Source organism: Bactrocera tryoni, chromosome 3 (genome assembly GCF_016617805.1).
Source record: "Bactrocera tryoni isolate S06 chromosome 3, CSIRO_BtryS06_freeze2, whole genome shotgun sequence".
In the NCBI taxonomy this organism is placed as follows: Eukaryota; Metazoa; Arthropoda; class Insecta; order Diptera; family Tephritidae; genus Bactrocera; species Bactrocera tryoni.
Window position 1 is genome coordinate 14,536,445 of NC_052501.1, and position 144,179 is coordinate 14,680,623.

Consider the following 144,179-nt stretch of genomic DNA (forward strand, 5'->3'; position numbering starts at 1 on the left):
TATGAATCGCAAGAGACATACAGACGTTGTACAGCACGAAAGCGTTTAGAATTCTGTGATATTATGGACTGCGACTACGAAGAGAGCGCAGCTGATTTCAAATCCTCTTTTAAGCGCGTAGGCATTGCGGATGATTTCCAAGCACCATCACAATCTATGCCTCCAATAAGTTTTGAACAGATGACCAAACAGGAACGTGGACTTGTTAGAAACTATGCAACCATTTGCATGGAAGAAGATGCTGTAGACTTCTGCTCGGAACAGTACAAGCGCAGACGGTATCAGTAATATTGGAAGTAGATTGTAACTACTATCCGTTTTAGGTTGGGTTTTTGTGTATCTCATTTGTTACACTCGAGTATGCTGAGCTAGGTAGGACTTAGAAGCATAGGTCCACTGTCCATAGTTGTTACTGCATTTAATGAACTTTTAAATTCGTAACGGTCATCACATATAGATGGCAACCCAGTCACACCACTTTGTCTAATTTGCGAACAATTCTGAGTAATGAAACAAATTGCAAAATCTTGCATTAGAATATATTCATCGCTTAAACTCCTTACTGTTATTAACTTATTGAAAATTTCGAATAAGTTCAAAATAAACAATAATATTTAGAATATTTGCAGTGATTGAGGTTTATGAATTTTGCGGAATATTTTTTATATGAAAAATTGCTGTTTTTGGGTCATATAAATATTTATTATCCTATATAGGCCTGAACAGCCTATACTTTTTTTTATCAAAAGCCTTTTCTTGATAATAACAAGGTGAAAATGTTTATACTGTTTGCAGAGCATCTTCAATATCAATAAACGAGAATTTTAACTTGGCAATGTATAAAACATGATTTTATTATTTATCCGCCTAGTCTAATCGATAGTCAAGTAGACCCTGCGCACGATGAACCGAATACAAAACATGGAAAGACACAAAAGTCATATTTCAAAGTTATGGTGGTTATATATTCTAAAGGATGACTACTCCCCTTGGACCTACCAACTGTACTTCATCTGGAATCAGATTAACCTAACAAAATACTAGGTTAGATTTTGTTATACCTAAATTGAATTATTTTCATCGCATATCATGAAAAGTTGAGGGAAAAGAGAGAAACCGACGGCAAAATTACTTGAATTGTAAATGGAATTGTTTCCGAATCGACAGTAATCTCCAGATCTTGACTATAGCGACTTCAGACATGAAGAAAATGCTCGCTGCATAGAAATTTAGTGAAAAGGTAGGTCTGCTATTTGATAAATTTTGGATCGTTTGCGATCGATCAATTTTTCCCAGAATTACGGCTACGGAATTGTTGAAAATGTTGCAGAAGTGTTTTGGAGAGTCTACTTTAGCACGAACGTAAGTAGTATTTGAAGTCATCCAAAACTTATCTCATGCGTGTCATCCATCCATCTCTGTTGATCGGAAAATATAGAAAAACAGTAGTTGAAAAACATCGTATTGGCATCAGAGCGATAGCGGAGCATCTCAACATCTTTTATACATAGATCGACACAACACATTTTGGGAATGAAGCGCGTCTATACTAGACTTATACCAAAATACCTAAATCGTTTACAAAAACGACGTCGAGAAGAGATGAGGCATCATTTCTTGTAATGAGAAGTGAGTTTATGAATATGACTTCGTATGAAATTGGATTAAGTGTTGACAAGCTTGTGTTGACTCCGGAGCCTATTTTGAAAGCGATAGTAAAGATAAGATCGTTCCCACTAATCAACGTAACCGGAACGGACCTGGGTTTTTATCCGGCCAAGGACTGTCATCTCGGCAGATTTTTGATGCCATAACCATAATTTTTTTCAATATAAAAAAATATATTTCTTACCTTTGTGCGATGAACACATGATATGCAACGTGAAGCTACCTTGAAAAGAGCGAAATCAACAGCGTATACTATACTGGAACTTTTAAGGACGAAATCCCGGCAAATGCACCATTTCAGGAAGAAAAAAGTATTTTTTTAGCCATACAAAGGATCGATGTTATAAAAATTGAACTTCGAATTTCTATCATTGACTACACGGATCTGGCATCCAGTGACTTTTTCCTGAAAAGATATTAAGAACAGTGAAAAGATATTCTCCAAGAGTGAGTCTTATTTCAAAACATTAGCGAAGTTGGAAAATGGCACGAAAAGTTAGTAGATCGCCTTAATCAAACATGTGGTACATACTTGTATACTGCCTACGACGCCATAAAATACTGAATATTCTTATATTATTGGATATTTAAAAAAATAAATGTCTGAAAATGTTCGAGGTTTTGCTTATTCGAATTTTGTCCTTTACTATCCCTTATATACAAAGAAAAATATGTAAAAATACTTCTTTAATTTGAATTAGTTAAAGTCGACTTATGGTCAACGGCGATATCCGTATCATCCTGACCCCTTCTTTCTAGAAGCAATTTTGTGTTTTATCTCAAATAAAAACTTGAAATCTACGGTTTGTTTACTGCTTAAGTCGGTACATCTCAGTAGTGCATTGCGAATTTTACAAAAAAAAATTACAATAAAACTATTGAACAAGGAATTTGTCTAAAATTTTGTATATCTAACCATATTGCGTTTGCGGATTTACGTTACGTTTACGGGGATTCAGTTTTGTCAAAAGTACAAGCCTACGAGTGGTTCAAAGCTTCAAATACGGTCTTCAACTGATAAAAGTAGAGATGGCAAGAGAGCTCGACATCTCTCGGTAGTCCGTTCGAATGATTTTGGTGGATATTTTGGGTATGAAACGCGTTCTTACTCGACTCGTTGCATGATCGTGCAAGCTTCGATCCCACATTCCTGGAGAGCATTATAACTGCCGATGAGACATTGGTTTATGAGTTTGACAAGTAAGCAAGTCAACAACCATCGGAATGGAGGGAAAAAACGAGCGGTAACCAAAAAACCTACGCCGAAAGCCGCTCAAAAATCATGGTGATGCTCATTGTTTCTTTCGATATTCGTTGTTTGGTGCAACATGAATTTGTTCCTTAGAGACAAACGGTCAATAAAGAGTTCTATTTGGTCGTAATTAGGCATTTGCGTGAGAACATACGTCGAAAACGGCCGAAATTGTGGAAGAAGAATTCTTGAATTTTACATGATGATAATGCACCATCGCATTGAGCTACGATTCTGGCCGAGTTTAAAGTCAAATAAACATTCAATACCAAACTAAAATTGCCGCTCCGTGGAACCCGTTTTCGGTAGATCGCAGAGATACAACAAAATTCGCTTGAGGAGCTGAAGGCCATCCCAAAAAGTGTTATAAAAAGTGGTTCGAGGACTGAAAAAACGTTGCCATAAGTGTATTACATCTGGTGGGGATCACTTTGAAGGCGATAAAATAAATATTGATCAATAATTAAATATTTTGCGTTTTATTTACAAATTTCGGGAACTTTTTTGTCACAATGTATAATAAATGCTTTTCGCTTTTGTTTTTAAATTCATAAGTACATAAAACCCTCCAGTCGACTTAACTTGTTATCAGATTGTCTAAGATGAAATAGTTTTCGAGTTGCAAATGCATGCCTAAATAGAAGCGAAGGTGCCGACGATTTGAAGAAATCTTAAATCTTTTAACACTCAACATCTCCTCAATATAAAACTGTTGTTTATTTTATTTTGCAATTATTTTACCACTTATTTGTGACCTCAATTAACCCACCGTACTCTGTATACAGTGTAATTGCGGTAACGAATCGATGACATTGATTTAATCGATTGTTAACCACTTCATTTGCCTGCGGTTCATTGATCAATGGAGCAGCGGAACGCTGGACGCCCGCACAAAAGGTCTGCATAAACGAAATTTCAAAGATTTTTTCACAATTTGTTTTTAAGTTTTTTAAACGTTTGATGATGGATTTGTCTATGTAAGACAATGCGCATCGAACGCTCAACAACAAAAGTTAAAAAAAACCCTAGAAAGAAAAATGGAAGAAACAAACTAATGGAAGGCATTAAAGTAATAAATTTATAACACAAAAACCAAAAAAAAACATTTTTAAAACCACAACAAAATTATGGCAAATTTGTAAACAACAACAAAAAATAAAAACAAATTTAAAAACCAACAAACAATGAAATTGAAAAAGGTGTAAAAAGCTGAAAAAATTATATGGATGCGCTTAGAAAAGTGGAAAAAAACCGAAGGTCCGACGAAAATAGATTTTTGAAACTAACAACAAAAACCCACACTATTTTCAATTAATGGCAAAGTAAACAAAATGTATTATTGTGCACGTCTTTTAAGCTCATCCATGAGATACTCGAAGGGTCAGTTGCATTGAGCTTGCTCATGTTGCATTACTTATATTTTGAGGTTGCAGTTTTTTAGGTAATTATCACTTGAGAAAATTTTGACGAAAATGCAGTTCAATTACGAGACTAAACCGAAGTTTCATTCTAGCGCTGTTAATCCGCCATTGTTGCAACCGAGTTGTGTTTGTTGTTGCCCATTGTGTACTGTTGTTTGTTGTGGGCGGTCACGGAATTTACTCTATAACATGTGAGCATCGTAATCAACGTTTATAACCTAGCATTTACGCGTCTTTATTGATTGGACCTTGTAGGCTGAACAAGACAAAGAAAGAAGAAACTGCATTTAACGCTAAAACCTGCAATGACGCAGCAAAAAAAATATATGTTTAATAATGAATACCTTTATGTTTATGATTGCGCTTGGTTTATGATTTTAAGTGGTTATTGATGGGAGGTATTTGTTTTGAAAAATTACCGTTGATAGCTGAAGTTTATGTGCGCTACATAAGAGGAGGCAGTTTCAAGGTTAACCTTAAGCTTCATCTTAACAACAAGCCAACAATCTTTTGAGTTATCTTTATGCATATACGTATTGATTATATAAACATATGTATATGGTGATACGTGTATGCCTATGTATTTATATATCATGTTTTGAATTTAAGAGGGAATTATTTCTGAATAACTAAAATAATATGGAACTTACCAAAATGCTATGTTATAAGAAATCGACTAATAACCGCACCCACTATGTTGAAGTGATAAGCAAAATATTATAAGAGCTCTTAAAAAAGTAAAGATCTTTTAAATGAGGATGATATTATTCAGTAACATACATACATATATAGTACATGGTGACCAAGAAGACGAGAACGTTATAATTCCAACTATCTTACAAGTGACGCTACAACCGATATACATATCTCAAAACAGACGATTCTACTTCTTTATTGTCGTAGACACCGCCTACGCGGTTATAGCTGAGTCTACAACAGCGCGCCAGTCGTTTTTTCTTTTCGTTGTTTGGCGCCCATTGGAGATTCTAAGTGTAGACAGGTCTTTCTCCACCTGGTCTTTCCAATGGGGTGGAGGTCTCCTTCTTTTTGCACCATACAGCAATACGCGGATGAAGAATGACTTGTAGTATTTGGTATATTTTCGTTGAGATAGGACGTTATTTCTCAACTACTCGGTCTGAAGTAGCACCCTTTGGCATAGGTTATTCTGCGTTAGATTTCGAGGCTGACTTTATTCTTGGTGTTAATGCAGGTTGCAAGATAGGCGGTATTATCTACGACTTTGAAGTTTTGACTATCAACAGTGACGTAGGAGCCAAGTAGCGAGCGCGACGACTGTTTGTTTGATGGCAATAGATATTTAGAGGTGCTTCCCGATCCTGAGGGAGCTTTAAGTTTTGCCCAACGTCAGTTTACATAGCTGTATCAGCGTTTAGCTTTTCGTGCTTTCGCAAGCGGCTTTACAATCGACGAAGAGGTGGCGCGTGTCGATTCTCGTTTCATGGGTCTTTTCCAAGATTTGGCGCATGGTGCATATCTGACCGGTTGTTGGTTTTCCAGGTTTAAAGACACACTGATAGGGTTCAATCAGTTTGCCTACGGTGGGGTGCAGTCTTTTACACAGTACGCTTCATAGAACTTTATATGCGCAGATTGTGAGATCTCCCGTTTTGTGGATTGGCCAGAGCTCACTTAAATTCCAATCGTCAGGCATGCTTTCGTTCGATCATATTCAACAAAGAAGCTGGTGCATGGTTCTTATCAGTTCTTCGCCGCCGTGTTTGAATAGCTCCCTCGCCCCCGCCGCGTTTTTGTTTTTCAGACGGGTAATTGCTATTCGAACTCCCTCATGGTCGGGCAATGGAACGTCTGCTCCATCGTCATCGATTGCGGAATCGGGTTCGCCTTCTCCTGTTGTTATGCTTCACTTCCATTCAGCAGGCTGTAGGATCAGTCATTATATCACTTCTCGAGGTTCTACAAGAGTATGGTCTTGAAACCTTCTGGTATTCGCCGCATCGTTTCCTAGAGCTTTCGAACATTTTCGGCCAGTTTGTCAATACTGGGTCTAAGACCGGAAGTCGTGAGCTGCTTGAGCCATATACAAAAGAATCGTTTCTGGCGACTCCCAAGTAAATTGAGACAGAGAACTTTCCTCACTTCTGTGAACTTCTGTACATGACTCCACCCTAAATTATGCACCCACTAGTTTGAAGTAAAAAATAATATACAAGTTAAAAGAATGAGAGTTACAATATGCAGTGCATCTAGAGGGCGCAGCCAAGTAAACGAGAAGATCGAGTTTTGAATATTTTTCTTTGAAAATATCACAAAGTCTTTACAAAATATTTATCGTTGGAATAATAACAATTGTAAATAAAATATTTAATTTTTTATATTTAAAAAAATATTGAATATAAGCAGTTATTTGTTCGAGGTAACCCATGTAACACTCTAAAAAAAATGTTCAAATTAAAAAGGAAAAACCGCATCCAAATAACTATAGCCACAATATTTTGGTTTAAAGAAAAAATATAAATTTTATCATGAAAAAACTGAATTCTTCTTTATGATCTTCAGGAAATTTACTATTCAACGGTATGGGTTTCGGTCTCTTCAACTAAGCAACTCAACACTATTATTAAGACCTTGGCCAAAGCGAATTTTCACAAATGTTAAATTCAGTCAGCAGAAATACAATTAATGCGGTTAATGACTTCGCTCCATCACTTTTTGGTATGTCTAACCTTGCACCACAAGCCAAAGACAGCTTGACAAGATAAATCATTGATAAAGAATCGGAGAGCTTCCTCATACATATACATAAATCTCTCACTTTCACACCTGCTTCTGTTTGCTAATAGCAAAATTCGCACTTATAAACATACATGCTTTTCATAAATACATACACAGAGCACCCACAACCAATTCATCAGTCAACGAATTTGTCTGTTGGCAAACACCAATTGTTGGTGGGCGGTAATTTGGCGGACTCGCATTGAAGCCAGGCATTGACTTGCAGGTAACGTTGCCTCAATTTGCTCGTATGTAGGGCAGCGTTAGCGAACAAATAGACAAAAAGCACGCATTCAAATGCTCAAGTGGCAATTGAACAAACCCATAAGCAGTTCACAAAGAAAAATAAACAAAAACGATAAAAAATAAAAATAAAAATAATAAAAGATAAATAAATCACTAAAAAATACAGTTGGCTTGTTGTTGCAGGCATTTTTAAAATTTATGTTCATTAATATTTGTTGCGGCGAATTTGCGCGCGAAGCACGTTGCACACGCGTTGCACCCCCAAGCCAACCCGACCTGGCAACGGCGCTTCTACAATACGCATTTTAATGGGTTTTTATTGCAAATGTATTAAATTAAATTAAATTGCTTTGTTTATTTACATTATTTATGCGCAAATGTAAGTACTCTAAAGTGCCTCGTGACGAATTGGTTCGTCAAAGTGTCGGAAATTTGTGTTTGCAACATTTTGTGATTATCTGAAAACACGAAACCGTTTGGCATAGCTGTTTTATTTTCGTTACGAATGAATGTGTATTCAAGTGGCGTCGGAGTGTGGTCAATTATTTGGTCAATAAAAATTTGTCAATGGATTTTATGGACCCATTTAAATGTGATGGTGAAATTATGCGAACTTCTGATGGATTTGGGGATTTTTGGGTAATTGCACCAAATATTTGCGATTAACATAATATTGCGCACTTTATGGCAGCGCTGAAACTGAATATATGGCTGACCGATTTTAATGACGTGTCAAAATGGCGTTTGATTTCAAAGATCGCTGATCCATTCCGAAGATCTTTTTCACGAGCTTCAATTTCAGGCATCAAATAGTCGGTTATCATGGCGTGATATATGGGCCGATGATAATTCAACGCCCCACATACCACACGCCGTTGTTTTTCTGGGTGAAATGACAGCTCTGGAATCTCTTCAAGTTGCTCTTCGCCCCAAATATGGTAATTTTGTATGTTTACTTACCCAATGAGCCAGAAATGAGCTTCATCGCTCCACAAAATTTCAAACGAAAACGTCTGATCTTCTTGGGAATTTTCAAGAGCCCATAAAGCAAAGCGATGTCACTTGGGAAGGTCGAGCGGCTTCAGTTCTTGCACAAACTGTTTTTGTACTATTTCAATTTAGGATCTCGACGTAAAATGTGCAAGTCGTTCCATACCTCAGTCCGAGTTGCTGCGAATGGCTCTGAATCGACTCTCCACCGTCTTCGTCTATACTCTCAGCTATGGCTTCTATATTTTCTGCACTGCGTGTTAGAAGTGGTCTCTTCGGTCGAATATTATCCAATAATGAACTCTGGATCTTAAGAGGAGTAATGGTGTTGCGAACAGTACGTTCAGTACGCCGCTTGTATTGTCCATAAGTTGAGCATAGCGCCTGAAACACATTTTTTACAGAACCTGATTTTCGTTATAAAGCTCCTAGCTATTAATCACAGAACCTTTGAAGAAGCGGTAAAGCGTTTTGAGCTTCCCAAAAATTGATTATTAATTCTATGAGTAGAATGGGAGCGCGGCGGTGCTTCACGGGAGTTTAGCCTTCGCTGATCCACCAATGGTACATGCGCTGTTGCAAAATCCTTTTGACCCAAGATCGATTGCAAGAATTGTAGTGATCTCTTTGCCCTCAGTAAGGCTAACTTAGCCCTATTTGTGGGAGTTTTAACAGGCCATTGCCCTATTGGCGTTCATGCTGTAAGGCTGGGAATCTTACCAGACGCCAGAAGCTTCATGGAAGCAGACGAGTTAGAAACAACTGTTGCGCGTTTGAGAGTTCAAGTCTTAAACACTTGGGAGCACATACCTTCAGACATCCCACCGAACTGGCAGGAATAGAAATTAGAAACCTATGCAAATTTGTATTGGCCACTAAGCGTTCTGCTAATTTAGAAGTTCGAACATAGGAATTATTCTTTTCTATGGCTTCACAAAGGCCTACATACATATATAGCGATCTCTCTAAATCAGCCATCTAACCTTTCCTAACCTAAGGTTTGCACCTCATCTATTGTCTTTTACACCCTCCCTCTCCACAGTGTGACGTCCAGTACCAGCACTGTAATAAATTCTAGAATTGTGCCTAGGATAAGATGGACCATCTACCCGAATTAATATATCCAGTCATTTTACTTCTTTGAAGTTTGCAGGGACTATATTACTACAATTCCTTTTGTTTTTTGGTTGGAGCAGGCTAATAGTATACCGTCTACTATCTTTTTCCGCCGCCGCTTTGTTTCATATTTACGCGCCCTCTTGAAACAGAGACCTACCTCAACAGCTATCTTCCGCACATTTCACTAATTTCGCTAACGTCCCACCCTGTAATTTCCCTTATTATTTTTATCATCGAGCCTATAACCACAAATGTTCATAAATTACCGTTTACTATCAATTTACTACCAATTAGCAATATTATTTTTAATGCCGCTTTGATTTATGTTCCATTAATGTTCAAAGCGCACATATTGAATACAATTACATTTCGAACGAATACAAATTAAATTTCGCTTCAATGCTCCAATTTTAACGGTTATTGTAAGGGCGTGTAGGCCACATAAAAAGTGGGTGCAAATATATTTCCATGGCTGTCATTGACTCTTGTTTGTTGACCTACGACGGACAGCTGAATTGAATGATAAATCCATAAAAACTACGCACTTTGAACGAATATTCGGCACGAGGGTTTCGAAGGTGCGAAACACGAAGCACAAATCAATAAAATAACTGTAAATAAGTTATGCGCATTTTGTTGAAAATCAAAGTCAATTTCAGATAATAAAAATTAAACGCTTACGCATAACAAATTCCAGCTAATCATAAGGCAACCTAACGGTTTTCTAAGCGCCCACTCGCACGACGCAGCTCAGCACCGTTATAACCGCAAAGCATTCAAATTTTTGGCATTGAACTTCATGTTGAACGCTCACAAAGTGCGTAAACAAAAAGCGCTAAAATTAAATTAAACATTTTATAAATGAAATCAAAAATGTGAGACTTTGTTGACAAGCATGACCACAACAGAAGCACAACCTTTAAACGAAAAGTTGAAAAAAATAGTTTAGTTTTATCAGAGGTTATGGTTTTTATTGCCTAATTTAATTGCGTACACTTTATTGTTTTTTTTTGTTGTTGGTGTGCGTTTATGTTGTCGTCACTTTAGTCACGCATAATTCAAACTGACGTTGACATGTGACCATTATCGTTAATTGCCCGATGCGTGAGGCAGATTGACTAAATGCCCAGTAGGAAAGTTGTTGAATAAATCCGAAGTGAAGATACTCCGCAAAAACAATAAAATACAGTTCGAGTACACCGAAGATATAATGTTTAAACTTGATTTTGATCGGTCAGTTTGTATACTCTGGCCTCATTTTTGAAGAAGTATGGACTGCTGATTAAACCGGCTCACAAACCACACCAAACCGTTGATTTTTCTGGATGAAATGGCAGCTCTTGAATCTATTCAGGGTGCTCTTCGTCCCATATGCGGCAATCTTGCTTCCTTACATACCCGTTGAGCGAAAAATGAGTGCTATTGAAAAAACTATCTGTACTTGGATCACCCTTTACATATATGTACATATAATTCACCAAGTCATATTGAAAACCCACTAAGTGCAGCTATCGTACACTACTACCTTTATAAGTGCAAGTATAGTGTATATGATTCCTACAGGGCATCCAAAGGTGTAAAATGCTAATGAGCCAACCTGCATATCTACAAGCAGCCTACCTGGAAGCAAATACCATTTGTAGTGGAAGCAGTAGCTTGCTTTTGTTATTTGGTAATTAATATGCAATTTGCATTAAATTAATTTATAGTAATTTATGCACAAACAAATGAATGAGAGGCTAACAAAAGTGCGCAGAATGTGAGAGGCAGAGAGCAAAAGTTTAAATGAATATACCGAAATGTAATCTATTACTAGGGTATAATACAAATAATTTTATAGTTAGGTATTACAAACACTAAAAGGAGGGGACTCTATTTTTGGGGAAATTAGGAACGGAAAATACCAATAAATTTATATTTTAGATAACGAGAGATAAGCGACCTCCATATAAACAACCCACATCAGTACTTTAATCACTCTCCCAAAGAATGACACCAATCGCTTCTTCCGCATCCAATTTTCCATCCATTTGTTATAAGTCGCGGCTAAGTAGTCTTCAGTTCCTTTTGTTTTTTTCTTTTCTGCTCATTTTTGAAGCTCCATTCGCTGGATCTCTCGAGTCACGTCTCGCCGCTGGTAATGATGCTTTCGATGAATGTAGAGTCCTCACTACGTAGTCAAGCATTCTTTTTGCGACGTCTGCTCACCATTTTTGCAAGAGATTCAAGGATTTTGTTACGAGTCTCACATTGATATGCTGCATACCCAAAACATTAACCTAAATGTATTCAGGTGATCTATAAGAGACTTTTACTTGTAGATCTCCTGCTATCGCTCTGCTGACAACGATACAATACTGCGTCTGTAACTGTTCCGATGCTCATTAACAGAGTTGGATGGGTGACTTACATGAGGCAAGTTGTCGATGATGTTACGACCGACCTTTAATGACTACTTTGTGTTACTCAAATGCTTGTGTTCGTGAAAAAATAGACTCCCCAAAACACTTCTGTAACATTTTCTATGACCTCGGCCCCCTGATTCCATTAGAAACACCAAGTTTCAAGCAAACTTATTGATCGCCGGGTAAAATTTCTTGTTTTGACTATTCTCTGATCTCGAATGTATACCAATAGATCTATGTTCCGCACAATATACAACTGCAAAAAAATGGGGCAATGTGAATAAATCGGTATTACTTAGAAACGAAAGCATTAGTTCCCCAACTCGGTTAAGCTTTTGATGTAGAAATCATATACATAAGGCTAAGAAGGTTAAAGGGTTGGAAATTGAGAATAACTCACTACCATAGCTCTAAGACAGTCATAGAAACGGGAGAAACTTATATGAAAGATTCATAAAGTCAGATAATAAAAGAAAGTGACGAACAAGAAACAAAAATCGACCAAAATATCTGTCCGAATGTTAAGCAAGTCTTACAATGTTTGCCGCCGCAAAGGTCTAGTGACGAAAGGGAGCAATGTCTCTGGGAGCAAATTGTTCGGTCACTGCCAAAAACATTATAAAAGAGATAATATGTACAGGACCTAGTTTTATATGTGTCTATTCTTCTTCGCCTTTGAGAACGATCTCACAATTTGTGTAGGATTCTGTGAAGGATTATATAAGCATTTTTCAAAATGCTTAGAATCGCAAAACTATTTATTATCCGAAACATGGTACATTAAGTTTGCCACGGAGTTTGTAACAACCAGAAGGAAAAATGTAAGACCTATACTTATATAAATTTCGACATCGCTTCGCTCTATAGGCTTTCAAAACGTTCTAAGAAAATCCGACATTTTAGCGCCAAATTTCTGGCTCAATAGGTATATCAACAAGCAAAATTACCACATTTGGGACGAATAGCAACCTGAAGAGATTCAAGAGTTGCCATTTCATCCCAAAAAATCAACGGTTTGGTGTGTTATTTGTGGATGGGTGAAATCATCGGTCTATATTTCTTCAAAATTTTGCAGGTGAGATCATAGCAATCAATGGCGACCGTTATCGAGCCAAGATAATCGACTATTTGATGCTTGAAATTGAAATTGAAGCTCACGGTCTCGGCGACATTTGGTTTCAACAAGGCGGCGTCATTTCCCACACATCGCATTAATCAATAGATTTATTGGAAGAACACTTCGGTGAGCAGATAACTTAATGTTTTGGCTTCGATTCAGGCCTTGGAGCAAAACATCACGCGTGTTATTCGCCAGTTATCAGGCGAAATGCTCGAACGAGTCATTGGAAATTAGACTCATCAGATGGACCATCTGAGACGTAGCCGCGGCGAACATTTGAAAAAGATAATATTCAAAAAATAAATGCCAAGGATTGTTCCTTCGAATGATAAAAAACATTTCTCATTAAATTTGAAGTTTTTGTGTTTTTTCTTTAAAAAGGAGGGAACCTCGAAATGGATCAACTTTTATAAGAATTTCACCTGTAAAGGGCATTATTGCTTCGGTGCAGAGGAAGTTACCTTGTTGGCTTGCTTAGATGTATTTTTCGCCTATAAATACATACATACATACGTACTATGTAATATTTATATGGCATATATTTTTTTAAAAGTTCTCATAAAGCTTGTCGGCTGTCCGCTTGTCGTGTAATCTCTGTATAATTTAAGCCTACGTTATTACGTACTTTACATACATACATATATCACTTACAATAACAGTATCGACACCTAGTATTTATCACGCAATAAATGAGGCGCTAAGCCCCGCAACGCTCGTAAAGTGCATCACCAGCACGCAATGGCACTTGCTATTGTATAATCAGAAATAAAATCAACATAAAATGGATAAATATTCCACAAAATAAGAAAAACAGTATAAATCTGCATTATTAGCACACACACACATGCATAAATACCTATAGAGAAATACAAAAACATTGCGTTCTGCTCCAATTCGATTAATCGGCGCTACGTCACGCCAGCCGTTAGGTGTCATGACATCACGAAATCGAGGCGCCAAAGTGTAACCACCAGTGGCTTAATGAAAACACACATTACAACAACAAAATGATTATTAAATCAGCTGAACCGAGGTTTATTTTGACTTCATTTACGAAGAAAAAATCTCGAGCTCACGCATTAACTCTTCCAAGCCTGCAATGAAAGAAAGAAGAGGACGAAGACGCCGCTGACGCGGTCGTGTTGTAATGATAATAAATAAAGAAAAAAAATTACAAGTAAACGCATTACGAACGTGACACATTGGTTTGAAATTAAAAGAGTTCAAGGCTATTCGAAATATTTGGAGTTGACAAAGCTTTAGAGCTCGCCGTCTATTTTGAAAGAGCAATTGAAATGCATACGTACTTCGTACAAGCGGCGGGTGGTACTTCAAATCATTCATTACATTTCTTCAATTTCAACAATGTAATTAGTGCGATGTCTACTAAGTGGGCATTTGACACAGTTTCGCACCCTCAATGGCTGTATTGTGGAATAATTTGTGGAAGAGTACGAGTTTCTTGAGTGGTGATGATACTCTTGGTTATGCAATGGCAAGTACGGCTCCAAACGATAGAAGTGCGACCTTTGACACCAATAGCAAACAATAACAATGTTTGGCTCAATCGGCTGTCGGTGAAGTGCTAGGACTAGAGTATCCAGATCGCAATTATGATAAGGTTAGCTTAACTCTACGGAAAAAACTCGTCGACAATAGATATGCTGATATCGAGCTTCGACTTAATGTATCTGCTTCAAGCCAGTCTCCAGTTGGATGTCGGTCAAAGAAATTTCGGCGAAGGGAACCACTATTTAATTGTTCTATTTTCTGATACTTGATTCACACATAACCATCGACCACTCACATAATTCAGTAGTATCTCTGGAAATACGCAAGATGTTCTTATCACTTCTTGTGGCATTGCATGGCTGACCATACCGAAAAAATTTGACAAATCAAATGTTACTGGATTACTTTTATGACAGAACGGATATAAAAAAAGGTATTTTTCTTCTTTATTGGGGTAGACACCGCTAACGCGGTTTACAACAACGCGCCAATTTTCGCTCCTTGGCACCAATTGGAGCTTCCAAGTGTTGTCAGGTTCTTATCCACCTGGTTTTTCCAACGGAGTGGAGGTCTTCCTCTGCTTCCCCTGAGTACTGCATCGAATACTTTCAGAGCTGGAGTGTTTTCATCCAGCGTAGCCGCCGTGTCTTAATTCGCTGAGCTACATATATCGGTATATGAAAATGAAACAAAAAACTAAGGTCTGTAGTTCTAAGATATCTAAGGAATTTTGGTTTTTTTATTACTGAATAATGGAAAAATTTCAGCGGTAACTTCCTTACTATGGAAGAAAAAATTAAGATGGTTCTTCTTTGTTGCTTGGTGTTGTCGAAGGCTTCGGTATTATAATCTCCTATTGTGCATCTCAAATTTTTAATATCAATATTTCCGATTTTGAAAGCGAAATTCCTCTGTGGTGTATACGGTGGCTTTGCGGAGACAAGATTTTACACCAATTATCATCGAAGGGTCACGAACTTCTAGAATCGATCTCAATTATATCAAAGTCAGTCTATCTATCCAGCCTTCAAGCAGGGGAACATAAGATCCCTAGTCGCCAACGATTAAGTTCGTAAAAGTGGGTATAATGGTGAAGACGTTCTCGATCGGTTTCATGAAGACATACCAATCTAACTTTCTTATGACAAGAGGAACTAAAATGCAAGTAGACATTATTTTGTATATGGGCTCACTAGATTGGAGATCATTGGACATTACCCTACAGAACGAACCCGTGAAGATATGATGGGGAAAGATAGAGTACATATATTCGAAATACTACCAAGTTACATAAGTCGGCTATGATAGTCGGCTCGTCGAAGTCTACGAATAATACGAATAATTTTATCCGTAAAATAAAAAAAAACTGTTCGAGGAAACATAAATAATACTTATTATGAAAACTATAGATACCAAAAAAATTATTAAAAGAATATCACCACTTAAATAAATTTAAAATCACCAAATCACAATTATTATTTCCCTAAATAACACCATTGGCAACGTCAACCATGGTTGTTCAGACTGGGCAGCACTGTTCATACTTGTCAAACAGATTATTCTACGTCAGTGAATATACATTCAGATTTTTTCACTGTTTTTCACTTTGAAGTTGTTGCAATCGTTTGCAATTTTTACATTTCTTGCGAAAAAACGATAATCGAAAGCCACAATTATGTGATACAAATATAATTTACTTACAACTTTAGGATTTGCAACAAATTTTGCAGGTGGAAAAACATTTTAATGTAAAAGTAGTATGAGTTGAAAATTTTATGGATTTGGCTAATTGAAAGAAAGAAAAAGTGAAGTAAAACTAAAAAATAATACTTGAAAGTTTTAAATTGGGTTGGCATTGGCTGATTGACTGGTGTGTCATCGGCAACAACGCAGTAAAGGTATATTAGATTTATGCTGGAACAACACCTACAACTTGAAAATAACAACAATCAGTGCTGTGGGCAGAATCTAACAAAGAAGTTGTTGTTATTGTTTAGTTCCAGACGAGACATACATATGTCTGGTAGTTAGTGATGGAGGTAGACTTGCTCTTTTTAAAGCAACATTAACTTGTGGTCTCACTTTCCATTGATTTGTACGATTTACACACAGCCACCCTCGGCGCGACATATAAGTTAATGGCAAACATCACATTTCAGGAAGGAAGGGGCGGAGGGTTAAAAACGAAAGCAGAGCAAAATACATGCAACAAAAAATCAAAACATAAATGTTACCCACACAAGAAAATTGCGAATATTTACATACATCTAGTAGTTGTGTTGAGAACAAAACGTAATGAAGTAAATAAACAATCGCTCGATTGACGGAGCGATAGAATTAAATTCGCAATAATTGAAAGCAAACTCACACACAAAACAGTTCGTTTGAATTCGAGTGAATGCTCGACGCTGCGATTCGTGCCATTTGTGAACAACACTAATAATTTATCGCTGATCTAGTGAAACTCTGAGACGTCTACGGGGAAATACATACATATAGCTCGTACATGTAAATTTCATTTATTACACAGCAGCAGCCACTGGAATAGTAACCAAGAACCACATAATTGAAAAGTAAACTAAGAAAATGTGTTGCAATCAAAATTTAGAAATTCCAAAAGACTGCATACTGAACATTAACAATTCAAATACATGTATGCACAATATGGTTGCTATGGACGTAATGGTGTGGCATAATTGACTTGGCGTTTTCCTTTCGCACACGTCGCAATGCAACAAGTGTTCTTTTGTAATGTGAATCTGTAAATCTGCAAGTGGCAGAGTTCAATGTCAATCGATTTTTCTATAAACTTTCCATTTTAGTTGCAATAATTGATGTGCTACATTCTATACTTCCTTTATAGGAATTTGAAGTGTTGTGGGAATGAGCAGATGTCATGCAGCATATTAGTAATATTTTTAAAATGGTCGCACTACTTTAGACATGTTAGAAAACACTAGTAGAAGTTAGCTTTTCATTTGAAATCTCATTTGCATATTTTGTATTTGCATTATATATGTGTATGTTTTATAATTAATTACTGTATTATTACAGGTTTACCACAAATATAAAACACTCTACAACAAGCATCACATTTAATTTCCTTGGAAATTTAATTCAACAATTGGAAAGATAATAAAAGTAACAAATGAAAAATGGATACAGCCGATGCTTTGATGGAGGAGAAGAAATTGTTGGCGGAAGGGAAATATCGTAATTATATGTCAAATATTGATAAAGCGTTACGAAACTTTGAATATTCAAGCGAATGGGCTGACCTTATATCAGCGCTTGGCAAGCTTAGCAAGGTAAAATGAACATATGCTGATCGTACATACATACATAAGTCATAATGATATTTGGTGAATCGTCAATTCAAATGTATTAAAGAGGAAGTCATATGTAAACAATGGAATGCATTGCAAATATTTATTTGCTTGACAGTTGGCTAAAAGTATTGTGCAAATTAAATATAGATAAATGTGCAGATAATTTACAACTGACTCATACACAGTTATTTATTTATATGCTTAAAGATAAAAAGCGGCAATATTGATAATAAAACGTGCTTCACGAAAGCTTGAAATATATTACATTGCTTTTGTGATTACCCCCTTTATTGATAAATAGCTTCAAACTATATTTTATTTTGTTGGATGAGTAATAAATTTTAAGGCAAAACAGCTGGTAGTTAAATATATCATACATGCTGCTAGTAGTTATAAGTATAGTACTTCTTTTTATACCCTAACCGGGGTATATTATGTAAGCCACGAAGTTTTTAACACGCAGAAGGAAACGTCGCAGACCATTTAAAATACATATGAAAATGTTCAGCATACCGAGCAGAATCGATTTAGCCATGTCCGTGTGTCTGAATATAGGCGACTAAGCCAGTAGAGTTTTTCAGATATCGATTTGAAATTTTGCACATGTACTTTCCTTATCAAGAAGCTGCTCTTTTGAAACTAGACAACCACATTATATTTTCGGTGCAGCTGAAGTTAACGTTTTTCTTGTTTATGATAAAGTGTGGTCAAATTAAATTAATTACTGACCACATCCTCACACTCTCTACACTGACGCATCAGAAGTAAAAATAAAAGCGTGAATAAATATTGATTGATACGAATTAAATGTATTATTAATTGTTGATGGAAATTATTATAAGTAAAGTTTATTTCTTAAAATTTGGTCTGCTTACAACATTGGGTCACTGAGCCTTCTACGTGATTCTTATCAGTTCACACGTTTAAGGTTTTTTACAACCATTTATGCAAGCGATAAAGAATTTCTTTGTTTTCAAATTAAATTTGGTACTTTACGAAAATGAGCGGTGATAAGTGAGAAAAAAATCAGGGAAACAAGTTAAAGGTCAACAAAGTGCTGTTACTACGTACAGATGCATACACGTATGTTCATTATTTGGGCTGTTAAAATTCAACATATATACACATAAAAATTACTGATAAAAATGTCTGTGCCCTTTGCTGTGGTTTCTAATTATTTTTTCAACGATAATTGTTTTATAATTACATATGCGGACATGTGTGCATGTAAATTACCATTAATCGTATTATAATTTCTGGACTTGGAAATTTTATCAGTCATTCAACTAAAATAATAGACATATTTATGTATATATTTTATACACATTACTCTGCAGGCAATATCCGGAAATACACAATACCAAGTAATACCGCGACGCATAAAAATCTCAAAACGTTTGGCGCAATGCATGCATCCAGCACTGCCATCTGGTGTGCATTTAAAAGCACTGGAGACCTACGATGTTATCTTCGGCAAAACAGGCGCAGAGCGCTTGGCGCAAGAGCTTTTCATATACAGGTTCGTTGCATTGACTTTACATCATATAAATTATTATAATGCAGACACATCTATATTTTCTTATTTTTCAACCAGCGCCGGTCTCTTCCCACTACTCGGTTATGCGGCAATGAATGTGCGTCCCGCACTTTTGGGCATTTATGAGACCTACTTTGTGCCACTGGGCGATAAACTACGTCCAGCGCTTAGTGGCTTTCTCAGCGGTGTACTGCCTGGCTATGAGAATGGCTTAGATCATTTCGATCGCACCAACTCGCTGCTTACGCAAGTCTGCACCGCCGTCAATCCAACACACTTTTACACCGTGCTCTGGGAATGTATGGCAACAAATGCTTCAATACGTTTGCCTGCTGTCACCTATCTACTTGAACACTTCAACAAACGATTGAGCATGCAGGAACAAGTATTTATTATGGGACACAATCGTGATATTATGATGTCCGGTCTATGCGCTTGCCTCAATGATAGCGTCATTTTAGTACAACGTAATACCTTAGAATTTCTACTACTTGGCTTTCCCATGCATACCATCTACCTAACCGAAGCGGATCTCATCAAATTGGTTACGAATGGTTTGAATACAATACTACGACGTGATATGTCACTTAATCGACGTTTATATTCGTGGTTGCTTGGCAGTGAGGTGGCTAAGAATTCGCCCACTTATGACACAGCCTCTCTAGATGGCGCACCCGCCGAGACGGAAACATATTTTGAGAAGCATTCGAAACATATTGTCATAAAATCTTTAATATGTACACTGAAATTCAGTTTGGAGAGCAATCCAGTAGATGTGAAGCCATATCGTATAATGGTGTCACTCTTGGATAAAGCGGAAATCGGTAGCGCTGTGCTAGACCATGTGCTCTGCGATATTATACGCACGATGTCGTTGTCGAGCAGCAGCAATGCGGAGGTGGTCAAGTCAGCCAATCTGTTATTCGCCACATTCGACCCAGTGTATATTTGGAGTTTCATGACGAGCATGTATGACAAGTCGTGCAAGAAGGTGAGTAAATGATAGTGTTTGTTCAAGAACCTTTTCGGTTTGTGACGTATTTTCAACATAACCTATATTTTTTAAATATTTATTTTAATGTTCGTTATTTTTCAGACCAACAAATCGATGAGTCGCTCACAATCGAGAGGCAAATTATCACGCAGCATTTCGCGCAACAGCAATGAAACGAAGTTTCAATGTGAAGTCGGCTCTGGTGATCCTAGTCTGGTGGAAATATGCTATCTAACCGAATTTTTACTTGAAACCATCTCCTTGGAAATGTACAATGAAACGACGCGCATTTATTTGCCAAAAGTATTTCTAGCTATCACACAGATGCTCACCATACACCTAGATAATATAAATAGTGACGAAGTAAATGCTTCGTTGAAACTTTGCATGAAAATTGTTTCACGCGTGCAGCCCATGATTACGTAAGTAAACTCTATGAAACCTAAAAAAATATATATTTCAAAAACTGTTTATTTTTTTTTTTTTCTTTTCCTACACACAGTAGCCCCATAAAGCTTGTACCGCGCACCAATCACGGCTACTATTCATCGTCCGATGAGAAAGCTGGCAACGCCAACAAAAGTGTGCTGAAGAACACATCGATTGCGCAAGTTGCTGGCGCTATGTATGCGTTGGAGAAGAGCAAATCCGATTCCAAGTTAAATCATTTCTCCGGTGACGACAGCAATGGCATGTCTCAGCATGGCAAACATAAGGGCGGTTACGCACATAGCGCTTACTCAGAGCCGCCAATGCGGCGTTCGAACTCCAATCAACATATGGAGCGCAAAAGTCCGAAGAAGAAGAAGGCCAAATCAACATCGAAGCTATCTGAACTGGACAAAGAGGTTTGAAATGCAACAAATTATACGCAAATATTCCTAAATTAAAGTAAAATATTTTTTTGCACATACAGATTTGCCCCGACACCGGACAAATTATCGAGCCACAATCCTCCTCAGACTTGGACACGCCATTGAGCATTAAAAAATTAAAATCAAAAGCCACAAAACCGTATATGCGCATACGCACCAGTCCCAAGAAGACGCGTCCCAAGGACATCGCACTCAGCGGACCCAAATCGCTCGATCCAGCTTTACTGCAAACCAAGGACGAAACTGATGATTTGCCAAAGAGCGCACCGGCCACCGAGCAGTTGGCCAAAGATCGTGTGGAGGAATTGATTTTCGACTATAACGACGCTAACGCCAACAACGAAGAAGAATTCTCAATACTAGAAAAATGCATTAGACAATATGAGATTTTCTTCGAACTCTATTTGACACGTCACGTGTTGCAAATTAAACGCGCCACTGCCGTGGACGAAGAGAAATGTCGCATTAAAGTCGAAGTAGAACGCGAACAGCCGCTTAGTGTGGAGCACATTTTCCAAAATGAGCAGATCTATGAAGACGCAAGCCCCGAAAGGCTCCTAGAGATCGAGCGACTCTTTGACACGCTACGCGTCAATGTAATGAGTCGCTCCAAACAGCTGCACAGCCTACTAAATCGCTCCTTGGGACACACGGCGGCCACAGGCACTGACTCGACCACCAGCGATGCGAGCGATGATGGCGACGAAGCGCAAATCACTTGCGATGACAGAACCGAACAACGCATACAAGCGCTCATGGATCTACGTGTATCGAATAGTTTGCGTGGCGCCATCAAATTGGCAGCGAATTTGCTCGTTGAAATGTCCACATTCCCCAATTGCAATAAGAATATTGTGCTGGATAAGAATGACAAAGAAATACCGAGTTGGTTGAAGGTGCTCTGTCTGGTTACGGCGTACACACAAAGCGACAAGGAAATGCAGATAGCAGCGATAACGACGCTCTTCGATTTAATAAGGTATGAAAAACTTCATTTACACTGAAACAACAACTAATAACAACTCCACTCTTTTCCAGCCTATTAAAGTCGCAAATCGAACACACCACCAGCCCCGGTGTGACCTTCGTGGTGATGCTGCCGCTGCTCAAATTTGGTCACGTCAGCTATATTGAACACAAAACGCGCATCTTCCAGCTGATCACCTCTGTACTGTGGAATTACCTGGGCGAACCGGGTGTTGATCCAGCGCAGATCACATCGCTGCTCTATCAGCTGCACAACTGCTTGGAGAGCGGCCTGGTGGAGACCATCATCGGCAATCGCATGTATGCGCATAGCATGCATCAGCAATTTGCCGCCGCCGATGCCTTGGCCGCTGCCAGCTGGGGCGAACAATACAGCAGTATGTTGCCGCAAACTGCACTACGTAATTACCGTTACGATCGCGCACGTGATGTGCAATTGGTGTGTGCTTCACCAGCGCGTCCAGTAGCGCGCGCAGCAATCGAACAGCTCAAAGAGAGCGAATCGAAGAGTTTTCGCAAGTTTGAGCTGCTCTGGCATTTGGGACGTGACAAGCAGCCCTCGAAGGGTTTCGAAAAAACGCTGCTAAAGGTATTGGATACGTTGGCGCTGCCGCAATATATGTCTGTGCGCACTTGTGTCACCAAATGGTTGCAGTCCGCTTTGCTGCGCGGCGATTTGCCGCGTCTCATTAAGCCGCTCTACAAAATACTACTCGGTCCGCAGACGAAGCGTATTAGCATTATGCATTTGCACGTGCTGGAGCAGGAGCGCGGCGAAGAGGGTAATGGACAAGCTAAGGCGAGCGACAAGCTACAGTTGGGCGGCGCGCAGAGCGACAATTCGCTGGAACGTGATATTTATGCCATCAGTTCTGAGTATGGCAACATTAAGTATCACATGGACACCTCCAGCAACAAGAAACGCAGTCCCATACGTAGTTTCCACAAGAAGATTTTCGGTGTAGCTTTGAGTAGCAAAAATAAAACATCGAATTTTTTGAGCGACAAAACACCCACACAAACTATACCCGCTGCAGAAATACCAGACGCCACCATAGGACTCATAGTCAATCCGCTGGACAACTCGCCGGACTTTGATGATGCCGAAGACAATGAGACCGAGTGCGAAATGCACGAATTGACCTCGAAAAGTGAGGCACATTCCACAGCAAAGCCAGCAGAGCAGTCACAAAGCGTGAAGAGCGCAGTTGAAGATGACGATGCTGCCGAAGAGGAGGACGATGATAAGGAGGAGTTGGACGCGCATGATTTCGAACACGACTACACAGATGACTCGGAGAGCAGCATGTTCGATTCGGAATCGGAAAATCGCGAAACCAGCGTAGAGAAGGACGACAGCCTGACGATCAGCTCCAGTGCTGGTGTCCTTAGTAATGGCAATACCGGTGTGGGCGGCAATCTCAAACGTTTCGTCGGCGACTGCGAACGCGTAACTGAGTTACTTTCGCAGCACGAACGCACGAAGAATCGCAAAACGTACCGACTAACGCGCGAAAAGACACCCGGTGATTCGAGCTTAGCTTCGGTCACGTCAACAACCGACGAACATTCTTCACTGGGCGCGCCAACACACATTTCTAGTATACTAGATGACTCGGCGCATGCAGCCGATGAATACTTCAGCGCCAACAATGGTAGTGCCAACGAAAGCGCCGCGACAGAGACCACACTCAAATATGTAGTAGCGCCAACGTCCGCGCAACCAATCGATACACCACCACAGACACAGCAACAACATAACGCGGGCAACGGCAAGCATAAGCGCGCGCATGGCACAACAAAACTGCATAAGAAGAAACATGTCGCGGGCAAAAAGTCGCCTGGTGGCAGTGATAAGAAACGCATGAGCTGCATTTCGAAGACCTCAACGGACAGCAACAATAGCTACTCTGGACTGGCCGGGCCGCACAGTCTGCAGGAGGAGCCCATTACATGCAATTCGCTGCAAAGCGACGACGATGATGAGGAGCTTTACGAATCGCGCTCACAATCCAATTCGCTCACAACCGCCTCCACTATAAATGTGGAGGATAAACGACGCACGCTTAGTTTGGAGACAAGTCAGAAGCCCAGCCAACCGAAATCCGAGTGGGCGCTCACACAGGAAACACTGGAGAAGAGCAAACAGAATTTGCAGATTTTACGTCAAAATGCCGCCGCCGCTCAACAGCAGCAACAAAACGGCAACGCTGGGGGCGATGCGGGCAGTAAACGTTCATCAATGAAAAGCGCCAATTCAAGCATAAGCGCAGGCGATACATCCGCGCGCCTAGCCACTGACCAAATGCCCACCTACTACCAGCATATGCTGATATATGCAAGCGGCGCTTACGACACCAAGCAAACGTTGTACGCATTCCAAACGCTACGCAACATCATCACCTGTGACACACGCACTTTCCTCTGTCTGTCCATCACCACCTCCGTGGCCAGTGGCACGCTGAAACAGCTGCTGATACGCCATCGCAAATGCATGCAGGGCAAGGGCTTCACGGGCAGCATCAATAACACCGAGTACGCGCAGAGCTATCGCGCCTGCATGCATCTGGAGGTGTTGGTCACAATTTGTCTCTATTATGCGCGCGGCTTCTTCCATCATGAGGCGCGCTATGCGGACAGCGCTGCCGATGCACCCAACGCCGAAGATGTTATGGGCAATTGCCGCGTGCAGTTGGAGAGCGTTGAACTGCTGTCGCTTATATGCGCCGAGCTAATTGATATTGTGCGCGGCATGGGCAAGGGACTGGCCTATTACATTGCCGACTTGATGGCACGTTGCAAACTACAAAAAGTAATACTACATTGTCTCAACGCATCGGTGAGCATGTTTAGCGGCCAACAGCGCCAGCAGAAACAACGCGTATCCGATACGCTGTCTGCGCGCATACTGAGCTTCAACAATCCCCAAGACGATCAATTGCACGCCGAATCGCTGCAATTACAGCTGTTGCGCCTACTCATGTCTGTGATAAAACTTGAATATGAAGTGCAGCTGCTGAAGCAAGAGAACAGTGGGTCGAACGCAAACGGCGCTGGTAGCAGCAAGGAAGATACCTCCGGTAATATATCGCCGACGCGTCTCACCAACATTGCGGGCGAAGCAAGCGCCACGAATGTCAAATACTTGCCCAACTGTCTGATCAGTCAGCAGCCAATGTTTCTGGCAGCGGTGCTAAGCGCGCTACAGAATGATCAGTTGCGGCATCTACACCGCAACTGGACCGATCTGGTGACTGCATCGCTGAATTGCTTTAGCTGCGGCTCGCTAACGAACATCGTCATCAGCGTCGTACATCAGCTTTGTCACAATATTGATCGCATAGCGAAATTGTCTTTGAAGGAGCAGAGTGGCTTTCCGCCAGACTACGTTGTCTCCCAGCTAGAAGCCATTACCATACTCTGTCACTACTGTCTACTCGACAACACACAACAGACCACGCTCTCACACCTCTTCAACCAGGCCTATCCACAAACGAGCGTCTCCGCGCAGAGCTCCAATACCGGCCAACTACTCAACAGCATTGTACATTCATTCCTGTCCAGCGCTGCTGCGGCCGCTGCCGCCACATCACAATCCTCGGAAGCGCAGGCGCCACGCAATCCTCAACTGCTAGCTGCGCGCAATGCCGTGCTTTCACATCTCTCGCGCATCGTTACGAGCGTTGCGGCTGTGTGGGACAGTGAATTGGGTCAAGTGCGTCCGGTCAAGCAACAGCTAATGGAATTCCTATCGCCGGTGTCGCTACACCATGGCGCGAATTTCCTTGCAGCCGTCGCCGTTACCTGGCAAGAGCGCGGTGAAGCGTATGCCAAACGCGCCAAACCGCTCTCTTCACTCAGCATACCCGAACAGTATCAACGCAATTCGGCGCCACAGGCGTGCGCCGAACAGTTGAGTCTCGTTACGCTGGTCTCCAGCATACGGGTCATGCCGATGGACTCGTTCGTGCAGACATTACATCAAGTGGTGCGCAATCCGCCGCCCATACATCGACCACCCGTGCACCTCACCATCGAAGTGAGCGCCTTAGAATTATTCTATTTTTACATGAAATCCGCACCTGCGCCACAACTTGGCGATTCGTGGAGCTCTCTATTAGCGCTATTGCGCGATTGTCTCAACCTCACACCAGCCGCACAGTTTGTGTTGCTCATGTTGCTCAATGAGTTCGTGCAACGTTGTCCGCAAATGCCGTTCCCCGACAAAAAGGACATACGTGACTTGCATGACGTCACCGCGCGGCTGGTCGACTCGCTGTCGAATGTGGCTGGCTCGTGTTTGGAGCAAACCACTTGGTTGCGTCGTAACCTCGCCGTCAAAGAGGACATCTCGCCGATAACCTCGGAGGGTAGTCTACGCGATAGCATCGGTGGCCAACAGCAACAGTATGCCGTGCAAGCGCAAAGCGTTTTAGCGGCCACCTTAGCTAATTTGTTGGATGTGGCGTATGGCTCGCAGGAGAAGGATAAGGTGGTGAATATTATAACGACGTTGTTGTACAACATTACGCCATACCTGAAAAATCACACGGCGCGCAATGTGCCCTCCTTCTATGCCTGCTCCAGTCTGTTGGCCAGCCTTAGTGGTTATCAGTATACGCGCAAGGCGTGGCGCAAGGACATGCTCGACTTGTTGCTGGATAATTCCTTCTTCCAGTTGGATATTTCCTCGCTACCTTTCTGGAAGCAAATTATGGATAGTCTGATGACCTACGACAATACAACATTCCGCGAACTGATGAGTCGGGTGTCGCTCACGCAAACCGGCAGTTTGAACATCTTCACGTCGCGCGAGCAGGAATACGAGCAGCGCTCAATGTTGTTGAAGCGTTTGGCCTTTGTGATATTCTGCAGTGAATTCGATCAGTACCACAAGTATATGCCCGAAATACAAGGTGAGTTTCGTTTAATGAATGAGTTGATATTTCGTGGAATTTGTGATTGCCTACATTTAGGGTTCTTTCGGTTGATTGAAAGTTTTGAAAAAATTTTGTCTTCTGTTTTGATGATTTGGCAGCTCCTTAAATGTATGCAGTGCTTATTTTTGAATTTTTGAAAATGTTGCATACTTTTAGGCGCTTTGTAGGCAGTGTTTATATGAATTTAAAATGTCTCAAAACCGATTGCTATTGCCCTTATTAATCCTCAACCACTTATCTCATGAACATTTCTAAATTAAATAAACTAATTTCTTCTGCAGAACAACTAGCCAACAGCTTACGCCTTCTCTCCATGGTGCCCTCCGTTCAAGCAGCTGTTTTCCTTTGCTTCCGTGTGCTCCTGCTGCGCATGTCAGCCGATCACGTGACATCCTTGTGGCCCATTATCATCGCCGAGATGGTACATGTGTTCTTGGCCATGGAGCAAGAGTTGAAATCCGATGGCGAGGACTTAAGGTGAGCTTTTCTCGGTATAATAAAAAACAATCATTTTAATTATTGTTGCTACTTGTTACAAACGACAGCCAACAAATGCGTTTACTCTCCGGCATGGATGTTTCATGGTCATCGAATTCCTCCAGCAATGGTTTGAGTTCACAAAATCAAGTCACACACTGGCGTTCGGTGCAACTGGAAGCGTCGAAGCTGCTGGAATTGGGCTGCGTGCTGCCGGCGACCAATTTGCCACATTTCCAAATGTATCGTTGGGCCTTCGTGGGCACCGAATTCGATGTGCACGAGGAGGTGCCGATTATGAATGGCAGCAGTGATGAGCTGACGACGACTGCCACACTGCCGACGACAATCTATGTGCCGCACATAAGACGCATCGGCCGACTGATGGACATGAAGTATGCAGTGCACTCGCCGGTAAGACTCGCAAAGGCATTTTAAGCTCATAAGTTTGTATTTATATACATATTTTTGCTTTGCAGACCAACAACGTAAAACGTGGCCGCCACTTAATGCTCACCTTCCAGCAAATTCATTCTCTCCAAGATCTATACGGTTTCTTCTCAACACTGAGCGTCAATTGCCCGAACCCACACAATCACGCCGATATCGATAAGGAGGTCGCCAGCTGTTTGGCCGAAATTGAAAATGTGCTTGCTAAGGATTTTCTGGAAAAGATGCCGACCAGCACGACGCCTAGGTGAAAGTTAGTGACGGCGATCCGTGAAGTTGCCGGCGAACTGGAGTCGAGCGGTAGCGCTTTCAGCAGTCGCGTCACCGCGGCTTGTCACTTCAAACTATTGCATTATCACAACCAGCAGCAGCACCACCAGCAACAGTCGACGCATGCAGAGACGAGCTACACGCTTAGCAATAGTCACAGCACCATAACAACAACAACTAAAAAAAGTAATTTCCCATTCTATGTTTGAGTAAAGGCCAGCAGCAGTTGGAAGACAAGAAGAAGAACGCAGGCGGTTAAAGCATATAGTGTTAGAATAACGGTGAATATTTGCGTCAAGCAGTGTGGAAGGAGGGAACATAAATGTATTAAAGCAAACGTAACGGACCACAATTTTAATGACTTTTAAGCTAAATGGCTATTAAGAAGAAAAATACACACACATACATACACACTTATACCTACCAATATTAACGCCCTGTATTTATATAATTAATTACTATTAGCTAATATGCGAAAAGAGAAAAGAAAGAAAACAACAATTATTATAAAAAAAATGCGAAAAATGGCGTAATTGCGCATGCGCTGCATTATTATGATATACTTATACATACCTACATTAAATACATGCATACATATAAAGAAAAAAATATATATAAAAAGTACATACACACATACATGCATAGAGTGTTGTTTCGAGTTTTTGCTCAGTAGTGTAAAATTGTTGGCAATGCAAAGGCCACAGCTTACTATTTGAATGATAGAATTTTAACACGAAGAGAAATTGACGAAACAGATAGATGTAATAAATGTATTGAGGATGATAATGATGAAGAAGAAAATGATGATGATTATGTTGAAGAAGATGATGATGAAGTATTATGATGACGATGGAAAAGAAAATGATGATGATGAAAAAAAGAAGATGATGATGATGAAAAAAAAGAAAATGATGAAGATGAAAAAAAGAAGATAAAGATGATGAAAAAGAAGATGATAATGATAATGAAAAAGAAGAAAATGATGAAGATGAAAAAAAGGGGATAATGATGATGAAAAGGAAGAAGATGATGATGATGATGAAAAAAAGAAGATAATGATGATGACGATATAAACGATGATGGTGATAATGAAGAAGAAAAAGATTATGATAATGTTGAAAAAGAAGCAGAAGAAAATGATAATGATGTTTAAGCAGATGACGATGATAAATGATGTAACGTGTACAATAAAGTAGCTGAAAGACGGATGGTGTCAATGTTGGTGTTGGTGTTGGCGGTGTAGTTTGCAATGAATCACAAATATAAACAAAAACAAAAAAACATGCATTCAAAACAACCCCTCGCCACCCCCATTGCCTCATCAACTGTCACTGTGTGCAATTATGTTTGTTAAATAAAAACTTTGTGTATTCAATTGTCTGTAGTCTGTGCTATTGTGCGGTCTGCAAGTGCTGCTTATGGCTGCAGGAGTGTCTAGCAAGTGCATGTGAGTATCGTTGACCGCTTAGTGAGCACTGTTAACCTTTGCCATCTGCAATTACAAGGCAATACTAACGCAAATACGCTGTGTAGGCGTGCAATTATTTATTGCCGAGTATTTGTCAACGCAACAAATGCAATAAATATTTGTATATGTGTATGTGGGGAGTATTCCATACTTACTGGGTATATGATATTACATAAAAACAAGAAAAAATGTTAAACAGTTGCACCGTTGCCATGGTAATCATCGTAAGTTATTACTTCTACATAAAATGGTATAAAAAGATCTTTACTCTGATTTTGATCAGCCAGTTTGAATGACAGCTGTTTTAGCGCCGCAGCCAATGCAAGAATGCCGCTTAAGACTGTTTTCCACAAACTAGTCATAAGCTTCGGATTGGAAGGCCTGAAGTGTCCTGGCGCCCCAAAAGCCATTCGCTAGACCGTTCGACACCTTCGACGCATTTGGTGAATGTAGGGTTCTCCGCTACGTTGTCAAGCATTTCGTTTATGACCTCTACGCGACGCTTTTTTTTTACAAACTATTCAGGTATTTTAGTACGAGTCTGACACGCTTCATAGCCGAAATATGTTTAGTCGATCAATAGGAGATGCTGAGATCCTCTTCTCTATGATGCCAAGGTGACTATTTTCAAACACTGTTTCTTTAACGTTTTCGATGTGGATTAACGACTACAAAGAGTTAGGGTTTCGATGATTTCATGACCTTGTATGACTGAATGCTTTGTGCCCGTGATAAAGTAGATTCCCTAAAACATTTCTGCAGGAATTCTTACAACTACGTAGCTGTGGCCATCTGGCCGATGGAACAGAAAATATCAAAACTATGGAGATCAAATTTCAACGAATATGAAAAAGCTTGTAACAATCTAAGAAAAAAATTTATCGAGTTGATTTGTGCGTACAGTTTAAGTCTATGGTACATGCCCCACTGAGTTGAGGGAGTCTATAATATAACCCCAAACGAGCTACACACTCTGGGTTGACAATACGTCATAGTAAAGTACTCTAAAGAAAGATGAAAAGAGAGTGAGAGAGATATGTATGTGACTTCTCAATCTTCTTCTTTATTGGCATAGACTCCGCTTACACGGTAATAGCCTAGTTTAGAACAGCTGGTCAATTGTTCTTCCCTTTCGCTGTTTGGCGCCTATTGGTGATTCAAAGAGGAGCCAGGTCCTTTTCCCTCTAGTCGCTCGAAGTTCGTCTTCCTTTTCCTCTGCTTCCCCCGGCGGGTACAGAGCTGTAGTGTTTCCATCCATTCGGACGACATGACCTAGACAGTGTAGCTGCTGTCTCTTAATTCGTCGAACTACATATGTCAATGTCGTCGTATATCCATACAGCTCATCTTTCCATCGAATGCGATATTCGCCGTTACCAATACCAAAATAACCATAAATGTTCCCTTTGACCTTGTCTCGAAAATTCGAAATGCCGTCTCACCAGATGTTGTCGTCGTCCATGCCTCTGCACCAAATAGCATAATGTGAGTGACTTTGTTCGTAGAAAGAGGATTTTACGTCTCTATTGCCTAATCAGTCCCAAAGTAGCACCTGTTGACTAGAGTTATTCTGCGATGTCGAGGCTGACATTGTTGTTACAAGATAGACGGAATCATCTACGACTTCGAAGTTATGACTGTCAACAGTGACGTGGGAGCCAAGTCGCGAATTAGATTACCGCTTGTTTGATGACAAGAGATATTTCGTCTTGTCCTCGTTCACAACCAGACCCATACGCTTGGCTTCCTTATTCAGTCGGCGCGAATGTTGGGACCAATATTATCGGCGTACGCCAGCAATTGTATACACTATTCTGATCTGCAGCTCAGATTAATTTCTCCAGGAGTAGATTGAAGTAGTCGCACTATAGGAAGTCGCCTTGTCTGAAACCTCGTTTGGTATGGAACGGCTCTGGAATGTCGGAGTCGATTCAGGATAAGTTGGGGTTTAACCTGGTACAGTATCTAGAACAAAGCTCTTCGTTTCCAATGTGTGGTGAGAAGAAGCGGAGAAGATTTTAATGGCTGTGAGTGCATGTCTAAAGTTTCTTGCGTCCGGAGTCTGGTCGGCGTATTGTTTTATGTCGTCGACAAAGTTGAGGAATATGAAAAATTAATGCAGTGAGACATACTGAAGACGAATGACAAACATACAATTGAGGAAAGCCAGAACAGGGCAGAATCTAAACGTATAACGAACTCACCAGGCGAACGGAGGCAATTTTAAAATTATATTAGCTACAAACTTGCGACTAAAAATTTAAATTTTCATAGAAAAAATTGTAAATGGACATCGCCTATGGCTTATTTTGCCTCAGTAATTAAAACGATCTCATGTTTTGTATGTATTACATATATGTATATGTATGTATGTATGTTTCTAAATATAACACATCAGATACACTAATAAGGCTTCCCAGCGCATGACTTAATTTATATGTTTTCTCGCTTTCCCGCTTAAAAGCGATTAAAAAGAAGATGCTGTAGCGAATGATTTCATAGACGTTGCTAGCGAAGGTTAACCGCTGATGAAGTCACGACGAGTACACCCTGTAAATGGTGGAAAGAATTTGCATAGTGAATCAGCAACGACGGCGACTGCGAAACTGCGTGAATTTCGCTTTAACTCGCAGCATCAGAACTATACACAAAGATAAGCTCTAATATCAGCATGCAAAGCGAAGCTAGAGAGGAGCGGTTTGAACGGCAAATATTAGATTTCCAATAATTATTTAAATGCTTCACGGGAAATTATCTATAGGCTTTTTTGTTGTTGCTGCTTTTAGAAATGCTAGAACAGTCATATCCAATCTGTTCACGTCAAGGCACGCTCACGAAACAATCCACTTACCGACCAGTAAATTATGCAAAGAACGAGACAGTGAACTTTTATAAAAAAAAAACTTACGATTCTAAATAGAGCGTTTCTATAGAAATGTACGTATGAATATTTTATACAAATATTAGGGCAATTCAGAATCTGGTGCAAATGGTCTTGCATATTTGCAATTGCAAATTCGCTGTACATTTTGTTGCTTTCTTCTTCTTTATTGGCGTAGACACCGCTTACGCGATTCTTTTTTTCGCTACGCTTTCCTTCTCCCCTTGGTCCTTCCAACGGAGTGGAGGTCTACCTCTTCCTCTGCTTCCCCGGCGGGTACTGCGTCGAATACTTTCAGAGCTGGAGTGTTTTCGTCCATCCGGACAACACGACCTAGCCAGCGTAGCAGCTGTCTTTTAATTCGCTGAACTATGTCAATGTCGTCGTATATCTCGTACAGCTCATCGTACCATCGAATGCGATATTCGCCGTGGCCAACGCGCAAAGGACCATAAATCTTTCGCAGAACTTTTCTCTCGACAACTCGCAACGTCGACTCATGAGTTGTTGTCATCGTCCAGGCCTCTGCACCATATAGCAGGACGGGAATTATGAGTGACTTATAGAGTTTGGTTTTTGTTCGTCGAGAGAGGACTTTGCTTCTCAATTGGCTACTCAGTCCGAATTATCACCTGTTGTTAAGAGTTATCCTGCGTTGGATTTCCAGGCTGACATTGTTGGTGGTGTTTACGCTGGTTCCAAGATAGACGAAATTTTCTACGACTTCAAAGTTATGACTGTCAACAGTGACGTGACAGCCAAGTCGCGAGTGCGACGACTGTTTGTATATCATCGGTATACGCCAGCAGTTGTACACTCTTATAAAAGATTGTACCTGCTCGATTAAGTTCTGCAGCTCGAATTATTTTCTCCAGCAGCAGGTTGAAGAAGTCGCACGATAGGGAGTCACCTTGTCTGAAACCTCGTTTGGTATCGAACGGCTCGGAGAGGTCCTTCCCGATCCTGACGGAGCTTTTCGTGTTGCTCATCGTCAGTTTACACAGCCGTATTAGCTTTGCGGGGATACCAAATTCAGACATCGCGGCATAAAGGCACCTCCTTTTCGTGCTGTCGAAAGCAGCTTTGAAATCGACGAAGAGGTGGTGTGTGTCGATTCTCCTTTCACGGGTCTTTTCCAAGATTTGGCGCATGGTGAATATCTGGACGGTTGTTGATTTGCCAGGTCTAAAGCCACACTGATAAGGTCCAATCAGTTTGTTGACGGTGGGCTTTAATCTTTCACACAATACGCTTGATAGAACCTTATACGCGATGTTGAGGAGTCTTATCCCACGGTAGTTGGCGCAGATTGTGGGGTCTCCCTTTTTATGGATTGGGCATAGCACACTTAAATTCCAATCGTTGGGCATGCTTTCGTCCGACCATATTCTACAAAGAAGCTGATGCATGCTCCTTATTATTTCTTCGACGCCGTGTTTGAATAGCTCGGTCGGCAATCCATCGGCCCCCGCCGCTTTGTTGTTCTTCAAGCGGGTAATTGCTATTCGAACTTCTTCATGATTGGGCATTGGAACGTCTGCTCCATCGTCATCGATTGGGGAATCAGGTTTGCCTTCTCCTGGTGTTGTACGTTCACCGCCATTCAGCAGGCTGGAGAAGTGTTCCCTCCATAATTTAAGTATGATCTGGGCATCGGTGACTAGATCACCTTTGGGGGTTCTACAAAAGTATGCTCCGGTCTTGAAACCTTCTGTAAGCCGCCGCATTTTTTCATAGAATTTTCGAGCAATACCTCTGTCGGCCAGCTTATCAAGCTCTTCATACTCTTTCTTTCTTTTTCTGTCTGCAAATGCGTCTCGCTTCCCTCTTCAACTCTCGGTATCTATCCCATCCCGCACGTGTTGTGGTCGATGGTATCGTTCCGAGGGAGGCAGTCTGTTTTCTCTCTGCTGCGACACGGCACTCCTCGTCGTACCAGCTATTCTTTTGCATTCTCCGAAAACCAATGGTTTCGGTTGCAGCTGTACGTAAGGAGTTTGGAATGCCGTCCCACAGTTCCCTTACACAGAGTTGTTGACGAGTGCTCTCAGAGAGCAGGAGTGCAAGCCGGGTAGAAAATCGTTCTGCTGTCTGTTGTGATTACAGCTTCTCGACGTCGAACCTTCCTTTTGTTTGTTGGCGTTCGTTTTTTGCTGCACAGAAGCGGGTGCGAATCTTGGCTGCAACAAGACAGTAGTCCGAGTCGATGTTAGGACCTCGGAGCGTATGCACGTCTAGAACACTGGAGACGTGTCTTCCGTCTATCACAACATGATCGATCTGGTTGGTTGCTTTTCGATCCGGAGACAGCCAGGTAGCTTGATGTATTTTCTTGTGCTGGAATCTAGTACTACAGATAACCATATTTCGGGCCTCGGCGAAGTCGATCAACCTCAACCCATTTGCGGATGTTTCGTCGTGGAGGCTGAATTTACCAACCGTAGTGCCAAAGAAACTTCTTTGCCACCTTAAAGTCGCTAAAGTCGCCAAGCACGATTTTGACATCGTGGCAGGGCAGCTCTCATAGGTGCGCTCCAAGCGGTCATAGAAGGCATCTTTGGTCACATCGTGCTTCTCTTCCGTCGGGGCGTGGGCGCAAATCAGCGATATGTTGAAGAACCTCACTTTGATGCTGATTGTGGCTAAACGTTCATTCACCGGAGTGAATGTTAGTACTCGGCGACGGAGTCTCTCTCCCACCACGAATCCCACACTAAACTTGCGCTCCTTTATATGCCCGCTGTAGTAAATGCCACAAGGACCTACTCGTCTCTGTCCTTGTCCCGTCCATCGCATTTCGTGGACGGCGGTGATGTCAGCCTTTGTCTTTACGAGGACATCAACCAGCTGGGCAGCGGCACGTTCCCAATTAAGGGACCGGACATTCCAGGTGCATGCCCTTAATTCGTAGTCCTTATTTCGTTTGCCATGGTGCTTGTTGAGGCTTGTTGCTTCCATTCATTGGGGGTGTTTTTTTTACGTGGCGGGTCCCAAACCCAGCGCACAACCCTGCGGAGGGAATGTTTCGCCTTCTCACTTTAGCTCGCCTTCAAACGGATGTTCTTAGGCTACCCAGAGGATACTTGGTCAAAGGCCGGAAGTCGTGAGCTGCTTGAGTTATAGTAAAAGAATCGTTTCTGGCCACTCCCAAGTGAATGGCGATCAGAGAACTTTCCTCACTTGCGTGAACTTCTACACATGACTCCATCATGCTTTTACACTAACAAAATGTACAGCGAATTTTCAATAGCAAATATGCAAAACCATTTGCACCAGATTATGAATTGCCCTATTGTTTTATTTTGAATGCCACGTTAGCTTCAGCTACATCTTAAAGGGTGTCTCGAAGGGATCTAATTGGGGTTGTCTTCTTAAGAGGTTATATTCACTCGTAACGCATATGATTTTTGAAGAGGCATTTTATTTAATAAAATAATAAAACTTGAACATTTACTGTACTGAATTTTAATGTACTTTAATAATCGGATTAATTTTCTAATTTTGGATTCCCTTGACTCTCTACCCTATTTTCAAGATGACCCCAGAGATTTCTCTGCTTAAAATTATCTCAAGTCCAGAAACAAAAAAATATTAGTTACAGATATGATCAAAGGACTGGGCCAAATTTTAATTTATTTTTTCTTGGCTTGAAAATCGAAATTGTTTCCAAAATCAAATTTTTTATTGCTTCGTTTATTACCTAACTGAAATATCTTAAAAGGCCATGTTAAAAATTCTAAATGATCGGATTAACCGTATCAAGAGGATAATAATACAGTTCAAGCAGGGTCGAAAATTATGTGATGGGTACCGAGAAGATTTATTGACCGAACTCCAATGTCAAAATTGGTTTGCAAGATTTCGTTCCGGCAATAGCGATCTTGAGAATGCACCACTGGAAGGATTTTTCAAACCGATGTGGATAAAACAAAGTCGTTGGCCGATGCAAATTTGCACAAGGCGACCATTTACAAGCACATGATACGTCTGGAATTAATTTCGACTTGACATATAGGGTCCTCATACAAGTTTGATAACCCATTAAAAGCTTTTGCAACTTGAATGTGATGTGTTATCACATCCAGCACATTCTCCTGACTTGGCACTTTCGGACTATTACTTGTTCCGGTATTTGAAAATTTTATTATCAAACTCTGTATGAACTTGAGAGAAATACTTGAAACAACTTCAAAGAGAAGAAAGTGCAAACCTTCAGTTTGGTTTCATTGTATTCGTACTCAGCCGCCACAGTGATCAGTGTCTGTTGTGAACGCGAACGCGTACGGATTGTTTCGAGAAACGCGCGGAAAACCGGTACAAACATTCCGCAGTGGAAATTAGAAAGAATTTTTTGTAGAAAACTTTGTTGTTCTATTGGAAGCCAGTTTTTTTTAACACAAGTGAGAAGATGGCCAAATACGTTACGGACAAAGCGTTGTGCAATGTCAGCCTGCGTAATGCCTGCCTGGGCATATCGATATTCTTTCTGATCATGGTGGCGCTGGCCGTCATAACGCATCCAAGTTGTAAGTGAAAAATGAAAATCGAACGGCATTAAATAAATAAATCAATAAAGAGTAAAAAAATAAACAGAAATTACTGAGCTGATTGAGCTTCCAAAAGGTTCCAAAACATCGGTTGCGAATTTAATTACTTGAGTAAAGTCTAAAAACAAAACAAGGAAACTCATTATGTTAGCTATAATACCCTTCACAAATAAAAAAGTTTTTCATACAAGGTCTTGATTTTGATCGATCTGTTTGTATGGCAGCTTTGTGCTATTGTGCTATTCACTTCATTATTAGATCAATCTAAGACTGCATAAAATATTTTTACGAGACTTTAATTTTATGTCGCGTATCAAGAATGCCAAAACTCTGGTGTCGAAGATATGGATATAGCCTTTTTGCAAACTGTATGTGCACTGTGCACCTAATTTTAGAATACACAGCAATCTGCATACGCAGCTTTAAGGTTCTTGGATCCATATATCCAGATCAATAGCGCCCAGTAAGTTCCTGGAATTCTTCAAGGTCCCAAACGTTCCCAAGACCCAGTGCAAATCTCAATTAAAATCTATCTATCTATCTATCGGATCTTAATGCGAGCTTTCTCCTGGCCAAAAAATGCTCTCATAAATTTCGTACGACGATCATATTTCGTTTCGACTGAGTTCTGGACTCACGCCTCAGTATATTGTGAACACATTATACGGAGGTTAGTGGTTTAAAGCTCCGAAGGAATATCAAAAGCGGAAGCCAGAAATTGTAAATTTTCTTGCTTGAGGTTACAGCCTTTTGTAGAAAGAAATAACAGTTTTTTTTTTCTGGATAAAATGACAGTTCTTGAATCTCTTCATGTTGTTCTTCGTCCCAAATGCCAGAATTTTGATTGTTTATTTACCCATTGAGCCAGAAATGGGTCTCATCGCTGAACTTGAAATTTGGCCGGAAAACGTCGGATATTCTTGGAACTTTTCAAGAGCCTATAGAGAGAAGCGGCATCGCTTGGGAAGGTCGAGCGGCTTCAGTTCTTGCACAAACTGTGCGTCAAGTCGTTCCAAACGTCAGACGGAGTTGCTACGAACGGTGTCGAATCGACTCTCCACGGTTTTCGTGTACACTTTCAGCTGCGGCTGCTATATTTTCTTCACTGCGTGCTGAACGTGGTCTATTCAGTCGAATATTATCCAATAATGAATACTGAGTCTCAGGGTGGGTGATGGTGTAGCAAATAGTACGCTCAGTAGGCCGATTATGTTGGCCATAAGTTGGGTGACTCGTTATAAAGTCAGCCGGAAGTTCGAAAATTCGAATTTATATAATTTATCTCACAGATTGACGCTTGTTTTCGATAAAAATTTCGCAATTGCAATTTTTATACACATATTCGGTATCTGGGGCTTGAAAAGCTTTGGTCCGATTGGAACAATTACTGGCAGACCTCAGAGGCGCAATGTTTTATCCAGACGCATTTATTGATGGTTGATTTGCATACTGGAAAGTGAAAAAAGTGAATATTGTGTTATATGCGAAGTAGGTGTGGTTGTAGTCCGATTTCACTCATTTTCGCACTGGAAGATAAGAATGTCAAGATAATAGTATATATTAAATTTAGGCGAGATCGGTCTAGTAAGTTCTGGAATATGGATTTTCACTGAAATGTGGGCGGTTTTACGTCCATCGTACAATTTTGACGCCGCCTTCTATAAAGTTTTCTTGTATCTTAAAAGAACAGTTATATGGGTAGTGGGCGGGAGTGGGCTTACTTGCGTTTCACTTTTAAATTTGTTTCTAACTTTCAGTATAAACCTAAATTATTAATTATATTTGTGTTTTAGGTTACAACCACTAAAACCATATGTACATAGATCTGCTAATTAATCATTTATTTTGTTTTTTAATTTTTACTAAATTTCAGATTTGCTCAAAATTTCTTTCTTGGTAGGATTTATTATTGAGCTGCTTGCCAATTCGGCGCTGCTGTTCGGTGTTTTGAGGGTAAGTAGTATATATTTTATAGCAATGAGTATAGATCAAAAGCGGTGTTTCTAATTTCTGATATTATTTTTTACAGAGCAACGCTTGGCTAGTCTTGGCTTGGTTTGTCTTCGCCGTGCCGTTCTTCATAGGTTGGCCCATCGCAGTTTTGGGTGTGATTTTCAATTTTGGCGATTATCGCGCAGCTGCTTACGTCGACAATGTATTTCTTATACTATTCATATATATACTGGCTTTGGGTAAATATATAATAATAAGAAATATTATACACATACATATATTAGTGGAACAAAAAGTTAAGATTTTGATAAGAGTTTCCGTATAACAAGCATAATATGTAGTTTTTAGTTGTTGTTGTTGTCTAAAACAATACAAGAAATTGTTCTTTTTTTTCAATTTTCAATTTATCATTAGCAATAATTTCGAATTTCTCTTCTTTTTTTAGTGATTTTCGGCTACTTCTCATATCTCGTCTACTCCTACTTCCATCAATTGCGGAATAGTCAGTCAGCGACACCGCACGGCGTTGTTGTGTAAGTACATAATACACCTATGTACTTAGCCATATACTGTGGTACATACATACATACATACATTTGTATATGTATGTAAATGCATTATGAGTACAAAATCGAAAACACCAAAATAAGATTTTTTTGTTGTATAATTCTATGGCGGCAATGTGTGCCCACCCTAATGCAGTAAGCGATTTTTTATGTATGCACTTTTAAATTATATATATACATACATATATTATAAAATAAAAATAAAAATGAAAAATAAAAATGTTTGCTTTATTGCTCATACATACATACATACATACATATGTATATGTAAATAAAAAAACAATATAAAAAAAACAAATTAAAAGAAAAACAAATTAAAAAAAAAACAAATTAAAAAAAAACAAATAAAAAAAAAAAAACAAATTAAAAAAAAACAAATTTAAAAAAAAAAACAAATTAAAAAAAACAAAAAACCCTTAAAAAAAAATAACCAAACACAAAAACGAAAATAAAAAAAATAAACAAAACCAACAAATACTGAGATACGCATTGTTATCGGATTTTACATTATGAAAATGCATATTTTGAAAAATAAATTGTTTGCTGGACGCAATAAATTTTGAGGTATAACAGATTCAAATGAAATTTAAACAAATAAAGAAGAGTAAATTTTATACAACGGACGGACCAACAGACATCCGGATTTCGCCCGTCTCGTCATTCTGATCATTCATCTATTGGTTAGTCGAAAAGGTCTTTTCGTGTTTTGTCAAAATATATCATTGCAGTCGTATATATCCAGTGCTACCAAATACATTGTGTCATACCATATGGTGTTGGAAAGGTGAGACTGTAAGCTTCATTTAAGCAAATGTATTTCGGGGACGATGAAAAAACGTTACAGCTGTTCAAAACTGAGTGAAAATAAGGAAGAAATTCACTACATTTTGAAATTTTTGTATAAAAAAGGGAAGTTTGCCACGTAAGCCACCAATGAAATTTGTGAAGTTTCCGGAGACCATGCTGTATCAGTTCGTGTAGCACAACAATGGTTCGCTCGCTTCTGTTCTGGAAATTTCGATGTGAAAGATGCACCGCGCTATGGTCGACCTATCGTCGAAAAAGTCGTTGAAATTAGGGAAAAGATTGACCAGGACCGTCACTTAAGCAGCCATGACATCGCTAAGGAACTTAACATTCATGATCAAACGGTTTTGAACCATTTAAAAAAGGCTGGCTACAAAAAGAAGCTCGATGTTTGGGAACCACATGAATTATCTGTGAAAAATTTAGTGGACCGAATTAACATTTGCGATCCTTTGCTGAAACGTCGGATTTACGTAACCAGAACGGACACGGATTTTTTTATCCGACCAAGGAATGTCAATTCATCAAAACTCACACGCTACAATAACAACAACGAGAAATATATAATATTTTACTCGCCTAAGAGTAAAGCAATAGGAATAAATTCAGAATTGTACCCGTTTATACTCGTATCAGCATTATGTCTTATAGAGAACTAGCAGCCCGCCCCGGCTTCACACGGGTATTTTTTATATTTACAATACTTTTTCGTTTTGGCGTAGGGTCATTAAAAATTAGCTAAATGAAAGAAATTCGAAGTATTATTTTTTTACTTCTTGTAAAAAGGCCTTTACTTTATATTTTACTTTCTCTGCCCCTGAATAATTTATTGAATTAGAGCTTCCCTGTAAACGATATTTGATGTTAATTTATTTTGTGGAAGCAATATAAATTGATTTTCAGGACTTCCGACCTGCAATAGACCAACATACAGTTGACCATGAGTAAAACATTCTTTTCGTAGGTCAATCCGTACTAATTCGAAAGTTTGGCCTTGGGACTTGTTTGTAGTTAGAGCGAAAAATGTTTTCACTGAAAATTGAAGCTGTTTAAATCATCGGAGTCCTCAGTATGACCAGCCTCATCACGTTGCACATGCTTGGAGGACTTAAACTCCTCAAAAGAATAATTGGAATTCCAATTTTTAAAGCCAATTCATGTGGTGACAGTCCAGAACAGGTTAATTAACTCCTGGGGATAATGGTAATTTGTATTTTTTTATTTCTCAAGGAACTTTTTCAATAATTAGACCGTTTATATCGTTGACACTATCATTCCTGAGTGACACTATTACCCTGTTACACAATCAATGAAATCCTTTTCGTGCAAATTCTCGTTGTCAGGGTATACTGCATCTATTAAAACTTCAAAACTATGGACTATTTGGTCTGGAGACTCATCCAGCAGAATATTAAAAATACTGCTTAAATTTGAAGTGGGAAAAATTCCTTCCCCAAGTTTAAACAGTTGCTGTGGGAAATCACCACCAGTGATTCCATGAAGATGAGCTCTCATATTCGTCCATAATACTCGTATTATATTTTCAATCGAAGTCCATAAGGGCGACGATATTAAGCATGCTTTGATGATAACTGTTTGCATACCTCTGTTATTGACAGGAAGAATCTGTCGGAAATCTCCAGCAAATACAAAAGTTATCCCGCCCATAAAAGCAAAGGTGTTTCTAAGGTCTTTTAATGTTCTGTCCAAGACCTCTATATGCGCTTTATGGCTCATGGTGCATTAATCTCATATAATCAATGAGGCGTCTTGCAATAGTTAACCAAGAGGCCCATTTTTACGGATAGAACATATTGATTGTTGTTCAAGATTTCTGAATTTTGTTCTACAAACCACCCTCATTGGATTACCTTCAAAGTGGTGCAGGCCATTTTTCATTTCGTGCAACGGTTTAGCACCTGTCAGCTATAGCAAACAGACGAAAAACCTAACTTTTTATAGTATACATATAAGATTTTTACGACACTAAAGCAACAATAACAACCACGCAAAAGCACCACACAATTTCAAACCGCAGCACATTTTGTGACACCTTTTATTTTTTAACTGCTTTTCGTTATACGATCACACATCTAAAATAGAGAGCTTACGCCGCTTCTAGAGCTCAAGTTCTGAGCACATATTCATTTCTAAATACATAGTAGGTAGATGAAAACCAGCGCTGGCATTGTCTGCGTGCTCACAAGCATTCATTCGAAACGAGACAACCACGTTGGCAATCTCACTCAGCCCCCACATTGATCAGTCTCTGTTGTGAACGCGAACGCGTACGGATTGTTTCGAGAAACGCGCGGCAAACCGGTATAAGTGTGAGGTCTCCATTTTTTAGTTGCCATACATACAAACATTCCTCAGTGAAAATTATAAAGAATTCTTTGTAGAAAACTTTGTTATTCTATTGAAAACCAGTTTTTGTAAACAAAAGTGCGAAGATGGCCAAATACGTTACGGACAAAGCGTTATTCAATGTCAGTCTGCGTAATGCCTGCCTGGGCATATCGATATTCTTTCTGGTCATGCTGGTGCTGGGCGTCATAGCGCGACCGAGTTGTAAGTGCAAAATGCAAAACGAACGGCGTTAAATGACAAAATCATAGAAGTAAATAGTAAAAATAAAGATAAAGAAATAAACAGAAATTACTGAGCTGCTTGCGCTTCCAAAGAGTCCCAAAACAAAAGCGAACGGCAGCGAATTTAATTACTGAGTAAATTGTGAAAAATAACAAGGAACACGATATCTTGGGTGCAACGAAGCACAAATCCTTCACAAATACAAAAGATTACATACAAGAACTTAATTGTGATCGTTCACTTTGTATGGTAGCTATGTATATGCTATAGTAGTTCGATCTGAACAATTTCTTGAGAGATTGTATCATTGCCTTGGAAAAAATCTGCGCCAAATTTCGTGAAGATATCTCGTCAAATAAAAGTTTTCCACACCAGGTCATGATTTTAATCGATCCGTTTGTATGGTAGCTATGTACTATATATACTATAGTAGTCCGATATCAGCCGTTCCGTCAAATTAGAGCTTTTTTGTAAGGAAAAGAACGTCTGAAAAGTTGCAGATCGATATCTCAAAAAACGAAGTACGAGTTCGCGTATACTCGGTGAAACGTTCAGACGGACTTGGCTAAATCGACTCCGCTCGTCACGCTGATCATTTATATACATATGTATGTACATATGTATATAAAGTATTTAAAGGTCTCCGATGTACCCTTCTCGCTGTTAAAAACTTCATGGCAAACTTAATACACCTTGTTTAGGGTATAAATATCAACAAATGACTAAAACCAAAATAAATCGCAAACTACAAACCGCTGGAGGTGTCTGCGGTGACTCTGTTCTGCTTTCGGTTTCATTACATTTCATTGTATTTTCTTTTTTGCGCAATTTAATCGTTTTGGCTACAAAAACAAACAGCAATGAATGCGTCGTGGGTGCTGTGGGGAACATCTAAAAATTCTCGTTATTTTTGTACACTTTGTGAGAATCGTGTGTTGTGATTCTGTTTATTGCCTTCGTCTGTTTTGTTGACATCATTTTGGTCGGAGTTTTTTGCTGTTTATTTTTGCTTTAGCTTGATCTCATTATGCGGCACTTTTGTTGTTTAAAACTTTTAATGACTAATTTTACAGCGTAGCTTTTTTTTCTGACACATATCAGGTTTGATACATTTTTGTAGCAATTTTAAACGGCGATCACATGTACGCGACTTAAATTTTATGTCGCGAATAAGGGATTCGAAAAATCCGACGACGAAGATATGGAAGCTAGAAACTCCTGAGCATCTGAAAGTTCCTGGAATTCTCAAAAGTGCTTGTGATACAGAGGAAGGCACAATAGTGCCCAAGTTCCACAGCAAACCTCAATTAAATTCTATCTTGGTCCCGCGACTTAGTATATTGTGAACAAGTTATACGCGGATTTAAAGCTCTGAAGGAATATCAAAGGCGGAGGCCAGAAAATTTTACATAGCCTTGCTGAGGTTACAGCTCTTTGTAGATAGAAATCATTTTTTTTAGATATACTTACATACATATGAGGTCTAGTGCAATTTTTCACTCCATTTTATTTTGGCACAAAAATTTAAAGGGGAATGTTTATTATCATCGAAGGAACAATCTTAGGCATTTATTTTTTTGAAGATTATCTATTTCAAATGTTGGCCGCGGCTACGTCTCAGAAGGTCCACGCGCTCTTGAATCTCTTCAGGTTGCTCTTCGTCCGAAATGCGGAAATTTTTTTGTTTATATACCCATTGAGCCAGACATGGGCCTCACCACTGAACAAAATTTGGCTTGAAAACGTCGGAACTTCTTGGAACTTTTTAAGAGCCCATAAAGCGAAGCGATGTCGCTTGGAACGGTCGAGCGACACAAGCTTTGCGCCAAGTCGTTCCATACGTCAGTCCGAGTTGCTGCGAATGGTGCTGAATCAACTTTACACGGTTTTTGTGTACATTCTCAGCTATGGTTGCTATATTTTCTTCACTGCGTGATGGACGTAATCTATTCAGTCGAACATTATCCAATAATGAATGCTGAGTCTCAAGATGGACGGTGTTGCGATTATTACGCTCAGTAGGCTTTAAACATTGTTCAGGCGCTCTGTCAAAAAAAGGCTATTGAAAAAGTACCTCTACTTGGATCAGAAGTTATAAGGTGTTATAAGGAATTAAAAATTGTGTTCTATGGAAAGTAGGCGTAGTTGTAGTCCGATTCCGCTCATTTTCGCACTGGAAAATAGGAATGTATAAATAATAGTATTTATTAAATTTAGGCAAGATCGGTAGAGTAGGTCCTGAGATATTGATTTTCACTGAAATGTGGAAGGTGCCACGTCCATTGTATTTTTTTTTTTTCTCCCGGTTTCTATAAATTTCTCTTGTATCATCTCGGGTGTAACATGTTGCAAGGTTATAATAAAGGACTGGAAGTATAGAAGCTGTAGTAAGACTTGACGCTTCCCTTTTAAATTTGTTTCAAACTTACAGTGTGGACCTAGATTATTAAATTTACGTGTTTTTAGGTTAAAATCGCTAAATCCATATGTACATAGATCCGCTAAATAATAATGTATTTTTTTAATTTCTACTTAAATTTCAGATTTGCACAGCAGTTCTTCACTTGTAGGTTTCATTATTGAGCTGCTTGCCAATTTGGCGCTGCTGTTCGGTGTTTTGTGGGTAAGTAGTATATATTTTATAGCAATGAGTATATGTATATCAAAAGCCGATTTGCTAATTTCCGAAAACATTATTTACAGAGCAACGCTTGGCTGGTCTTGGCTTGGCTTGTCGTCGCCGTGCTATTCTTCATACATTGGCCAATCGCAGTTTTGGGTGTAATTTTCAATTATGGCGATTATCGCGCAGCTGCTTTCTTCGACAATGTTTTTCTCATACTATTCGAATATATACTGGCTTTGGGTAAATATTATATTAAGAAACGTAATATGTGTTAGTCGAACAGAAAGTTAAGACTTTGAAAAGAGTTTCCGTATAGCAAGCATAATATGTAGTTTCTAGTTGTTGTTGTCGAAAACAAAACTAGAAATTTTTCTTTTCTTCATTTTCAATTTATCATTAGCAATAATTTTACATTTCTCTTCTTGTTTTTAGTGATTTTCGGCTACTGCTCATATCTCGTCTACTCCTACTTCCATCAATTGCGGAATAGTCAGTCAGCGACACCACATGGCGTTGTTGTGTAAATATGTACATAATACACCTATGTACTTAGCCATATACTGTAGTACATACATATGCACATTTAAATGCATTATGAGTACAAAATCGAAAACACCAAAATAAGATTTTTTTATTGTATAATTCTATGGCGGCAATGTGTGCCCACCCTAATGCAGTAAGCAATTTTTATGTATGCATTTTTAAATTATTATTAAAGTATATGATTATATATAATTAATCTACTTATATATATAAATTATAACATAAAAATAAAAAAATATTCTTAAAATTATATTTACAAAAACTTTTTATTATTTTTTTTAGAACATACATGTGTGTACGCACATCTAGATGTATGCATATACTTATGTATGTTTGTTCATATGTATTACTGCTGTAAGCTTATTTATCTACTAATTAATATGTTAATTTCCTTGCCGTCGCTTAGCAGACTCCATCGCAGTCATTCTCTACTTTACGTTTTCTAATTTTTTACATTTTAAATTGAACGCTAAATAAAGAAGAAAAATAAAAACAAACAATACCAGTACAGCTTGTTTTTCAAAAATTTTACAATTTTTGGTTTATTGCTCATATATGGGAGCTTGAAAATGTGGGCGCGACACAAATTCAAATGTGATGACGGCATTTTGCGCAGCAAGCTCTGTCATCGCTGACATTAGCAACAATAGCAATACAGCGCAGAAACACAAAACAACAAAAACAAAAACCGTAAAAAAATAGAAGAAAACACAAAGAAACAAAAAAAAATAACAAATTTAAAAAAACAACAAATACTGACATACGAATTGTTATCGGGTAGTATTAAACCGATTTTATATATTTTTGGCAATATCACATACTAAAAAAATAGTTTCCTGGATTTCATTAAGGTACCTCACATACAAATACCAATCATACGAAGGAAATATCATCCGATTTCATCCATTTTCACACTGACGGTGGAAATTCCTTTTCTGAAGGTGAATTTAATTATTGTGCTTTAATGATTTAGGAGATACATATGTATATACATTAAGCCTACTAGAGGAATTTTGGGTGTCCCTTGCTAGAAAGAAAAGAGGATCGATACACATCACGAAAAGGAGCTGCCCTTATGCCGCTATGTCTGAATTTGGTATCCCCGCAAAACTAATATGGCTGTGTAAACTGGCGTTGAGTAATACAAAAGCTCTGTCAGGATCGGAAAGGACCTATCCGATCGATACCAAACGAGGTTTCAGACAAGGAGACTCTGTATAGTGTAACTTCTTCAATTCAATCTGGAGAAAATAATACGAGCTGCAGAGCTATATAGAGAAGGTACAATCTTATTTACGAGTGTTTTTTTTTTTCTTCAGACTGGATAAGAAAGCGAAGCAAATGGTTTAGTAGTGAACGAGAAGAAGGTTCCCTGGAAGATTTGTGGTAGTTTGCTCATTAGCAATGGCGAATATCGCAGACGATGAAACGGTGAGTTGTAAATTGACATAGTTCAGCGGATTAAGAGACTGCGACTACAATGGCGAGGTCATATCGTCGAGTAGATGAAAACACACCTGCTCTGAGAGTATTCGGCGCAGTAATCACGGGGGGAAGCAGAGGAAGAGAAAGACCTCCACTCTTGGAACTCGGTTATAATCGCGTAAATGGTGCCAATAAAGAAGAGGAAGAAGATACGCAAACACAAATTAACACTCACCGATCCAAACGGGGTTAGATCGCCGAAAAAACAGCCCTTGGTCGGATGAAATCCGAGTCAATTCCGGTACGTGAACCGGCTGTCGTGGGAATCGCACTGGTACGCAGATGAGGAAACTCGAGACCTGCCAAAATACTGCACTCCGGACCACGACGGGATGCTTTTTAATGTCTCCCATCGAACACCTACACAGTGAGACGCTTATGCTCCCAATTAAGGAGCATAATGAACTCCTCTCCAAGCAGTTCCTGCTGGGATGTTTTCGTAGAAATCACCCTTACAGCCATCTGCTTGGAACGGAACCGCCTCCTAGGAGCATCAAAAGGTTCTTCCTTGACAACGTCGACGACGTCGTACAGTACGCCGACCGGACTTCGGACGCAACTGACTTTCGACAAGTACTGACTGCCATTCACAGTGGAGCCATTAACACCTTCACCGACTCTCTTCCCGTGAATGACGTTCTTGGAGTCAAACCACCACCCAACGCAGACGAAGATCTCGAGTTGCCGCGAGAAACGCGAGTGACCCTAGCTCAGCTTCGTTCTGGATATTGTAGCAGGTTAAACTCCTACTTATCCAGAATAGACCCTGACATACAAGGAGTCTTCGCATGACACTGACCACCTCTTTGCATGCCCTATCAACCCCACTTATCTAACATCCTTTTCCCTTTGGTCCAACCCCGTCGAAACAGCACGTTTCCTGGGCCTCCCGTTAGATGACGTCGATAACAATACAGATAACCCTTACCATCCTAACGGGGATTGATAACCGTTAAAACAACAACAGCAGGAAGATACAAACAACCGTTAGGTGAACAAAGCTATTATACTCTCAACATATTATATATATTTTATATTCAGGTAACTTTTTCATCGTTTTGAAGAGCAGAGAGAGAGAAAAAATGCATCCCCTAGTACTACTAGTATCAAGCTAAATACGAAATTAGGCACTTCACTTTATTTCAATAACGACCAGTTGATCGAGCCAGCTTCGGAATATACCTGTACTCATATTTAACAACAAATTCTTAAATTGTGGGTGATCAATCAACAACTTGTCAATACTTAAATGGCATCGGTTTACTGGAAGAACAGCATAAGTGAAAACTCAAAATCCTATTCAATTAATCAAAAACCCAACAGTTGAAAACCTTGTTATTGGTAATTTTAAATACTTTACACCCTAAAAAGCTTTACTTTTTATATTTAACAAAATTTTTTCAAGCTCTATGGACATTTCCACGGTGTTTTACTTTTACTTAGAATGAGCATACAGTTACATGAATTATAATAAGAGCTTAATGAGGTTGTCTTTGGATTAACAAACAAATATCTCGTTTCAGAGGCTTAAATGAACTTGAAAAAGGATGGATACTATTGGGAGGGGATCCAGGACATATGTGAGTAAACTATTCATGGTCAAGTCTCGATAAATGAATTACAGGGGTTTAGACGGGGACTCTTTCATCGATCATTATTGGCAAATTATTTTTGGTGTCGCTCAATTTTCTTTCATATCATATTTTCAAATTCTTGTCGGACAATTTTCTTTCATATCATATTTTCAAATTCTTGTATGTTTCACGTACGCATAATTTTCATCCTTATTCATTTCATCCTAATTCAACCTACTCCAAAATATTTTTATTATACGTATTATGGATATTACATAAAAAAATAGATAATAAAATTAGCTTTTTACGCTTTTGAAACTGAGTGCTATTGCAACCATGAAAGGAGTTTCAAAATGAAAAAGAATGCCAAATTTCGTAGCAGCGAGCTGTTCCGAATAAGAAAACAAAGCGTTCCACCCAAGCACGAGCGACACGGTCCCTTGGTCTTTCCTCGTCGTCTTCTCGCCTATAAGAACACGGTTTGGGCGCCAAAAAAGTCCGTGTGTGAACCGACACTTATGTATATTAAGAGGTTATAACCACTTGTGAAATCGATTTTTTTGCATATAGTAAATAGAATTTATAAACAATTTATATTCAAATATCATCCGAAAATTTCAAATTGATCCGGCGAATACTATTAATGATTTTTTCGCTTTTCAGGAGTCGGTGAGGGGAAATTCTCCGAAATGGATTTGAAATTTTCACACCTTATTAAATATATGTACATACATACATACATATACATACATATGTATGTCGCGATCGAAATAACACGAAGATAATGAGATATTTCGACAATGATTTCGATTTTTAGGTGTAGATTTTTTTTTTAGAAAAATCTCCTTTTTAGGAAGTCGCCATTTTATACATTTAATGAAATAAACATTTGTTGGGTTTTTAGATTCGAGATAATTTAAGCAGAAAATCTTCCTGACAGCCAAAAACATTTTTCAGTCAGAAGAAAGGCTGTGGGATCAAGGGAATTCAAAATTTCCATGAGAAGAGCATTGGTTTATTGAAAATATTAATTAAAATAATTTTATCAACTCTATAGTTATGCTGATTTAGCTCACACAGGGACATTATTCAATTACCACCACTTTTGAATACCAAGATTTTTAATACAAATGTGTTTTATAGGTTATGTTGAAGTTCGATTTTCAAAGTAACACGTGTTAACGACAAATCAGTACTTTAAACATTTCATTATATGCAGCACACATTCCAAAAAGGCACATATTTCATTTACTACCGCTTTTTTCATTACAAAAAACGAAAACAATTACTCATTCCAAATTTGTTCAGAATAAAAAAACCGGATACAAACATGACCATATGATTGCTGTTCAATTTGCGACAACACTATTTCAAGAAAACCATGTAAAAGGGAAGGTGTAATAAAAAAGAATAATAACAAAAGTGAAATTGTGCAGGAAATTCCTCACAAATATACTAAAATAAGCAACTGGATTGGGACGTCATCGAACAGCAGGAACATGGAATTGTCTACCGATAAGGTTTTTGACTGTGGCAGCGAATGTGAACGTGAGAAGAAGCACGACATGATGTTAGATTTGAGTTTAAACGACCAAAAAACCGAGAATCTCTTTGCGGGCTGTAAGTAGTTGATGGTGCATTGTGTTTGAAAATTACGTAAATAATTAAATTTATATGCAGCCGACCAGACGCCGACACCAACACGCCTGATACGCAATTGTGAAGAAGTGGGACTCTTCGAAGATTTACGTCATGTCAATCCCTTCGAGGAGACTTTTCGACGTGCCTGCGAACAACACAATGGACAGACACCAATACGTCAACTCGATTCAGTAGAGATGCATGCCGATGAAGATTCACTACACACACCGCAAGTGTATCCACATCTGGAAGCGATACAGAGCTGTGAAATGCTCAGCAAACCGCTGGACAGTCCCACTTCGGCAACGGTGACGCTGGACGTACCCGTCGTGGATGAGATACTTAACGCGGCAACGGACGCTTACAAAATCGGCACATCACGACAGAACTCAAACAATTCGACCACATCTTCGGGGGGATATGGAAAAATTTATAAATATCGCACAATCGCTGAAAAACCAGTAGCAGCACCTGAAGTGCAAGTGCCATACATACAACTACCCACCACAGCGATACAGTTCATACAACCACAGTTGATTACATTGACGTTCCCCGAGAACAATACAAACAAAACACTGAGCAGTAATTTAGAAGCCAAACCAGCGGGTGTCTTAGCGACCAATGCAATACCCATACAGACGGTTAAGCCCTTCATAATGCCAAAATTAGCACCAGCGTCAACAACTCCCAACACAAAAAAAGCAACAACACAATTGCCACCGTTGAGCACAAAAACTTCCGCCACCACCACAACGGCAGCACTTACCACTACCACCAGCGCGACTGCTACCGTTGCATCACTACCTACGCCGACACAACATGAACCTAGTAGCGCCAGCCTTACACCCACCTCGCAACTACCCATCAAGGAGCGTCTAAAGGCTATACTGAGCCACGGTAATAAAACACACACGGCGGCGGCAACGCCGGTGACAAAAACCACTAGTAGCACACGACGTGCGCGCAATTCAGCAACCGGTGCTTGTAAGTATGATGAAGATTGTATGGTACGTCGACGTGCGGCAGCAACGCGTTATCGCAACAAGATGCGCAACGAACATAAAGATTTGAGGCGCCGCAGCGGTGAACTGCAAGCGGAGAATGAAAAATTGCGGGCACGTATCAAGCAACTAGAGCAGGAGCTGGCTAAAAGTCAACAACAACAACAGCAGCAACAAATATTGCAGGCAACAAATGGTGAGTTGCGTTTTTTCTACCTTTTTGTATCCTGTAAAAAGTTTTTTCCCCAAGCACCTGCTTATCAAATTATGTATTATAGCTTCGGTGCAACCGAAGTTAACAATATGTCTTCTTTTCTCCGTGAAATTAATGAATTTTCATTTAAAATTTCAGGTGCTTTACAAGCAATGCCGACACAAATGCAAATTCCACCTTCAACATTGCATTTGGTAATGAATATACCAACAATGGTTGTGCCGTCAGCCGGACAACCATCTCTGGTGCAGCCCATAACATATCGTGTAGAGAAGAAATAAAAGTTTTAAGTTTATCGAACTCGAAAATGGCTTACAAGTCTTCCACAGAGTGTTAAACTGCTAATTAAGTGACTTAATGGCGTATATAAAATAGTGAAACTAGTTTAGAAATGTGATTGTATTAGCACAAAGTGCGTTTGTTATAAATACGTGCTTATTTAGCAATTAATTATATATATTATAATAATTTATTAATGATTTATTATCGATTATTTGATTTATATTATTTATGCAGTAAACTCAATTATATATGATTTCGTATGTAAATCAGTTGACATGAAATAAAACTAAATATAAATTATGTTTAAATATAAACTAAGAATTGTTTAAAAAATTAATATTTGGTTCGTTAGCCTAAAAGTATGAAGCAGGCAACTGTTGGTTTTTTGGAGGGTAATTTTTGGTGTTGTATTTTTTTATAACTTTTTGTACAGCAGGTCTTTTTGGGGAGTAGTCTCTTCGATTGGACGCTATTTCTCGTATGACTTCCACATCTGACATTGTGAAACAGTAAAATGTGGCATAAACTAATACTAAATCCTGATTATTTGTGCATAAAAAATAATATCATAAACGTAAATACAAATGAAAGTAAATACAATATTTTAAACTACAAACTACTCATAAGAAAGAAGGCATGCTCAAACCTTTAAGGCCACTAAAAATTGCTTATTCTTAATTGTTGAGTATTTCATTAAATTCTCTTTGTATTTCCTCAATTTTCTCCTCTATAGTATCTAAATGTGATTTGTTGTTGGAATTGCGTGGGCTTAACGCTCCTTTCGGCATATTTGTTAGCTAAGGTGAAATAAAAATTATGAGGAAATATTTAAAGCCGATTTCTAAAAAAAAATTTTACAAATATTTTTACTTCTATAACTTGCTGCTTGAGTGCGTGACGCTCATTGCACAATCTTTGTAAATCCTCATGATATTTAGTACGCAGGGAAGTAGCACCTGTTGTTGTCAAACATTTTTGCATAAACAACTCCATCTCTTCATTACGCAACTCCTCTTCAGCCATACGTAAATCAGCGTCATTGCGCGTGCGCTAAATAGACATGCAATACGTTATAACTGCATAACAAGTTTTTTACAAAATGTTAGTTCACCACTCACTTCACATTCTATACTCTGCACTAATAACTCTAGGTCTTTTTCCATTGCTAGTGCTCTTTGACGCTGCTCCGACTCCTGCACCTGTACCGCAACTTCGGCTTTGCGGTTGCGCAGCTCTTTCTGATACACAGCCAACATTTGTCGTTGACAAGCTAAACGTTCCTCCTCACGTTTGAGCGAGTCACGATAGAGCTTTTCCATTTCTATAATTACACAAAATAAAATTAATTTAAATAACCTTTTTTCCGCACAACAAAAACTCACTTTTCACTTGTTTTGCATGTTCCTCTCTGCGCAGGCCACTCTGCAGACGCTCCATTAATTTCATCTCTTCCAGCTCCAACTTCCTTATGCGTGCGTCAATGCACTGCTTTTCTCTTTGTACCGCGGCGATATCTTTCTCGTGTTTGGCCAGCCATTGACGTGGATAATTCAAAAACTTCGGATATACTTTCTTGGGTATACACTGTAACTCGGGCATATAACGTTCGGGATGTAATGTCTTCGGGCATTTTTCCATAATAGAGTTCGCTAAATTTATCACCTCACACACATCAACCGGATTTTGTTCATGAAAGAAAGTCAAAATTGTTGGCTTGTCGGGTAGACGCATAATTACTCGACGTTGCACGTAATTGTATGCCACAACTATGAAAATTGGATAATATGGTGGCGCCGACAAAATATTATCCCACAGGTAAAGCCATTCAGTTTGGCTAAACACCTCAGAGAAGACAGAGGACAGTAGTGACCAAGCATAGTGTTCGGAATTTATATGCATACTGGCATAAAATTTGCATAACTCCGAACATTGGGATTGCAATAGGTTTTCACACATACCCAAGTAATTATTTGGCTCCAATGGATGCAGTTCGAACCACATTTGAAAGTGATTCGTCAACAGTGTGACACAAATCTCAAAGACGACAAGCGAATTGCGCGGCATCAATTTTACAAAAGGGAATATGAGTTGTGGCAGGAATTTACTATGCGCAAAAACGGGACACCAATGTGCCAGGCAAGACCATATGCGTACCAGAGCATTTTTCAACGTGCCATCACGCATTGGTAACTGTTTAGCGCGTTGCTTTACGATTGGGGGAGTGCCCATTTTTAAAAGTTGAAAGAATTCATTGCGATTATAAGGCAACTGCAGCAGTGCACACCATATAAGCACACGATATTTACACGGGAACCAACGAAATTCACGCAGTATGCTCAAGAGGCGATCGCGACTAAGTAAGTTTCTAATATCCTCATTTAGGCATTCCTCCTGTGCTGCCACTAGCGCAGATTTACAGTGGCGTGATGGCCCTAGTAGCAACGGTTTATTTTGTCTAAAAGACAACTTTATCAGACGCAGGCATTCTTCTTGTGATTTTAGTATATTGTAGATTTGACTAGTGGACCAAACATCCAACTCACCAGTTTTATTGAATATCACTAAGTATTTGGCATCACTGGAGATTGTAAGTCTGGCCGCATTCTCTGATTGGATACGCAATTTAATATCCTTTTGAAGGCAGTTTAAGACGACTGCTTCGCCAGATCTATCAGTTACGCCGCAAATTATTATCTCCTTTGGATGTAGCAGAAATACGCAATGTCTTATAACGAAATCTTGTAGCCGGCATATATGTTTCAAGTCAAAAGTAATTGTGTCTATTAACAACAAGTAACCGTCGCGTGTGGAAAGGCAAATCAAATTCATATTGGGATGAAAACAATATCCAATAATCATGCCATTTGAGTGATTTGACACCTTACAATCAACGTTGAAAACACCACCACTGCCGTTATAATCTTGACAGAGTAGAAAATCTGCTGCTAAGCCACCAGCGCCTTCCATGCGCAACTTGCGATCACGCATTTTTATGGGATTTATTGCACGTATAGTGTTCATAGTGGCACCGGACCATATTTGTACGGTATCATCATTAAAACAGTTAAAAATATGATCTGACTGTGAGAAATATCCTGAAAACTTTAGTTGAAATTTTTTCTTTCTAAACGGAAAACGACGTGTTGCCACGAATTGCTCTACATCAAAGAGTATGACTTCGTAGTCACAATGCACAAGCACTAAATGTTGCCGGTTTACTGATGGAGGTGGGCATGATATTGTCATTACATAATATTTGGTTATCAGAAGGGTCTGTGTAACAGTTGATTTATCTGTAAATGAAAGATTATATAGCATTATTATATAAAAATAGCAAATTTCATGTACCTAAATCCAGTAACGCTATCTCGCCGTTACTATTTCCTATGAGAAAATGATTCCTTCGTTGTCCCCATGGCGTTATTGCACTGGGAAAAAATATCACGTCACTCAATTTCCGGAAACTTTTGTTCACCAAGTCAAATATATATATTAAACCACTGCAAGACAACATATTCAAAGTTAAAGATTCAAAAAGTCTTATCAAGTTTACTTACATTTCAGCAACTACCACCATTATAGAGCATTGTGAATTAAAAGTGCACAACTTAAGATTGGGACTGAACTTCGTATTGAACCATTCAGAAATGTGGTGCATACTCAGAATATTTCTAAAAAAAATATAATAGTATAGTAATATAACATTGCAGCAATGAATACATACAAATGTAGCAAAATGATAAACATATTTACTTACCCCTTTTCACTTTTTTTAAATCTGAATGGGTAATCGTGTAATTCTTTCTGATGTTCAAGGAATATGCTTGCTAAAGGATTATCATCGTCCTCTTCCATGTTTTCAGGAGATGGTGCACTTACATCAGCATTTAAATTGTCTTTCACAGCATTAGCTTCAGCTGCCTCAGCCACGGCAGCGTCTCTAATTTCATTAATTATTTCATGCACCATTTCAGTTGCTGATTCGTCGTTTTTCGGAGTATTTTCTTCATTTACAGATTTCCGAATAAATTTATCAGCGCTTTCCCCATTATTTTCCATTTTTAAAATCGCGCGCTACTTTAAAATGGAATATGAATTTTCTAAAACTGTATTGAGTGCTGCCAAGTTATAAACGAAAACTTATCTCCGGCCAAAATAACAGCTGATGACGAATAAATATTTAGCACTCGGGTTCAATTTGCATGAAACGTTTATTCGAATTTTAAATATCTTTCATGCACTGATAAATTTTTATACACTTTATTTATTATTGTCTTATTTTAATTAGTTTAATAAACTAAATAAATATGCTGTTAAAATTTGTTTAACTGGGCAAAGTGCAGATGTATTTCCACGAACACGACTCAGATGAATGAATTCATACAAATAATGAAAGTATGCAGTTGCGGTTACCTGCTGAAAAGTGACCTTGAAAATGCACCAAACATATCGATTTACGATATATCGAGCCTGAGAAGATAAGTTTATCGAAAAGGAAAACAAACCTGAGTTTGTACTATGCTTGTGGAACTTTTTTGTGAATTGTTTGAAGGTTTTTATGTAATAAGCAAATATAATTATATTATATTAATTAATTTGGTCAGAGATTTTTTAGTATTTTTGTCGATAACTTTTAAATTTTTTTGTTACCATATCGCGATAAATTTTCAGAAAATAAAATAATAATAAACTCTACCAGAAACCAAAAATATATATGGGAGAAAGGGAGTATTAACTCGATTTTATCAATTTTTCGGCAATACCACATATCGCTAACAGAAATAGGTGCTCTTTGATTTTTTTTAAATCGGTATAAAGTCAACCGGTCCCCATATTAGTTATATGGCAGCTAGGACAAGTTTCGTAAAGTTTTGATAGTGGATCCTATAAACCCCTCTCCTACGATTATCTCGGAAGATTTACTTACCTCGTGTGTCCAAAAACTATTTATTATTTAGCAATATTTGAATATTGTCAGTATTCTACGAGTAACCCCAGCCCAGGATTCCATCTCAGAATTTCGCCGTTTTCAACTATGTACCATTTAATTGTCACTAACCTCTTTAGTCATCCGTCATCATTGCCAATTTTCTTGTTTTACACCTCACCTGCAAATCTCACCTTCAACTTTCCTATTAATCGAGATCGAATCACTTGTGTTGAGTAAAATCCATTTTAAGGAATATAAAAATATTTTTCACACACATCTCACCTTCAATTTACATGCTAATCGAGCTCGAATAAACTGTTGTGAGTAAATACATTTTAGGGAACTTAAAACTGTTTTTCACCTCACCTGCAAATCACCTGCAAATCTCTTCGGCAATCGAGATCGAATGATTGTGGTAAGTAAAATTAATTTTAAGAAATTTATAAATGTATTTCACCTCACGTGCAAATCTTACCTTCAATTTTCCTGCTAATCGGGATCGAATCACTTGTGGTGAGTAAAATCCATTTTAATGAACTAAAAACTTTTTTCACCACACTTGCAAATCTCACTTTGGCCGGTCATACTAATCGAGATCGATTCACTTGTGGTAAGTAAAATTAATTTTACCTCACCTGCAAACCTCTTATCTAACTTTTCTGCTAATTAAGATCAAATCACTTGTGGGGAGTAAAAACCATTTAAAGTAATTTAAAAGTATATTTCACCTCACCTACAAATCTCGCCTTGGCCTTTTATGCTAATCAAGTTCGAATCACTTGTGGTGAGTAAAATCCAGTTTAAGGAAATTTTTTCATCTCACCTGCAAATCTCTTATCTAAAAATTATGTTCCTCTTTTTTTTTAGAATATTAAACGCATTTATTTGCATTGCAACTTTACACTTCAAAAATAACAATTTAGGTGAATTTTATACATTTTTTCACGATTTGCAGCTACTAATATATGTATCTATGTATATACCATTTGAATATTTGTTTACGAATAAATTCACACATTTTAAGGATATTATTTATAATGAGCTGAATTTTAGGTGGGGAGAAGGAGCATACACACACTTTCGACTCTGAATTTTTTCGAAAAGAATTCAAAAACAAAAAGAATGCAACAAATCGGTACATATTCAATATATAAAACTCTGGGATGGAAAAGACTTAAGCCAATCATATTCACAGACATATTTGCTTCATTCTAATTAACATATTTGCATCCATGGTGTTTCGTTGTAACTATTCAAACGCGGTGTGGTGGGGTGTGGTGGAATATGCGGAGTGGAGTGTATGAGAAGGAGAGCAGGGCACTTGAGAACCTCATTCTCTTACTCCATGCCAACAAGGCGGATCAATGGCACAATGCCAGCTACCACAACGCCGCCGCGCGTAACGCTATTTACCCAAACCCACCCACATGTAATTGGGATCGATGAATTGTGCACCATGATAGCCGCGCGGATTCATCGCCACCAAAGAGCGGATCTTCTGCGAGGGCCGATATGTGCGAATCGCATGCAATAAATCTGCAAATATAAACAGAGAAAGTCTGAAATCTACTAGAACTTCAAGGGTAATAAACAAGTTCTGTGTACCAACCCGCATTTGCCTCGTGTCGGAAGGGATGATGACCTTCGAGCAATTTCGCCTCCTCATGGTTTAACGGTTGGGCTTTCTCATTGTGGCGCACATTCTTCGAGAGATCCGTAAAGAAGTTGCCCAGATGGGTCATGGCGCCTAAAATTTTAGAATAATATACATTAAATATATATACAATATATTTCATAATATAAATAATCAATTGCTTAGACTCACCAGCGCTAATGGAGGGCAAAAAATTCCGTTGATCCATATTGCCGGTTTTGTTGCGCTTGTAAGCCAATTTCTTTGCTTCGTTAAGCTCTTGCTGTCGTTCGTGCTGATATGCTGTGTAGGGTATATAACCAGAATCCAGCCCAATATTACGCGCGTATAAAATACGTTTGGAACGTAACGGTTGTTTGATTTTATACTGCCCATTATCTCCACTCATATCCAGTTTATAATCATAATCCGTTAAGGTGTCAATAGTTTTGTCACGTTTCTCCCCACCTTCTTCCAGCGCGTTAGTCGCGACGACATCATTCTCATTGTTATCCGTTTCAGCTGAAAGTTTCTTCTCCTCACCTGGCACAAATTCGGGTGTCTTCTTGTAGACAACAATATCTGCGTCGTGTATGTCAAAGTCATTTTGTTGCTGTGTTTGTTGTTGCTTTTGTGCCGGTTCTAAGGGAATTAGTAACCTTGGTGTATATGCCAGCTGCTGCTGTTGTGACGTTTTCGCCTCGCCTGTTTGTTGTTGCGCTGGCATCGCTTCCGGTCGCCTTTGTCCAAATAACCAACTGCCCAGCCATTGCATTTGCCGCTGACGTCTATCCTCGGCAGGAATTTCAATATCATTTGATTGCAATAAATCTCGCAACGTCATTTCATCTGCGAATGTTTTGCCAAATACGGCATTTCCGTTTCCGTCTATAGAGTTTTCATTGTCAAAATTTCGCGAGTCAATTGCAAAGTCGTCAAAGTATTGGCGAGGCCTGTGTTGGGGATAGTAGCGCAGCGGTGCGTCAGGTGGCCATTTCGCTGCCACTGCGGAGACAAAGTATATAATGTAAATAACTGAATTTAACATTTAAGAGAAAATTTCTTTTAAATTTTATGAATTACACGAGATATGTATATCTATATGTATATATCTTACTACAGGCGAAACCATGGTTCGGAAATGATATGGCCCAACGAGGCGAGGTTCGATCTTCCTAAGCGACATCGCTTCACCCTTCTTTCAAGAAGATCCTACGTTTTCGAGCCAAATTTTGTTCATCGGTGGGGCCCATTCCTAGCTCACTGAGTATGTAAACAAGCAAATTTGCCCCATTTGAGACGAAAAGCACTAGAAGGGATTCAAGTGAAACATCCAGAAAACCCAGAAAAACAACGGCTTGGTGTGGTTTGTCGGCCGGTAGAATCATCGATCCATATTTCCTCAAAAATGATGATAACCGTCAATGGCGACCGTTATCTTGCCATGGTAACGACTATTTAATGTCTGAAATTGAAGCTCGTGATATCGGCGACATTTGATTTCAGCAAGATGACGTAACTCCCACACACCGCATCAATCAATGAATACATATATCGAATTAATACTTCGGTGAGCAGATAATTTCACGTTTTGGCTTCGATTCAGGCCTTGGAGCAAAACATCACGCGTGTCATTCGGCAGTTACCAGTCGAAATGCTCGAACGAGTCATCTGAAATTGGACTCAACAGATGGACCATCTAAGACGTAGGCGCCGCCAACATTTGAAAGAGGTAATCTCCAAAAAAATAATTGGCAAAGAATGTTCTTTCGAATGAGAATAAACATTCCCCATTAAATGTGAAATTTCTGAGTTTTTTCTTTAAAAACGTAGGGAACCTCGAAATGGCTGACCCTTTATAAAAGAAACACGAGAGCTGTAAGTGATGTGGATTAAATAAGGAGGAGACCGAAATTCTCTATTCTATGGAGTTTCAAACTGAAAAACCATCTCATCAAATTTGATCCGGACTAGACGCGTTAAGTTCTATCAATATGTCAATTAGTGTTTGTTTGGCAGCTATTTGTTTAGGAGGCGAAAAATTTGTCTGGTAATTGTTGTCATGAAAAAATTTAACGAGTTTCCTTGTAATTTTGTATTTCCAATGGATTCGCGTCTGCCGAGTTCTTGAAAATGTGAACGGTTTGGGAAGTCTAGTCTATCACGCACTCAAGTATTTGCGCCATTCAAAGAGCATAGATCTTGAGACATTCCGTGGAGGTCCTGAAGTTAAGTTGACCAAGCAAATTATGTAGCGCTCCTTTGTTTTCAACTGAATTCAGTGGTAATACTGGTCATTTAAACTTAGAAGTCAAGTTGCCATATTTGTCTACCATGATTAACCAGATTTATATCGAATGCGTTGCCCGATCAAAGTCTCTATTTTAAGAAAAACATTATTTAATCTCACAGATTTTCCAGTACTCCACTCTTATGAGCTGAACTAAATCATAAAAGGAGAACTTAATCAGAGACAATGCCATTTCAACTTGGTGTGCTGTTGTTAGGGATCCAGCAAACATTTAAAGTACTATTTGACATGTGACATATAATATATCTGGCGGAGTTTAAAGTCGTATATTTGTCGCAGTAGGCAGCCAAAATAGCAACGAAGGTTGGACGTTCCGTAAAATTGATAAAAAATGCTGAAGCTTAGTTATTTTGCTAATCCAAAACTGTCTGCTAGAGAAAGTTAAATTCCAACCATATCCGTATTGATCCTACACATTCGGCAACAGTGCGCTTTAGAGGTCCCAGTGAATGAAAAGCACATTTCATTGGCGCTCAAATATGCAGCTAAAACAACAGTAACGCCAGAACAGATGGCCTTCAGAAAGTTCGAGAAAATTGTTTTGTTTTCGTGGTTCATGACGATAATGTCTTAATGAAGGCATATGAGAATTGAAGTTAATTCATTTTCGATTGCTTGTAATAATATATTGTTTAGACTCCACACCTACAGCACCATTGTATATATTGTGCGCTTAATTACTTTTATTGTGAAAATTGAATTGCATATTTTTTAAGTGAACCCTTCGCAATGACTATTCCCTTTCAATTATGCAACAACCGAAATGTGGGCATTTGAAGGCAAGTTAGATGTGAGTAATGTTTTGTTTGATTTTGTGTGACATTCGCTGATAAGGTGTCGCGATTTTTCGACCCATTGCTTTACCGAGATTTTTTCCCATAAATTGTATGTGTTTCTCTATGATAAATGAGGTCAGTGTGTTGGTGTGTCGTCGCGATTACAATTTGTACTGTTTGATAACAAATGCTCTGCTATTATGTGTGTGTGTGTGTGTATATGCGAACTTTTATCGTAATATGTAGATATGAGCTACACACATATGCACATTTATGATTTCAAAAATTTTATTTGGAGCTGTAGACGTACATACATTAATATACCCACTTATGTACATACCCAAATACATATGTAAATGCATATATGCATTTGCACGCCAAAATATATGGTTATGTGATTGTGTTGATCGCCAATAAGTTCACGCCAATTTTAATTAAAACAATTTAAGTGAATAAACACGGAAGTAAACACATATGTATGTATGTATCTGAGGCACTCTATAAAAATTTACATTTATAAGGGGCACACCCAGTATGAAATTAAAAAAAAAAAATTGGAACTTAAAAAATTATTATTTTTTCATGTCGATATTCAAATATTTTTTAATTTACATCCTTCTAAAGTATAACCCTCAGCTTAAGCAGCTCCATCGGTTTATATTCAAACTTTTTTTGTCAAATTTGCTTGAGACAAACAATACGAACCAATTTTCTGAATGTTCTGTGTATAGTTATGCATACAATGACCTATCAGTTTAGATGTTTTTTTTATAAAAAAATCTGTTTTTTTTTTACACTAGGTATACCCCCTAATACTTTCAAATATTTGTCAATGTCGCTGCCAAACTTAACATCCACGCAAAATCTGAAATTTATAATTAAAATAACAAATTACCCGCCAATAATTAACACTTACCAACACACATAAGTACTTATACAAGTATGCAATGAAAAATGGTCAACGACCACAAAAAAATATTAAAGCATAAATTTAACAATGCTTACTATGATTGCAAGTTCTCTAGAGACCGGTAAGTGTTGTTGTAGCACTGTTTTGTTACGCATGAAATTTTCATTCATTTTTAGCAGATAACGTTTTTGTTTTGAGAGCATTTATAAATAGGCTGATAAGTAATGAATAAGTATCAGTTTAAATAAATGGCTAACGGGGCGTATGAGCAACTTATTAAGCTCATGACACTTGCATGCATCAAAAGGGGTGCGCTAGTGAATTTTTGAGAATGATAAAATGGATATATCAAGGTGGAATCTGGTTTGGCGAGGGGGGAGGGGGGAAATAAGAGCAAACAAATCATTGAATTAAATGATTTGTCGTTTAGAGAGAAAATCTTCCAGCACTTTCCCTTTCCGTATTATTTCTATGAAATAAAAATAATTTTTTTCTAAATTTTTATTATTTTTTTTTGATTCGGAAAAGTTAAAAATGGCTGAAAATCGACTTTTTCGAAATAACCGTAATTTTGCTATATTTGTTTCTTTATATTTAACCTTCTAAGTTTCCTGCCATAATGTCATTTTATTCAGAATTTATTCTATTTTTTACAAAAAACCAGATAAGTGAATTTATTTTCTTTTCTTTTGAAAATTTTTTGTGCACTCTTGAAATAATTTTTTTTGTTCTTTACTGGCGTGGACACCGCTTACGCGGATATAGCCGAGTTAACTACAGCGCGCCAGGACAACATGACCTAGCCAGCACAGCTGCTGTCTCTTGATTCGCTGAACTATATCAATGTCGCCGTATATCTCGTACAGCTCATCGTTCCATCGACTGCGGTACTCGACGTTGCAAATGCGCAAAGGACCATAAATCTTCCGCAAAACTTTTATCTCGAAAACTCCTAAGGCCGACTCATAAGATGATGTCATTGCCCATGCCTCCGCTCCATATAGCAGAACAGGAGTGATGATGCAGTTCGTCATTCATTTTTCAATTCCCTACTCAGTCCAAAGTAGCACCTATTAGAAAGAGTGAATCCACTCAAGGCAGATATTATTTATGGTGTTGATGCTGATTCCAAGATAGACGAAATTATGAAATTATCTTTGACTTTGAAGTTATGACTGTCAGTAGTGACGTGGGAGCTAAGTCACGAGTCAAATTTCGTCTTGTCCTCGTTCATAAGCAGACCCATTTGCTTTGCTTCCTTGCCCAGTCTGGAGAAAGCAGAACTCACAGCGCTGTCGTTTAGGTCAATGATATCAATATCATCGACGTACGCCAGCAGCTGTACACTCTAATAGAAGATGGTACCTTCTCTATTAAGTTCTCTCGAATTACTTTCTCCAGAAGAAGGTTTGAAGAAGTCGCAGGATAGGGAGTCGCTTTGTCTGAAACCTCGTTTGGTATCGAACGGCTCGAACAGGTCCTTCCCGATCTTGACAGAGTTTTTGGTAGTGCTCAACGTCGGCATACACAGCCGTATTAGTCTTGCGAGGATACCAAGCTCAGACATAACGGGATAGAAACAGTTCCTTTTCGAGCTGTCGTAGGCGGCTTTAAAATCAACGAAGAGGTGATGTGTGTCGACTCTCTTTTCACGGGTCTTTTCCAAGATTTGGCGCATGGTGAATAACTGATCAGTAGTTAATTTTCCAGGCCTAAAGCCCCATTGATTTGGTCCAATCAATTTGTTGACGGTGGGCTTTAATCTTTCACATAATGCGCTCGATAGAACCTTATATGCGATGTTTAGGAGGCTTATCCCACGGCAATTGGCTCAAATTGTGGGGTCTCCCTTTTTCTGGATTGGGCAAAGCTTACTTAAATTCCCATCGTTGTGCATGCTTTCATCTGACCATATTCTACGAAGAAGCTGATGCATGCTGCTTAGTTCTTTGCAACCGTATTTGAATAACTCGCTCAGTAATCGTAATTAGATATCCTAACTCGCCCACTTATGGGTTCCTCATGTTCTTACAGAACAAAATTTGCTCCCTCGCATTAACGAATATGATTTGCTTATCAAACGCATTAGAATTGGGTTTATATCATTTGAAAACGATATATTTATATTTCTGGTAATATACACCTACTAAAAAATGCGGAATTTGCACCCACTCACCTAAAAAGCGTTAATGACTACCGACTACGTGAGCGATTAAGAACCGCTCACCTCAATCAGTTTTTTTTCAGTTGTTGGCCAGCGATAATCGAAGTAGCGTAAAAACGAACTTAATTTGCTAAAGTAAGATCAAATCGCAAATTACCGAGCAAATCAATAAAGTTATAAAAACTCCTCTTACATACCATAGGTGTGTAAGTATTTGCCACTCAGCATATGGGAGTTGTATTTTTAGAGGAGCTAATGACATCACTCTTACACAAATAAGTGACATACATATAAAATGTGAGAATTTTTACACAATATGGGTACATAGATTGTCTACAAATATGTATGTATATAAAGCTTTTAAAAAATATACGTTATACTCAAAAAAATTCTGGGAAAATTGAAAAGTAATAACTTGCATCATTCTTTTCAAAATTAGGATTCCGATTTTTTATAGGCTGTATTATTCTATCATTTAATAAGTAATTTCGTTTGATGACTACAGTTGATCTTTTTGGATTTTTTTGCAGCCAACTTCATACTTAACCGCTTAACCATTGTATATTTGACCAGCTGATATAGTAAGATTTGTTTGTAAAATATGTTCTTAAATTTTTTGGAACAGTTGTTGTTTGGTTCCCCATCGAAGATGGAAGATCGAAAACAGCATTCACGGTATTTTCGCCATTTTTTTACTATTTTACTATCGAAAGGGACAAAATGCAGTCTAAGCTCGGTGGAAATTATGTAATGTGTACTGAAAAGATATGTTGACTGAACTCGAATGCCAAATTTTGTTTCCTAGATTTCGTTCCATTATAGTACGATTTGACCTTTGCTTTAAAATGGGTCTCAGCTTTGGCGATCACGAAAAATTCTTCCCAGTGATTATTCTTTTGAGGTCTGAGGAAAGGAAATAGTCACTGGGGTCAGACCAGGAGAATACTGTGGATGCGGTAGCAATTCGAAGCCCAATTCATAGATATTTGCCAACGTTTTCACTGAATCCACTCAGATGACTGTCGATTGGACTTTGGTGTGAAATGATGGATCCATAAAGTAAAACCTTGGTTTACTACGCAAAAACATCTCCACAAACACTGCTCCAAAACATCAACTCGCTCATCCAAAATCATCTTGTAGACTAAGAAGGCTTACTAAAAAGGCTAACTAAAAATCATATGGCGTCGTCTATGTGTTTTTCAATTGACCTGTTATGTATTGCTAATAATGTTTTCAGACAATTTTTATTTAGCATTTTCAATGCCTCACTCCGACATTATTTATATGAAGAACAAAGCAATCTCCTCTATGACTAGTAATTTAGATAACAGATATTTTACCACAAATGGCTCTTAATTTTCTCAATGAAGCTAATGCAAACCCACCCTGTTTGAAAAACCCCGAAGATACACTCAAAATGGTTTTCTATCCATAACAAAGTCACTATCAGATGCTAAAGCTAAATGATTCTCGACTTTTTGATGCGTTATGTCAAGACGAATCGTTTGAAACCAATATAACGCGTGATCCACGTTCTCGCGTGAGTCGTGCCAAGCTGTCATGTCATTTTTGTTCAGTATTACGCCTGAACAACCTTTACAAACCGTTCAACTTTATTACGGAAATTCATTTACGCAGTGAGGAAAATATAGCAGCCGTAGACCATGGACCGAAGCAACTTGGACTGAGGTATGGAACGACTTGGCGCATTTTCCGTCGAGATCTTAAATTCAAAGTGTACAAAATACAGCTTGCGCTGAAGCCGCTCGTCCTTCCCAAGCGATATCGCTACGCTATATGGGCTTTTAAAAGTTTCAAGAAGATGATCCGACGTCTTCGAGGCAAATTTTGTTCAGCGATGCGGCTCATTTCTGGCTCAATTGCAATGTAAACAGGCAAATTTTCCGCATTTGGAACAAAGAGCAACCTGAAGAGATTCAAGAGCTGTCATTTCATCCGTCGGTGGAATCACCACACCCTATTTTTTCAAAAATTATGCCAGTGAGAACGTAATCGTCAATGGCGACCATTACGTAATAACCGACTATTTGATACCTGAAATGGAAGCTCGTGATCTCGACGACATTTGATTTCAACAAAACGACGCCACTTCCCTTTTCTGGTGGGGATATGAAGTTTAGAAGTCTATGCGGACAATCCCGCTTCGTTTCAGGCCTTGGAGTAAAACATGACGCGAGACATTCGCTAGTTACCAATCGAAATGCTTGAACGGGTCATCGAAAATTGTACTCAATGGATGGACTTTCTGAAAAGTTAGCGAGGCTAACATTTGAAAGAGAGGGATAAAAAAAGAAATGCCAATGAATGTTCTTTCGAATGATAACAAACATTCCCATTAAATTTGAAGTTTCTGTGTTTTTCTTTGAAAAAGTGAGGAACCTTGAAATGAATCACCCTTTAGTTACAACAAAATAATGACGATTCTCATAGGCCAAAGACATTCTGGCGATAATCCAAAGCCCTGTTCGGACACTAAATTTCTCAAAATGTGCTAACTTAGGAAGCAAACATTTTGATTATTCAATTTTTTGTTATATTTTATTTGGAATAAATGTTATACGCCTCTACATAATGCCAGATATTGTCTATATTCATATGTTAAGAGAAGGAGCTCACTACAGCAGATTACGAGAAAATTTTAAATGTTTCACTTACTTTTAACGATGTCTCGACAAACAGTAAAAAAAAGTGTGAAATTTCCAATTTTTGAAGAAACAAAATGACAAGCAATTAAGGGATATTAACACAGCTAAAATTCGACTTTGCTGCAAGGAAGGGAAATTATTAAAAAGTGATAATTAAAAATGTTTGAGCAATTACTATCATATTACCAACACCTCAAGGTGGGGAAACTTTTTCCTCTGTCTTTTTTGCCACACTTTCCTTTATATTCCCCCGTTTGGCATAACTTTTTTTTAGATGCCGCCAAAAGCCACACTCGACAACCGGACCACCACGAAAGGATACACAACACACACACACACACACTGCTACGCGTACTTACCTTTGTTAATGAGAAACATGAGCAACAACAGCAGAGTCCACTTGAACGGCCACAATGTAAACATACCGCGGCTGCAACTGTTGCCCACGCCTCTCCAGCGACTACAACAAATAAATGTTGCCAACATTACAAAACAAATTTTTTTTTTTCGAAATTTCAAGTAATCCGAGCTGTTGTTAAATGCCGCGTTTTAATAGCCACATGCTGTAGCACGCTCCACCTACGGGCTTCTCACGAAAACAATAACAGCAATAAACACACCAAACTTAATTGAAAGCGCGCACGAAGAGGTTAAAGTATTTAAAAAGGCTGTTGCAAACAAGTTGAAAGTTTATCAAAATGTTGCAATTAACTGTTAAACTTCCGTTCGAACAGCAATGTTTCGGTTTACCGTTAAGCGCACAATGCTCAACGCCTAAGTGTCGACTACGACTGAGAATCAACAGCAAAAGCGCTGCGGCTTTTATACGCAGCGGACACGGCCGCATGCTGGCTGCGCTTGCAACTTCACAGCACACTTACACACACACAGGCGCACACAACAACACTTACATATCGAGATAGATAACACGTAATAGACAAGCACACTGCTGCGCTAATGGGTCGGCCGATTGCATGTAATCGTACGTTTTTGTGTTCGTGTGTTTGCCTGTGCGCCTTCCCCACCGCTTCGGAACACACCTGTTGGCAGACAAGAGTGTTGCGCTTCTGCCGAGTGGGCGACTACGGCTCTGTTGGTGGAAGGGTGCCTGAACAATTTCGGCAATTTGTCTGTCTGTGCTTTGTGTGTCCCGACACGACACTTTCGCCTAACAGACAAAGAAAGCCAACGCCATGAGGCGTGGAGTAGTAAAATATCTGAGTGGCGTTGACTTTTTTGTGACAGATATCGTCGCTGATTAGTTTGTCGTTTAGTTGTTGGCATGTGCGTGTGTCGCCGGTGTCGAAGCTCATAGGATTTCGTTTTTATCGTCGCATTTTCGTAAACTCCCAATTGTTGCAAAGGTTATATATGTTATCTGGCATCAAAAGGCAACAAAAATGCAGCAAAATTAGCTGTGAGGCGGCACGATTAAATACGCGACTTTGCAGATCAAACACTAGTATTCGCGTGATAAAATGAGGCATATGTTCGCAGGTGAGGTGGAAAGTGGAATATAGTCGAAAATCTAAATTAGCGGGATACGAGGTACGTAAGTAGCTTTGAAAACACTCTGACATAGTCCAAAGGGGCTTAAGTCTTAGGGTTTAATACCAACCCGTCAAAAAACAACCGTCGTCCCTTTTACAAAGCGAAGATCTCTTTCGGGCTTAAGGCGACCAAAACTTGATGGCAGGGAGTTGGAGGTGTCTAAAGAGGTGAAATTTCTAGGCCCCACGTATTAACATTGTCAAAAGCCACCAAGGCACTCATGATATGCAGACGCCTAGCCGATAGATCCTGGGCTGCAAACCAGGTATCATCAGGTGGCTGTATACCATGATCGTCTATTGTCCCTTATCGTCATTTATGAAGCGGGCATCGAGGGCTACGGAGTCTTCAGTAAGCCCTTAACTATCAAAGCTGCAAAGACTCGCCAGCGCTTGCGCTTCTGGTCCACAACTTATTCATGATGGACCGCTGCATTTAGTGATCAAACAGACAGCGGAACATACCACGCTGCTCATGACAGCATAGGGTTTTGGCAAAGGGAAGATAGTGTCATCTCAACAAATGAAGGCCTTAAGGAAAGACACACCATTGGCCCTTCTTCCAAGAAACGAAGAAGGTAAACTTCACAAAGAAGTTTAGAGTTACTCTCGGCAGTAAGGCGGAGTGGAGTGATTCCTCCTACTGAGGAGCAGCACTATCCGGTGGTACACTGGCGACTCGAAAACACCGGAAGTCATTGGAGCAGGCATTGCGGACTAAATACCAAACTATCCATACCAATGGGACGTTTTCCGAGCATCTTTCAAGCAGAAGTCTTTGCTATAAGTTGGTGTGAAGAAATCAATATCCATCGCAACTATGCGGACGGTACCAACGTCTTCTTATCGCACTCTATACTGGGCACAGCAGGCTCAAGAAACATTTGCGATGTTACACATAGGGGCATAGTTTCTTGCAAAAACTGGCAATTTTGCGACAGGGTTTGCCCGGAAAGTAATAGGACTGATTTTCTTCCGCCGTGACTGTACTTCGGAGCGTGCGCTCACCAATTGGATACGGTACAGAGCGTTCCTAACTAACGAACGAGCGGCTGTTCAGTTGTCTCCGAATACACGGAGAATCAGGACAAACATTTTTGACGTGTTTCTGTGGGTGGTGCAAGCCGAAAATGTAGCGTTCGTTAGAGCAGAGTTACGCAATTAAATTCTATGTGAAACTCGGTAAATCTGTGACAGAGACATTTGATAAGATCAAGTTCGCTTACCCAGATGATGCTTTAGCAAAGAGTGGTGTGTGTCGGTGACACTAAGCCTTTTTGGAGGGCCGGGAAGAGGTCGCTGATAAAGACCGGAAGAATGACCAAATCCAAAGTTAAAACGATGCTCATTGTCTTTTTTGACATCAAAGGCATCGTCCACCATGAATTTTTTCCTCCTGGACAAACCGTCAACGCCAAGTTTTACCTGGAAATCCTCAAAAGACTCAAACGAAGGGTCAATCGGGTCCAACAAGACTTCGCAGCCGATTGATAGTTGACCACGACAACGCCCGGCTCACACCGCATTTCTTGTGAACAGCTACCTAACTAAGTCCGACATCCCAACGCTTCCGCAGTTGCGCTACAGCCCAGATGTGGCCCCTTCGGACTTCGGCTCTCAAGACTATTCCGGAGAACACTTTCCGTGACGCCTTCAGTGTTTGGAAATCGCGTTGGCAGCACTACATCGACTCAGAGGAGTCTATTTTGAAAGTTTTTAAAGTATTGTAACGATAGGTTCTATAAATTTTTTTTAAATCTACTCAATCCTATTACTTTTCGGACTAATCCTGTATTATACCGCGCAGAAACGTGAACGATGACGAACAGAGTTGAAAAAGTACTTGAAATATATGAGAGAACTGTTTTCCGCAAGGTCTTTGGAGCCTATCGTGTAAGCGATGAGTATTCTACTAGTGGTTAGGCCATGGAAAAAGATGATGCAGCGAAAAGTAGACAACGAAAGCAAGGACCCCACGGATCTAATGGAACTAACAACCAGATCGACCCACGGTTGTATTGCCAAAGAAGAAAATACTGCTTGGTAAGATCTATTGTCTATGCGTGTATATTTGTGATCCATTTAAGCCCTAGGAAGGAACTAACAAAGAACTACTACTAGGAGAAACCTGGAAAATAGTTTACCAAAGAGACCTCTGTACAAAGTAGTCAGCAAAACTCAATAACCATTAGATCATTACTCTGAAACACCGTGCAACACTGCTCACGAACAATAATTCATTACGGCGAACATTTTTTGTTATATCCAATACACACTTTATTGTGCATTGTTATGCGTGCGAGTAATTTTCACTAACTACGAGCGCTTCTGCTGGAGGGTGCGTGGGTGTGGGTGGGCGCCAGTTGGCCTATTCAATTTCTTTGATTTTATGCGCTTCTTATCACGCCCATTACGAGTCACCGGTGACCGTTAGTTCTCATTATATCTCACTTCAATTCCAACACCACATACACACGCACACACAGAAATATGCATGCAAATGTATGCGTGTTTGTTCGTGTGTGCATTGCCATGGATAACAGTTACTCAGGTGTCAAAGATAAATGCAGCTCATGTAATAATAACGGGTTATCATTTCGAAATTACCACTTTATGGATTTTAATGTGCTTAAGTGTCGTAAGTGTTATGGAATTCTTTTGAATGCAAATATGTTTCGTTGAATTGAATAGCACACCATAAGTGTTTTCATGTCAGCACAGGACGTTGTTGTTTTTGGTGCGCAGCATAGTGCGTTGTGTGGGCGTTTAACTCTTGTTCTTGTATATATGTATGTACTATTTACATATGCAAATATGTGAGGGTATGCGAACTTGGTTAAATTAGGCCAAAAATTACATCTGCCCACATATGTATTTCATAAGGCTGTGCAAAAAATAGCCTTAAATATCATATTATGTAAACTTTTGTGCCATATTTAGAATTTGTGAATGCTTACTGTTTAATTTAGAATACCACCCCGAACTGACAAAAAACCTACATTTTCACTATTTTAATACAAATCTTTATTATTGCCTTCAAAAAAAGTGGGATTTTATCAGCGTGACTTTAGACCTGAAAAATACAATTGAGCAGATATTCACCATGCGCCAAATCTAGGAAAAGACCCGTGAAACGAAGATCGACACACACCACCTTTTCGTCGAATTTAAAGCCCTCTTCGACAGCACGAAAAGGAACTGCCTCTATGCCGCTATGTCTGAATTTAGTATCCCCGCAAAGCTAATACGGCTATAGTAAAAGCTGACGTTGAGCGCCACCAAAAGCTCCGTCAGGATCGGGAAGGACCTCTCCGAGCCGTTCGATACTAAACAAGATTTCAGACAAGGAAACTATCGTGTGACTTCTTCAATCTGTTGCTGAAGAAAATAATACGAGTTGCAGAGAAGGTACAATCTTCTATAAGAGTGTACAGTTGCTGGCGCATGCCGAGGAGATTGATATCATTGGCATCAAGAACTGCACCGTTGGTTCTGCTTTCTCCACACTGGATAAGGAAGCGAAGCAAATGAATCTGGTCGTGAACGAAGGCAAGACGAAATATCTACTGTCATCAAACAGACGTCGCAGTCGCGATTTGACTCCGACGCCACTGCTGACTGACATAACTTCAAAGTCGTAGATAATTTCGTCTATCTTAGAACCAACATTAACACCAACAACGATGTCAACCTCGAAATCTAATGCAGAATAACTCTTGCCAATAGGTGTTACTTCGGACTGAGTAGGCAACTGAGTCTGAGGCAAAGTCCTGACTCGACGAACAAAAACCAAACTTTATAAGCCACTCATTATTCCCGTCCTGCTATATGTTGCAGAGGCATGGACGATGACAACATCTGATGAGTCGACGTTACGAGTTTTCGAGAGAAAAGTTCTGCGGAAGATTTACAGGGTTTGTCCGAAAAGTAATAGGACTGAGTCGATTTAATAAAATTTATTAAATCAATCGTTATAATTTTTTAAAAACTCTTTCTGCGTCGATGCAGCGCTGCCAGCGCAATTTCCAAGCATTGCAGGCGTCACGGAAGGCATTCTCTAGAATAGTCTTGAGAGCCGAGGTGCAAGCTGCTTGGATTCCCACTGTCGTCTCAAAATACTTGCCTTTCATCGGCATGTTTCCGACAAGGCAACAAAAAAATACGGCGGTCACTTCTGGGCTGTAGGGCGACTGCGGAACCGTTGGGATGCCGGCCTTGGTTAGGTAGCTATTCACAAGAAAGGCAGTATGAGTCGGGGCGTTGTCGTGGTGCAACTTCCAATCGGCTGCGATGTCTTGTCGGACCCGATTGACTCTTCGTTTGAGTCTTTTGAGAACTTCCACACAAAACTTGGCGTTGATGGTTTGTCCAAGACCTGCGATGTCAAAAAAGACAATGAGCATCGTTTTCACTTTGGATTTGCCCACTCATCAGCGACCTATTGCCGGCCCTTCAAAAAGGTTTGGTGCCACCGAAACACACCACTTCTTGCTGCCTAGGCCATATTGCCTGAATGGACGAAAACACTTTCACTGGTGAAAGTGTTCGACGCAGTACCCGCTGAGAGAAGCAGAAGAAGAGGAAGACTACCACTCTTTTGGAAAAACCAGGTGGAGAAGGACCTGGCTTCGCTTGGAATCTTCAATTGCCGCCACCTTGCGACTGGCGCGCTGCTGTTCACTCGGCTATAACCGCGTAAGCGGTGTCTACGGCAGTAAAGAAGAAATATTGTTTTGATATGACATTTGGCACAGATGTCAATGACAGTCATACCAACCTAGTAAATTAGTAGTCAATTTATTTTGCGATAGTGCCGCCATCAATTGGAATGTCCTCGTTATTCTTATATAAGCCGTTATCATGTACCACTGTACTGCTTTTACACATATTTACATCGTAATTGATTACGGTATATGAATATTATAAATAGATTTTAGGTGAATAAGTTCGCAAAGTTCAAATTAGAAAGCATTACATTTCTTATGTGCGCCTAATTCATTTTACTTTGTGACAATTGTCGACATTGATGCCACTTTAATTGTAGACCCACAAACATGCATACTTATTTACATACATACATACAATATTTGAACTTGTTACGCGACGCATAAAAATCTCATTTCCTTATTATTTTCCTGCGAACCGAAGACGCTTTTGTGCAACATTTGCTGATGAAAGTATAAAATAGCCAAGTCAAAAAGGTGACAATACATCAAAGTATTTCCGACGACATCTACCAGCAGCAGATCGCCAGCAACCCATTCTATTACTGCAATCTTGTGTGTTGTTGTTGGTGCTGACAAATTTCGTGTAATAGTCTCTCGGTTAGGTTGGCCAAAATTATTATAGCTGGCGGCACTGGCAGGCCCTTGGAAGTCTTTGCACACACACATACTGCTTACGCTGCAATCGCTGAACCCCACACCCCACACAGCCATTTTCGTCCAACCACTACTGACCTTCGCTTTTCATAATCCACAAAGTGCCCGGGTCGCTCACAGCACTTCACAAAGAGTTAATTTGATTAGCGACACTTTTTGTTGTCTCCGTTTTGTCATAGTAGCTTTTAGCATTGAAACCATCATCGCCAGCATCAAACCGAATGGCTCCACCACTGTAAATGGGTACGTGATAGATGGAGTGGATGGTGGCAAGTGTTGCCAATACTTAGTTGGGGGGTCCTTTGGCGCACGGATTGGCTGCGTGCTGCAGGTGTAAATATGGTTAGGTTACTTCGTGGTAGCAAAAATAATTTGCAGTAAAAGCTTTACGATTACACTCGAATTGGCAGTGCTTTGTGGTTTCATACATATAGAGTACCACAGGCAAGCGGAAAAAATCATATGCAATTGGGACGTTTAAAAAAAGCTGATATGCAATCGAAAGGCAATTCGATTTTATTTCATTTGATTTGTGTTGCATCAGCGCCATCGTGGTAAATTAAGAGCTTTGTGGTCAGATGAGGAAAAATTGCCATCCGATGCAGTTGTTTGAATGGATCGTGGGTGGAGAGTATTAAAGGAAAACTAATTTGTGGTGAAATGAGTTTGAGGAGCCACTGAGGTGTATGTGTATATATCTAAATTTACATATATTTTAATACAAATCCATTTTATTGCCCTCAAATTACACTCTTTCTTAGTCAAATCAAGCACGCCAATGCTTAATCCAACTTTCCATAAATTTATTGTAAGTTTCGGCTGGGATGGATTTAGTGTCATCAGCTAATTTTGATTTTTGCGGTAACAGTTCGTTTTTTGTTCGTCAGTAATGATGCGTTTAATAACTGGAGAGTCCTCAGCGACTGAGCGTTGTATAAAACGGGACTTCCAATGTACAAGTCCGAGTTAAGAAAGGCAAAGAGCACTTCATGGAGAAGATTCTGCGAAATAGATGGAGGGCTATCATTAGTCCTCTAGGTACAGGCGTATACTCGCAAAGAACCCCACCTCTCCGAGTCATCTTAAGGTCTAAATGGGAAGTGGGCCCAAAGCAGTGAAGATGTTCCTTCATGCTCCCTTTCCGACCAATACGTTCTCTGGGCGGATATCTCTCGGTGTACTGCAAAAGGATTGCGCGGCCTTTGTCGACCTTTTGAATGATCGGCACTTGACTTGGGTGATCAATTAGTTCAACCCTTTCAAGTCCCCTCGATCGGATGGCATCATACTAGCGCAGTTGCAGCTGGCTGTTAAGGTGTCATGCAACTGGCTGGCACCTATGTATGTACGCGACTGGGTTACATTTGGGAGCCTGGAGGCGAGTCAAAATTACGTTCATTCCGAAGGCTGGTAGGGACCCCCACGTCACGGCCAAGGACTTCAGGCTCAACAGCCTCTCATCCTTCTTACTAAAAACTCAGGAGAGACTGACGGACTGCCACATAAGGAAACGTATGCCGATGGATCATTTAGCAAAGGCTGGTCAGTGAATACTGCCCTGCATACTATCGTGTTATGACTTGCAGAAGCCAATACGGTTAAAAAATTCCTTCCTTGATATTGAGAAAGCTTTCAATAACGCCCTGCCGGAAGCAATCATAACTGCTCTGGACGGTATTGGGGTTAAATCAAACTTCAAACCTCTAATTTTCAGTCTTCTGTGCGACAGAGTGATTGAGACGGAATGGGGCAACGTGCTTGAGGAAATGTGAGTGGGGGAAACCCACAAGGTGGAGTTCTCTATCCTCTTCTATGGAGCCTGCTCGATATCGACCTACTTCAAAAACTTGAGGATCGTGGCTGCCGGGTGATTGCCACTTATGTCCAAAGGAAAGTTACGGAATACCGTGTACGAGTCGACGCAAGGGTATCTCAGCGACATAACAAATTGGGTAGTCGGAAGTGATCTTGCCATCAACTCTACAATATCCAGGTGACACCGCTGCCCCAAATGCATTCGTCTGCAACAAGCGGATATAGTGAAATATTTTGGACTTATCCTGAATAAGAAACTTTCATGAAAACTGAATTTCGAAGAGAGAGCAAAAAAGGCATGGATTGCCTTATACTCCAGTAGAGGAGCCATTGGCAGAAGGTGGGATCTCTAACCGAAATAGGTGAGTCCATTATGTTCTATGGAGTCTTTATGTGGTGGAGAGCTCTAGAAAATACCACACTTGCAAAGAAACTCGAGAGCGTTCAACGGGCGGCGCTCATCAGCATGTGTGGTCCACTCGAACCATGGCACTCAACGACATCTTGCACATGTTACCTGTAGACATCGTCGAAAAATGTATGGCTACCAAAGGTACTATCAGACTCAGAAAATCTGGGTTCCTGAAAGTATACGTGTCTGAACACTCGGAAATGTTCACACACTTTGACTTCATACCGAACCACTTGGATCATGGATTCGCCAAACCGAACTCTGGCTGCTCCTTCTCTGCCCATATACCGGCGAGGGAGTAGTGGGTGGAAAGAAACCGAAGGAGGAAAGGTACAGTGAGCTTCTTTACGAATTGGTCAAAGTTTTAGGAGAAAGGTTGCGGACGGGTTTACTATCAGGAGCTTTCTATCAACTACAGCTTCAGACTTCCGGATTATTGCAGTATTTCCAAGCCGAGGTTACAGCTATTAAGGTAGCAGTAAATTTACTGCTCCAAAGTGTAGGCTACTTCAGGGAAGTGACCATCTACTCAGACAGCAAGGCGGCGATGCAAGCCTTGGATTCATTAATAGTGCGTTCAGGGTTGGTCGAGAAGTGCCTAGCTTCGTTATCAAAAGCATCGAGTCTCTTTGCGATAAGACTGGTATGGGTGCCAGGCCACAGGGGAATCGCGGGAAAGGTAGCAAGGAAAATGGGTCGGCGCTTCCGTATCCTCTTGTGTTCTGCTACTAGGTAACTGTGCTTCGCAGGAGCTTAGCCAAAATCGATAAATGCGCTGTCGCAGAATCCTTTTGACCCAAGATCGATCGATGGAGATCTAGTGATCTCTTTGCCTGAGGACGGTTAGTCTCTAATTAGTTGTGGAGGTTTTAACAGGTCATTCCCTTATAGGTGTCCTTGCTGTAAGGCTAAGAATCTTACCAGACGCCATCTGCAGAACTAAACACTTTCTTCTTGACTATCCCGCGTTTGGGAGGGCACTTGGGATCGCATACCATCAGAGTTCCAACCGAAATTGCGGGAATGGAAATTAAACGCCAGTGCGAATTTGTATCAGCTACTAAGCGTTTTGTTAATTTATAAGTTTGAACATAGGAGTTCTTCTTTTCTATGGCTTCACAAAGGAGTACATAGAGCCGTCCACGTGTGATCTGTTTAGATCAGACTTCTAACCTAACCTAACCTCAGCTAACCATCTTTTTGCGACCTCTGTTCGACACAGTTTTTGCCAAAGATACGATTCTTTTGATACGACTCTAGCATTGACACGACGCACCAAGCTACAACCGAAGCGAACTGTCAAACATTCAAAGTAAATGTCATATAAGAAAGGATCTGCCAATCTTCATAATAATTGTGAACAGAGCGTAATTTTTTTTTTTTTCAATAATTACCTCACGTCAAATACATGGAAAGTAATGGTACGAAACATAAATATGTATATAACATCTATTTTGATCGTTATGGTATATTACACTGGATTTTAACTGAAAATATTGATCAGGCAAACAAATGGGCAATACTAAAAATATATTTAATTTATTAAATTTTTTTACGTGCATCTGCTGAAAGAAACGGCTTGAAGTGAAAACTGAGTATTTAAAATACAGAAATGACACTTTATTGCCAGCAATAGTAATCAGGATAATGATTAAGCTAACAATTGCCAGCCATAAGCATTAGCCATATTGAGATCAACAAGTTCATTGATTCAATTTCAAGATAACTCTTCAAAAGTATAATTATTCAGATACAAATTGCTAGCCTTAAACAACATGCAGTCTACACAGACAATATTGACAGCAATAAAATTCTCTAAATTGAGAGCCAGCGGCAAGTCATTGCTTCACTTCCATCTTGAGCATTCTCACCGGAGAATATAAGTCAATGATTAGGGCATTGTTTTTTGGACAAGTTAATTAGTACACCCTCTTTTTAATTTCGTAAAGCTTATTGGTTATGCTTACTAAATTTCGAATATATTTTCAAAATGGTTTTTTATTTTATGATAAAGATATTGCATCAATAAACAGAGAATACAAGTTGTTTAACTAATTATTCGACGGCGCCATCTAAAGTGCGACACAAATATATGGCAAAAAGATGGCGCTCTTGTACTTTTACAAAAATAAATTTACTTTTTATTTAAAGTACTCTAAAAACTTCTAAAACCTTGCAAAATCTTTTTTGTAATTTTTCTATTGTTTCAATTACGTCAGCATATTTCTTATATTCATTAAATTTCTGTAAATTCCTTCAAACCAAGTACTCACCACTGCAACAGCTGTAGCGCATTTTCAACACACCGGCATTTGACAGCCACAATTGGCAAGACAACAAAAATAAAACAGGTTGTAGATAAGTTAAACAAATTCGAGTTCTAATTGCATATGAAATTGTTTATTTATCCGGTTGAACCTTGAGCTAACCAATAAATTAAAAACACAGTGCAAATAACATTATCTACTCCAAGCAGAACACGAAATCACACGTAAATACGAAGAAAACATGAGTTTGGATAAGTTGGTATTGCTAAATAGTCAGACTGCCGGCCGTGATAAAATTGCTAGGTAAGATTTTCTAAGTGATTGCAGCTTTTCTGTGCAATTTTTGATGTATAATTGTAAATAGACTTGTGCAATATGCCTCGCGTGCTTTATGGGATTCACTGGAGAGTGTTGATGCCAGTCCAGCTCTGGCGGATAGCTTTAAAACTGTGGAGTATATATTAAGCACATTCCGAAAACGTAAGTCGCGCTGTGATTGAAACCTAAAATTATTGTCTCACATACATAACTACGATTTTATTTTTAGTTCTGCGTTTCGGTCGCTGTGTGGATATATTCTACTCTTCCTTACGCACCATACATTATCCCGATCTTACGATACGCGTGACACTGACATTGAGCAAACTCTCACAATCTTTGTTCCTACTCGCTGACCATTTCATGTGGTTGGCTCGCACGGGCCTCTTCAAGGGCATTAATACAAATCGTTGGGGAAAATTTGCTAATAAGTACTGGTTGTTATCGATTATAATGAATTTATGCCGAGATGTTTATGAAATATTTCAATTGATCGACTTACATAAGGCTGGCTCAAAAAGTGGTATAAGCCGTGCAAGCCCTAAAATATCGCCTTTGCGCGTGAATTCATTGCGCGATTTTAACAGATTGGCTCTACATTCGTATGCTTTAGTTTTGGGCCACAAGGATGTGGCTGTGGATACAGTGAAAAATTTATGTGACTTGTTTATACCACTAACTGCACTTGGTTACACTAGGCTGTCGCCGCGTACAATTGGATTGTTAGGTGCTATTTCCTCTGCAGCTGGCTTGTGGGCACTATTGGAACCGACAGCAAAGCTAACGCCAGCATAAATTCGAAGCATATTTTTATTAGATTAAGCATTAAAGTAATGAAACTACTTTTTCCTCAAGATATGTGTATTTTATAATGTTGTCTAAATTCCAAATTCCATGGTGCGATCAATTTTTTTGTACTCGACAGATTTTCATATATGACATAGTTATAAATGGATATGTATGTGTTTATATTTACGTATGAATAGCTTTGATTTCTTACATGTTTTCGCTGTTGAAAATAAAAAACGATATATTCTCTAATATTGTTGAATAATTTTTTTTGCTAACTGTGCTAATAATTGAAGACTAAGTCTGAAGTGATTTTTGATTACGTCATAAACGAGGTTAACGTTTTTTTTAAATAGTTATAGTATTTATCACAGTAGGCTTGTTGACTGAAATTATAACTTAAATAATGTCAATTCTGTGGGAAAAAACGGAGGAATAATGTGATAAAATCATTTAATTTAAATACTAGCGCAATGGTAAAGTCTTGAATGTGATAAATTTGGCATTTCGAGTATTTTCCAAGACCGAAAGAGATTCGCATTTATACCCAATCAATAATTGTTTGTAAGGCAGTCAACGGGTTGTCCATTGAATAGTTTTAGTATGCAATATGTATGTATGTATATAAGATCCGTTAAAAAGTAATTCATTATTTTTCCCATTCAGAGCCATCTGGTAATATATACTTATCTCGAGTTACATGTATCCGATTGTGTTATATGGCTATAGAAAGATAATATTTCGTACTAAAAAAAAAAATCTCAGACAATTTTGAGATTGCTTGACTTAGTATTGTTTGAGCTGGCATCAAAGCTGAGAATCTTTTAGAATTTTTCTTCGGTAAAGGCGAAAGTGTAAGCCAGCCAGCTGAAAATGTGACCAATGCTTATTGTTCTGATATTAATAACCAAACATTTGCTGTTTTGCTTTCGTCGATTCGGTTCCGATAATGATGCACCAATCTCTGGAAGGCTAATTCTCGAAAATGTGGATAAAAATAGAGAAATCGTGAAGTTCGATCGAAATGTAAACACTGTTTCGATTACCCAGGTGCTAAGCATTGCCCAAAAAACAATTTGGAATCATTTAAATAAGGCTGGATATAAAAAACAACCCGATGTCTGGGTGCCACACAAATTCACACAAAACGAACCTCGTAGACCAAATTTCCATCTGCGAATAGCTAACGAATCTAGACATTTCGGAAGCGTAGGGGTGAAACCTGGGGAAATCGGCGCAAACGGTGACCAACCCAGTATAAGATTTAGAATTATCCACATTGAGCTCCCTCCATACGGTCAAACTCTTATTTCGGACCTGTATTTTCAACGAATGGACCGTCAGAAGAAAGAGATCGATTTTTCGATCTCGAAGAATCGGCGCAAACGGTGGCCAAGCCAGAATTGTCTGTCAGAATGGTTTTGCTATGTGTTTTTGGTGGTATTGGCAGAGAATCATTCACTTTGAGCTTATTCCTGAAGGTCAAACTCATTTTTCGGATCCGTACTGTCAACAATTGGAGCGTTGTGTGTCTTTCTTTTGTAGCGGTTAAAGTCTTCCACTATATTGATCAAATGTTTCTTACATTTTTAACGCGTAATGAAAGCAATGCTTATAAGTTTCTGGCTTCTTGTAGTACTACTACTTGATGGTGAGGTCTCATGCGTGCTTGACAAGCGGTGGCCACATGCCAGCAATTGTGCAAGCTCAAGGGGCTTCTGATTTAGGGTATGTAGAAAGAGGTCTAGGTCTAGTGAGCTCCTCGTCCTGAGTAAAAATAAACTTCATAGAGTTCAAACCGAAAACTTCCCGACCGAAATTCAGCAATAAGATTGAACATTTTACCGGATTCCAGTTGATTAAGCTACTTGGATTCACAAATTACTATTTATACTATAAATTATGCTGTGTAAGTGGGATCCCTCCATCATCTAACCTAACTTAAAACAACCTCACCTTTTACATGCTGGTTTCCAAGCTCTGGTCTCGCATTGCCAGAACTAAATTTAACTAAAACACGGATATAGTGAACTGTTTGCTTCAAGACATACCTCATGGTGGACAGCTGCTGACCATTTTAGCCTTCGGTTGACCCCTAAACTCTATATCTATAAGTTGAGTTAGCTCCTTAAAGCCTTAAAGGCATAATCACTTTCAATCGTCGCCGAAGGTTCCACACGAATGGATTAGCGGATCTTGCTCAAGAGTGCGCACGCTGTCAAAGTTGCATCACGTGGACGAGAACCTGGACGTCAGGGATGTCTATACTCAAGCTTTTGTTAGCAAGTTTAGTTACTAACTTTTTATTTAAATTTCTTCTTCTTCTTTATTAACTTTAATGGAGATTCCAAGTGTAGTCAGGTCTTTTTCTACCTGGTACCTCCAACGGAATGGAGTTGTTCCTCTTTCTCTGCTTCTACCGGCGGGTATTGCATCGAATATTTTCTGAGCTGGAGTGTTTTCATTCATTCGAACGGCATTTTATTTTACATAAATTATGCGAAATATTTCTTTCTGGACCAAAAGCTAAAAAATGAAGCTTTTCGCGCTCCTTCAGATTTGAGAAGATGATCTGAACCGAAGGAACTTGCCAATCCCCTTATAGTAGTCAAATGTTCCAATCAGTTTCGCCTGCAAATAATCCTGGTTCAATTATATATGTACATCCTATAAATAATATCAAACATTAGTAGCCGAATTGAGATGAAAATCCCTAAAAATTAGTGACCACCCATCGCGATTGCCGCACCACAGTCATACATCAGCATCGTTTATAGACACAACTTTTCAATTTGATTGTCATGCGAGAGAAGACCGACCAAAAGCCATTGAATTCGACGCTATTATCCCCGCAATCATGCAACATACTGGTTACTTTCAATTTACTCGCCGCATTCTCGAAATTAGCACATGCTCATGCCTTTTTATGTGCATTTATGCCTATTCAATGACGCTGGCCAACGAACCACCAGGTTCCAAGTCCAAATATATACACTTCTATAGAGGGAAACGCATGCGTATGGCGCATACAAGGCTCCAGCGGCGCATTAGACATGAGTTCAAAAACATTTGCGGTCGCTGTAGAAAGGTGCCACCGCTGCCGGGCAACTGCCGGTTGGTCACCGGCTTCACCGCTTTACCGCTGCTTGGTCAGCAAACATACCCTGCTGGCAAATTGTAACTCAATTTTGTGCCGCTTCCACCACGCACCGAAACATGCCACTTTGCGTGGCGGCTGCGACGTGACGCGACGCTGCTTCAATTTGCACTTCAGCGCCCAGCGGCTGCGGAACGAACGTGCAGCGTGCAAATGTTGACAAATACAACACCTACAACGTTCCAAATAAGATTGCTCCAGCAGCAACGCCTAACCGCCCACCAACAGCGACGGCCACAAACGCACACACACACACACAAGTGTCGGTTTGAGCCGAGTTGTGGCAAGGCTGACCGTAACGACTTAATTTACACAAACACGATTCAAATAGCTGACGGGCTACCTAGGCACACTCAGGTTCCTGTGTGTGTGTGTGTGTGTAGGTGTTGTAAATGCAGCATGTCAAAAAAGCATTTGTTGCAAAAAATACACTTCACTTCTAGAAGAGCGAATATTTTTTTCCTTTTGACCACAAAAAATTCAGCGGCATGTCCTGCTGCTCGTGTAGTCGCCGCCGTTGCCCGCCACTGCCACCAAAACCACCAACGCTGCGTTGCACCGTGCCCTCGCTCGTTCGCCTCCCCCCTAAGGTGCGTGCCAAATTACTTGCCAACAACATTTTTGTATGCTCAGCGCTCTCAGCGCGTAGGTAAACACATTTCTCTTCACTTTGCAACTCTCCATGCACCCCTCAGCTAGTTGTTGTACTCCAATTCGTTTCATTTACTGTTACGACCGAGCAATTGAACGATCGACATGACTTTATGCTTCCGATTTGCTTCTCGGCTAACTAACGAGCTCGCTCTCTCTCTCTATACAGCTCTCGGCTTACTGCTCTCTGCAGTGAAAATCTTGTAGCCAGTGTGGTATGTGGTGCGTAGCGTCACACAGAAGTCATAAACCAAAATATTATGGTGCATCCTGCTGTGTTGTTTCGACCCAACTAACGGCAGGACATTTTTGCCTCTGCTCCTCCATTGTTGTTGCCATGGCCAATTTATGCCTGTGTCGACGTGCATGAGGATCGCTAGCTGCGCTTGTATGTGCGTATGTGTCGAATTTCTTTGAATGCCCAAGTTCCACTTTGATCAAATTCGTCAATGTGGTGAACTACCGGCTACTTCAAGCAATTTCTTGCGGATTTCCAACTGCGCTTGTTGGTTTACAAGCTGTCAGCATGTTTTCGTTCGTACAACCAACATGGCAGCGAACGTGGTCGAGTCCACTGACCAAAGTAAATATTTAGCAGCAATATACATATTTGGTGATTTGACATTTTTATTTGATTTACCTTTGGCTGTCATGTTTGTTCGGTTATTGGATAAGACGAGTTTGAGAAATTAGTACCATATAGATCGTTGGAGCTGCGCCGATCCTAAGTAGTATTTATTCTCCTATAGAGTACAAAATAGTGACATGTTTAGTCATTATTGCCAAATTTGTATATAATTTTAACTTTCCCCTAGAACGTTCATGACGTCACGACCAATCTGTTTCTGTTAAATAAAATTGCAAATCTCAATTTACTTTCCTTTATATTATTTTCAATTTGTTTATTTTAAAAGCACACCAACAACCGGTATTTGTTCAATTCAACAAACATGGTTCTTCTTTCTTCCTCTTTCGTTTGCCACATAATAATGTATAATGCTTCTACAATCTCCAAGTTCTCCATCGTTACATTTCTACCTTAGCAACTTCTCTATTCTAATGGAGTGATAAGATATTTCTGAATAGAATTCGTTTTATAATTACGTTTTCTGTCTACATACATATTAAGGGGTTAGGTGGGTTTTGATCAGTGGCGTAGCTAGGTAACCAAGGGCCCTGGGGCAAATTAAAAAATGGGGCCACACTGCTATGTAAACTCATTAGGTTTTATCAAATAAAGTATGAAATATACAAATATTTTAAAAGAGCTAAGCTACTTAGTGAAGAACTAGACTCTATTATATCTGAATATTTCTGAATAATGAAGTTGCTTTAATTGTAATAAAAATGTTGGTGTTAGAAAATCAATCTCGATTTGGAAATCGGTATCTTAAATTTTCTTTGCCTTTTTTCTTGAAAATGGGTACCATATTTTCTTGCAGTTTCACTGGCTTTGCACTTGAATAATTCGGAATCATTTCTATAAATTTGCAACTTTGCTTTGATCTCTGCTAAAACTTTACTTGCCTCGCCCAAATTGAAGGTCGCATTTTTGTAAAGTTTTGGCTGCATTATTGATGTTGTTCAATACACTGTGCATGAATTCGGAAAGGAACACGAACTCGAAATTTAATATTTTTGTTTTAATATTCTCTGCTTCACTACGCTCATCTTTACTCGAACTCTTTAGAACGATTACTCCTGATACAGCATTAATTTTTTAACCGTTCTCAAAATAAATCTTAATTCGAATTCACAGTAAAAGGCACATCGACAAATTTCACTATCCGTCAAATTGACAACACTGCCAACATACACAAAGAATTTAAGGGAATTCCCTAGGCATAACTTTTTAATTTCTCTCAACTGAGTTGTCATGATTAAGGTGGGGTTGCAACCTGAAAATGGGAGAAATTTCCAAAATTTCAGTTCGATCTAGATTTCTGGTAAGGATTCGAGGGCCCTCTGAGCTTGAGGGTCCCGGGACACCGCTTCGCTTAGCCCCTAGGTATGTAGCTACGCCACTGGTTTTGATGGCCGAAAAAATGCCTATTTTCATCATTATTCATCATCATTTCATATTAAAATTTTGTGCATATCAAAGAGCAACATTTCAATAATATTTTGCGAAATTTTTATGAAAATTTTCTTCTTCAAAATGCTCAAGTTCTGCCTACGTTATCCAATATACACAGTGAAGAGCACCGCAATATTTTCAGTCAATACTCTTCGAAGCAAGCAGCTTAAAAATAAAGTTAAAATTAAAAAAAAACTCGACGGCGATACCTCACAATTTATGTAAAGAAAGACTGTGCAAAATTTCAAAAGGATCGGTTCAGTAGATTTTGAGCTACAGAGTTCACCGGCTTCGAAAAAGTGAAGTGTGAGAAAAACACGGAGAAAAAAACGGAGGGCGGAGATTTACAAGTGTATATCTCCGTCGAATTTGCTTTAATTGCTCTCAAATTTTCACAGAATAATCTTAAGATATTGTACATTAATATAAAACAAAAAATAAAAAAATGCAAAAAAAAAAAATACATTACTACCCCCTTAAAATCATACCTTAGGGACCGTTTTATTTTCGAATTAAAGACGGAGATTTGTACTCTGATTTAAATAATAGCTGGTGTTCCTCAGGGTAGTGTGTTACGACCCATCCTTTACCTACTCGTTACGTGTGATCTACCACAAGATGACAATCGTTTTACTGCATCGTTTGCAAGATTGCAAGAACATTTAAATAAAATATTTGAAAGAACAGCTAAATGGAGAAAAAAATTAAATGAAACTAAATCAGTACATATTGATTTCACATACAACAATATTAGATACATACATATACATATGTATGCCTCTGTACATAAACGGTGTGCAAATACCATATCACAATACTGCGAAATACCTAGGCATGACCCTGGACACAAAACTTAGGTGGAGTGCACTTGTCAAAAAGAAAAAAAAAGAATTAGAAATAAAATTCAGAAACATGTATTGCCTTTTGGGTAGAAACTCTGCCCTACCCACATATAACAAAACTCTTGTTTACAAGCAGGTGTTCAGACCAAATTGGACTTATGGGATGCAACTTTGGGGCTCAAACCCTAGCACTGTCGTACAAATCCAGCGATTCCAAAACAAAATTTTAAGATTTGCCGTCAATTGGCCTTGGTATGTTCGTAGTTACGATGTTGAACGCGATCTTGGAATGGACTCAGTTGCCGCATCAATCAGTAAACAATTTTAGGAGGACATGCTTTCTTACATAGCAAGGAGCAGGTGCTCAGAACTTTATTTTGAAAAAATTATAAGAATTTGTAAAGCTTGAAACTTCTAACAATGTTATGATTTTAAGAAAGTCTAGTAATTCTTCAATAAGAAATATGCTCCTCACCAAATTTTTTTTTTTTTGGCTTCGATGGTGCGAATGAAGTCGCACTACATGCTTTTGTGTTTGAGTGGACAATTATAACAGTTGAGAGCTTTTCCATGTCAGAATTCGCTCGTTCTGAATAATTGCCAAAGTAAAAAAGTGAAAATAGTCTAAGGAATATACATACATATGTATGTACATACGAGTATAATATAATACATACACGCATATTGAATATTTATAGAATAACAAAAATAAGTATAGAAATATTATAGAAAACTAGATTCCCAGTCAAAAAAAGGAATTTTCAACACCGACATTAGCATGCTGTGAGCTCTGACCAATAGAATTCTCCGTAAAATAAGCAAATCAGCGTAACAAATAGATATACAACAGCAAAACATATATTTAAATAAATCACCTAATGCGATAGAAAAAAAATCACAAAACTAGGACAAAAAATTATTTGCATGTCGATTTTTGCAAATTTTCACATTTATATTACGTAATGACCTCTGAACAACCATTGACGCATATCTTTCATATTTTACGCTCAATTAGCGACGATAATGCCAGGTGAGCGCAGCGTTCGACACGCAGTGCAAAGAATGTAAATATGTATGTGCAAAACATACATACACACACCGTCATACAAATGTATGCACATTGTTGCGCTTATGTGGCATAAAAAATCAGAGCAATTTTGCAGATTCCACGAAAAACGATCAACTAGAAATATGAAATATACAAAACAACAAATTACAAACACATACACTGAGGTTCAGGTTGCTTATACCCACACATACGCACCCGCACATAGTATACCTAGTAGAGCGAGGCTGATTTTTGTGAGCGCGTCAACAAAAAACTTGCTCTAATTTCATGATTTAGTTCGGTTCCGACGTAGTGCATAGCGCGACAGGCGAATTTCGCTGAATAGCCATTGACCGATCGGACATAAAATGCACCGAAGCAAGCAAACAAAAAAATCTGCATGAAAATGGTAACAAATAGATTGGGCACAAAACAACGAGGCCGCTGCACGAACACGGACAACAAAAAGTTGAGCAATTTAGCTGACAAAAATGAGAACAAGGACATCGGAGGAAAAAATGTCCGTGCGAGCTCACACACAAAAAACTGCTCTACATTCATAACGAACTGGAACGATCCTGCCGGACGAGACAAACACTTTGTAGAGCGAAATCGCTTGCACTACGCACTACGAAGATAATGCGAGTACTAAGTTGAATGCACTATTTACATATAAATAGATGCATAGAGACCCATAGAGTGCACCGTTGTGCGCCTTGTTCTTATTATCTTTTACTGTGCACTCAAAAATATAATTTCCATTTTCTTTTTTATTTATTTATGCATTTCACTTTTAGCATTTAGCTTTCCGCGAAGGCTCATGCGGCCGTTCGAGGTTTTTCACCAAAAATTTAAGAGCACGAAAATTGCGCTAATAAAACACAAAAGTAGCACAACAAACGGTATGTGAACAAAAAAATAAATAAATATACTGCACACACATACATATATACATATCTACATACAATGCAAGCAAATCAGCATATTTATGAAAAACTGACAAATAACATAAACAGTGCGCAGAAGCACACCTCAGCTTGACATTGAGCGCTACGCACACAAAACTCACCTACTACGTACACGCATATGAACATACATACATATGTAAGTACCTGGCTTATTGACGGCCGTGCAGCCGCTTCAACGCCACAACAGCATAAACAAAAAACGCACCAATTTTTAGACACAATTTCCAGCGCGTTCGCACCAATAATGAGCCATGGCTTTATTTTTTGTTTTGTTCTCCAGGTTTTTTGTTACGATTTTTTTTCTTTACTTGTCTCTATGCCATTGTAGTTTGACGCTCGCGACCATTGCTCGTAAAAAAGATAAACGACATTTTTAAAAATTGGATGAGTTTTTTTGTGTGCTTTTTTGTTCGGCGCACAATAGTGAAATTATGATGTTGCGGGCAAGCAAAAAATGAGAGCATACGCCCAAATGCACAAAGAGAAAAAAATTTGTATGCATGAGAGAAAAAAATGGAAGCACAATGAAATAATGGCCAATGATGAGGCGGTGTGTGTTGGCTTGTTGTTTTTTGTGCTCGTGTGAGTGCTTGCGTGCTTCGGTGAACCAATAAAAAACGGTTGCTAATGAGAAATTAGCGTATAATTGGGTAGTGGTGGCAAAATGGCGGGCAGCGAAAAAATGCAGCGGCAGAATTAGGTTAAATGCTAATTGGGTTTTGGTTATGAGTAATTGATTTTTGTACATATAATGATATTTAACTGTTGGAATTAGTGTATAAATATATATATTTTTTTAAGTTTTTTTAAATAGAAGGAAAGCTGGAGTGCGAGACTTTAATCCGCTAAACCTAACCCACTTCCAACTCAAGACTCTCCTACGGAACCACCAGATAAGTTATTACTTCATGGGAGTGACCAGACATTTTACGTCTCCTCCATAGCACGGACGGACTGACGTCTATTCTGCTGTAGCTGTCTTAGTATTATCGTGATGGAAATTGTCGCTTCGCGAACAGCTTTCCACTTCTCAGAGGATTGACACATATGTACATACATAAGTGCAGTCAAACTTTCCACCGTTAAACTACCACTTAGTGCTATTTCTAACATTTCCCTTATGTTTAGAAATCGAGGAAAATGCAAAAACACGTGTTCAGAGTCTTCTATTGACTCCGTACACATCGAACAATACGGACTGAAGTCATTTTGAAATTTGTATAGAGAGCCTCTAAAGCACCCATGCCCGGTTAATATTTGGGTCAGGTGGAAATCCAGGTCCCCATGTTGTCTACTTATCCACGTATGAATGTCAGGTATAAGTCTGTGGGTCTACCGTCCTTTAGTTGAGGTTTGCCACCGTTTTTGCTATATTCTTCTTTCTCTCTTTTAGATTTCTGTAATTGGCGCTGATAACTCATATAACCTCGTGAACTCGTCACCCTGGATGTTTATGGGCTGCATACTAGCTAGTAATTTAGCTGCTTTGCTGGATATATGTAGTTCGGAAAGCACTTGTTACTCTTATTACTATGAGTTTATGCACCGCATTTATTGGTTTGGCATACCCTTTTATGTTTAGTGCCTGTATCCATACCGGAGCTGCATATAGTGAGCTCATCGCTTTTGCGATTATAAGTCGGCGGCTGGAACGCACACAACCTCTATTCGCCATCATTATCTCATATAAGGCTTCGAATATGTTTGTCCATTTAGCAGAGTTGAATGCATTCTTCACATCCAGGGTGATTTTTTTACCACCTTTCCATTGATACGAAGAAGGTCAATTTGGTGTTTTTGGTTTCGGAATTAAAATCGTTGTACATTTTTGCATTAAGAGTGGGTTTTGAAATTATGGCTACCTTTAGAGCTCTATTTGGTATTCCATCGATACCGGGCGCTTTGTTGTTTTTGATTTTTTTAGCTATGGTCAACAGTTCTTCTTCTGTAACCAGTGGGGGCTCCGCAGCAGCTTCGTTTCGTCGCTCAGCGCCAGTATATAGGTCTTCGCTTATTGTGACATTTCGTCCTTCGCATTGTAGCGTCGCATGCAGGCGAGTACTCCCGGACGCGTAACTCGTCGCGTCGGGGGTGGTTATCTCGTCCAGGTCCTTGCGCATTATAATGACGTTGTGCGTTTTTGGCGTTTTTTGGTTTCTCCAATCACTCCCTCTAGAGTGCTCTCGAACGTGTCCGCTCTTTTGTTTGCTTGGTGTTTTAATTCTAGTAGCAGGTCTCATTTGAGGGTTTCCTAATGTGCCTTACAATTGTGCTCAGTGTCCGCATATGATCCTCCGTTCTTTTTGGTTATATAAATGTCTGGTTTCGTACGAATTCTTTTTTCAACCGGCTTCTGCTTTTTTACCACGTGCACCCATTTCTCGGATGCGGGATTATCTACAGAACTGTCTCTTTCGATACAATCTTAATGAACTCACTATATAACTCCTGCGCTTTATCGTTCGCGTTTTTAGGTTTTTTTGGTTGGTGGTAGGTAACCTGGTAATTCACCTTTCCTCTTTGGCGTAATGCTTTTCTCTGTGAAAAGGGAATACTTGTAACGCCTTCCCTACCATAGCTCTCTCCAGCGGATTCTCTGGATTTTCAGCCTTGTCGTACAGGCTTGTTATGCAGCTTACAAGGTCGCGCATAGCTTGATTAGTATGTCTCTGGCCAGACATTATAATTTCAAGCTCCTTGATTTTTGTGCCCAGTTTACAAAAAATATTAACAATTTCACTGTTCTGCACTTGCTCAGATTTTCCGCCTTTGTTATGTTGGTCGGCATTTTCACAATTTTTTATCGGTCCAGCAGCAGTGGTCTCCTCAGCTTTGACTTTTGGAGGCATTCTCAAAATTTTTGAATTCCTCCGAAAAGCATTCTTTGGTGTACACCACCAACAATTTTCAGAGACCATACCTCTGTCTGAAAATAGTTGGGAACACCTGTCAATGGGTACGGCTAGTCCTTTGTCCCAAAACCATAGTTGCTTTTTTTAGTGGCTGGCAATACCATAACCAAAGCCAAAGCGAAGAAGGAGAAACGAAAAGAGGCGAAACTGTTGTTCGAACAAAACAAAACGGCAGATTAAAATTAAGTGCACGTTTTAATTCGCTGTTATACTTGTATGGAGAAAAGTCTAATTTAAGTTTTATTTTGTCTAATTTACCACGAAAAGGGGCCAGAAATTAAAAATAAAATGTCTAATACAAATCAGATTTTACTTCGGATGGTCGAGTCTCCCGGTAAGTCATTAACCAAACTATAACACTTTCACTAATTATAACTAAGAGATTTTACAAAAATGTTTAGGGACTACAAAGAAACCCGTCTACTTCACTCAGACACTAAAATATATAAATATACTTATGTATGTACCTTTAACGCGATTTTTGTGAAATCTAACCAATCAACGACAAAAACGAACATATCTTAGGTCAAGGTAATTCTCTGTATTTTTGGGATCAAAGAGGCGAGATCTTCTAACGCTTAGAACGCTATCGACAAAAACTTATTAAATTGAAGCAAGCGATTGGCAAGCAGTTCTGTTGGGATGGTATCTAATTAGGCTTATTTTTTTCATTTGTGTTAAAATATTTGGTAATATCTGATTTCTGCAGCGCAGTTTCAGATTAAGAACAATACATTGGTCGGTTGTCCACTTTTTTTGTTGAACTCATTATCTACTTTTAGAGATTTTTTGAACTTGAAGCTTGACATATGTTATGTTTTCCCTAAAACTAGTGATTTAAGTTTTTTCCCACTATGATAGTTGTGATTTCATTATGTTTACCGATTTTTGTCATAAAATTTTGTATTCGTTTCAGAAATAAAAATTCTAATAAGCTGATTTTTTATTTTATCTATCTGTTATTTCGTAGTAACAGATGTGAAAGGAGGTTGAATCGTTTAGTGGGCATTTTTTCATTTTCAGAGAGATATTATAAGTACATATATTATATATGATCAGAAAGTTAAGATTTCAACGAAAAATACGTAGGGACTTACGACTTCAAAAACTAGTTATTTTGATAAGGATTTTTTCTGATATTAAGGAGTTAGGTGGGTTTCAAAAGTACAAAAAGAAAATATATATAAATAATCATATATTTGAAAAATATAATATGGCATATCAAAGGTACATACATATTTGAACAATGTTTCTTGAAATTTGCATATAAAAATGTTGAAAATTCAGCCGTTGAGACCTCACCTCTCTGGGTGTCTCGCAAAAAAGTGCTCTCGCCGTGGACAGCATAATTGATTATTGGTTCATCTAAAATTAAAAAACCTAACATATTCCGTTAGTACATACCCAACACAGTTTCGAAAAAACGCGTTTAAAGACGGCGCCCTTAGCCTAGCTAGCCTCGAGCGCACAAGTTCTCAAAGCTGTATCTTCGAAACCATTACTCGGATCAACTTGAAAATTTAGGATTATATTATAGAGGAGTTGTAGAGTTTAATAAGATAAACAAAAAAAATATATATTTTTTTGAAAATTTCAAACCCACCTATCCCCTTAAGTGAACATAAGGTGGAAAATTAAATATTTTAAATAAAAATGCAGAGCATGTTTGACACCTAAAAAGGTTAGTTTACCCCTAATTTAGTGAAAAAAAGAGAATTGAGATTGAAATCGTTTGAAAATTAGAATTTTTTCCGATATTAGGTCAAAATAAGTTGGAAAACTAAATAGTTTAAATAAAAATATGTAGCATGTTTGACACATAAAAACATAGTTTACCCCAAATTTATCGAAAAAAAAGATAAAAATAATCGGTTATTTGCTTAATTCATATTAATTTTGAGGTTTTTTGAAAAAAAAAAATTATATAAAATTTTTAGATCCTTTCATTACAATATAACTTTTTTCTATAATTTTGCCGGAATTCGAGATAAACCGTTTTAAGCCCCTAAAAACTCAACCAACCGCCTCCCTTTCCTTTCCCTCACCTCAAATTGCCTGTAAATTACTTTTCCTTTCATTTTTGATCTTTCTTTTCGAATCGGTTTCATTCTACAAAGTTGTTTTTGCTTTCTAAAATAATCTACCCCGTTCTAATAGAGTTTCGGTTTATATTATATAATGTTTGACACATAATAAAATAATAATAATATATTAGCAATTTTTAATTTGGTTACTTTGTTAGTTAGATTTCGAAATATAATGTATTATTGGCATATATTATAGCGACCACTGGAAGTACATGCGTATTGACACAAAAAACCTGAATTTTTCATTATTGAAAGAGTCAAAAATAAAAGGCTTAAAAATCACCAAAAATGTCCAAATTGACTCATCAAATTAATAAGACTTTTTTTTAACATTCAAACCACTCTTAAAAATAAGTTAATTTCGCGCCATTTAAACGACAATGGCTACACAGTAGCCCACCAAAAACAAACAACTGTCCATAGCAATTTTACTGCTCTAATTTGACCAAACAATAAAAATTGCACAATGGCATTTGAATGGTGCGCATAGTTAGGCAATAAGTGACAAAACATTTAGCAGTTGCATAATAATGCGAGTAATAATCTCACGTAACAATTTAACGGCATTTAACTTTTCGACAATATTACCGAAATTAGAGTCATTCAGCACAAAAAAGGTGCAAAACTATGTAACGACAGGTCAGAGTGGGAGTGTGCTAGCAAACTGTGAGCTAAAAGCAAATGTCGAGTTTATCGATTCACAGAAAATAAATACATACCAACATATACTAGACAATATTTGTGCGCTAATCCGCTTAACCCTGGAACAGCGCGTTGACAGATCACAGCCCGTTCGTTACCTAAATTTGCCGCATGTTGAGGCAACTATTTGGTATTTAGTATCTGAGTATGCAAATTGAACTATTGGCCAACCTTTTGACTTACCCAACGACATTGATACGTTCAAGGGAAATCAGTGAACCGGTGAATATCTAATATTGACGACACAACAAATGCAACAAATACTTTTCAGAGAACTTTACTTTCCTATTGTGTCTATGTGAGGTGGAAGAAATGGGCAACTGTATGCACCAAGTATGTGCATAACCTCTTTTACATAGCCAACTGAATAGCGGAAAAGCGGAAAAGGTTGTGACAATTGTTGAAATTGGAAAATTCTATCGAAATTGATGAAGAAATTGATGTTGAACCATTTCACTCTTAACTCTCATCGGCGAATCGGTTTGCGGGCACACAGCGTGTCGCATACATACATACATATTTACATATATACAAACACCGTTGCACACATTGTCCAAGCCAAGCGACATTGTGGACGGCGGTTGGTGGCGGCGATTGTTCAAGATGCGGCAATAAAACTCAATACAGAAAGTGAAATTGTTACAATTGTTGTAATTGTTGCATATGTACAATAAAGCGTAACAAGAAAATTAACCAATTATGCCAATGTTTACGCGCAACGGCTTAACGCAACAACACAACAGCGCTCTCAGCACAACTCAAATGGACACGACTGGCCGCTAAGCAGCGCAACTTAACCCAACTTCGTGAAAAAGGGAAAATTCTGCAGCACTACCTTTTGTACGCATTGTTGTTGTTGCATTTCCTTCAACTCGCTAAGCGTTATTGTTGTGGAGTTTATTAGTGCATTTGCATCTCTTTACTTAACCCACAATGTGCACGGCTAATACGTATGTATGTACATATGTATGTATGACTGCCTGTGTTGAAGGCAAAGTAGTGCAATAGTGACGAGTTGCAGCGCATTACAACAATACGCCTTTCAAGAACTCATTTAGCCATATTATAGGAGCAAATAGAGCGATAGTCAGCGTACACAAGGCAAAGGACACCCTTCTCCTCGCTCTAAATGCATTTGTACATATGAGGCACTGGTGCTTCTAACCGTTCGTCGGCTGTACATGACAACTTAATACCCGTTGGCTAACTGCATTTACCGTTTTGGTTGTGGAAGGTGTAAAATTTGAATATACTTTTGTCCTTTAATTAGCTGCCACCACGTTTTACTTAGTCATACCTGCAGCTAATCTGTCGTCATTTTAATTATGCACTGCACGACGAACAGGGGCGTATGTGGAGTGTTAGTAAGAGGGGTGAAAAGTGATTTTAGATGGGAAACTATTTCCATAAATAGTGATGATAAGATACTTTTATGCCTTGATCGGGGTTTACTATGTAACCACAACTTTGAAATACCCAAAAGGAAGCGCCAGAGTTGCTATAAAGTAGGTCTGTAAATAAACAGCCTGAAGAGAGAGAAATCCAACTGATATTTCGCACATGTGCTTTCCACTCCAAGAAGCTGCTGCTTTGTCGGAATCGCAATTGTAGGATCACTATATCATATAGCTGTCACACCAACTCACCGAACCAAATTAAGTCCTTGTATGAAAAACTTTTTTATTTGGGAAGTTATCTTCACAAAATTTGACAAGTGTTATTCTCCAATTCAACGGTATAATCTCCGAAAAAATTTTTTAAATCGGACTACCATAGCATATGGTTGCCATATAAACTGACTGATCCAAATAAAGTTTTTTATAAGAAACTATTTGATTTGAGCAGATATATACACGAAATTAAGCACAGCGTATTTTTAAAGACAGTGTTACAGTATCCGAAAAAAAATTATTCGAATCGTATCACTATAGCTTAGAGCTGTTATACAAACTGAGCGATCAAAGTAAAGTTCTTGTATGGAAAATCTTTTATTTGACAAAATATCTTCACAAAATTTGATTATTTGTTTGAATTTTGAATTATTACCCAAGGCAACAATAAAAGAAGTAATAAGAAACATAAATAATTCCCACAACTAGTTGACTTTCAAAACCCCCCACTACGAGCGATCCTGCTCACAGCGCCACTGTGCTAACTTACTATCCTTCAACTGACACATATTTAACACTTATTTACTTTGCTGTTTGAATTGAACCCCCACCTCAATTTCCATTTAACTCGATGCCGAAATGTTATGTATGTAAATATAAATATATGCACACATACAATGCATGTATGAGTATTCACTTTGGTTGCGAGAATTCATTTATTATTTGTTGTCATAGCCGCGACCGTCAGAATGAGTTTACGTCGCTGATTATGCTGTTATAAAGAGAAAATTATTAGCAGGCGTACAAACTGGGTTAATATGTTGCACCGCCTTCGCATTTGTCTAATTGTTGGGTCTGTTAGTATATAACCTGCCTATAATATTACGAATACCTATGTAAGTAAGCATTTACATACGTATAATATGAACCCAAACAAATGTACACATACATATGCTGGCTTACGCATTTGTTTGCTGCCTTGTCCTTGGCAGGTTGATAGTCAAAACACTTTCGTATGTTTACAGAGCTTAGCCAGCACAATAAATTGTTTTAAATTATTAAGTGAAACTGCATTTCGAATGTGCTGTTATGTGGCAAATATTACAAGTTATTAATCCAATGTACATACATATGTACCTATTATATAAGTATTTGTATAGATTTTTAGCGAGCTAGGTGAAGAAGTGGTATTTTTTTACAAATAAGGCTAACCAAATAAAATGAAAAATATATAGATATATATACATATGTGTATGTTTGTGAGAATTTTTATGTATAACATTACATTAACAAAATTATATTGTTTTCAACATTTCTGTCATGAGAACTACCAATCCATCTGAGGGCAATATTTGGATTTTTGAGTTTAAACTTCAAGAGTTCGACAGTTCCTAATTATTCACATTATAGAAAGGACACGAACAGAGTACAACTCTCTAAACCAGGTCACAAATGAATATTTCAAATATTTTGTTTAGATTATACACTTCTAAAGTATAGATCTCGGGTCAGCCAACTCAATCAGTTTATCATAAGACATACATACATACATACATATGTACATACATGTATGTACATATTTTTCGCAAAAATAATTTTAAATAAATTGGCTACATTTCTAACTCAAATACAAATTATCTGACAGCTCTGATTTTTTCTGGATTATTTTGTATGTGTTTTGCTGAACAATAAACTTCCAGTTTTTTTCGTTGTAAGAAGGTAGCAATCACTTCAGCAGAGGTTGGTTAGTAACTTTGGAAAAAGCGAATATATTGATAAAAAAATATATATTTATTTTGAAATTCAATAGGTATGTATATCTATTTAATGAGTATTTTTATAGGATGAGAAAGCATTGCCAGAGCGCGGTACTTGAATCCGCAAAACCTAACCTAACTCAGTGCTTATATCTTTCACGGAACCACCGGACCAAGTATTACTTCTTGGGAGAGAGAAAGACTTTAAGTCTCATCTAACTATCTTACGGACTGATTGACGCCTAATATACTGTATATATATACATACATATATGTTTTAATTTTGTCATAATTATAGCTGCCGCTTAGCTGACATCCTTCCATTTACCGAGAAACTACCGCCAAGTGAAGCTTTTAACTTTACCCTTATACATTTATGTAAAAGGAGGATATTGAAAAAATACGTGCTCAGAGTCTTCTATGCAGAGTGCACGTCGGATAATATGAACTAAAGTCGTGATGGAATCAGAACTGATGACTTCTAAAGCATCCATATCCACTCAGTATATGGCTTAGGTGGAAGTCTAGGTGCCCATGTTGTCTATCTATCCAGGAATGGATGTCCCGGATTAGTCTGTGGCTCCACCGCCCTTTGTTTGAGGTTTGCCACCGTTGTTGCCACATTGCGTTGCTTTTAGTTCTCTTCTCTGTTTTTACGCCTACAAACGGCTCTGATAGCTGGTCCAATGGTTCTTGCAGTACTAAGCACTGACCCACATTTTTTTTTTGCCAACGACAAACTCCAAGAGCTCGAGTCTTTCACCAATAATTAGTATCGTTATTTGAGAAGGGTAAATTTAAGAGCTTAACGCTTATAATAAACCCAATATTCGCTGCTAATATAATTATTTATATCACTTTCAGTGCATTAAACGTATTTATTCTAATATTCATGTACAAATAAATAATTATGTAGTATATACATATGTACATACTTTTTGTAAGCAGTACTGGCGCTGCAGGATGAACTAAACGTAATGTTACTGTGTCTATACGTACAAGTTATTTGCATAAATCGGAAATAAAATTGTTGCAGCTTATGTAGCATAATTACAGTCATAAAGAAACATTACAGTTCCATCGTAATAATAACATACTTAGTGCAAGAATTATATAATAAGAATAATTAGTATTGATTGGCAAAAGATATGCGAGTATATGAATATAATATGGGAATATATAATATAATATGTATGTATATTCATATACACACAAGTACAAACACATTTGCAGAGATCGAAATAAGTACCCTTCAAAACTCATATGTTTTTAGTACGAAATAATTCTACGAGAGTTTAAAATTATCAAATATTGCTCCCAAGTGCTTCGTAAGATAAAGTTAGGTACTTATGAGCGGAATTCATTCACCAAAAAAATTTCAACTCCATATGTCTAGGTTTTTGAAGAATCTGAAAGCAAAGATAAGCCTCAAAGAAGAATACCAGATATCTGTGCCAAATGCCACATCAAAATAATTATTAGTGTTCAGTATACGCTTGTCTTTCTTAAATATGTACATAAAGTGTATTCGGCGACTTTTACGATGAGTAAAATTCGTCAACAAAGAAGTTCCATTATTATAAATTTTGTGTGTGGAATCCAATTTCAGAATATTTAGAATGTTGGAAAAGGTCTTCGGTGATAATTGTTTGTCGTGAGCAATTTTTTTGATTGATACAAACCACTCACAGAGGATCGAGAACGGATTGGCGACGAACCAGGATGACCATCCACATCAACTAACGGGTTTATCCGTCAATAAAATAGAAGAATTGGTGTATGGGAATCGTCAGTTGGTTTTTTGCACTGCGATAATGCAACATCGCATACTGGTTTGATTTTTAGTGAGTTTTTTTTGCTAAATTTTCAACCAATATTGTGCCACAACCACCTGATTTAGCTCCCTCTGACTTCTGGCTATTCAGTAAACTGAGAGGGACAACATAGATTTCGAAGAGCAAATTAAGAATTTTAAAAATATGAACAAAGTTTTTTTTTGCTCATAAGCTCAAGCAGGGATATTACACTTTGCGCATTATATAAATTTTCCAAAATTAAAAATACTCAGAAAATGCAAAACTAAAATGAAAAACAAAATCTGTAACATTCCCTTCAATTTTTTGAGTACTTCTATACATATAGTATATGCAAACGAACATACATACATATCCCATTTGCAATTGCTATATATACGTACATATGCATGTACATTCAAAATATAATTTAATGCTACAAGCAAATTAAGAAGTTCTTATGCGTTACCGTCATAAAAAAATAACGAAACCCATCAAATTACAACAACATGATGACAACAATAAATCGCTTGGCGGTTAATGAAAATATAAAAAGCCAAATAACAATAAACTCATACCAAAGAAAAAGTAAAAATATATATAAACAACAAAAACAACCAACTGAGTAACAACAGCAGCCACATTATAGCTCAACGGTAGCAACATGGGACCGAAAACTTTATCAACAAGATAAAGTCATTTATTAGTTGACTGCATGTTGACGTTGCCAAGTTTCGCAATGTGTACTAACCCTCCATCCACATGGCACCAAACAACAAAAACGAGCACACTTTCTACCCGCTCCAAAGCCATATGTATACCGACATGCTGGTGGTTGTTGGCTGTAAGGATGGCCATTAAATTGAAACACACGAATATTAAGACCTTATAAAGGAGCAAATAATATGCTGCTAACGTGGACCCGAATGCGTCAGCGGCTGCACAGCAGTGCGGCGAGTGGCACGAACACACAAAAATTGTTATGGCACCGTTACTTAGTGCTGAGCGTAGACAAGTTGGGGCTGAGGCTAGAGTTGGTGTATACTTTCATACAAATTTATGTATGTATGTATATTGTATAGTATATGACAAAGTGGGGCAGCTGGCTACACCAATACCACAATAAACCGCTACTGAGCATTGAGAAATAAGCACATAAACGCCATAAAATGAAAACGAGCCAACTAATGTGGCTAATGAAGGCGAAACAACGAGCGTGGACAGCAGTAAGCGTTAATATAAACTCATGTACATACATATATATTTATATGTGAGCGATATATAAATAACAACTACATATAAAAAGTATGTATATAAAAAGGCGCCCCAAATTAAAAATAACACAACCAAAATAGCCGAAGAGGTGCAGGAAGTGAGTTTAGCGTTGATAATATTGCCTAAAGCGGCTGATTACTTATAGCACATTGGGAGCAAGTGCTTACTACATGGTAAATACTATGTGCATGCATACATAAATGTCTATGTGTGTAAGATTGTATGTATGTATAAATAAGCATCGAAACAGCACACTGCATATATGTACATATGTACATACGTATATGTAATAAGTAAGTACGACTACTTAACCGCTCAACATTTTAACATCAACCACCATCAGCATCCCAGTCTTTCACTCGTTAAACAAGCCACCCACCCACTCAACGATTCAATGAGCTGGCCGCCATACAAATTGTGTTATTTCCTGTGCTCACACTTCCTTCGCTCATAACGAACACATACATATGTATGTGTATATGTATGTATGCACTCATTCCCCGCAGCACTACCGCTGCTGAACGCACATTATGCCATATCATACTTGATGAAACAGATAAAATCCAATTATTAAAGGTTTCACCCATCTCAGTTGCTCCAGCGCTGCGCAGCATTTGTGGATAAGCGAAACAAAAGATTCGTTCATCGCTATGAATACGAAATTTGTATATAACAGCACACACGTGTATATGTATATACTTGTATATACATACATACGCATAGGCGGTGCACTTTGCGCTGCCGAAGTATGGGCGACCAAAAAAGCTGCAGTATTGGTCATTTCTCATACTCAGAGAAACGCAATGGTGGAGTGTCAAGGTTGCCAAGCTTTAGATTTAAAAATTGACTTTTCGTTGCAAAGCACGTCGTTAACTTAATCATGTTTAATCCGCCTATGTTATTATCTTTTTTATTGCTTTGCTATTATCTTTTTTATTTCTACCTGCTGGTAACGAAAAACGATGCTTCCAGGAAGGTTTTATGTCTTCAAGTTGACCGTAATGAATAATGTCTTCTAAGTAAAGCTAAGATAAAGAGAGGATTATTTTCAATTGATTTTTTTTTATCATAGTGCATAAATTATTATAAATAAAAACAAAAATAAACTTTTCTAGAATTTAAAATTAGCTGAACTAGCCTTATTTAGTTCTTCGGTTTTTAAAGGAATTTAAAATTAGTATAAAATTATAAAACGATATTATTTTGGTAAATATTTAAATATATAGATATGATATCAGTTGCACAGCTTTATAGAAAAAAATTTTGTATGTAAATTTTGTTGCTTTCAAATGCCCAGATTACGAATTGCGTCAAGCAAGCATTGAATGTGCTCTTGTTTTTATGATTATTGGCTTGTTAGTAATAAAATTTATTCTTTCCAGTCGTGATTAGGGTTCTGCGCACCTTTTTCGCGCTTACAAATATCACGTAATCGCCACAATCAGGCTTCTAACTGAAAAAAGGCAAACAATTTTTGGAGAGTTTTAATAAAAATCAAACGTCTAGAATTACAGTCTACAAAATGTTCTAATTTAAGGGGTTATATACAGTTAGAAGGCCGAAAAAAGCTAATTTTTCAGAATTTTTTCTAGGAAAACCCAATAATTTAGATCCAAAAATTTTTAGAAATATTATGGTATCTTTTAGCTATATTTTAACACTAACTATTAGCAAAAATATTCATTTGGAAAGGAAATAAGGCTGATCTCCGCGATCTCCTCTCAAAAAAGCCTTTTGCCGTGATCACTATATCTCTAAACTGGATCTTCTGATATTAAAAAACCAAACAGATTTCGTTAAAGCAATGTTAAGTCTAGTAATTAATCAAAGGAATAAAAACCTTAAATTTTTTGAAAATTCGCTGTGTGTATTCTTAAATATATGTATGTACGTTAAGAAAATGTAATAAAAGATATCTTTTTTTTGAAAAATTTAGCTGCACATAACCCCTGAAAAAAACTCTCTCAATATGTAAATTGTAAAAGAAAAGCTTATAAAAGGCGTTTTATTGAAATATAACATAACCCTATAAAATCATTGACTACGTCTATAAACAATATATCCAACATCGATCTTATATTCAGGTAACAAAACTAGTATAGATCAGTGTTATCAGCGAACGATGTCCTTCGTTTATTGTTCTTACAGACACTCCCATTTTCTATAGAAAATATTTAAACTATTGACCTAAATATTTAAACAAAAAAACAATAATGATAATAATAGATCTAAAATACATCACATAACTAAAATTTTTATACAATAAAGATTTCTACGAATAAATGCTATGAATTATGTGTATTCATTGTATTTAACATTCCTGGAATTGTCAAAGAAATATGTAATTAACGCAATTTATATTTATCCTTAAAGATTTAAACATTTATCGAAATCACATGAGCATACCTGCTTAAAAGAAAATTACCTGCGTTCTAATAAAGTACGATAAGTGTATACGGATTCTGTATTATGAGTACCTTTAAGATAATTTTTAACTACATGTAATTTGGGAGATGCTTTAATTGCTCATGTGCTCAACAATGACTTTTTCCTTTTTTTGGAAGCTTTAGTTTTCTCTAAAGAAAAATCAATAGTTGTCAAATTTATTGTTTTTAGCTTTGTCGATGTAGTATTTTCTAGGAACAATTAAATTTTTACAATTACAGATTAACAATGCCTTGACCCATATTTTTAGCTCTAAGCACGATACAAAGCGGCAACTCTGTTGGGGAGTGAACTTTTACGCCCTACGCTCCAACATGTTTGTTGGGTGGAGTTGTTTTCATTTCTTTACGCTCATGCTTTCTAGAAGCAAAGAGTATATTCTGTAATAAAATTGATTTTTAATAAACACATTTTAATGCCTTATTAAAAATATAATTTTGATAAACATACCTTAATGCTATATTAAAAATATGATTAGGTATAAATTCCTCAACAACTTTTTGTACTTTTTGTCACAGCCAAGCAATAAATAGTTCATCACAAAATTTGCTGAACGATCATAATTGCCGTCATCGACGCATTATCATGCATTCGGCAGAACAAAAAAATACCACAGGTCACCGCAAGAGTCATTCATCGAGGCTTTACGAGACACATAAACACATACACATACATATATATATGTACCTCAATGTAGCATATGCATGTACCTGCTTCTGGTTGTTGCACTGTTGTATTGCTGCGGTGCATGACTCTCTCTCTGGCTTTGGCTTTGCCTTCTTTCCATAAAAGAGTATCCGTATGCCCACTGATTGCGTCCTTTTCATTGGTTGATTGTTTCTACTTGCTTTGTTGTTGTCCAGTGGTAATACTATTATCATAGAAGACGAACACATTTATGTAACCAAAGCAATATTGAGAGAAAACCGCCCGGTTTTCAGACATTAGATGGTGTGCTCTCTGCTGAAAACTATAAAAGGCGCACACGAGGTCTCTGCAAATCATTCGAGCTCTAGAAATCAACAACGTAGCATACTCATACTCATACAAGCAAAGTGAAAAATTTTGAAATACGTGAATAGTGTGACAGCGTTTGTGTTGAAAAGAAATAACCGACGCTTCTTCCCGGTTTGGATTTGAATTTCAGGAGATATTAAATAAAAAATTAAATAAACGACAATGCATACATACAGATCATATGCAGCACATGTGCACGATAGCGTGAACCCAGATCAGAAACCGTTAGTTGGCGATTTGATTGCCACACAATACGTGAAATCACAGACACCGCCGCCTTCACCAAACGGTGAGTGTTCACGAACAGCAGAAAACGGCGCTACAATAACGATTTCTTGCTACGCGGTTTAGCGAACGCCTTGCTTTTAGCAGCAATACTAATTAATTTCTTTTTTTATATTTTATTTACAGGATCCCACTCCAGTCCCGACACATCACTAAACAGCAGTCGCATGAGCGGCAATGACATACCTACAGATCCATCGGTGCGGCGTTACCGTACCGCCTTCACACGCGATCAGTTGACACGTCTCGAAAAGGAATTCTTCAAAGAGAACTATGTGTCGCGTCCACGACGTTGCGAGCTAGCTTCACAATTGAATCTGCCCGAATCGACGATTAAAGTTTGGTTCCAGAACCGACGCATGAAGGATAAGCGCCAACGCATTGCGGTCGCCTGGCCATATGCCGCCGTCTACTCCGATCCAGCCTTTGCCGCCTCTTTACTGCAAGCCGCCGCCAACAGTGTGGGCATGCCATATCCACCGTATGCCGCACCAGCCGCCAATCCGATGTTAGCCGCTTCCGCCATGCCAATGCCCGGTCACTATGCACCATACCGTTACAATCCATACGCACCGATGGCAGCACGCGCGGTGCCACCGCCAACAATGCAACAGCATCACAACGTCTCCGCACACGCTTTGGCCGCCGCAGCCGCGTCTTCGGGTTATCCCAACGTATTGGGCGCCATAGCACCACCACACCCGGCGTACGGCCACTTTAACAGTTTGCCACCCAAACAACAGACACCACCACTCGATTTGCAATCATCCGCATCGTCGCACTCATCGACGCTCTCGTTGAGCCCCACCGGTTCGGATCACACCAAAGTTTTCGAACGCACACCGGTGACCGTTGCCATCCCCACCGCAACCGTAACCAGCAGCCGCAGCAACAGCAGCGCTGAATTCATCAGTGTCACACATGAGAGCAACAACAACACTTTGATTGCCACAAATACTAACGGTACTTTGTATAACAGCGAAAATATCACCACCCCACTGCCCGCCACCATCAATGAACTGAATCATCATCTAACCGCCACACAGTCGGTTGGTCTATTGATGAGCCAAAATAACGGTACTAGCGGTGCCACCAAACGTCACGCATACACGCCACCACAAACAGCTGTCTCAGAGCCGAAACCGAAGCTCTTCAAGCCCTACAAAACCGAGTCTTAAGCGTGCTTAAGTTTCATGCTTTCGATGGGTGGGGCATAGTGGCCATCACCACTGCCCACTGCTTGTGCAGCAGGAAGCGAGACAGAGAATATAGTTGATTGGTGCGCAGCCGACGGGCTTAAAACTAGCGGTGTGGCGTATGGAAGCGGAAGTATAGTCTAATAATTAAACAAATCAAGTGCTGTGATAAACAAATTTATGTGTCTGTATGTATGTGTGCTACTATTTGGGCTTAGTCTGGCATTAAGTGTTGTTAGTTATTTAATTTCCGGTACGAGTTAGTGATTTAAAGTAATTAAATAATAGTGATTACTGTAAATTAAGTATTTAATAGTAGAAAATCAGCAAATCCAAGTACCACGGACTGTGGTAGGAGAGGATAAATAAAATAATAATACAGGAAAATGTAAAAAGTTGTGTCAAATAATTCTTAAGTAAATGTAATTAATATAGATAGCTATATAATTTTAAAGCTAAGGCTCAACGAGAGCGTATTTTAGTTATGGGTGTGTAAAAAAGAAAAGAAGAAGAAGAAAAATAAAATCGTTTTATTGTCATATGTAAAAAAATGTCTTTTACTTCACTTTTAATCATGAAATTAAATTTTTCATAAAAAAGTAAAAATAATTTAAAAATTTTTTTTCAAAAATGAGGTTATGCGCATACCCAAAACTAAACGCTACAAAATTTGGCAGCAGTTACTCAGATACTTCACTTTTAATCATGAAATTAAAATTTTCATAAAAAAATAAAACTAATTAAAATTTTTTTTTTCAAAAATGAGGTTATGCGCATACCCAAAACAAAACGCTATAAAATTTAACACCAGGTATGCTTTTTTGTTCCCAACTTTGACAACGAAAAACAACAACAAAAATACTTTTTACCTAAGCTAACCGAATATACGGGTTATTACTAAGCTTCTTGTCAAGGTCAAACTCTTCCACCTGAGTTCTTAGAAAACGCTAATGTAGCCATTTATGCTAAGAAGCAAAGTATTTAGCGCGATTTTTGCAAACAATGAGGACATTCGAGTACAACCTTAGGTGAGATTAACCGAGAAGCATAATTATCACCTATGGAAATTTAGGTGTAAATGTAGGTGGATGCAAATTTATGAGTTAAAAGAATACTAAAATACAATAGAAAAAAAGACGGATCACAGTAAGAACAAAAAAAACTAAGAACACATGCGACAGGAGGAGAGGCGACACTCAAAACGATCAAATAGCAGACAAATGGTAGATCATTTTCCCCATAACCTTCGAAAAGTATGAAAGTAATAATGGCAATTGAGTGGTCTCACCTTTAATAAGGACTCTATGGTTCACCTGGACTCTATGGTCCTTATTAAAGGCCATTCAATTGCCATTATTATTTTCAATAGCAAAAAAAAAAAATGAAATGAAAAATAAACGCTGGCAATATTTATATATGTATTTAACGATCTACAGGATATTTTGACAATACAGACCTATATATTGGTAATATATAAGTATATATATACAAATATGTATATACATCTATAACATTTCTAATTTTACTGTATATTATATTCATAGCAACGCACTACCCTCCAAATGAAGCTCACGCTGGCAGGCACTGCATGCGGGCATCGGACCCCGTCGCTGCTCAGCTGTTTGGCATGCGTCGGCGGCGTGCCGTGGGTGGCTCCCGCTGGCGGACGTGTCCTTCAAGAACGTAAAATTGGTGGGCAGCAACAAATATTGCTGATCTTTCGAAAACGCAATAAATGATTTGGCATTTTTATATATGTACATACATAAAGGCAGGGCTAATATCAAGGATAACTATTTGAAATTGTTCACTTTGCCACGTGACTCTACACACAGCTTGATTCACTTTGTTTCCGTGTCTCCTGGCGTCCAATGGTCACCAGAAATATAAATGTCATTAAATCGTAGGGAGCACAGCACAATGTTCCACAACATTGAAGGTAATTAAGCAATCTAAACAGCCAATTGTGCGAGATAACAATTCCTACATTGTGCATATGTCAATCGATTATTAACTATTAATTTGTTGCCATTCAATTTTATATTTTTAACGACATGTTTTGGCACACAGTGTGGCGAATTTGGTAAAATCACAATAAAAAAAATAAAAGAGGATTTAAAATGAGAAGAAAAAAAGATGTTGCTATTATTGATTAGAGTCAATAATTACCATTATTAATGATAGCTTATCGACCATTATTCATGGTAATTATTAACGAACTCTTCACGAAATCGTCCAATATGCATACATATATGTATATTTCCACAAGTCATTTCTTCGAATGACCAATATTGAAAAGAAAATCTTTGAAAATAATACAGTTTTTTTGTTTAAAAACATATAATTTTTCAACATTTTCAGAGCAATCTCAATTATCATCCCCCGCAACGCTCTATTTTCACTCGTTCTCCCATTAGAGATGGAATCTCATCGTCAGAATAATAAGTACAAGGCTGTGTAAGGGGTTATATCCACTTGCGAGGCAGAAAAAACGATTTTTTTTGTGAATTTTTTCCAAAGAGGCATTTTATTTTATACTTTAATGGAAAAAATGTACTTAAACAGAATTTAATGTACTTTAACAATCAGTGGTTTATTTAAAAAAATATTGGAACCCCTAGCTCCTGTAGATGATCTGCGGGGAGACGTCCAAAAAAAAGTGCTTGGCGGTGATCAAGATATCTCTGGTCCAAATTATCTGAAAACCAAAAACCAAAAATATTAGGTTTTGTGATAAATAAATACAGGTAATGATCGAAGATCTAGTCAAAATTTTGATTTTTGACAAAATGGCGGCTGTTCAAAAAAAAAATCAGGTTTTCATGAAAATTTTTCACTTCAAAGTGGCTTAAAAAATCGAAATTATTGTCCAAACCTTATTTCTTAGATCATTACCTGAAAAATATATCTGAGTAATTCGTGTGAAAATTTCAAACCGATCGGTTTAGCGGTTTTGGAGAAATTTTGATCACCGACTTTGAAAACACGATTTTGAGATAAACGCGTTTAAAATTTCGGGAACGGCTACTCCGACTCGTGCTCCGCCTACTTTCGAACGCTCATATCTCCGAAACAAATTTTCGGATCGATTTGAAATTTTCAGAGAATATTCTCGAATATATGTACATTCAAACAATGAAAAAAAAAATCGATTTTTTGAAAATCACAAGTGGATATAACCCCTTAAAGCATTTTGTGTTTACCCAAGATAGGTTAGGATGGGTCGAGGAAGCTAACTCAATTTATAAAGTATTATACTCAGACTTTGCTACAAGTGGAGGTCATTTTGATGCTCTATATAACGGTTAATTTGGGCTATAACTGACATTATAAGCCTTTGTTTAAGAAAATGAGGAATGTAGGAAAATTTGGATTTGAAGGTATTGAAGGTTAAATTGAAAACTCATTTAATTTTTTTAATTTAATTTGTTAAAGGTAAGTAGCTGATTGGACTTCTGCACTCGGACCTGATACCGAGACTGCCGGTATTGCCTCTAGGCTAGTATATCACCTTTTACTCGGTCATTACAGCTTCCTTTGTAAGAAACACGGATACTAAGTGAAGGTGAAGTTTACGTTTGAGAGGAATATGTTTTTATATTTTCAAATCAGGCCTTATGTTCCACCAGAAAAATATATTTATATAAATACCCTTCATCGGTGAATTACTCATAGTATAATCATATATATTATCTTGATTTAAATCGATCAGTTTACGTGTCAAATACATCCTAATGAGCTAATGAACCTTTTCTTTGAGAGAAAAGAACGTGGGTAATATGTCAGATCAATAAATCAAAAATTGATCAGAAAGATCTACGCACAACATCTTTTCGTCGATTTTAAAGCTGCTTTTGACAGCTCGAAAAGAAGCTGCCTTTCGATATCAAACGAGGTTTCAGACAAGGCGACCCCCTTTCGCGTTATTTCTTCAATTTAATGCTGGGGAAAATACTTCGAGCTGCAGAGCTGAATTGAGAAGGTACAATCTTCTACAAGAATGCAGAACTGCTGAAGTACTACTTCGGACTGAGTAGGCAATTGAGAAGTATAGTCCTCTCTCGATGCGCAAAAACCAAGTTCCACAAGTCACTCATCATCCCCGTCCTGCTATTTGGTGCAATGGCATGGATGATGACAACCTCTGATGACTCGGCGTTCCGAGTTTTCGAGAGAAAAGTTCTACGAAAGATTTATGACGCTTTACGAGATATACGACGACATTGGGTATAAAAAGTGGATAAACAAATCTGGAATGACATGTAAAAAAAGTGACTAAGAGTTAAAAAAGATAGACCGATTTAAAGGCTATTAATCGATCGGAGTCTAATACATCCTTTATTCTAATTTTCAATTAATCTTCAATTTAAGTTTGAAATTTTTTTATTATTCACCGGAATGATTTTACACCCCGTTAATGCCCTCATTCTCTAATTCATTTGTATTTACGTTTTTTTCCTTCCACTTTTACGCATCTGTTTGTATCCTTTGGTTCTGCCAATTGTCATAATGGAAATATCATAATCCATAAAACGTCCTCATTGCTTTATGACTTCACCCTCCAAAAAGTATGTATACTTTCGGCATAGTGAGCACAATACCCGATGTCCAAACAAGCTATTTGGGTATGTATAGTACGAGTATGTACATATATTTATTATTTGCCATCCTTTCATTCGCTCTGCGTCAGAAAATCAAATTTACGTTTGATTGTCGTAAAAGCAACATTATGTAACTTGTGCTATTGTTTTTTGCTCATCGCTTAAATTTTGATTGTACTTGTATGTATATGTTTATGAGTGTTTGGGATTCGATTACCCTATATACTTGAATAATTTTAATTCTTTCGAGGATTTCTCATGAGGTAATGTCGAAATAATATGTTTTTCTTTCCTTTTATGCACTTAAATCTAAATTTTGTTGTCGAGTTTTAAGGAGCAAACCCATGTGACAGCCTTAGAAAGGCGAAGTAGAAAATCAGCAGAAACTTTTTTTTTAATTTTACACTAAATGTGTAATGTAATTTTACCTTTCAGCCTACTAGGTGATAACCCTAGTTAGACAGAACTAGTGCTATTCACGAATAAAATCGTACTTCCACAATTTCAACTCCCATCACGCGGTCGTTCTACAATTTCTATATGATCCCAAAGTTGGATTTCAATAGTGACTTCCATGTGAGAATACCCTGTAGAAGTGAATTGAAAAGAGGTTTAGTAGGGTAAGAGATATATACCTATGGGTCCAAAGTGGACAGTAATGTAGGGGCTGATGTTTACTCGGAAGATCTTCATATCTCTCTATCTTTTCGTCTACCAAACTCAGTTAGCATCGTCGGAAGTACTAGGCATAGAGAAGAAGTCCTACAGAACAACTACGGTATGATACAGAAAGCGGCCATTTACACAAATAGCCAGGCGGCATTACTAGTCTTCTTGCCGTCAAAGATCAACTCCAGCTTAGTAAACAAAGCGAGGAAGGCTTTAAGCTTACTGGCAGGTCAATTCGACTTGTTTACAATTTGGGTTCCCGGTCACAGGAACATTTTCAGGAATGCAAGAGCAAACGAGTTGGCTAAGTCAGGAATCTTTCTAAACATTCGAGACAGAGACAATTGGCGTAATTGTAAGGCAGGGACGACTAAGAAAGAACTCAATACGAGATTTGAGCGAAACAGTTATGGCCAAATATGACAAGATAAAATCTAAGGACTTAGTACATAGGTCCACGAAAAGTATATATAGACAAACAGCTATCATAACGGGGCATTGGCCATTTAGAGAAGACGCGTTAAAAATCGGTTTAATAAACGATTCCTTACTTCCTGTATGAGCACCCAGCTCTGCGTCAGAAGCACTTGAATTTAGGCTGGAGCTCACACCGCTGCATATAGTGATCAAACAGGTAGCAAAACATATTATGGCAGCAGGAGGGATTTGGGAAGGGGGAGTTAATGTCGTCTCAACAAATGAAGACCTTTGGGAATGGCACATAATTGGGCTTCGAGTGGTACTTTGACGACTCAAAAACACCGGATGGCTATAAGTCAGTGTGTAAAAATCTATTTTAATCGTAATTTTCGCCATTAAAACCGATACTCGTATCGGCTTATGAGGTCAAAATCAGTTTGCAACAGTATACACCTGACCTGGGGCCTAAAGGGGTAGCCGGCAATGAACTAACCCCCTCTGTTGCAGCGTCCATAATGACACATAGGGCCAGAAGCGTATGGTCCCACACCATAAGGGAGTTGGTCCACACGGAGGAGAGTGTGGGGAGAGAACGGTTACCCATTTACGTACATATTTACTACACGAGTATATAAAATATGTATGAATAAATTGCAAGAAGGAACTAGTTTGTAAGTATACATACGTATATGGAAGTCATACTATCGAAGGATGTGGGTGCTTCAACTGGAAGGCAAGACAAATGCTCTATCTCTTTATCATAGGATGCTCTATCTTCTATCATAATAGAACTTAGACCCACACATAAGCATCGAGTCAAGCAGCTAATTGACTGCATTCAGTGCATGCTTATGCCCACAGCTACAGTAATTGTTGTTGTTTATGTATACGCTCAATCAAATTTTGTTTTGACAGATTGAGTACCGTAAAAAATGGTTTGGTGCTTTTTTTACGCCAACCCAAATGTTACAGGGCAACTAGCAACCCTGCTTTTCAAGGCGTGCCGGCACTGAGGCACACAAGTGGCAGAATTTTATTACTTAATAATAGAGATGAGGCGTTGGCCGGCGAAGGGTTCAAAACGAAAAGCGGAAGAAATGGCAGCAGCGCTCGCTGGTGACGATGGTGGTGTCGCGTCCCGCGGGATTGGCGGCCGCAATCCCAGCGGGTCGTGAGCAGTAACTTGAAAAGTGTGAAAATTGAATTGCTTGTCGACAATTTACGAAGCAAAAAAAGAGCAATAGCGCAAGCAACACAAGCAATTACAGCTATAACAAGGACAATATGAAATCACAACAATAAAAAAAGGATCACTGGCAGCGTAACAAATGTTATGACAATTAATTTTTAAAGATAAACAGGCGGTGGGCGCGCAGCCTTCACTCACACACACATATTGCTTCATGTGTACAGCTTGGCTTTGTGCTGACTTTGTAGCCACCGCGACTGGTGTTGCTGGTGGTTGGTTGACCGCCTTGTCTTGCTGGCGCGTTACGCCGCAGTCAACAGCTTTGTAAACATTCTGCAGCGAGACCTGGTGCCCGGTTATTAGCTGTTAGCATGTGTTCGGATGAGCTTGTCGAGCTTAGGTGGGGATTACTAACCGACAAGTTGCTGATATGTATATGTATACGCAGCTACCAAATCAGGTTGTGATAATTAATCATGTGGGATTATGCGCCACAGGAAAGCGACTCAATATCACGCGCAACACATGCACACATTGCTACAACAGCAACAAAGCAACAAAAAGGTAACAGAAGTTTATTACTAAATGATGTGCGTTTATTCATTCACGTTTTCTAATATTTTGTTTATTTACCCGTAAGCCACCAAGGCAGCGTGATAAGCGGCAGGATGTGCGGGAACTTGATTGGTGTGTGGAATCGCTTGCATCATTCGGTGTATTCACTTGCGCGTTTGTTGTTACCGGTGGTTGAAGTCAATATGCGTTTATAGGCAAGTGTTGACAAGTGTAAGTAAGTGTAATACGAAAATGATTTTATTATTTATTTGATTAACATGGTTCAGAAGGGTGCATCAGTAAGCTACAAATGATAGAAATATTAAAAAAAAAAATCTATCTAATCACAAAAATATAAGAAATGTTGCTATTATGATCTGTGTAAGAGATACGGGGTTTGTCCAGAAACTAATAGGACTGAGTTGATTTAAAAAATTTCTTCAAAGACTTTCAAAATAGGCTCCTTCTACGTCGATGCAGCGCTGCCAGCGCGATTTCCAAGCATTGTAGGCGTCAAGGAATTCATTCTGCGGAATAGCCTTGAGATCCGAGGGGCATGCTGCTTGAATCACCTTTGTCGTCTTCAAATTCTTGCCTTTCATCAGGCAAAGAAACAAAAAAAGTCCGCGGGGAACACATCTGGGCTGTAAGGTGGCTGCGGAAGTGTTGGGATGCCGGCCTTGCTTAGGTAGCTGTTCACAAGAAAGGCAGTGTGAGCCGGTGCGTTGTCGTGGTGGAACTTCCAATCGGATGTGATGTTTTTCGGACCCGATTGACCCTTCTCTCTTGAGGACTTCCACGTAAAACTTGGCGTGGACGGTTTGTCCAGGAGGAAAAATTCATGGTGAACGATGCCTTTGATGTCAAAAAGACAATGAGCACCGTTTTCACTTTGGATTTGCTCATTCTTCCATTTTTTGGGCGAGGAGACGACGGCGATGTGATTACGTTATTCGAAAACTGGCGGTCACTTTCACACACGTTCAAATTTTCTTAGCACACTTCCACTCGCTTTCGGCTTGCACCACTTACAGAAAGACGTCGCGCGAAAATGTTTGTCCTGACTCTCCAGGTGCTCGGAGACTGACCAGCCGCTCGTTCGTTAGTTAAAAACGCCCTCTATCGAATCCAGTCGGTCCGCGCACGCTCCGAGGTACAGTTGTGGCGGAAGAAAATCAGTCCTATTACTTTCCGGACAAACCCTGTATACTTGGTGCTATACAGCCAACCGTCTGGAAGCATTAATCAATTATATCCGAAATCAAAAGACAACTGTTCGATCAGAGATTGGGAAGTAATTTACCATATGATCAAATTTGACTCGGACTGATCCATTTAAACTTCGCTTAAAATTTTTCTGGATAAGTTAAACCTTAGGCTTAATATTGAAGAATATATTATTACAAATTTCATCAACAAATGAATGTTGATATCGCGATATCGCGATATCGCAACATGATAACCCCGTTCTTTTTGTCGCAAATGAACGATATTGCTGTAAACAATATGTGTTTTCAACAAAACGGTGCCACAGGTCGAACAGTCCGTGAAATGCTTCAATTACTGCATGAGAAATTACTAAGTCCAGGTGTACTCTCTCGTTTTGTTGATCAGAATTGGCCCCTAGATTGTGTGATTTAACACCATTCGATTTATTTTTATAGAGCTATTTAAAATCACAGATCTATTGGAACAAGCCCACAACCACACGTGCTTTGGGAGGATACTTAACGTTGCAACAATGAAATTCAGCCACATTTATGCAGAATATAGTATATGTGTATGAAAAGCCGTGGAAGTCATCTGTCTAATGTGTAATGCCATAAATAGCCCTACTTTGAGAGGTTGCAAAACAGATATTGTGACATTTGCTATGTAGCTTGTGGCGCCGTCCTGTTGGAACCACATATTGTCCAAGTCCATATCATCCAATTCGGGTAAAAAATATTCAGTTATCATTGAGCGGTATTCCCATTCAAAGCAACTTGCCGATCTTGATCATCATAGAAGAAGTACGGCCCAACGACGTCCCCTGTCCATAAACCGCACCAAACTGTAATTTTTTCAGGATGCAATGGTGACTCATGGAGTATATGTGGATTGCCGCCTGACCAGTAAAGCACATTTTGCTTATTGATGAAGCCTTTCAACTAGAAATGAGCCTCATCGCTAAAGATGATTTTTCGATGAAAATCCGAAACATTTTCAAGTGGTTGCTCAGATTAATTCACGTACATACGACGATTTTGGTGGTTTCAGTTCTTGGGCCAATTTGTAAGGATAAAGGCAGATCTTTTCGCAAAATTCGCCACGATGACATCACAGAGAAGGCAAACGCTTGAGAACGACGTGTGAGAGGCTGATTTGGGTCTTCCTCCTCTCTCGACACTACGGGCACTTCTTCATCTCACTGGCACGGGAACATATTACACTGTGCCTGTGGATTCAAAATTTTCCACTAGACGCTCAATTGTTGATCTGACATGACGATTATGACGACCATAAATTGGACGTAGCGCTCTTAAAGTTGAGGCTACTGACTCCGTATTTCGGTAACAAATTTTAGAGATTTCGACTCATTTTTGAATCGTATATCTTTCCATGATGAAATGGCGAACCTTACTGAAGAGAAATGTCAAAAAAGCGGGGAAAAATATGGCATCGTTTGCTGTCCCCATCCGTCTACTTTTTAGTGTCCTGAAAACCCCGTTATATGTATATAAGAGCGGAGCTTCGACCTTCTCTAATGCATAATCATAAATGTACCTACATATATAGATTTGTTTCTGCACCATAAAAATACACTTTTAAAAAATATTTCAATTAGGCGATTTGACACCTTTAAAGAATCTTTTAAAGTCTTTTTCCTGATATCTATGCAATTGTATGCGCATGCGCATTTTACTGGTCTGTCATAATCACTTAATGCCCATTTTATATTCAATTCGCCGCGCTATTGTGCCGCAATATGTTTGTTGTTGTGTGCAATGAGGTATTTCACAAAGTTTATGACATCTAATGAATTGCTTAACATCCATACAAATTTACTCAACTTAAGCTGGGAACAAGAAACTTCATTTGTGAGGCACATTAAGTCAAATAACTCGAAAATCAAGAAAAAAGAGACGTGTGTAAACTAAAAATGCCGCAAACACAATAAATAGCCACAAATGAATTTGTATAAACATTGTTTTGAAGAAAGACTTGCTTGCATAAATACACACGAACACACACACACACTAAAAAAAAAAACATACGCACCGAAGTGCTAATTCACCATTTAAAAAATATAAAAAAGAAGGCGAATGAAGATACCAAAAAATAAAAAATAAAAACAAAATTGTTGAAGAAGCGAAAAATCCTTTTTACTCTACCGCAATAACTCACACCTCAACGTATTCATCAGTCCATCAATAAAGTCCATCGTTTGTCCATGTCGAGCCATTAACATCCGACAAAGATGCGCACGGTGAGGCTTAGCGTGTTGCGACTAAAATGCGACTCATAATCTCACATCAGGCCCCAATAAAAGTTAATTTTATTTGACTATCACGCAATCGTAAAAGAAGCCAACCGGCGGCATTCATTCCGCTTAACAACAACAACTCCTAAAGTAGCAACAGCCAAACAGCCACTCATCCGCCAGTATTGAGAGTGCTGAGGAGGCCTGAGAAATAAAACAGTAGATCAGAGATCAACCGAACCACAGCACCACCGAGTTCTCATGAATGCGACAGACATGAAAAGCGTAGGTGCGTGGATACATACATATGTACACAAAGGAATCTAGCTGCCAGTCGAGTCGAACACTCATCAATTGCCTCAATAAAGATGCTAAAATTAGAGTCCAATAACTAATTGATAATAATGTTCTGATTTTTTATTTTTATTATTTTTTGTTGATTTGCAGGTTTGTTGTTGTGGATTCTTTATGTGTGTGCCTTACTAAACTGTTTAAATTGAAGATAATAAAACTGATGATTTACCACACCACAATGCAGCTGCAGATGAGTATTTGCTTGCTCTCGGATGAGGAAATGCTGACATAAATATTTTCGATATTAATCAACTTGGGATATATGATTCTATGTACATATGTACTGTATTGTGCAAAATAAATGTAATTTTTGATGGAAATTTAAATTAAGCAAAGATTTTTAGTGTTTCGTCGAATATAAATAAAAGTTAGACCAACTGATTTTAAATTTTGAGGAAAAAATATTTTAAAAATTAATTTTTTGATTGCAAAACTCCAGACGCTGAACCCAATTTTCGATAGTTTTCAAGCATATATCGGCCGATACTGCTGCAATTTCACTTTCGATATTCGTACGAAGTTCATCGATTGTCGCTGGCTTGTTGCCACAGGCCATAGACTTGACGTAATCCCACAGGGAATAGTCTAACGGTGTCAAACGCACGACCGAGGCGGCCAATTGACTGGGCCATTTTATGAGATAACACGGGTAACAAACTTGGTTCAAAAAATATAAATTGATTGTGACATTCGCTATGTGGCTTGTAGCTCCGTCCTGCTGGAACCACATATTGTCCAAGTTCACATCATCCACTTCGGGACAAATAATTCGGTATCATTGAGCTGTAGCGATTCTCAATTACAGCAACGTGCCGGTCTTGATCATCATGGAAGAAGTACGGCACAATGACGCCGCTGGCCCATAAACCGCACCAAACCGTATTTTTTCGGAATGCAAAGGTGACTCATGGAATACATGTGAATTTCTGCCTGACCAATAAGCACATTTGAAATGAGCCTCAGCGCTGAAGATGATTTTTCGGCAAAAATCCGGATCATTTTCAAGTTGTTGGTCATCCCAATTCAGGAAGATACGACGATTCTGGTGATCAAGCCGCTTCATTTTCTGCGTCAATTTAATCTTGTAAAGATGTTGGTCAAGATCTTTTCGCAAAATTCGCCACAACGACGTCACAGAGATGCCCAACGCTTGAGAGCGACGTGTGAGAGATTGATTTGGGTCTTCCTCAATTAATGCGCTAGTGGCAGTAATATTCTCGACACTACGGGCACTTCTTTGTCTCACTGGCACAGGAACATTTTGTTCGGTAGTAAATTTTAATAATTTCGACTTGTTGTTGGATCGTATATCTTTCCATGATGAAATGCCAAACCTTACTGAAGAGAAATGTCAAAAGAGCAGGAAAAAATTTGGCGTCTTTTGCTGTTCCTATCGGTCTACTTTTGTAGCGTCCTTTTGCAAAACCCTTTATTATAATGATATACAGATATACCATAATGCTTACGCATATCGAAAAAGAAACACCTGTAAAAACAGATAAATATGTCTTAAGGGTTTAATCCAGTCCAGGGCGAGTCGAGATCTCTTAGGTCCCGGATCTTTTGACGAATCACTATCGATGTATACGGATTTTAGTTGTCCTGATGGAACACAATCTCTTGTTTATTATTATCCAGCTGCTGCTGGACGATTGTTTTTTCAAATGGTCCAATTGTTACGACGACGGTCTGTATTAAGAGCATCGTCGTAGAGAAGCAGTTCAGAGTAGATGATTCACTGCCAATCCCGCAAAATACGTAGCAAAACTTTCCTGTTCGGCAATCCAAAGTCTCCATTGTGATACTACTAAAGAATGATCTTTGGATCGCGAGTGAGATAAGAAGGTGTTGGTCAGTGAGCACTCTTTGAATTACAACAGACAATATACTCGTAGGAGATATACATAGATACTTTTAAAGCAAAAATAAAAGTTAACTATCTTAATTTCTTCATTATTCCGCATATCTAAGCAGTACTTCATCAAAATTTTTAAAAATATTTTATGAAACCACAGCTGCGCTTATTAGCGCATGTTTTCTAAAATTAACTATGCTTAATGCCAATGAATAAAATCGTTTGTTTCACCTGATAAATATTTATGATGAAAATTTGACTCCAAATGGCAACCAAATAATTTTCACACCTACAACAATAAAAGCAATCGGCGAAATCGCTTTTGTGGGAACGCACAAGCAACCAATTGTGAAGTCATAGTAAAATAGATAGAGTCGAAAGAAAAGAGTCTCAACAAAAGATTTTTATTCAAATTAAGCGGAACATTGGAAATAAATAACATAGCTCGCGTACATACATATGTGTAATTGAGAATGTGTGTGTGTGTGAATTACGAGAAATTCGCATACAATTGCGATCATTTCCAATGATAAAATTTAACGGACGAGCGAAACGAATTATCGAATCATCGTCGGCAAAATCAAATTAGGCCAAACACATGCAGACATACATTCGAACACACACACATGCATGAATTAGGGTTGGCGCTATTGGTGGGCGCGTTGGCTGCTCGACAACTGGTCGGCCGGCTGGTCGCTTGGTCGGCTGGTGTAACGAAATTTTATGTCTGGCGCATACTGGCTGATGCTAAATGCTGATAATCGCTGATAATCAAAATAAAATTGGATGAAAATTGTGCAAAAATTGTGCGAATAAATTGACTGCTAAATAAATGTGTGCGTGTTGGTGTAAATATGTGCGCGAAGGCGCGTGTGTGGCATGCGAAAACAGGCTGTGTATATGTTTGCATTCGTGTGTCTATATTTTTGCCTGCTAGGGGGAGGGGTGAAATTGTGATAAGACAATGGTTAGCGTTGAAAATTGAAGCACGCCAAAAGCATGACATACAAAAAGGCCAACTAATAGCGCAGCATAAGCAAGCAGAGTTAATAAGGAGAACAATCAACAACGGGCAATGGCACGCAGTACAACAAAAACAAGAAAAACATTAATTTCGGCTGCACCGCAGTTATATACCCTTCATAGGTCCATTTCTTATAACTTACAAGGGTATACAAAGAGTTTTATCGTGATTTTGAGCGATCAGTTTGCATGGCAGCTTTATGCTGTAGCGGTCCGATCTCAGTAAAATTTGCGAAGATTATATAATTGACTTGAATAGTAATCTATACTGAATTTGATGAAGATATATTTTTATGTTAGAAAAATTTCCATATAAGAACTTTATTTTGTATGGTCAGTTTGTATGACAGCTACGCGATATAGTGACCCGATCTCAGCAATATGTTCGAAGATTGTACCAATATCTTCGATAATAATCCATGCCAAATTTCTTGAAGATATCTCGTTAATCAAAAAAGTCTTCTATGCAAGGACTTTATTTTTTCAATCAGTTTGTATCGAAGCTATATGCTATAATAGCTCGATCTGAACAATTTCTTCAGAGATTATAGCGCTATCTCAGGTAATAATACATGCCAAATTTCGTGAAGATATCTCTTCAAATAAAAAAGTTTTCCAAACAAAGACTTTATTTCTATCCATCAATTTATAGGGCACGTAGAAGTCGGCAGCTTCTTGAGGCGAAATGGTCGTAAACAAAATTGCAGATTGATAACTCAAAAACTGACGGCCTAGCTCGCGTTAAAACTTATAGACGTACATATACATATTACACCCTATTCAGGGTATAACTAAATGCGTGGAAACTCCAAATTAAGGCAGGGGGAGAGTGGCTTATTTACATGCATGGAAAATAATGAGCTAATCCCACCATAGAAATTTCCATACAAACATGTGTATACAAGTTGTAGCAGGACTTATCTGCATCATTCGGACAGTGGTGACTTTTCGACCGGCAATCGCTTGACGACAATTAATTCGCCATGAGCGATTAGCCAAATTGGTATGCTCATTTTGCTCACACGATGAAAAGTTTTATTCGAGGGTTGTTTTGACATTTAAATGACAGCAGAGGACACAGGACACATGTAAATGCCGCCCATAATAAATTGATGCAACACAATTTGACTTTCGCCAACGGAGCGATAATAAAAATGGACATTTGATAAATTTTTCGTATCCATTTCGAATGATCGGCAATATCGAAAGGTCGAAGGCAAATGAATGTTGTTAAATTTCGTAAAATCGAATGCCATAAAAATGAGCACAGCGAGTAACAGCATATTTATTCCCACAACTGCAGAGGCAATGAATAATATAGTGAGAAAAATGCTGCTGTTGCTGCTGTGGCTACTGAATGCACACCCATTGTTTTGACGCGGCGTCGGCGATTCGGCCAAAAGCGTTTGGTATGCGGCAAGCTAATGAAAATAAAATGATTGCTGCAATCACTGGTGTGGTAAAAGCGTTGATTGCTAACAATTTTCCCAAAAGCCCGCAGTAGCAGTGGTGAGCGCTGTGTCAGCGTCATGCGCTGGTCAACCAACCCGTCCATTCCAGCAGCCATCGTCGTTGAGGTGGAGTTTAGGGGGGCGCAAAATGGGAGAATTTTAACAAGGTATGTAGCAACAATGGAGTTGTGTTTAAGCGCATGCGCTTTATGTAAGTCATGTAAATAAACTTTTTATATACTTAGATACACATACATACATATGTATGTACACGTATGTATCTGCATGTGTTCTCAATTTTTATATGGATTTTCAAAATATATAAAGCTGAAAACTGGCTGCTAATAAGTGTTCGTTTTTTGAGGCTACCGTTAGTTAAACTGTTATTCGTGTGTTATTCAAGTTAACACAGTCCTTTCTTCTAGCGCATAAAAATAATTGGAATCCTCTCATTTAAAGCATCAGATGGCCCATCCATTGTATCCAATTTTCGATGACTCGTTCGACTATTTCGACTGGTAACTGGCGAATGACACGCGTAATGTTTTGCTTCAAGGCCTGAATCGACTCGGGATTGTCCGCATACATTTCAGATTATCCATATCCCTACATGAAAAGGTCTAACGGTGTGACATCACACGATCTTGGTGGCCAATCAACCGGCACAAAACGTGAAATTATGTGCTCACCGAAGTGTACTTTCAATAAATCCATTGATTGATGCGATGTGTGGGAAGTGGCACCGACTTGTTGAAACCAAATGTCGCCGAGTCGCTTCTTAATCAGGTATCAAATAGTAAGTTGGCATGGCGCGATAACGGTCTCCTTTGACGGTTACGTTCTCACCGGCATCATTTTTGAAGAAATACATATGAACCGATGGATCCAGCACCCCACAAACCATGCCAAACCGCTGTTTTTTTGGATGAAATGGCAATATAAATCATAATTAAAATTATTTTTTGGTTAATCTACAAGAATGTTGAAATTGAATTCATTAGATCACAACTGGTTTGAATGACATAATTTTGAACTGGTTGATAGACTAGGCTGAATTAGATCATTTAGATAAGCTCGATACATGCATGTGAATCACACGAGTCAACCCAAGGAAACCGCATGGACCGAATTTTCATTCGCTGAATCAGAAAAATACCAATCCATTTTCGAAGAGAATGGTTGTTGGTGATGACAAGTGGCTCAATTACGACGTCAAACAATAACGGTCGTAATCATATCACGGTGAGTTAGCGCAAACGCTGGCCAAGCCAAAGTCAGGTAGGTCAGGAAGGTGGCCAGAAACGATTATTTTACATACAGCTCACGACTTCCGGTCCCAGACCAAGTATCCTCAAAGGTAGACAAAGAACATCAGTTTATAAGCGAGCTAAAGTGTGAAGGTGAGCCTTTCCTCCCCAGGATTGTGCGCTGGGTTTGAGACCCGAAACACCAGGCTCGGAAGAGAAATTCTCTTGCAATCTCCAATCGGCCCACGTTGCGAAAAGAAGAAACGACTGGCGCGCTGTTGTTAACTCGGCTATAGCCTCGTAAGCGGTGTCTTTGCCATTGAAGAAGAAGAATGAATTTAAATATTTAAGAAGATCGTATGAAAATTTCAGGTCAATCGATCTAGTGGTTTCGGAAAGATTTCCCTCACCGACTGTGAAAGGAAAAGTAAAATAACAAAAATAAGGGAAAAGGAATTTTCTGGCGCTATGAGGTCGGTAAAATGAAGGTTAGGGCGTGGTTGAATTTTTAAAATTAAAGAACGGTTTATCTCCATTCCCGACAAACCGACGAATTCCATGGAAACAAGTTATATGGCAATGCTGACGATGATGAAAAGATCTATAATTTTTAATCAAACTTCTTATATGTACATAACCTCAAAACTTATGTGAAAAATTCAACGTGTCTCAGCGTAAATTATTTTTTCTTGAATGTTTGCTTTTTTATCTTTCGTTTTCCTTGGGTTTCAATCGATTCTGAATTTCTTTCTTTTTTATAATTTTCAAGGGCTCCTGCACTGGTCTAATATTTATCCAATGGAAATTTTAAAATTCTGATATTTTGGTTTTTGTTGCTTAAACTTTTTTTAACGCTCAATATTTGTGTACTGTTATTTGACTTTTTATTTATTTGTAGTTATTACATTTCTTTCAAAACTTGTACGCACTAAATTTTGGCAACTGTATTTTAAATCACGTGTGTACAAACATATGTACATAACTACTCAATGTGGGTAGTGTACATTTACACATGCCCAAGGATACGTAAAATTTTTGTTTTTTAACAATTTTTTACATTTACTTGCGTTCACATGCCGCGCACCAGCTATTGTGGCAGAAACTTTTCACGTGAAAAATGTCAATAAATATTTTATAAAGCATTGTGTGTTTTATTGACGTTGACTTAGTAAACTGTTTAACTTGCAATAATGAGTTTGAAAAACCAGAAAACGCTTTGTGCACGAAAATTAATGTTGCATATACATACATACACATATCCATATGTATGTACATACATAAAAATGCATATGTATGTATGTACATATGTATATACATATGTACTTGCATATGTATGTATGTATGTATATACAGCGTGTGGTTGACGGCCTTTAGGCGTGACTGGCTTCATCGGTAGAAAAAATTACTAAAAACGGCAAATATTGATTTTTATTGCGGTTTGACTCACGGGCCGCTGCTATATGCCACATCCTGCGCTTTGTGCCACTACAGACAGCCAACCAAAACAAACACAACAAATCCATCAAATTTACATTCAACTTTTTATGCAGATATAATTTTCATTTATTTATATATTCTCGTTGTTTATTTTTGCTGACAGTTGAGTTGACCTTCTGCCTTCTATTTTAAAGAGGAGATTTTAAAGCGAAATTTACGGTTACAATTGGTGAAAGGTACGTTTTTTGCAACGGCGAACATACTTGCCTTCCTCGCTTCATTATTTACCGCATTAATCGCGGTTGTTGTAAAAAAAAAAAACAAAAAAACTTAGCAAAAGAAGAAACCTAAAGAGCGCTTAGGTTGTATTGCAAATTTTTGTTGTGTATTTGTTGTTAGTTTCCGTTTTTTTGCTGCTTCACTTGGTCACCTTCATTGTGTCTGAGGTTAAACCAAATTCTAAAAAACGAAATCAGTTTTGTGTATCTCTTTTTCTTCCCCGTTTTTGTTTGCATTTGCGCGACATGAACACTTCTAATTTTTTTTAGCACCGCGACGATTCTTTTACGAACACTTCCGCGAAAATGTGCAACAACAATTCAAGTCTTACCTACGCTAAGTATTTACAATAAATAATAGGCGTTTTTTTTTTTTTGCTTGGCTCTCTCGGGCTGCATGCGTGCATAGCGCTACTTGGAAATGGAAATGTCCATCCGCTGTGTCAACTAGTTTTTTAGCACAATAAAAAAATGACAAGGCTGTCAGCAAGGAAATGAGGCTGTGCACTTCGCCTGCAGTTCTAGTTCTCCTGATTGTCCTGCTTTCGTTTCAATGCGCGTGTTTTGTTTTTTGCCATTTTCGTGGAAGTTCGCTTTAAAAAATCGTTCTGCCAATTAACCTCGCCAAGTAGAAAGAACACAGTTGACTGCTGTTAGTACGGCACAAAAAACGCTAAGCTAAATGCGATTGGCGATTAGCACTTGGTAGGTTGTTTTGGTCACTTAAAAATGCTATGGGATGCTAGGTGAAGGAAAATGCTGGAATTTGTTGATTATTTTTTAATTTTGAATTTTTTATGTGGTTGATGCTCAGATCAGTGAAGGAGATTTCTCTTTAAAACGTGTATGTTTATTTAGCTAATTTTATAAATAATCATATTTAAAACTATATACCTTTTTTAATACAATTCTTTCTTTGATGTCGCCTAAATATTTTAACATATTTAATTTTTAAAATATCATTTTCTGTTCTTGAGCCGATGAATCTCTTAGAATACCGTTAGAATAAGTTTGCAAGGTTTCTAAGCCTATAGGACATAGGGAGCAAAAAGTAGTAAGATTTTGTTCATAATTTGAAAATTCTTAATTTATTCTTCAAAATCTGCATATGTAGTCGTCCCCTACAAAGTTATCCCTCTATCGCGCAAACGACGCATAACACTTAAATAGTATTAATTGTTGACAGTTTGGCCGGTCGGAAGGAAATCGGAGAACCAACCTTGACGTGCTTTTCGGCTTCGGATCACCTTTGCCGCGATCTTCGGCCGATTGATCGTCTGTTTCCAGGTCGTAAGCTTAGGTCTAAAGCTCATCGTCAGTAATAATACGTTTCATGACATCCCAGTGGTCGGAAAGCATTGCTTCTCAGACGTTAATGCGAGGTAGTTTTCCAAAAAATTTAGTCATTGTGGAACTAATGGAGGTTTTACCTTTCCCAAGGCTCAAATGGTTTTACTGATCCTTGCGATACTCCAACGATGCCAGTAAAATCTCTGACCGTTCGATTCTCAAGCCCCAATTCCTTTATTTCATTGACTTGTTGATCATCAGTTGATGTCGATGGTCGTCCTGGGCGTGGTTCGCGGTCAACGCGTTCTCGACTCTTTTTGAATGATTTGTACCAATAAAAAACACTTGCTTACGAAAGACAAGCAGCTCATGACTTCCGATCTTAGATCAAGTATCCTCTGGGTAGCCAAAAAACAACCGTTTGAAGGGTCGCTAAAGTTAGAAGACGAACCATCCCTCCTCAGGGTTGTGCTGTGGGTTTGGGACCTGCCACGTAAAAACTGCCCCCAATGAAAAGGAAACAACAGCCTCGGATGAGAGACGACTCAGTACGCGCCGGAGGAAGAAGATCTCTACTCCGTTGAAAAAACGAGGTGGAGAAGGACCTGGCTACACTTGGAATCTCCAATTGGCACTAAACAGTCAAAAGGAAGAACAACTGGCGCCAATAAGGTAGAAGAGTATACCATATGTGCATTTATGCATACTTTAAGAATAAACATAAAAATTTTTGAAAAAACACATTGCTGCAATAATACCGGCTTTTTCTGCGAGTGAAACCTAAAAAAATTGTCTACTAGAAGATATTGTTCGGCCGCGTTTAAAAAAGAATTTTAACCAAATTTTGGTTGTTTTTGGCCTGCTAAAATTAGAATTTTTATTATATCAAAAAACAATGACCTGAATGGAGAATAATATACATTTGATCACCCGAGTTATCAGTCAATCAAATTTTAAATATGCAGTTTTGAGAAAATTGTATATACATATTTGTATAAATAATGGAGCTGATGGAACTCAGCGGAAAGCTGTTACTCAAAAATTGTTACACGGAGTCAAATTTGGTGAATACGGTAGTTGATCATTGCGTTTTTGGCTTTAAATTCGGTCACAATCGTGGCTCTATGCGATCGTGCATTATGACCATGTATAATCCATGAATAGTTCTAAACGCTTCAATACGGCCAAATAGAACTCCTTATTGACCGTCTGTAACCCCGGAACAAATTCATGATGCACCAAATCACGAATATCGAAAGAACAATGAGCATCACCTTCATTTTTGAGCGACTTTTTTCGTCGATTTTTTGGTTTCGGCTCGTTTTTTCTCCCCATTCCGAATATATTTTCTAGCGTCATGGAAAAAATTATGAGATTAGAAACAAGCAAACTAAAATGTGTGTTCAGGCAAAAAGGACAGAATACGTGTTTTATGTTCATAAGCAAGAAACTTTATGCGAAATCTATATATGTATGTATATAAAAGGGATTGTTAGTTAGTTATTGTTAGTTATATATAACTGAAGAACGGCTAAACCAATTTGGCTGAAAATTAGTGGGGAGGTAGCTTAGAACCAGGGTAAGGACATAGGATAAGATTTATCTCTTTATGCCAAATTTAATACAACTCATAAATACAAAAATTATATTTCAAATAATAAGCATTTGTTTAAAATTAATATTTGTAGGAATCAAATCGCAACGCTCTACTGAGTCGGAGGTGTACCGACTAAAGTAGCTGCTGTAAATAAACTGGTTGACAAATCGCGCTCATATAACCGATGTGATAACGGACTAGACAAACTGACCAATCAAACAAAAGTTCTTGCATGGAGATTTTTTTTTTACCGGTTATCTAAAAACTCAAATTATAATCTATAACGCGAAGTTCTCATAATTCGAACTCATGAATTGGCAGGTGATTCTTTAAGTCATACATAAATCCCTTCAATTGTTATTATTACAGATTATATTGAGGTGCATAATAATGTGTCAGACTCAACGAATATATTTTCTAGCGCCATGGAAAAAACGATGAGAATTCTAAACAATAAACTATTCAACCTCCATTCAAAAATGACACCTTTGCAATTTTAAAATCCTATTTAAATACGAATAATAATAAAACTGACGATCACAATAAAGCACTTAACAGATTAGAAACTCTTTTCACTGAAACAAGCATACTAAAATGTGTGTTCAGGCAAAAAGGACAGAATACGTGTTTTATATTCGCATAATTCATAACTGTGTATTAATTTTTGAAAAATTGTATGTTTAATGAAAACTTTAACAACTCGAAGTTTTTTTTGTGGATTATGGTGTTTCGAGTTGGGAAAATTCAAATTTATTTCTAAAGTCGTTTATACGAATGATCGATCTTGATAATAATTAAAAAAACTAAAACAAAATATATGCAATTGTGTCAAAATTTTCAGAGCTCTTTCATATTGCATTATTTTTTATATCATTCCAGCAGAGAGTTGACACTACACAGGACGTGATCTCGATCTCATATACCAAAGAGTATCAAAACAAACTACTCATCTACTAATCAGTATCAAAGAGCGGTGCTGGATGGTATGTGCATCCAAATATTTTCTTTATTGAACTTAAAATTCTTTATCTATCTGCATACTAATTGAGTATTATTAGCATTACCTGTAATTTTTGTGACCTTCACTTGACGGAACTAAGCATAAATTATACAAATTATGCTCATAATGAATTAAGCGCTCAACAGACATATCCACTAAATTATTTGCATTTTTCCAACGACACATGAAGGCAAAAAGAAAAAAAATTAAAGAAACTAATATGTAGACACGCACACACTTATGCATGTACATATTTGAGCGTATGCGTGTAGGTGACAAAAACCGAGCAGCCGAACAGTCATTTTAAGCTATTTAAGCAATTAACAATCAATGACCAGCCAGAATGGGATTTCTTACAAATTCACAACAAACACACATAAATTCATTATAATGCATAAAAAGAACCAAAACTAAATCTATGCAAAAGTACATAAGTATTTATGCATAGAGATAGAGAAAAAAGTCGTTTAGTAGTTTATTGAGGTTTTCCAGCGGCATTCACGTCTCTCAACACAAACACACACACACATACATACATATGTAAAGTGTGTTGTGTGTAGCCAAAAACCGTTCTCAGGCTCATAAACTTGTAAAGACTTCATAATTCCATGTAAATGGTTAACAAAATGTTTACAGCGCAGCAATATGCATAGATATCCGTATGTGTATGTGTGTCTGTGTGACTTGGTGCAACTCGCATATCAAAGTTGCAGTTCGCGGTTGCCAACCACCGTAGCAAATGTTCAACGGGTATTGTTTGCGTGCCATTTGGCTTTTGCGACTAGCTGTACCTATATATGTACATACATGCCTGTGTGTCTATGTGTCTATTTGTATGTGTTTTGGCGCAGGCAAATTCTCTGCTCCTTTCAGCCGTCTTCGTAGTTGAGCTGTTGTTGTTGTTTACCATTTGGTGAACTTGGCAGCAACTTCATGTGTTTCTAATGAGCTGCATTCACGCGGCTAAGACTGCAATATAACAACAACTATGTGTAGGCAGCCACATAGCAAGCCGGTAAACCCACAATAAAAGTAGAAGGTCAATAGGCTGTGTACCAAAGTGATTTTTAACAACACAAAAATACATGAAAACATGCATACATACACACACATACATATGTATGTACACACTAGCAGTAGTGCAGAATGAAAATTTGGTTGGTTTTTTCTACAAGAATTTTAGTGTTGTCTGCCATTGGCTCGCACATGTCCTAGCCATGGATATACAGACACATGTATGTGTGTGTATGTCGTTGGCCAAACAGTTTTGACGGCTCACTGTGACTCTATGCGCCCTGTGTAGAGCCTGTTGACGGCCCTTTTGATGAGCATTTGGCGTGGCCATTTGGTAGCAATGAGCCCATTTACACATTTCTGGTTGTAATGTCGTTAATTCGTTGCACACAAATTAATCTCGAATTGCTAGCGGGCGCTTGGATGCCTGTGAGAGGTCCTCAGAATCCCTCCTTGCGTGTACATGTATGTATATAGCCAGTGTAATTCGCTGGAGTTGGCGTATGCGCGTAAACTGGATGATTTGCATGTGACTTCGCAGCAATTACGAATTAAATGGAAATCATACTGTACTTGTAATGGTTAGCGGTATTTGCTTTTTGATGTTGAGTATGCGAAAAGAGTTAATGTTTGTCAAATATGTGTCAATTAATAGTTAATTTACTTTTATTTACAGTTTCTGAAAAATCACTAAATGTTTCTGCTCAAATAAGGTGCAGACGTGAGATCTTCATTGCAAAGGGATTGTAATTGTGTGACTTCCAGTGAACTGCAAAATCAGTTGGCAACGTTTATATAAAAAAATTTTCTACAAAAAATGAATTTTTTAATTTATGCAAATGTTCAATATGAATTAAAAAAAAAAAAATTAAGTATAAAAAAATCACACTAACAATTTAATTAAAAGAAAAAAGTTAATTTCGACTGCATCGAAATTATAATAACCTTCAAAGATGCCTTTGCTACTATATAAAATGGTATAAAAAATTGTATCATAATTCTGATCGATTAATTTGTATGGCAGCAATATGCTATAGTGGTCCGATGTATGGGGATTATAGCGTTACCTGGGAAAATTATCGATACCAAATTGCGAAAAACTAAACTTGTCAAATAAACAAGTTTTGCATACAAGGCTTTGATTTTACTCGAACAGCTTGTATGGCAGCAATATGCTTTAATGGTCCGATCCAAACAATTTCTTCAGAGAGTGTAGCGCAGTTTTGGTAAATAATATTTTCCAAATTTTGTGAAGATATTTTGTCAAATAAAAAAGTTTTTCACAAAAAAAATTGATTTTCATCGAACAGTTTGTATGACAGCATTATGCTATAGAGTTCCGATTTCGGCGGTTCTGAAAATGTAGATGCTTCTGGGGCATTAAACAATGTGTGCAAAATTTCAAATCGATATATTAAAAAGTAAGTGACTAGTTCATACACTCGAACGACGCTCATGGCTAAATCGAATTAATTCGCATACTGATCATTTATACACATGATCACTTATATACATTTAATGAAATGCCAAAATTTACAGAGCGTAGATTTGAGAAAATTTATGACTTAGGATTATTAAATGGAAAAAAGTGATCACAAATTACAAGAAAAATGGTGGACTAGAGAATACGCCAAGATCAGGCCGCCCAAGGGCAATCACAGCTCACGATGATGTTAAAATAATCAGAACAGTTTAGAAAGACCCGACTGTTTCAGGCCGATTTATTCAGCAGAGCCCTCAAATGAATGTTTCTGAGCGAATAATTCAGTGAGAAGAGTGTTATTCCATCCACTACAAGAACAAAAAGTCTTTCATCATCAAAAAAACACTTTAAGGCGCGATTGGAATTTGTCAAAAAGTACTATCAAATGTCGCCAAGTTTTTGGAAAAAACTAATTTGGAATGAGAGAGCAAATTCGAATTGGAAAATACGAAAGGCAGAGAGAACACTTGGCGAAAAAATCATGAGAGACTCCAAAGTAAGTGCATCCAAAGAAGCATAAAGTTCGGACATGGAAATGTTTTAGTTTTGGGATTGATTTATCAAATCTGGTAAAAATGGATGGAAAGATGGCGGAAAAGCCCTACGTACAGATACTGAGTACAAATTTAGAGGCCGAAGCGAAAAATATGGGCTTACAAGGCAAATTTTTATACCAGCGGAACAATGATCCCAATGATGATTCGATCAAAAATCTATAGAGCTCTTACCTTGGCCTGCCCAAAACCCTGAATTCAATTCTATTGAGCATTTATGGCAGTATTTGGATGATAAGCTCTATCGATATTTTTATCGTTTCAATAAACAAGAGATTTTTATTAGATTTAAGAACTCCTGGAAAAGCATACCACTACTACTTCTTCAGAACTTGGTAGTCAACATGCCTTGACGTCTTTAGGCTGTGATTAACATTAAATATTGAAACTTTAAGTATGAATGCTCCACTTAGAAGGTAACCCTATAAAGTATACATGCTTCTGTCGTTGCTAAATATTAATCTTTTTCAGATGAGCGCGAATTTTGAAACAAATAGTGCAAATTTACGACTTTTACTATAAATTTAATTTTTTTCGACCTCTTCAACTGATGAAAACATTAAAAAAGTGAAGGATATGTGTTTGAAAATCGTCAGGCAAGTGTTAGAGAGATGATAAGAGAGCTCGACTTCTCTCACGAATCTTGGGCTGAATTATTTTTTCAAAAAGAGTACCGTAACCAGGTCTCTTTGGACATGTTTGACATGTTTTACATGCAAACAATCATCGAAATGGAGGGAAAAAACGAGCCAAAACCAAACCGCGCCTACGCCGCTCAAAAATCAAGGTGCGCAAAATTTTATTGGCATACGCAACTTGAAGCTTTTCCAAAACATCTGTGTAAGCTTAACACTTATGTATATATAAATATTTATATAGATAACTAATAAGTACCATCCTTTTCACCAAACTTTACCCTTTTAAATGCATATATTGTCAGCTACAACGACCTTCCGCCATTTCTGATTACTTCACGCTATTGGAGAATGCGCTTCATCAAAAAGACAAAATGCGTAAACGCTAAATAATCGCACAAATAGCTTCTGGGAAACAAATAATTTGTCTATTTTACTTAAATTCCGTCTTCTCATCGACCTTTGCCACTGCTATACCCTTTACGCACCCTTTCCTATTCAAATCGGCAGCGCGATCACCACATCCTTACGCACGAACAAAGCCGCAGCGACCGAGCGTCGATGACAAGTAGCAGCAGAATCAGCAACCCTATCGATTTCATTGTTCAGAGTTCAGCCGTGCGAATTTCTTACACGCTTCATACACTTTGCAAACAATTTTCCGCCAATTCTTTCCTTCTTCTGTGTCATTTGACCCTTTCGTTCGACCAGTTGGCTGGCTGCTTGGCTGATCGGCTATGCGACCAAAGGTTCAATTACTGCTCGACACGCTCAATCCTTTGCGTGCGCCTACCCCTTTTTCTGCGGCTCACGGCTAGTCGGCTCACTGGCTGACTGGCTGGCTGGCTGACTGCGGTGTTTGGCTTTGTTTGGCCTTTTGCGAAAATTGCCAAGTACTAATCCTTCTAAATGTTTGACTTCGTTTTCGCCATAAATGGATTAGTGAAATATTGAAAATGATCGGTCGACCAGAGGCGTGTGGGCGCGTACGCATAGGCGTTACGCCTCCTATACGCTGTCAAAATATGCAGCCATATATGTATGCGTGTGTGTCTGTAGTGTTTCGTGTGGGTGAGCGTGAAGGATGCTTGTCAAACAAGACGATCAGTCGCATTGTCCGCTCGTTCCAATTTAATCCTTTACAAGCGCACTTCATAAACATACACGTTGCTATGTCTGTATTTGCATGTGTGCGTGTGCTCATTTGCGCATTGCGAGTGTCAAACGAAAGGCTTAAGCCAGTGTCAGTGTTGGGCGTGGCTGTTTGAAAAGACTCCAGCTTGTTTGGGATAAAAGGAAAGGGGTGAGTTCTGTTGTATGGATAATGCGCTCTTAATCGCCGGATTCATGACGATCATGAACGTCTGAACGAAAATAATCGAATTTGCATTTGCCTTTGCAGCGCTGCGAATATCTATGGGCTACCTGTGAGCGGGCTATGAGGGTCATTGAGCGGCTTAGCTGTGTTTAGCTCGGCTAATCGCTGTATAAAGTTAACTCAAAACTTAAATATTAAATGGAGATATTTGTACGAAATCTTTGTTTACTTATTTATATGTTTGTTTGGATTTGTTTATATATTTATTTGGCAAGGAAAAACATATCCTCAAACATTCCGACCATGACTACGCTGACTGAAAAAGGATTTATGAATTCGCAAAATGCTATTTCAGATTATTTGTAGACTAACATATGTACATACATATGTTTGTATATTTACACTCCCTACATTAACTGGAGTCAACAAAACGAAAGGGGTGTGTTAAAGGGTTGTATTCTGGAACAAGTTAATGTGCGAGCGTGTCGGAATTTTTTTCGAAAAATATTTGTACTCTTTAGTTATCAATTGTGTCCGGCTTGTAATAGGTTGGCGTGTTGAATCGCTGATAAATGATGGAAGATGTATAAGGGCATGTTTATATAGTTTAGAGATAATTTCTTTGTTATGCTGAGTATGCAGAATATTTCAGAAAAATTTATATAAATAACAAAAATGTTAATATTCGGAAATCTGAATCTATTATACATCCCTTTCAAATATTTTTTAAATTTTTTTATAAATAAATTAACTTACCACATATACAATCCTGGTGGCATTAAAAAACAATATAGATTTAACACATCTGAAAGTACAAAAAATATATTAAACAAATTAGTTACATAAAAATATGTAATAAAAATTTAATAAACTATTAGCAATACAAATCAACTTTTCGATGTTCGTTTCGGAGTTTTATAAAACATAGTTTCTATAAGGAGGATAGAGCCGTTTGCAGAACTTCTCACAAGTAAGCAAAGTTCTCCGAGCGCCATTCACTTGGGAGTGGCCAGAAACCATTATTTTACAGATGGATCAAGTAGCTCACGACTTCCGGTCTTAGACGAAGTCCGGGTAGCCAAAAAACATCCGTTTGAAGGCGAGCTAAAGTGAAAAGGCGAATCATCATCCCTAGGGTTGAGCGCTGGGTTTGGGACCCGTCACGTAAAAACGCCCCGAATAACAATAAATCAACAGCCTCGGATGAGAGTCCCCAATCGATGAAGATGGAGCAGACGTTCCATTGCCCGACTATGATAAGGTTTAAAAAGCAATTACCCGTCTGCAGAACAATAAAGAGGCCGGGGTCGATGGATTGTCAGTCGAGGTATTCCAACACGGCGGCGACGAAGTGATAAGGAGTATGCATCAGCTTCTTTGTAGACTATGTTCAGACGAAAGCAAGACTGACGACTTGAATTTAGATATACACTGCCCAATCTGCAGAAAGAGGTACTCCACAATCGGCTCCAATTACCGTGGGTTAAGCCTCCTCAACATCACTTATAACAATATCAAAAGCTCCGTCAGGATCAGCAAGAACCTCTCCAAGCCGTTCGATGCTAAGCGAGGTTTCAGACAAGGGGACTCCCTATTGCGCAACTTCTTCAATCTGCTGCTGGAGAAAATAATTCGAGCTGCAGATCTGAATAGAGAAGATACAATATTCTACAAGAGTGTACTACTGCTGACGTACACCGATCAGATTGATATCATTGGCCATAATAACCGCGCCGTTAGTTCTGCTTTCTCCAGGTTGGACAAAGAAGCGAAGCAAATGGGTCTGGTTCTGAACGGGGGAACGTAGATAATTTCGTCTATCTTGGAACCAACAGTACAACAAAAACAACGTCAACCTCGAAATCCAACGAGGAACAACTCTGACCAACATGTGCTACTTCGGATTAAGTAGGCGATTTAGAAGTAAAGTCCTCTCTCGACGAACAAAAACCAAACTCTATAAGTGAGTCATTATTCCCGTCCTGCTATATGGTGCAGAGACATGGACGATGACAACATCTGATGAGTCGGCCTTAGGAGTTTTCGAGAGAAAGGTTTTGCGGAAAATTTATGGTCCTATGCGCATTGGCAGCGGCGAATACCGCTGTCGATGGAACGATGAGCTGTACGAATTACATGACGACATTGACGATGCAGGCTAGGTCAAAGTCGTCCGAATGGCCGAAAACACTCCAGTTCTGAAAGTATTCGACGCAGTACCCGCCGGGGAAAGCAGAGGAAGAGGAACATCTCCACTCCTTTGGAAAGACCAGGTGGAGAAGAACCTGGCTACATTTGGAATCTCCAATTGACACCAAATATCGAAACGGAAGAACGACTGGCGCAAAGATCTTAGAACCTCTTTTCAAATTCCATATTCACACTTTCAACAGAATTTTGACAAAAAAATATATTTTATAACACCTAAAAACTGATTGAAGGAGTCCAAAAGCTTGTAAGACTTTCCCTTTATATATGGAAAATGTAAAAACTACGAAGGGAATGCAAGAAACATATACTATACACCATATATGTACATAGAGTATAACAATCTACATATGTATGTACTAAATATCAAAATATTTCCATAGATAGCTTCTCTTTTTGTAAAACACCGAGAGAGTATGTATGTATATATGTATGTGTAATTGCACTTATATCATTGTCTTTCAAATATTATGGGAAACTGATCTTATAAAAAATCTCCTTGGCACCCTACTCATTCTCGATCTTCCACCAACTGTCAATCATGACATATTTCGAATTTTAATTCAACAACAACAACAACAATGAAAACCGAATAAAATTCTCAGATGCATTTTAATTGCTACATTTAGTGCACTAAAAGCATCTACCATATACTATACTATACATACACACACGCACACACATTGAATTGCACAACAATTTACAGGCAATGCATTATTCATAAACATGAAATATTGCGGTAATACAGAGAAGCTACACACACACATATACTTCGACACTTGGGCGAAGGCATGTCAATATAAATACTGCGTAAAATACTTCCGTAGCGCCAGCCAGCCATCCAGCCAACTACTCACTTCCATCCACAAAGGCGTTGCGATGGTCCAAAGCCGCCACTTGTAATTTCGTGGCACATCAAAATTAGTCAAAAAGTATGCACTTCTGCAGCAAGTAGACTCTCTACTCAAAGCGAATGCTGGGCCACTTGAGATGCGGGGCGCTTGTGAAGGCTTGCCGGCGGTCGGCAGGCAGCAGGGTGGTTTTATGTGTGTGGTGGCGGTTCAAGAATGTCGCCACACAACGTCAATGCTGGTTCCGTATCTACTTAAGAACCAATTAGCAGTCAAATGCAACAACAATAACAAAGCAGGCGCGCTTCGAAGCCAGGCAAAGGAAGATCAGTGGCATATCATGCGGCAGTGGCATAAATTCTATTTGTATATGTGAAAATGTAAATATATGTGCATACATGTGTAGTATTGTTGTTGTTAGGTTGTAGTATTATGTAAGTGGTCTTGTTAAAGTGGCATGCCCCGTTTCAACAGCTTGTAATGGCGTGTAAATTTGTATGTTTAAATGTTTAAATTTGTGGTCTTGTTACTGATTGCCGTCGAGCTGTTAAGTGATCGCCCAATTATGTCGTCACTTTGATCTTAACATATGGCCGCGCCCCTGACTTTAGTATGCGAACTAAGAACTTAAAAAACTACGTAAAATTACATTAGCATTTATTTTGCTATTAATTTGTTGTAATTTGATGGTTTATTTTAAAATCGAAGCTATTCAAGTGCTTATGTAAGCATCTATTCTTGTATGTAGATGTGCGCGTGCATATTTAGTGAAGTGCTTTTTAATAAAGTCAAAATAAGTATAGACTTGGGCACACGGAAAGGCAGCTGGTCTTTAGCACCGGAAATAAGCGGAAAATTAGTGTGTACATAGCTATTTACATTTACATTATGTAATATATGAGAGCAGAGAAATAAAAACACTATTTGTGTACTCATTTGTGGTCAAGCGGAAAACATAATCAGATTTTCAGACCATGCTCATATTCATATAATTCAAATATGGAAGCTGAAGTAAACCTTTCTTACGAGATAGAACCTCTGGTTCGCTGAAGAGGTGAAAGCAAAGATCTCCCGGGCAAGTCGAACGAGAAGTATTAATTTTAGCTTGAGCTTGAAAGAGACCGATGCAATCGAGAGTGAGGTTGAGCAGTACTTAACTAGTTTTGAGAGCAGGATTATCCTTGCTGAGTGATTGCCATAAATTATGTTACAAAGCTTAGAATGGATACTTCTTCTTCTTTATTGGGATAGACAACGCTTACGCGGTTACAGCCGAGTTTACAACAGCGCGCCAGTCGTTCTATCTTTTCGCTGTTTGGTGCTAATTGGAGATGCCAAGTGTAGGCAGGTCCTTCTTCACCTGGTCTTTCCAACGGAGTGGCGGTCTTCCTCTTCTTCTGCTTTCCCCGGCGGGTACTGCGTCGACCAGTCTTAGAGCCGGAGTGTTTTCATTCATTCGGACGACATGACATAGCCAGCCTAGCCGCAGTCTCTTAGTTCGCTGAACTATGTAAATGTTGTCGGATATCTCGTACATCCCAACGTTCCATCGACTGTTGTACTCGCTGTTGCCAAAGTTCAAAGGACCATAAATCTTCCGCAAAACCTTTCTCTCGAAAACTCGTAACGCCGACTCATCAGATGTTGCAATCGTCCATGCCTCTCGACCATAAAGCAAAACGGAGGTGATGATAGATTCATAGAGATGGTCTCTGTTCGTCGGGAGAGGTCTTTACTTCTCAATTGCCTGGATTTCGAGGCTGACATTGTTGTTGTTGGTATTAATGCTGGTTCCAACATAGACGAAATTATGTGCGACTTCGAAGTTATGACTGTCAACAGTGAAGAGGTAACCATGTCGCTCTGCTGAACAGATCTCAATTTTTCACAGAATATTGAATCCGATATTACTTACAGAATGTATGTTATATTGACTAACTATGAATATGTACACACTCACTAACTTTCGTCACAGAAAATCAGTGAATGTGCGTTGAGCTGCTGTCGTTGACTCGTAATTTTATTGCTTTCGCCTGCTGGTGCGAATAAAAGGCAATATTTCCAACAATGCGACACAGCGACAACCAAATGACATTAATTACACATGCACCCCCCAATTCATTAACGCACACGGTAGTATCGCTAGTACGATGAAGACTCCTGCTGCCACGCCTCACTTGCTGCTGCAAGCTACATAAGCAATAATGGCGAGATAAATGGTGCGCGTTCGGCAATAGAGATAAAAGTGTTAAGGAGTTAGATTTAGGGAGCAGCACAAATTGATTGTTGGCTGCGGTTTTCGGTGAGCGGCGGCGGCGACGATTGTAAACCGAGATTTTGATGTGTGTTCACATGCGAGCGTGCGTGTGTGGGTGTCAGAGTTTAACGGCCGTTCGCTACGTGTGTATCAATTCATTTTCGAAATCACGAAGCATTAATTTCAATCAATTAATTTGCGCACACACACACCCACACACACATCTGCGAGCACGAAATTTACGCTGCCGATTGGCATAATTGCTTCGTACCCTCCTTCTAGCACTGTTGTTCGTGTTTTAACTCTTGGAATTGTTGCCATTGTGGGGTTGTACGTGTTGTATATGATATTACGGGAATTGTTGTTGTCTCTTGTCTATTGTCACTGCGTTGTTGTGGGTGTCATTGCGTTTACGCAGCAATTTAAAGCGATTAAATACTGAAAATTGTCGAGGTTAATTGGGCATTTCATTGTTTTTTACTCCACTTCGCTCTCTCTCCCTCTCTGTGGGTGCTTCGCAGTTCATTGATTCAATTTAGCTCTCTTTCATTTATAATTGAATTGTTTGGAATTGATTATTGCCACAATGATGTCAAATAATGTTAAGTGTTGTTATTGTTGTGTGTGACTTGCTGGTGAGCGTTGAGGGAAAGAGACCAGGTGTTCTATTGATACTGGATGCTGCGTAAGTCTTAAACAATTTTGATAGGTTAGGTTAATATGGTAGCTCAATAAGCCACACATAGAACAGTTTGGTCCTTTGCGATACTACATGGAGCAACTGTAAGTCCAAGAGGAGTAGTCATACTTTAGTATGCTTGCGCTTCACGAGAATTTTAACAGACTCTGTGGTCTCACTATCGATAATTCCTCCAGTGTATTATACCGTGGGAACCGTAGATATTTACAGCGTAGTCTTGCCAATGAGGGGCAAGTGCAGAAGAGTTGCTCCATTGTTTCCCTGGTGTCCTGCTCTAAACATTTCCTGCAGTTTTCTCGTTCTGTCAGCCCCATTCTGCAAGCGTGTCGCCACCAGACAGTGTCCAGTTAGTAATCCGATCATGTTCCTACAGTCTCTTCTATCGAGTGCCAATAGGAATATTGTATAGGCAACGCATGGGCTTCCCAATGTTGATCACGTGTTCCGGTGTTAGCCGCACGCTATTCTTGGCAATCTCTTTCATTATTTCATTGCCCTCGATGCCTTTGTGGCCTGGCACCCAGTAGAAGTTAAGTTGCTTAGTTCTGGCAATCCACTGCTGCCTTGCTTCCCAATACACTTTTGGTCGATATGCGATACGAGGTTACTGCCTTGATTGCTGCTTGGCTTGGTTGATGTTGACTGTGGAATTTCCAGCAGGTGCCCTAAAAGTTTCAACTTGAAGTGCCAGTTCAAGAGCCACCGTTGGAGTTGTTCTTAACGCTCCCGTTATGCACAGCGCAGCGAGCCTCTGCAACCTTTTCATTGGCTTCCGGTAGGTGAATTTCCGTATGCCTGTCCACCACACTAGTGCACCATAGAGCAGAATTGGTCTAACTATAGCTGTGCAGCACTAGTGCATGAGAGAGGGAGAGTGCTTTCAGATTGTGCTCAGCAACTGTCTACACGCATATAAAACATTGCTAGCTTTCCTCACTCTTTCTTCCACATTGTGTTTCCACAACAGTTTGCTGTCCAAGACTACCCCAAGGTACTTGGTGCGATCCTTGAGAGAGAGTTGTGTAACAAATATAGACGCGAAGCTTCATAGATGAATTTTGTGCTTTCCTGTGAATACCAGCAAAACCGTTTTCTCCGTGTTCAACTCCAGACCCGCTTCGGATGCTCAGTTCTGGACTGTATTAAGAGTGGTGGTCATAATGCTGCCAATGGTCTGTAGACACCTTCTTGTTCTTAAATGGACTCCAGTATCTATAATTGACTTTTGCCCACAAATATCGGTTAATGTATGGAATTTATAATTGAAATTCAGAGAGAATCTTTTCCTGTTGATCGTATCACTGTGTATCAAAAATGGGTTGAATCAGACTAATACTTCCCTTAGTCGCCATATACCTAATATAAAGATTTTCGAACTTCGGGGTGACTTTGTACCGCTTATATCGGCCAATATGTGAGTCACAATGACAACAAGAGAGCGTATTTTGTTCATAACAGTGGATCTTTGAGCCTAAAATAAATAAAAATTGTGCGAAAACTTGACCTAGTTCCCATATACATATGTAACTATTTAGAGGATTTTTTTCGAACATCCGGCTGACTTTACGCCGTGTGATTGGTGATTTTACGTGTGGTACTTTACTGAAACACAGGGAACATTTTTTAGTATGTGGCATGATAATACAACTCCCAAATACTACTTATAATGATCTTCGTTTTTCTGACAAATCTTTTGTCGAATATATAGGTCAGTGTATAAGTTATATATAGAGTATGTATGTATGTACATACATATGTATGTACATATATATAAAATTGCTTAGATTCCGATCCTCTGGTTGACGTTTTACACCTTAAGGTATTGCCTTGGCTCTGATTCCTGCAAGTTGCAAGAGTATAAAATGTTCGGTTTGTTGGTTCATACAATAATAATATTTGTACTAATCAAGAATCCACCACAAATGTAGAAATGGCGATAACGAAGACGCATCTTTTTCCACTTTTATTTCACGAACACATTTATGTCTCCTTCATTTTATTTACTTTGTGTTCTCTTAAAACAATGGCGCATAAAAATTTTTATGTTTTTTTTAACTACCAAAATAATATAAAATACTCGAATAGAGCTGCTAGAATGGAGTACCCCTTAAAGTCAAACGGACTAACGGAAATCAATTTATATACAATTTGGCCTCAACCACTAGAGAGTTACAAGTTTAGGAATCATATATGTACATACATATGTATGTATGTGTGTATTCACTAATTTACCCTCACTGCCATTCATATACATATGTATGTATGTACCATATACTGTTAAAAAAACCTCACAGAATTTTTCTTCCCAAAACCCATAAGCATCACTAATATTTCTCTTTACTGCTTTGTCTGAAATTTATGCAATATTATATAAGCTATACACCATACTCACTGTAAAAGTTAACGAATTTCGAAAAAATACTAAAAAACGACTGACTTCCACATAAATACAGCGGGTGTCATTGTTGTCAATTATTGCCCCTTTCTCTGACAGTGAATATCGTAAATTGAAAAATTTTCGGTTATGTCCAAAGCAAAAAATTACGTTGCCTTCGGCGATTGCAAGAGTTTGCGTAAAATTTCATAACTCTTCCAGCGAAATCCACAGCTAAATAAGAATATTCAATAAAAAACGCTTGGCACAAAAGTGCGAAAAAACCTTTGCGTTTATATTTTCAAATGGAGACACTAGGCACATTTTCCCCTTTAATGTAATCGCTGAAGATTCTGAAAACTCTTTTGCCATATAACAAAAAAGTCTCTAAAAACCCTTCAAAACGCTGTTTTTTAGCGTGGCCTTCGTTTTTTCGCAATATTACTACCAACTGCATGGTTATTGTGTGTATGTGTGTGTGTGTGTTGAGCAAAATGTTTTGCCAACATTTAACCCGAAATTGACGATTTACGCCTTTTTATGCAACCTTTTGCTTACGCCTTTTACGCGCTGCATTTTAACCGGAATCATCCTTTCGTTAGCAAGCAAAAACAACAATACGACATACATACATAAGTAACACTTTAACTATTGAGCGCTAATGTCGGAAGCCGCCGAACAATTTGCCAACTGACCGCTCTTGCCGGCAGGCAAGGCAGCAAACCACTGACGCGACATTATGCAATGCAACCGTGCAATGTTTTTTGTTTTTTTTTTCTGAAAATCTCCGCAGAATTTCTCCCTTTGCCACGTACAGCTTGCATAATCGGGTTGAATGACCCATTATAGTTGCCTTGTCTTACTAACAAAGTGCACAAATACACACACACACACACACACATACGCGTATATATGTATGTATCTATATTATAAAGAACCGAAAGAAAGAGTCAAACAAAAAGTGAAATAAACAAAGTGAAAATTGCAATCAGCAAACCGCCCGCCCGCCGCGCCGCTTCTTCACGCCGCCAGTGAAAGTATACGCAACCCGTTTGAGTTGCCAACAACAAAAATACAAATAAAAAACGGCAACGCATAAAGGATAAAAAAGGTCGTAAAAAATGGCAAGGAAAGCGGCAAGGATGCGCAAAAAGGCAAGAGCCTCTTACTCAACCAGCACACCAACACCAACAATTGAACTCCTTCATTGTTGCCCAACTTTGCGGCATTTACGCAAGCCGTCCGCTTTGACTAGCTGCCATTCGCTAACATCTAACGGCTAACACATAAAAAAAGGATGCTAAAGGATGGACTTGAATGGCGCGCATAAACACCTCTGAGAATCGCTAAGAATTTCATAATGAACAAATGAGTTGCGAATTGTTGGCGTGTAAGGGCGTTGGTGCGGTAATACCTGCTGGCAATGAGTTGAACACTCGTGAAATTAGTAAAAAACGGTGAAAAAAATAATAAAGAAATATTTATGGTTGAGTATTGTGTGTATGTGCGTAAAGTTACGAGCACACCGAAAAAAAACACAACAACAAACGACAAAGCAGCGCAATATTAACTTGTCTATTGGTGTAACCGGAGAGGAGAATGAGCAGTCATCATCTAGCGAGGGAGAAATGTTACGAGTTATATGGTTGTATATTATCTGTAAATGACTGGTATTATATTGTTGATGTATGTGAGTACTGTGGTGGCTGCAAGGTGGATGGAAATGGAACAAGTTAATCTACGCTTTCCGGGTGCTGTGATTAATATTGCTCCTTTGGGTTTAATTGGGTCTAACATACGAAGGAGTTACATTTGAACCCTAAAAGATTTTAACTCCTATAACAATATACATATGTACATATGTATATGTATATTAGAGCGGGTTGATTTACAGGAAGCCAAAAACCGACTATGATGAGGTTCGAATAGCAATTACCCGCCTGAAGAACAACAAAGCCGCAGGGGCCGATGGAGTGCCGGTCAAGCTATTCAAATATGAAAGCATGCCGAATGAAACCTAAGTGTACTCTGCCCAATCTACCAAAAAGGGGACCCCACAATCTGCGCCAACTACCATGGG

General features: G+C 38.6%; 8 protein-coding genes across 10 annotated transcripts; 6 read left to right on the plus strand and 2 right to left on the minus strand.

The window, feature by feature from the left end:
- Window positions 1-17,645: 17,645 nt before the first annotated feature.
- LOC120773030 (protein dopey-1 homolog) lies at window positions 17,646-29,206 on the plus strand. Its single transcript, XM_040101960.1, has 10 exons — window positions 17,646-17,798; window positions 19,157-19,338; window positions 19,414-20,347; window positions 20,453-20,772; window positions 20,853-21,198; window positions 21,267-22,204; window positions 22,264-27,128; window positions 27,434-27,629; window positions 27,698-28,043; window positions 28,109-29,206. Exons 1-10 carry the CDS (start codon window positions 17,646-17,648, stop codon window positions 28,328-28,330), a joined length of 8,502 nt encoding a protein of 2,833 aa, XP_039957894.1. The 3' UTR covers window positions 28,331-29,206.
- A 7,729-nt stretch (window positions 29,207-36,935) lies between these two features.
- Window positions 36,936-46,550, plus strand: LOC120772554. Of its 2 annotated transcripts, XM_040101239.1 has the most exons (5): window positions 36,936-37,224; window positions 39,119-39,198; window positions 39,275-39,437; window positions 39,644-39,764; window positions 46,347-46,550. In XM_040101239.1, exons 1-4 carry the CDS (start codon window positions 37,107-37,109, stop codon window positions 39,733-39,735), a joined length of 453 nt encoding a protein of 150 aa, XP_039957173.1. In that variant the 5' UTR covers window positions 36,936-37,106; the 3' UTR covers window positions 39,736-39,764; window positions 46,347-46,550. The 2 variants fall into 2 exon arrangements, with proteins under 2 accessions (XP_039957173.1, XP_039957172.1); XM_040101238.1 differs by lacking the exon at window positions 46,347-46,550 and having other exon boundaries at window positions 36,937-37,224; window positions 39,644-39,973.
- LOC120772553 lies at window positions 42,817-46,347 on the plus strand. Its single transcript, XM_040101237.1, has 4 exons — window positions 42,817-43,142; window positions 45,707-45,786; window positions 45,867-46,029; window positions 46,222-46,347. Exons 1-4 carry the CDS (start codon window positions 43,025-43,027, stop codon window positions 46,311-46,313), a joined length of 453 nt encoding a protein of 150 aa, XP_039957171.1. The 5' UTR covers window positions 42,817-43,024; the 3' UTR covers window positions 46,314-46,347.
- Window positions 46,551-50,804: 4,254 nt separating the features above from the next.
- Window positions 50,805-52,847, plus strand: LOC120771948 (cyclic AMP-dependent transcription factor ATF-2). Its single transcript, XM_040100258.1, has 3 exons — window positions 50,805-51,011; window positions 51,072-52,229; window positions 52,386-52,847. Exons 1-3 carry the CDS (start codon window positions 50,891-50,893, stop codon window positions 52,526-52,528), a joined length of 1,422 nt encoding a protein of 473 aa, XP_039956192.1. The 5' UTR covers window positions 50,805-50,890; the 3' UTR covers window positions 52,529-52,847.
- A 28-nt stretch (window positions 52,848-52,875) lies between these two features.
- LOC120771947 (TBC1 domain family member 31) lies at window positions 52,876-56,725 on the minus strand. 2 transcript variants are annotated; one of them, XM_040100257.1, is made up of 8 exons: window positions 56,287-56,725; window positions 56,087-56,200; window positions 55,878-56,029; window positions 53,912-55,822; window positions 53,648-53,850; window positions 53,400-53,579; window positions 53,176-53,326; window positions 52,876-53,068 (listed from the first exon to the last, which is right to left on the minus strand). In XM_040100257.1, exons 1-7 carry the CDS (start codon window positions 56,586-56,588, stop codon window positions 53,204-53,206), a joined length of 2,985 nt encoding a protein of 994 aa, XP_039956191.1. In that variant the 5' UTR covers window positions 56,589-56,725; the 3' UTR covers window positions 52,876-53,068; window positions 53,176-53,203. The 2 variants fall into 2 exon arrangements, with proteins under 2 accessions (XP_039956191.1, XP_039956189.1); XM_040100255.1 differs by having other exon boundaries at window positions 52,876-53,326.
- A 1,598-nt stretch (window positions 56,726-58,323) lies between these two features.
- LOC120772877 lies at window positions 58,324-68,701 on the minus strand. The gene is made up of 4 exons (XM_040101719.1): window positions 68,282-68,701; window positions 59,285-60,097; window positions 59,069-59,206; window positions 58,324-58,995 (listed from the first exon to the last, which is right to left on the minus strand). The coding sequence occupies exons 1-4, from the start codon at window positions 68,406-68,408 to the stop codon at window positions 58,865-58,867; spliced, it is 1,209 nt and encodes a 402-aa protein (XP_039957653.1). The 5' UTR covers window positions 68,409-68,701; the 3' UTR covers window positions 58,324-58,864.
- Window positions 68,702-79,400: 10,699 nt separating this feature from the next.
- Window positions 79,401-80,708, plus strand: LOC120771057 (peroxisomal membrane protein 11B). Its single transcript, XM_040098863.1, has 3 exons — window positions 79,401-79,650; window positions 79,712-79,827; window positions 79,895-80,708. Exons 1-3 carry the CDS (start codon window positions 79,589-79,591, stop codon window positions 80,458-80,460), a joined length of 744 nt encoding a protein of 247 aa, XP_039954797.1. The 5' UTR covers window positions 79,401-79,588; the 3' UTR covers window positions 80,461-80,708.
- Window positions 80,709-92,282: 11,574 nt separating this feature from the next.
- Window positions 92,283-106,781, plus strand: LOC120772743 (segmentation protein even-skipped). Its single transcript, XM_040101503.1, has 2 exons — window positions 92,283-92,443; window positions 105,207-106,781. Exons 1-2 carry the CDS (start codon window positions 92,398-92,400, stop codon window positions 106,256-106,258), a joined length of 1,098 nt encoding a protein of 365 aa, XP_039957437.1. The 5' UTR covers window positions 92,283-92,397; the 3' UTR covers window positions 106,259-106,781.
- Window positions 106,782-144,179: the final 37,398 nt, after the last annotated feature.

Bases quoted from the DNA above. Each gene is read 5' to 3' on its own strand.
- LOC120773030 (XM_040101960.1), top strand. From the start codon at position 17,646: ATGGATACAGCCGATGCTTTGATGGAGGAGAAGAAATTGTTGGCGGAA. The intron at 27,129-27,433 runs GTGAGTTTCGTT...TTTCTTCTGCAG, and splicing joins GTATATGCCCGAAATACAAG to AACAACTAGCCAACAGCTTA. The intron at 27,630-27,697 runs GTGAGCTTTTCT...TACAAACGACAG, and splicing joins TCCGATGGCGAGGACTTAAG to CCAACAAATGCGTTTACTCT.
- LOC120772554 (XM_040101239.1), top strand. From the start codon at position 37,107: ATGGCCAAATACGTTACGGACAAAGCGTTGTGCAATGTCAGCCTGCGT. The intron at 37,225-39,118 runs GTAAGTGAAAAA...ACTAAATTTCAG, and splicing joins CGTCATAACGCATCCAAGTT to ATTTGCTCAAAATTTCTTTC. The intron at 39,199-39,274 runs GTAAGTAGTATA...TATTTTTTACAG, and splicing joins TGCTGTTCGGTGTTTTGAGG to AGCAACGCTTGGCTAGTCTT.
- LOC120772553 (XM_040101237.1), top strand. From the start codon at position 43,025: ATGGCCAAATACGTTACGGACAAAGCGTTATTCAATGTCAGTCTGCGT. The intron at 43,143-45,706 runs GTAAGTGCAAAA...CTTAAATTTCAG, and splicing joins CGTCATAGCGCGACCGAGTT to ATTTGCACAGCAGTTCTTCA. The intron at 45,787-45,866 runs GTAAGTAGTATA...CATTATTTACAG, and splicing joins TGCTGTTCGGTGTTTTGTGG to AGCAACGCTTGGCTGGTCTT.
- LOC120771948 (XM_040100258.1), top strand. From the start codon at position 50,891: ATGGAATTGTCTACCGATAAGGTTTTTGACTGTGGCAGCGAATGTGAA. The intron at 51,012-51,071 runs GTAAGTAGTTGA...ATTTATATGCAG, and splicing joins CGAGAATCTCTTTGCGGGCT to CCGACCAGACGCCGACACCA. The intron at 52,230-52,385 runs GTGAGTTGCGTT...TTAAAATTTCAG, and splicing joins AATATTGCAGGCAACAAATG to GTGCTTTACAAGCAATGCCG.
- LOC120771947 (XM_040100257.1), bottom strand. From the start codon at position 56,588: ATGGAAAATAATGGGGAAAGCGCTGATAAATTTATTCGGAAATCTGTA. The intron at 55,823-55,877 runs GTACATGAAATT...TTTCATTTACAG, and splicing joins GATAGCGTTACTGGATTTAG to ATAAATCAACTGTTACACAG. The intron at 53,580-53,647 runs GTGAGTGGTGAA...ATGTCTATTTAG, and splicing joins TGCAGAGTATAGAATGTGAA to CGCACGCGCAATGACGCTGA.
- LOC120772877 (XM_040101719.1), bottom strand. From the start codon at position 68,408: ATGTTGGCAACATTTATTTGTTGTAGTCGCTGGAGAGGCGTGGGCAAC. The intron at 59,207-59,284 runs GTGAGTCTAAGC...CTAAAATTTTAG, and splicing joins TTTGCCCTCCATTAGCGCTG to GCGCCATGACCCATCTGGGC. The intron at 58,996-59,068 runs GTTGGTACACAG...TTATATTTGCAG, and splicing joins CCGACACGAGGCAAATGCGG to ATTTATTGCATGCGATTCGC.
- LOC120771057 (XM_040098863.1), top strand. From the start codon at position 79,589: ATGAGTTTGGATAAGTTGGTATTGCTAAATAGTCAGACTGCCGGCCGT. The intron at 79,651-79,711 runs GTAAGATTTTCT...AATTGTAAATAG, and splicing joins GGCCGTGATAAAATTGCTAG to ACTTGTGCAATATGCCTCGC. The intron at 79,828-79,894 runs GTAAGTCGCGCT...TTTTATTTTTAG, and splicing joins ATTAAGCACATTCCGAAAAC to TTCTGCGTTTCGGTCGCTGT.
- LOC120772743 (XM_040101503.1), top strand. From the start codon at position 92,398: ATGTCTAATACAAATCAGATTTTACTTCGGATGGTCGAGTCTCCCG. The intron at 92,444-105,206 runs GTAAGTCATTAA...TTTTATTTACAG, and splicing joins TCGGATGGTCGAGTCTCCCG to GATCCCACTCCAGTCCCGAC.